General features: G+C 37.3%; 7 protein-coding genes and 1 long non-coding RNA gene across 26 annotated transcripts in view; 7 read left to right on the plus strand and 1 right to left on the minus strand.

The window, feature by feature from the left end:
* Positions 1-16435: 16435 nt before the first annotated feature.
* Positions 16436-35845, plus strand: LOC131334180 (uncharacterized). 5 transcript variants are annotated; one of them, XM_058369086.1, is made up of 21 exons: positions 16445-16802; positions 17766-17825; positions 18207-18419; positions 18614-18695; positions 18777-18854; positions 18948-19007; positions 19128-19232; positions 20766-20876; positions 21691-21732; positions 22373-22483; positions 22581-22756; positions 24167-24303; positions 24379-24485; positions 24601-24643; positions 24807-24898; positions 29141-29189; positions 31132-31202; positions 32969-33088; positions 33921-34009; positions 34771-34816; positions 35494-35845. In XM_058369086.1, exons 3-21 carry the CDS (start codon positions 18343-18345, stop codon positions 35524-35526), a joined length of 1629 nt encoding a protein of 542 aa, XP_058225069.1. In that variant the 5' UTR covers positions 16445-16802; positions 17766-17825; positions 18207-18342; the 3' UTR covers positions 35527-35845. The 5 variants fall into 5 exon arrangements, with proteins under 5 accessions (XP_058225071.1, XP_058225072.1, XP_058225068.1 ...); XM_058369085.1 differs by lacking the exon at positions 17766-17825 and having other exon boundaries at positions 16444-16802; positions 22578-22756; XM_058369087.1 differs by lacking the exon at positions 17766-17825 and having other exon boundaries at positions 16446-16802; positions 22373-22462; positions 22578-22756.
* Positions 35846-38907: 3062 nt separating this feature from the next.
* Positions 38908-90163, plus strand: LOC131334179 (receptor-like protein kinase FERONIA). Of its 3 annotated transcripts, none has more exons than XM_058369084.1 (12): positions 38908-39096; positions 78243-79590; positions 80145-80233; positions 80309-80415; positions 80530-80572; positions 80723-80814; positions 84577-84625; positions 85310-85380; positions 87104-87223; positions 88394-88482; positions 89244-89289; positions 89845-90163. In XM_058369084.1, the coding sequence occupies exons 2-12, from the start codon at positions 78299-78301 to the stop codon at positions 89875-89877; spliced, it is 2031 nt and encodes a 676-aa protein (XP_058225067.1). In that variant the 5' UTR covers positions 38908-39096; positions 78243-78298; the 3' UTR covers positions 89878-90163. The 3 variants fall into 3 exon arrangements, with proteins under 3 accessions (XP_058225067.1, XP_058225066.1, XP_058225065.1); XM_058369083.1 differs by having other exon boundaries at positions 38908-39092; XM_058369082.1 differs by lacking the exon at positions 38908-39096 and adding an exon at positions 76898-77042 and having other exon boundaries at positions 77495-79590.
* Positions 59431-75101, plus strand: LOC131334178 (receptor-like protein kinase FERONIA). 4 transcript variants are annotated; one of them, XM_058369078.1, is made up of 11 exons: positions 59431-60767; positions 63552-63636; positions 63721-63831; positions 63946-63988; positions 64152-64243; positions 68453-68501; positions 70437-70507; positions 72258-72377; positions 73179-73267; positions 74031-74076; positions 74753-75101. In XM_058369078.1, the coding sequence occupies exons 1-11, from the start codon at positions 59446-59448 to the stop codon at positions 74783-74785; spliced, it is 2061 nt and encodes a 686-aa protein (XP_058225061.1). In that variant the 5' UTR covers positions 59431-59445; the 3' UTR covers positions 74786-75101. The 4 variants fall into 4 exon arrangements, 3 of the variants coding, with proteins under 3 accessions (XP_058225061.1, XP_058225062.1, XP_058225063.1); XM_058369079.1 differs by lacking the exon at positions 73179-73267; XR_009202069.1 differs by lacking the exons at positions 70437-70507; positions 73179-73267.
* An 8186-nt stretch (positions 90164-98349) lies between the features above and the next one.
* On the plus strand, positions 98350-99863 carry LOC131334181 (RING-H2 finger protein ATL51-like). Its single transcript, XM_058369091.1, has one exon. It carries the CDS (start codon positions 98505-98507, stop codon positions 99513-99515), a length of 1011 nt encoding a protein of 336 aa, XP_058225074.1. The 5' UTR covers positions 98350-98504; the 3' UTR covers positions 99516-99863.
* A 715-nt stretch (positions 99864-100578) lies between these two features.
* Positions 100579-104071, plus strand: LOC131334182 (uncharacterized). 10 transcript variants are annotated; one of them, XR_009202074.1, is made up of 6 exons: positions 100741-100816; positions 100892-100970; positions 102617-102729; positions 102865-102993; positions 103133-103296; positions 103414-104071. It is a non-coding gene; the product is annotated as an uncharacterized LOC131334182 (long non-coding RNA). The 10 variants fall into 10 exon arrangements; XR_009202078.1 differs by lacking the exon at positions 100892-100970 and having other exon boundaries at positions 100717-100816; positions 102617-102638; XR_009202075.1 differs by lacking the exon at positions 100892-100970 and having other exon boundaries at positions 100721-100816.
* A 5366-nt stretch (positions 104072-109437) lies between these two features.
* On the plus strand, positions 109438-119034 carry LOC131332560 (hydroxymethylglutaryl-CoA synthase-like). Its single transcript, XM_058366866.1, has 7 exons — positions 109438-109544; positions 110311-110455; positions 111445-111518; positions 111623-111695; positions 111808-111863; positions 112788-112962; positions 115970-119034. The coding sequence occupies exons 1-7, from the start codon at positions 109438-109440 to the stop codon at positions 115988-115990; spliced, it is 651 nt and encodes a 216-aa protein (XP_058222849.1). The 3' UTR covers positions 115991-119034.
* Positions 116650-118116, minus strand: LOC131332561 (putative disease resistance protein At3g14460). Its single transcript, XM_058366867.1, has 4 exons — positions 118105-118116; positions 117884-118011; positions 117506-117558; positions 116650-117053 (listed from the first exon to the last, which is right to left on the minus strand). The coding sequence occupies exons 1-4, from the start codon at positions 118114-118116 to the stop codon at positions 116650-116652; spliced, it is 597 nt and encodes a 198-aa protein (XP_058222850.1).
* Positions 119035-122925: 3891 nt separating the features above from the next.
* LOC131334183 (non-specific phospholipase C3-like) overlaps positions 122926-144179 on the plus strand; it is a 22401-nt gene continuing 1147 nt past the window's right edge. Inside the window, exons 1-4 of the mRNA XM_058369092.1 lie at positions 122926-123398; positions 124270-124555; positions 143512-143921; positions 144170-144179. The exon at positions 144170-144179 is cut by the window's right edge and continues 161 nt beyond it. Of these exons, the coding sequence (XP_058225075.1) occupies positions 123053-123398; positions 124270-124555; positions 143512-143921; positions 144170-144179 (1052 nt within the window). The 5' untranslated portion in view covers positions 122926-123052. The remainder of the gene's footprint in view (positions 123399-124269; positions 124556-143511; positions 143922-144169) is intronic.

Genomic DNA, 144179 nt, shown 5'->3' on the forward strand with positions numbered 1-144179 from the left:
TTTAGGGCACCATATCCCAAGCAGTAGTAGTGTCCACTGGGACTGGGAGTCATGTGAGAAAGTCACAATTAAAAACCAATCAAACCCCAGAGTAGTGACAACCTGACTTTACTGACATGCACTTGTCATTAACCCACACACAAACACAAACACAAACAAACAAAAGTAAAAACTCCTACTAGGAATACTCCACAACTACTACTCCAGCACTAGCAGGCAGTAGTTGAGATCAGGAGAATCCCCATTGGAAACATCCACCAATCCCCTTCTCCGTCCTTTCAAGCGGCCTGCCTGCACTTTACATCCACCTCTCTCTCTCTCTCTCTCCTCTCTCTCTCTCTCTCCAAAAGTCCAAAACGTGCGTTCCTACAATTTTGTTTATACCCGATTATTCGGCCAGCTTACGTACGTGCACCTTAATTATTTTTGAGATCATAAAATTAACAGCTAAACAAACCTTTAGTGGCTTAGCTTTTTTTCCGTTGGCGTTGAAATTCTTTTTATTATTTCATTAGTTTGTCAGTGATTGTTTGCTTACATTCACGAGACCTACTGTATTTCATTTTTTTTTTTGGCATAATTCGTAGTTTATTTTAGTTTATCTAATTATGTCAATCTGAGTTTGCTAATATTGCAGAAAACTACCATAACTACCAATTTTATGCTTTGTCGAGCTTTTAATAAAATTTTGTTTCTTATAAATAAAAAAAAAACTACCAATTTTATGCTTAAAGAATTGGAAATGTTGGAGTTTGTAGTTATACAAAACAAGACATTTTCAAGCTTAAGCTTCTAACATTACCGGTAATTAAGACATGATGACTTTCTGATCATCTAATTCTCCGGAAAGGATATCAATTGCATCATTTAATTGTTTCTGCTAGACGAATATATTTCTCCCCAGATAAATAGTACTACTCCGTTGGAGTACATAATATATAGTACTAGTTTTGAAATTTCTTGATAGGAAGCAAAAAATAAAAAACCTAATTCTATTCGAAGAATTATACTGCTATAGGTAAATAAATAAATAAAACCCCAAATTTCCCAGTCAAACGGGTCTTGGTTTGACTTCAAAACCCAGGTGAAATCTACCCCAGTTACTTACTACGTACTTTCTTTTTATTACATTTATTAGTATCACTTTTGATTAAAATTCCCGCTTTTCATCTGAATTCCAACCCCTTTATCAATCCATTCATAGTTTGAGCGAGTCACTTAATTTGACATAAAGGGAAATTATTCTGCATTTTCCTTATCCTTAAGAAACAAAGAAATTGTCAATTATGCTTGGAGACACGTTATATTGCATAGTAGAGAACTTCAGACCGCGTTTCATTGCATCTCCCGGATTCTATTTTCTGGATTCATTATTTGGAATATATTTAAAAAAAATTATTTTGGTTGATAGCTTTCGGCACCGGTTGACAAAAGTTATATCAATATCCTCAAAACTTATTCGCGCTAAAAGTCAAACGCCGGCCATAGAAAGATTATACTTAATTTTGTACTTAATCATTATTTCCTTTAATATTTTCAGGGTGTCCGAACTATCATATGCGCATCTAGATAAAACTTCATTGTTTCTGAAAACTTTTCAACGCAAGTGGTTCTAAAAGCTTTGATAAAACAGAAACTTAAACGATCTCAAGCTTGAAATACATGAAACCAAAAACATCATCAATCCGAAAATGATAGTAGAAGACATACTTCATATATGTAGATAAATACAGTATACACTTCTGAAATTGTATTGAAATCTACAACATCAGTCTTGAATTCATAGCTTTTCTAGTAAAATTCCTAACGTGTTTACATAAAACTCATACATCAACCTCAAACTAAAATTTACATATATGCAACGAGTTTTGTCTTGATTTTATGAATTTATGAATAAATGTTATAAATTTCAATACAAGTATTACGAATTCAAGATGATTTAAGGAGTGCATACGTACGTACGCCACACAAATGGAGGTGTGCTTCGTAGCAACTTCCTAGTACATTATGTGTTACGGCAAATAGACAGCAACAATCTAAAGCATCTGCCATTTGTTTAATTTTTCCCCCGGGAGTTAGTGCTCAAATGGAGCCTAATGACCTCTGTGGATTTGTCGCCTTTCGGCTTAATTAAAAATTAACATCTTTTTCTCGAGATAATCTCAAAAACAGCGTCACCATCAACCAAACAAACTGCGTCTACGGACACCAAGATACATCATTAAATTTTTTCCAACCCATCGTTTCAAATCCGGGGTCCCCACCCAATTAAGTTACCTAAACAAAAATATTTAATAATCTAAGGCTCAATGTCATAAGATTAGACAATTGATCCTCTCCATAAAAAATAAAGATTGCCCATTAGATATTGGTTCCACCAAACTTTTTTTGCATAGATTCCAACGAAGTCCAAGGTTTCTTTATATTGTGGCAATTATAATATTCAACTAGTTGGCAATTGGGCCTTCATTTTCGCATTATAAAACAACATCTACGCTGTACCTCATCAATTTGTGGCCAGTCGCATCTTTTCTACAGCCCACCCTTTTTTGTAACAGATGTTCTGATCAGTTTACACGTCTTGAGCTTAACAACAGAGTAAACTCTTCAGTTGCTCTAAGGTTTGGCATGTTCGGCCTTCTTGTGACTCGAACATCTCACGGAGGACAAAAATCACTTAAATTGTTTTCTCATATCCTGTTGGTCAAATCCTGAGTTACAGCCCACAAGTTTGTCGCGGATAACATCTCAATAGCCGTTCATTCTATGAACTAAATTACGATGATCTGATAATCATAATCATGTGATTTTACCATATATTTTTTTACAGAACAAAAAAATAAATAAACAGCTTATTTGTAGAATCGATTTGGAGGTAATTGAAACTTATGATTAGGTTTCACGGTATAAAACAAGTACTCCAATGCCAATAAAAAGGTTATTTCTTTGTACCAGCCAAATTTTGAAAAGGAAAATGGAAAACAGAATTGTTTCGTGACAGACCTTAGGCTTCCCATTATCAAACAATGGCTGCAATATTGTACTATAAAACATATTTCTTTTTACCAGTGCAAGTAAAGAATTCAAGATATAATATGTACAAAAATATAAGACGTAAACTCCAAAGGGTTTGGTCAAGTGGACATGAGAAAGCTAATAAGTATTAATTTGTTTTCTGTGAAATCATATTTTCAAATCCTATATATGGAGGCTAATTAATCATTCCAAATCTTGGGGCTACTAGAGGATTTAACCGGTCGTTAATTTAGGAATATGAAATTAGTTATCGTGTGAGCAAACTGGTCCGAACATCCTGTTTATCGAAAAATAATATAAGATATTTAACCTAAAATATCATAGACGTTGCTGCCCCATAATAGTGCAAGGCAAAGCTAAAGTACAACATAAAGCACCATAATTAATGTTTTGTGCTAATAATAACTACTTTCATAACTTTTTTATGTTATTTATATGCATGTATTTTTTAAGAGGAGTGAAATGATAGAAAAAGCCTACACCTTGAGAAGAATATTCTACTCTTTTTCTTTTTTTTTTTATGAGCACTTCTCTAAGTCTTTTTAATTAATGTTAAATATCCTACTATAACTTCACAGATGAGGAAACTTGGAACTTCCAACGTAATCTTAGTTGCACAGCAACTGGAAAATTTTAAAAATAATAAGAAATAGTTGCTAGAGCGAAACTGTTAAATTATACTAATAAAATGACAAAATAATCCATATCTACCCCCATAGTACAATGTTTGGTCTCTAAACAAGAACTAATCCATATTTTAAACCTTCACAATTTGAGGTCAAATATTAAATATAGGTTTGTTTCCGATAGGTTATTTTGTTGAAGTTAAAGTTAGTCATTGATCATATCGAAAAAAAAAAAAATCATATCAAGTACGAGGAGGATCAGTACTTTTTTCTTTAATTACTTTTAATTTTTTACTTTTTATTGCCTTGTTTTCATAGTGGCTTTAACTGTATTGTAGGTAGTAAATTTCAATCAGAAGCTAATGTCAAAATGATTGTAACTAATATATACTTAACAGCTTTTTAAAAGTAACATGTCATCATCTCCTTAGATTATCTTAGTCTATCCAAAGATAGATGCATGTACTATATAAAACATACATTAATAGACAAAAATTCAAGAATATATAATTTTTAATATTCAACAGAATTTTACTTTTGCATACTTATATGGTGCTTTGAATAACCGTCACGCGATGTTCGTACGAAAAAGTAAGGATTCTTAATCTAGCAGATTATAATTTATTTAATAAATAGCTTCGGGCTAAATAGTGGGAGAATGTTCTCCAACATATATAAGTGATTTGATCGAATAGATAACCTTGAAAAATTAATCTTTCAGAACACTATATCTCATCATATCGCCGTACGTTGATAATAGTAATTCAAATTTAAAATCACTTATTGTCAACAAAGGTTAGAAAAATAAGCCGCCTTTTTTATTTTGCTGGCTTTAGAGTAACTAACTGTTAATTTAATTATACTTTCGGATGGGGTATAGAATAATTTGTGTAAATAGTCAATGATTTGTAAAATAATACAAACACTAAAATTTAGCCCATTTAGGGAATATAAACTCTCAAGTTGCCGATCAAAAAAAATAAAAATAAAAATCTCAAGTTGCGGGAATTTTTTTTTTTGTTTTTTTTGAACGAAAACTTTCAAGTTGCAGGTTAGTGACGGAGAGCTAGATACGGGTGTCAAACAGATGGTTTACGAAAGTTTGGATAGTGGTTTATGATGTCGATATAACTAAGGGTGTCAAACGGGTAGATTCAGTAAATTTGAACAATAGTTAATGGGTTGGGTCGTTAATGGATCATTGATCCATTTACATTCCAATTAGAAACTCCATATAACCTTTGCTCGTTATCAGCATGACCCATTTAGTTCTCAAAACTTAATCCGTCGATTAACACACAAAAAGTAGTGGCGTAGGTTCCGCGGTTTTGGTGTGGCAACGGTTCATTTCGGGGGTAGAAGGCTAGATACACCAAACCACAAACCATCCAACGGAAACACTGCTTTCACTGCTAGTTATCCAGTTCAGCAGATGCGACAGCGAGAGCCTCGTTTACTTGGTTTCAGTTTTCGGCTGGGTTCGGACCTTAAAACATAGCCTAGGCATAGCCCAGCCAAAATATTATTCATTTGTGCTGGCTGAGTACACATTCAAAGAGCTGAATACAGTTACAGACCAAAAGAAATAAGAAAACACAAAATGCACGATGCATTCCCAGTTAGTAGAGCACAAAACCCTGTGCTTGATGAGAAGCTGTGAAAGCCTGAGAACTCAACACATATTTCTATATTGCGACTTCAAATATACATTCATAAGTCAACTCATGACCCATATGAAGGGGTGAGGGTAGTTCGAGTAGGCATAACTTTTGCTGGAAAATTTACACTTTCAGCACAGCATATAGACGACCATCCTATATACACCATAATAACTCATCAAGATTTTACGATCCCACACTTCAAAATGCGGTGGAGGCATTTTCTGTCCTGGCACGTATACAAGCGGCAAATTTGATCAAAGGGAGGCGCGGGGTTTCAGTTCGGAAGACATCACCGAGAGGATTCCGACAAGCGAGGACATGGAACTCAGAGCTATGTTTAACAGTTCTTGGGAACAACCCGGTCTCACAATCTTCCTCACCTAGAGCAGAACATGCAACAGCAAGCATACAGTCAATCCATAATATTCAAAATGGTAATTCTAAAGCTTACTAATCAAAAGCCAAAAATTGAAGTCTAGTACTTTCCTTGTACAAGATTTGTGGAGTACATGAAGAACAAAAGATTCCTTACAGCGACATAAAATTCAAGTCTCTCTTTAGCACGGGTTAACCCTAGAGTAATTTGCGACGGGAAAAAGAATTTTGGTCAATTGAGAAAATGTAAGACAACTTGAACTCCAATCAAAAGGATATTAATTAATCATTTGTTATAGTGTCTAACTTTGGTTTCACAAATTTTTTGTAGATGACACTTATGTAGCAAGAGGATTTTGGACGTCTCTACCAGAGGTAGTTGTTACCTCCAGAATGCTGAACATCACAGACGAAACTAGTTTGTCCCCTTTGAAGCACTTGGCCACATGACCCAGGAATGCTTATGGGGCAGACTTCTAAGGACTCAGCATCATATTATACGGAGACCATATTCACCATCATCTCCATGCAAAGACGAACAAATCAGTCTCCTCCATGCAGAATAAGTCTATTCATATTTCCTATAAGTTCCATTTATCGATATAATTCCAGTAATAGCAAGAGATAGGGCCATTTACGCCCTACACAGAGTCCTATCATGTGAAGATTCCGATTCAGAACAAAAACCTCTTCAAAAATCACAATACGATGGTTGAAATGAACAGTCACAGCTCACTGTGATGAGAAACATTTACCGTAAGAAAGTCTCAGCTTATATGTTTTCTCCTCAACACTTTTTTTCCTTCCAGTTCATGGAGAATCCAACAATTTATCCAGATTACGTCAGGTAATTCTTTTGCTGTTCTATTTACATGTAAAAAAGACCACCCACCCACCAACCCACACCCAAACAAGTAAAAAAGAAAAAACTAGTCGTGGGCTTTTCTCTAGGAAAAGGAAATTGAAAGATTGTTAAGAAGAAATCTGCTTAATTATATCAAATACAAATCCACATTGGTAGATTTCAGTAAATGAAAACATGTAGGGATTGATAGGTGGAATATTTGGAGTTAAGAACCAGAAAACTACATAAAGGACGAGTAAGAGAGGTTGAGTCAAAATAATGGACAGACACAGAGTAAACCCGTAGAGGTTGTGAACAGTGATTGATCCAAGGTAATCAACACAAAGGGGCTGAGACATAGTCTGGAAGCTCTGGGTTAAATCCAGAACCTAGGATTCCCTACACTAGAAGTGGGGGCAGTAGAGTGCGAAAAAGTGCTAAAAAGGGTCTGTATGCCACTGGTCTGCCTACGACCTATACTTGTAGCCAAGAGATTTTCATCGAACACCATACACATCATTCAACACTTGAGAGATATTTGGATGGCATTCAAGAAACCCAAAATTTCTCCGAAGGAGAGTGCATGAGAACATGAACAAGCTGGCCATACAGAGGAAGAAACGATCTTGCCGGTGAAGATAGATCTACTACAATCACCGATACAAGGGTGTTCCAGGGGTTTAAGTAAAAGTTGACCAGCATCAAAGTGCCATCGGGTATTAACCAGATAGGCCAGAATAAAAAGATCTAGGAATCAAGAGGATCTCTTTAGGCGGGCCAAAAGAATTGGGGCCTCACCATCACTACCAATATGCTTTTCTCTCATGCCCCTTCGAAGACGAAAATGCACTTAATTTGAGTTAGCACATGGAACCAGCTCATGAGAAGACTGATTATGGTGTTAACATAGTACAAACCAGAGCAAGAGGGACAATGTTGGAGAGAAGTTAAGAACAATAAAGAGAGAAGAGATGAAAGAGTTAAGGAGGGGCGATTAGAAAACGAAACTGAGGAAGGTAGGATGCCCTTTGGAGAGAAATGTGCCGGAGATAGAGAGAAATGAGTTGGTGATGAAACAGCTGGAATGGAAGACTAATTTAGGTATTGGAGACTGTGGAAAACTTATTGGCGAGTCACAAATCATAATCTTTGTGCTTTGAGTTAGATCTTCATGGCCTTGTAATAATATTTTTCCTACTTTGGGTTATTTGGTTAGAGCGGAATGCAAGAGTTTACGAGAAAAAGTTTGATGATATCACTTCTTTGTTGGATACCATACGATTAGTTGTTTTTGTTTTGGGCATCAGTTGCTCCCTCCAAACTTTAAAAGGATTCCGATACTTTTTGATTTTTAGTTGGAAGCTTAATTTTATTTTAGCATCTTTTATCTTCTTGTCATTTTCATAACGACGTTCAATTTGTTGTTTCGCTTCTTTTGAGCGTATGGTGATTCCTACACTGGCTTCTAGTCCCATGTTTTACACTTTTTAGTTCTTAACAATATTTCTTTTCCAATGATCGATAAAATATTACTACCTACCAAAATTGCAAATACTAATAAAGAGAAAATTTCCTTCAATGCAGGATGATATGTAAGCTTTAGTCTCTACAACACCAATAATTATCACTCGTGACTCAATGTCAATTGAAATCAAGTACATTAAACAACTATCAGCAAAAACCTAAAAGATAATAACACCAAGTCAGACCCGAATTACCATATGTTATTGTTACTCTAGCATTACGACATGAATAGTTGAAAAGCATTCCAATTCTTATACCGAGTAAAAATTTATTAAGATAATGGTGTTAATCTAGAAATAAATTGATCATATATTGTAGATTTATTGTTTTTATCCTATACCAAGTTCAGAATTTAGGTATGCTTTATTTAAATTCAAAAAAAAGGCCAAATCAAGCATCCCGGAGTCACACATAACAAATGCAATAAGTATCCAGGTAATTGTCATCACGAGCAATGTAACGTTTTTTCTTGTTACCCCATTATATAAAGACCATAGGGGCACAAACTAATACCACACAAACCTACCTGTCCTCATCAAAACCACCCCTCAAACATGCCAAGAAGGAAAGTGAACCTTGGCTATATTGAAGATGATTCTGCAAGGAAAGCCTGCTTCAAAAAGAGAAAGGCAGGCTTAATGTAGAAGGCTAATGAGTTTAGCACCCTATGCGGAGTCGATGGGTGTGCTATCGTCTTCAGCCCTTACGATCCCCAGCCAAATGTTTGGCCTTCGGAATCGGGAGTTCAATGTGTTCTTGGAAGGTTTATGGACATGCCAGAGTCGGAACAAAATAGAAAAACAATGAACCAAGAAACTTTCACTATGCAAATGCTTAAGAAGGTGAAGGAACAAGTGGTGAAACAACACAAGGAGAATCGACACAAAATGATGACCAACGTCATGTTCCCTTGCTTGAATGTTGAAAAAATTCAGAATCTGAGCTTAGCCGATCTGAATGAAATGGGTTGCTTGGTGGGCCAAAACATAAGGGATGTTAAGAGGAGCATTGAGTATCTTAACCGCGAATGAAATGAGGAGAGGAAAGAGTGGATTGGATGAGAATGAAACTTTCAACTTTTCAAAATATGCTTTACCTTTATAATGGTCGAGCCCTACTTTCATTTACCCTTATAAGATTGTTCTTCCTAATTGTCATTTATCTTTCAGTATGGTTGATGTGGTAGCCCACTAACTTTTCTCTTTTCTTTCCTTTGTCAAGGTTTTTTTTTTTTCCTATTATGGTGATTGCTCGATTGTCATTTGTTTGATCCCCTAATATGTTAATGATTACAGTTCAAAAGATTAGAGTGCCCAACCAAACATCTCTTTCCTGGTGTGTTTCTTTTCTTATGATTCTTTTTGCAGATAGAGCTAAGTTTGTTCCCGAAAGGAGAAAGAAAACATTGCTTGTAGATTAAGTTGTGTAAAGGAGGAGGTCAACCGAAAGGAGATGGTAGTCAATGGTTCAACTGATTACCTGGTTCCGTATGAGTTTTCCGGAACCTCTTGCATATGGGTTCGTAGTTCAGGACACAGACTGCAATTACATTGCTTCATCAAAAGTTTCTTTTGTCTTCTGGTACGGATGGAAAATTCTCTGACTTTGAGTCTTAACAAACCATACACCATATTTGGAGAGCTCAGATCTTGGCATACTCATTTCTCAGTAACGCATTCTCATATGTGCTCATGTTGTCTTGCACAGTGCAATCCTGGGAATGATTGTTCATATAGAGATATACAATGGGGCCATGAAATACCATGGATCTCCTTGTGAACAAGAGCATCTACATATTTTGAAAGGTGGAACGCTACTTGGAATGAATTCCATGGTTGCAAATAGCAGCGGTGACTCGACTATTTTAACCATCAAGAAGAATGTGGGTTTCAACACCTCTAAATGGGAGCAAACAAAAACACACTGTGGTCGTTGGACACCATAAGTCCTTTCATGATTTCATCTCGCTGTATATTGCTTTTTCTTCCGTGAATGTAATCTTAACCATTTTAGGGAATATAATAACAAAAGTCAAAGTATATGCATTTGATTTCCTATAGGAGTATTACTTTCTCAACATCAGATCGCACCAACGGGAAACAATTTTAAAGTTTTGTGAAAAGTATACATAGGAAAATATGTTTGATACACACAAGTATTCCTTTTCAAACTCAATTCCTTTTAGAAAGTCAAAAGACTCAAAGCCTGAATTCTTATTGCCTTCTGAGCCATAATAGAGAATTCGTACTTTGTGGCCTTTGCCTCAGGGTTGATTGTTCATCATAATCAAGTGAAAACAAGTTCCTAGCCTGCACCAAATGTAACTTGGTTTCAAAAATATTTGTAGGTGACACTGTTGACACATGTACTACTGCTAGCAGCAAGCCACGAGGCCCAAACACATAAAACATGTCCTTACTAGTTGCCTATCCAATTAATGCTAGCTGTCATTCCTGGAGATTTAAATGGAATGCTAAGGCTCTAGAGACACCATTGTCAAAACCTTTGATGCACTTGGGATTCCCGTGGTACAATCTTGCACACATGATCCTGACATGCTTAGTGAACAGGCCTTTAAGGCCTCAGCATCCTATACTGGGGAGACCTCATCTAACAAAGTGCGTGCCCACTCACCCTCAGCTGTCCATAACCTCGTATCAACACCAAAACAAGTTGCGGCCAATATTCAAGAAGAGCCACAGTATGCAGCATAAACAACTTCAAAATATAAACTAGAGCACGAAAGAGATAAGGAAGACCTAGTAGTTCAAAATTTTACCTTATCAAGATAAACTTGCACCTCCTTTACGTTCTCAGTGTACTCTTGATCTTGCAAACACAAAGAAATGTCCTTGTTTGGACCTGGTTCAAATTGGAAGTGTCCAGAACTCTGGTGGATATCAACAATCAAAAATATTTTCCACCCACAAAACATATTCAATTAGATATTGCTACTTCTTGTGAACGTACCAAAACATGCAACACTCAAATCAGAGATTCGCAACCTATGTAGCCAAATGAAGTTCAAATGCAATTTTTCCCACCTAAACAACAAGTTCATTCGGATGAAATATGTATTAACAAGTTACTGCATCGGGACAGAGAATGCCATTCAAAAAAAACCTCGCAATGAAAAATGAATCACTAATGACAGGATTTTTAGCAAGAAAATTTAGGAAGGTAATTACCAAGGGATACCCACTCAAAGTCCTCGATTAATCTAAAGTAAAAACACAATCAACTTCTCGATTTACACCTTTCTCAAGAATTAGCACTGTTTTATGTTCATGGACGCCACACTGATATATCAAGCAATTATGAAAGCGAAGAAAGAAGTAGATCAACAAGTAATGTACCAAACAATTTAGAAATCCTGAGTCATGCAAATACAAGAGGATGGAACTTTTGGTTTTACAATTTCAAGACAAAAATTGTATTACAACTTTGGTGTCGTATTAAATTTGGCCCCCCGGCCCCAATTTGTGGTCATACCTGAAAAGTTTTCCTGCATTTTTAACGAGAAATTACGGGTATTTTAGTCTCTCTCAAAACATGTCCTGCCAAAGACATGAGTTTTGTCCAACTAATTCCTTCCACAATTAAATTACCCAGTTTTAGTTTTATAGCTAACGTTTTTGGTCAAATGCACACAAACATACCCAAAAATATGGGTTTTTTTTTCCCCTTCCCTTTACTCTAATGGACTATTCTCAGAAACAAATCTATATAACGAATTCTTGATAATTAAACCGCGCTCTGATGTTGCACTTCGGAAAAGCCCTAATTCACGCACTCCTCCGATAGGACTTTCTGCTCCCACTCTCAATTCGCGCTCTCACGAATTATTAAACTACGCTCTCTCATTTCTCGCTCTGATGGTTAAGCCCATGGTCTCTTTCACGCTCACAAACGCCGATTACGTGACTTGGGGTAAGCCCCAGTAAATCATTCCTGTGTATAAACAATTGCACCCATTTCTTCTAGCTGAGTGCTTGTATGATAAGATTTGTATCATTGTATGCCTAAACACGTATGGATTATGCCTGATTACTCGGTTATGCACGGGGAAAAAGAAAAACGAAGCAACGAAAATTCAAAGGGTACCTGAGGTTCGGCTGCCGAAGTAAGGGTTTGTAGGGACGAAGCCATTGTCTTTGATGAATATGAAGCAATCATTCCAACTACTGTTACCTGGTGGAGTGACGCTCGCTCTGTGGACTGTGGACTGTGGAGTGGGGTGGTGTTTCAGAGTATAGAATAATCAGTAAAGATTGAGGTACAGCGGTGGGGGTACAGCAGCTCCGTACAGATGGGTTTTGCGCCCATTTGGGATCCCGCAAAGATGATCGGAGCCGCTCATTTTGTTTAAAACATATTGTTTACGGTCCCTGTAAAAAATCATCTCAATCCGATATCGGAAAAGGCGTTTACGAATCATCCAACTTTGCTTCAGAATTTAAGCTATGTTTTAAATAAAATGAGCGACTCCAATCATCTTTGCGGGATCGAAATGGGCGCAAAACCCTTCTGTACGAGGCTGCTGTACCCTCACTGCTGTACCATTAGCAGCTCTCTAGAATAATTACTCGCATATACTATTGTGATTGCGGGGTGTTTTGGCAAAAAATAAGCAGGTGGTTTTTTTTTTTTTTAATTTAAATTTATTAATTTTACGTTAACTTTTTTTAAATTATTAATTTACCTCAATATTAAAAATCGAAAAAGTAATAAATTATTATTCAAATTCAAAACTAGTAATAATCTATAACAATTAGACACAAAACTATCTAATGTGGAAAAAATTTGAATAAAAATAAGAAAATTGATTTTCGCCTTCCACTTTTTACTATGGCGCTCCACTTTTCATTTCATGAACAAAGTGAAGCGCCATAAATAAAAAGTGAAGCGCGAAAATCAAAATCCTAAAAATTAAAATTTTAAAAAATAAGCCACGTGGCCAAAACACCCCTGCCTCCTCGTGAGAGAGAGAGAATGTTTGCTGGACGGCTGGACCCTGCGAATGGACTGATAAACGGGTAGCGGGTCGCGGTGTCAGATGCCTAGTCCGGTCCAGTTGATGGTAAAATACAGTTCATGTGAACGAAATTGGGCCAATTATATGGCCTTGTTTTCCAAAAATAAACAACTTGACTTTTTATTTATTTTGTATCTTTTCAATTTTTTTCACATTTGTCAATTTTGCATCAATTTTTTTGTGAATTATTGATTTATCTCGATGAGAAGAATAAAGTTGGACTATGGGCTTTTTCTTGGATTTTTTCAAGTCACAGTTTAGTATTTTTTCGATTCTCTTGTCAAGACGAATCAATAATTTACAAAATTTGTCACAAAATTAGCAGATGCGAAAAAAATTAAATAAAAACAAAACAAAAAAGGGAGTGAAAGAGGGATAATGTTTGATTTTTTTTCCTTTTACTCCGCTCACATATTAATTCGTATCCGATTAATATGATTTGAAACCACGCATATATGTGTTTTGCGGATATACTAGGGGTGTACACGGTCTGGATTGGTCCGGTTATGTAGAAAACCAGTAACCGGACCGTTTCAAACCGGAACATAACCAATATATGCATGGAACCTAACCAGAACCAAACCACAAGACCGGCCCGGTTTTGGTTCGGTTCTGGTTCTATCCAATAAGCATCCAAACACTTATTCACAAAATATGAACTCATAGATTAAAGAAATGTGAAGATAATCTGCGGGAATAGGAAAGGAATGAAGAAAATAAAAGCTTTCCTAATAAATGAGATTTCATCCCTAAATAAATTAAGTTTAGCAAGGAAAAGATTAATCTACCAAATTCAAATACATATTTAATTACACACACATGTATTTCTATATTTATCTTAGTTTAAAACGGTTCAGTTCGGTTCTAACCATGGTTCATTAATTGAGAACCAGTAACCGAATCAAAATTATCGGTTCTTATTTTTTTGGAACCATAACCTAACCGCAGAACCGGACCAAATAGAACAGTTTGGTCCGGATCAAACCGGTTTTACAGTTCGGACAGTTTTCTTAAACACCCCTAAGATATACGTATTTTAAACGAAACCAATCATCAAACTAGGTTCGGCAAGTTGCCGGGAAAACGCAAGTGTGAAGCCATCTCCTAGTAATATCATTATCATCAGTTTTACCTCATTTATTTTGATGGCACAAATACCACATTAACAGACTTTCATGGTAGCTTCATGTGGATGTGGACTTTGTACGTATATTTCTGGATCACAATAATCTTATCCTACTGACCTCCTCAAAACCTGGTAAGTTCATTAGGGATTGGATTACGCTGGTAATCCAAATCGTTAATTTTGCACTTGTTGAACAAAATTTTGATACTGACAGATCGCTTGGCTCACTTGTTTGCTTTATTTTTTCCGTGTTATTATTAAGTAAAATAATTAACGAATACATTTTTTGGCGAGGATGAATTTCTTACTTGTTTGTCAAGAAAATCACCATTTTTTTTTAATCTTTTAAGAGCATCCACAATGTAATAATCAAAACCAAATGATCGCTAAAGTTAACAATATTTGCTCAAAAAAATGCTCACATTGTAATAACCAAACTTAGCAACTCATCAAATTTTGGCATTTGGATAACCAAAACTAGCAACTTTTTACCAATAACCAAATTTAATAGTCCCCACATTTTAAAAAGTTACTTAGGCTCTGTTCTAGAACAAAAAATAAGTCCTTATTTTTTAAGAAGACAATTTCAAGCTCAAAAATTATGGGTTTATTGAAATCTAAAAATATGCAATATGGATCTTGTTTGGAAGATCTCGAAGAGATTTTCTATACGATGCAAAAAAAATTGAAACTTTATTTTTCATTTACTTTATTTTTGAATTTGAAAATGTGAAATAAACTGTTTATTTTTTAAGAAGGTTTCTGGAACGAGACCTTATTCAAATGGTTACCACCTTTTGAAAAAAATTCAATTAGCCTGCCATAAATGCATAATCAACGGAGATTTGGACAATCCACACGAATTAGAGCATCCACATTGTGATAAGCAAATGAGTATAAATAAGCAAATTTAATAACAATGTTCAAAAAGCACTCCACATTAATTGTAATAAACAAATTTATAAATCTTTTAGCAAATAACCAAATTCCACCAATTCCATAACCAAACTTAACAACTTTTACCAATAACCGAATTTGGATTTTTCGTAAACGAGTTTCAATCACACATCCGACCACACCAAATTATTCGTCTCAACAAGACGATTCCAAAACTGAAAGGCCGGTCGCCGTAAACCTTCTCACGCGCAACCTAAGATCTACTCACATCATGCGACAAACGTCTCTTTAGGCGGCGCACGAGGGCGCAAGAAAATGTTTCCAGCAACCGGCTTTTCAGTTTTGAAATCGTCTCACTGAGACAAATAATTTTGCTATGGTTGGGTGCGTGATTGGAACTTGTTTACAATTGGACAGACCAATGTGGAGATAGAGATTGTTAAGTTTGATTATGGATTAAATGGATAATCAAATGCTGGCGTGACACATTTTGGTTATTAAATGGATAATCAAATGCTGACGTGACACATTTTGGTTATTACCATTGCGGATTCTCTTTTAGGCAGATACAGATCCTCTGTCTTTTTTGGAACATTCGACTACAAATCCAAACTAGAGTTTTAAAATATCCAAGTCCGTTCGTTGAGTTTTCAAGCGAATTTATGTTCGTTTGTTGCCTAGGTTTTGAGGCACACTCGAACTTGTTTTTTGATAACCAAATTTGAGTTTTCAAGCAAATTTGTGTTCGCTTGTTGACTAGGTTTGAGTTAGACTTAGTTTTTTTCACGCATCTAAATGAGTAAAAAAATACTAGATATTCAAGTCTAGAGTTGCAAATAAATTTTTTTATTTCGTACATACGACATATATAAAATTATAGAAACATAATAAAATATAAGTTTATAAGTACTTTTAAAGTTTTATCTTTTACAAGTTATAAAATATTTATTATGTATGTACACATAAAGGTTTATACATATATAATGACAATAATGTTATACGTGAAATTCTTATATGTGATAAATATATACTCCAAGTTCGCCAGCCTAATCGAGTTGAGTACTGTCAAGTTTGGTTCATTCATTAAATGAGTTTAAAATTGAGCCTCAGATTTAATTCGTTGAGTATGCAATTTACGAACAACTAAATTTAAATAAATATTTACAAAGTCAAGTCTCATATAGTAATTTACTAATGGCTCGATTTATTTTTAGCTCTACGGGGTGTCTATACTGTCTCAACCTTCTAAAAACGAGAATACGCAGGATTCCCTTCTCTTCGGACTGCGAAAAATAGCATCCGCACATCTTTCCTAAATCTACGGCATAAATTCCCACATCAGAACAACCTCTGGATTTCGCCTTTTTCCTGGGATATTACCAGAATCCCACTTGTGCTTCATTAAACGCCCGCCTGTCTCCTCCCAAAAAGTATATTAAAAATTACTATTTCTTTACCTCCAAGAAGGCAAGAACCCACAAATATTCACACTTACATTCCCTTGTTTGAAGTCTGAACTGTCTGCTTTCACACCACTCTCCAATTCTTGACTCCTTTTTTTAACGACCCCCCGTCTTGACTTTCATCCCCGTCGACTCTCTCTCTCTCTCTCTCTCTCTCTCGCTTCTTCCTTGAATTGAAGGTTCTGGCTGTCAAGTTTACTTCCGCAAGACTAAAGGTAAACTCTCTTCAATGTAGACGTACTATCTTTTAAATGCTTTTGTGAATTGGGTTTTCGTACTGCATCTCTGTTGATTTCTCTTTGCAATTGTTTCAATATCTGATTGCGTAGTTTCAGTAAGAGGACCCAAAATTTGGGTTTTTAATTCAGTTGAATTTGTTTGTACTATGCATTCTGTTGAATTTAGGTATATCTAGTTGTGTGTGTGTATGTTTGGGTTCTTGTTCTTTGTTTACGTCATCTCTGTTTATTTCTTGATTGCATGTGTTATGATCATCGTCTTTTTAATCCCTCGAGCACCCAATTTCGATTTAACCATGTTTAATTAATTGGTCTATGCATTCTTTTTTTAGGTCATTGTTATGCTCATGCGTCTTTGTTATCCCTCGAGTACCCGATTTCAATTTAACTATGTTTAATTTATTGGTCTATGCATTCTTTTTTAGGTCTCTTTCTTGAACTTCAGTGTGTTTGGTTTTTTATTCATCTTCTTCTGTTCCTTTAGATTGTTTCATGCTTATTTTTGTGTAATCATCATTATTTTGGATTGAGGGCTTTCGGGGGGCCAGCAGAGGACACAATCCCCAGGCCCGTTATACTATCAAGGCCTGCTTGGAATTTTTTATTTATTTAGTTTCTATCTTGGACTGATTCTTGGACTGTCTTCCACAAACTTATTTAAAAGTTTAGTTTGTCCAAAGAAGTAGATTTTTTGTTTATTTGGCTGATGAATTTTGATAATTGTGTGATCACTCCGGGATGTTCTTGGGGCACTCTTTTATAAGCATACGGGGTTGCTTGTTTCTAAATATTTTGGGATGTTTTCCTTCTTTTGTGCCTGGTAAAATGCAAATAAAGTACTCCTATTCTATCGCACATACCAATTATTCGGGAAACCTTATCTCTGTTGCTGTGTTGTACGAAATGAAATTCTCATTCATGTTCAGTTAATATTCACAGGGGCCTGTTCTTGGTATATCTCATATTCAGTGTACAGTAGCATGTGGGCAGTATGAACAGGTAGGCTCATAGAGTGTACCATTTCACTTAATTTGGAGAGCTTTCCCCACGTTTCCGCTGACTCCCTTAATACTACTTTATTGTAGTAGGTTAAGTAAATTCACATAAGATTTTCCCTGTTACCGATGGTTGAGACCCATAGGGTCACTTGCAATCCTTGAAGCATGCAGTAAAAGAACAACCAAATCATGATAGGGGTGTGCGATATTTAAGAATGTATATTATGTTATTAGTTTTCTTCTTTATTTCATTCATGGACTACTGGATTGCTTCATGCACCTCCTGGGGATGTCATTTCCTGAGAGGGTAATGCGATATCTGCTGTATATCATTTCAGAATTTAGCTTCTTACTTGTAGTAGGTACTTGTTACTATTTGCAGTATCTGGGAGTAGGAATCGTGCTCAAGAAATATGGCTCATGGTAATAGAAGGAGAAATGCTAGATTCACTTGATAATAATGAAGGAATTTAGCTCTCGTGCAATAAGTTTTGCCTGGACTTGGAAATATCGATTCAATGTCGTCCAATAGGAGCTCTATGAATGGTCATGATAATGATCGGGCTCAGACATGGAGACCTGATATTTCAAACAGGTAATCCCTTGATCACTTAAATGACTGCGTGATGCAAAAATGTATGCCTTTTGTCAGCACTTTTTGGAATGCAAGCCATTTAAAGTAATTTAGAAGTTCCAAACTCAGAAGCCGGATATCTGAGTTGTTTGACATTATGTGACACGTCATGGAACAAGTCATTGATTTTGATCCGTCTCCTTTTCGTTTGGTAGGCACGGTCCTGAAGCAAATGCTATATCTAGGGATTTGACGGATGACAGTACGCTTAACCAAGTTCATGATCCAGAGTCCATGGTACTTGCCATTTATACAACCTGCCATATGGTAACTGATGCGTTTGTGGTTAGTTATTCGATAGTTCAATTTTGTGAATAGGAACTTTACTCAAGGGTCAGAGAACAGCAGGAGGAAATTCTTAATCTTCGTGAACAAATTGCAGTTTCCTGTGTTAAGGTATTTGATTTCCCAAAGTATGGTATAACACCGACGTAGACATGAGCTTCACCTCACGTGCATAACTGTGGCATGGTATCTCTTTCGTATCAGGAACTGCAACTTTTGAATGAGAAATATGCTCTGGAAAAAACATTAGCTGGTTTACGACTGGTTGGTCCATTTCTTGGAAATTATTAGCTCTCGCATTGCTGGTTTTATGGTATCATTGGTGGATATCACCCTTCATTGCACGATATTGAATCTCTTGACTTATGTGATATTGAGGAATAGGCTGTTGATGAGAAGCAACTTGAAACCATAGCTTCTGCCTCAAACCAATTGGCGTTCAGAAAAGGCGATCTGGAAGAACATCTTAGATTGACTCATGAGTTGAAGGTAAATCAAAGTTTCAGTCCTGAACATTTGTTGTTTTGATTTTTTTGCTATTTTCCTCAACTTCCTAATTTTTCCTCTTTTGTAATGCTGTTTCCAGACTAATTTACTGAATGAATAGAGCTAATCAGACTTGGGCTGAATTTTTTGTCTGGAATAGCTATGCTTTGTGCCGTTGCATCTTTTAAGCATTCCTTTAATTACCCTATTGAGTATACTTTGGCTGCTAAAACATAGCCGAGGCCTACCACTGGTTCGATGGAAGCATTCCTTCCAGATCAACTCTCTGATAAGAAACAACCATTGCCTACAGATTACATTCTTCATCTTCTTCTTCTGATAAGAAACAACCATTGCCTACAGATTACATTCTTCATCTTCTTCTTCTGATAAGAAACAACCATTGCCTACAGATTACATTCTTCTTCTTCTTCTTCTTCTCTCTGTGTGTGCGCGCGTGCTTGCTTGTGTGTTATGCATCAATAGATGTTTTAGGTTTTCCTTTCACTCTTTTTTTTTTCTTTTTTATAAGAGACATTCCTTATATGGCATCATTACTGATATATTGTTGTTACTTTGCGAATTTGGATTTAAAAAGCCCCTTTTACAGATCCTCTAAAGGCCAAATCTTAGTCGAAGGATCCTTCTATAATGGGTGCGCTCTCAAGACGGGAGCTTGAATCGGCGTTCCCAAGATGGGAGCTCGCTCCAAACTAAGATGGGAGCTTATCGGGTTATTAAGTTAGTTATTCTCTTACTTTTAAGGAGTTATGACATTGTGGAAATAAGAATATGAAAATTATAATCAGTCAAGAAGTTTTGCTAATTGAAAATATCTAACTTCCAGCAATTACCCTTTAAGATTGGGAAACTTCTCAATAAGTAAAATTTTTTCTTTAATGGTTAAGTATTTAAAGATACTTTATATATCTATCTATATCTATATATAATTGTATACGCTCCTTATGCACTCCCAACCTTAAGAGCTTCTAGGTGCCTCTGCTTCTCCGCCCCCACTCATGCTTCGTGTTACTAAGGGCCAAATAGAGCCTAATGCATAGAATACACACTTTAATCGAGGGTACCAGCAGATATGAAAGTACAGAAACAACAATGATAAAGCAACTTACTAATGTAGGACAAATAAATAAACAGGTACTACTACCATGGGCACTTTCCTTCGGACGACTCAGGCCTCTTGATTGTCGTACAATCAATAGTCTTTGTTTAGGCTTCAACGCCGATATCTTTTATTGATGAGTGGAAACCCCAACAGCTACGCTTTCAGGTTCTGATTGATGCAAATTACTATATGCATATGTATGCATAATTCTGTTATTCTACAAAAAGGATGGTTGCTATTGGTAATACTCCTTTTTTTTGTCAAAAGAAATGAACGAGTATGTTGGATTCTGATAGTAATGTTTGAGTGAATCTGATGATGCTTTCCACTTCTGGTAATTCTTGAGTGGTTTCCTTTTGACTTTTGTTTTATGTTTGGTGATTGCAACTTTTGAAACTGCAATTGTGATTCAGGTTGCAGAGGATGAAAGATATGATTTCGTGTCATCCATGTTGGGTTTACTTGCTGAATATGGCATTTGGCCTCGTGTTATTAACGCCTCAACTCTTTCCAGTAATGTAAAGGTATGAACACTATGGTATGTGGATAAAAAGGCGGCTTTCAGATTCGCTGCCCGTGCATTGCTAACCTCCACTTACTTATCAAGCAACAAAAGTTCAGATCTGGTTGTTTTCGCTGAGACTACTGTAGCTGCTATGCTTGCTTAAATTAGTATGGCCCGCTGAAAGGTGCTCAATATTTCCTATATTCGTGGATCCGATCAATTCTTGGGCCTAAGATTTTCTGTACTCTTTAGTTACTTAAAAATGGATAGCTAGATCCTGTAAACTACCTTAATAGGAGACATGGGCATGGTTTCCACGTATCATCCACTTCTATGATTTGTGTGACATAAGCACATAAACATGAAAATATAGGTGTTGCTTAGCTTGATATGCGCTGTTTCTTCCATTTTGCAACAGCTAATTATTTGGAACAATTTGTGCTGTAAGCTTCTGTTTAAACCTTTTTCTTTTTTCCCCTCTTGCCTTTCTGAAGTATAGGGGTAGTGATTTAGGAATCTAACGCAGGATGTAATATTATAAATCATCAAGAAATAGTACTTAGTGGTGTGACAATATTCTTAGAAATCCAACATTTGAGATTTGAGTTTGGGAAATCTATTTGCGCAATACAATGTTTGACATTTTCATGTTAGAAATATCCTCAGAATTTCCCCCCTTCCCAAAAATTTATGGACTTAAAATCTGTTAAAATCCTTACCTTTGCTTTATTAAGCCTTCTTTAGGCTTGTAGGTAAGTTGCTTTACTAACATTTTCTTATTTACTTATTTCAATTCTGTTCAAGGAGGCTTACCGTTTATTGAATTATTGCAGCACTTGCATGATCAACTGCAGTTGCAGTTAAGAACTTCACATGTAAGATTGTTGTCCTGTAATTGCATATGCATTATCTTTGCTTACAAATGTGAAATTGGAACTAGAAGGTTTTTGTCCTTGTAATTGCCATGTTTTAACAACTTAACGTTATGTAGTTATCTGCAAGTTGATTTCAAAGTGACTCATGGTCTGTAGATTTATCAGTTCTGTTGTCCTGTATTAGGAAAGATAGTCTCTTTATTCAGGTTGTCTTTGGGCAATTGCTGGGTATTGTCTGCTAAATATAACTGGCCAGTGCTTGAGTGATTTATTTGTGGAGAGACTTAAGAAGTCAATTATTTTGAGTAAGGTGGGAAATGAGTTCTAGTTGCCAAAGTGTTGTCTGAGTATTGGCATCAACTATGAAAGTCTTGTTTTTCATTCTGGTACATCTGGAGGTTTATCTTCTGATATAATGATGGTGATGCTATTTATGCTTGTTTGATGTTCTGCTAAACTTTAGTGAATGATTTTTGTAATGTCTGATTGTAGTGTGTTTTCTATTCCCCTATTTTGCTTTGAAATACTATAAAATAAAGCAAACTGACTAAAGAAAGTAGCAGCTTCCCATTTAGCATACCTTATTGCTGACAGCAGAGTTAATAAGCATTTATTAAGGCTAAAGCTACTTCAATCACAGGCTCAAATTGAGGAGATAATGTCTATGGCGGGAAATCATGCCAGGGATGGATGGCTTGAAAGAGATGGCCAACTTCCTCATAGATCCTCAGTACAGTCGCCATATTTTCAGGCAGCTTTTCATTTATTGACCTTATCGTCTAATGCAGTTTGCTTATTTTCTTTGTTTTCTTATTCTTTTGAATTCTTTTCCTTCGTTCATGAAGCAGGATTGGCATTCTTTGGTCCCTAATCGGTATACAGAGCAACATTTGGAACCAAATGATAACTTGTTAAGAAATATGCATGGCAGCGATCTTCCACAAATGACACCCTTTGTACATGGTGAGATGCAAGAACTATTACATAATGGCAGCTCACAGAAGGTCTCACCCAGTAACGATAGGTAGGCATCGAACATTTGTTTGAATAATTTGGTCTTTTCCCCCACTGTTCTGTTTGTTTCTCGTAATATTTTTGCATTTTTTTTTTTTTTTTTTGTAGCTATGTACGGACTTTTATTTTGTTCCAATCCTTTGTGTTGCAAAATTTTGGCAATGAGCTTGGCTGGAAGTTTAATGCTGACTGCTGAGATTGAGGCATAACCTAGGAATAGAGTGGGAATGAGCATACTTTTGAGGAGGTAGAGCCACGATCTAATGGAGATATCATTAGGGATAATTTAAACGATGATCTTGCTTTGTGCATCTAAGCGCTAATGGCTTCACTATTGAGGAATACGACATGATCTAGGTAGAGTGTGACTTTAGGAAAAGTAAAGACTGACGACAGTAGTGAGGGTTGCGGATGTAAGGAAATAGACATGGTAACTTGTGGTTAGACTGAAGGTCATAGCTGGCCAAACAGTTGGGGTTAAGGCTATGCTGAGTTGATTTCTGAACCTTGATGTTTCCATTATGATTAAGTTTCTCTTGCAGGAAACGAAGCCTGTGCTTATGCTTCTTCTTGTAGATAAGAACAAAATAGTGAGATGCCTGAAAATATGGAGACCTTCAAAAGAAGAAACTTCTCAAAGAAGATGTCGCCATCGGAGTATGGAAAGGATAAATAGGATACTAGTGGTAATATTGGAGCGCTTTAATGTGCGTTATTTGTCCCCTTTCCAACAAAATTAGATTCTAGGACAATTGGTAAGTGATAGCCAAACATGGTATTTGAAGCAAAGGTTGGGGGAGGACTTCTGTTCAAGTCAATCAGTTCTCTTTCTTCGAAGCATTTGTTCCCCTTCTATGCCCTGGTAACCTGGTTCCCAGTTTCATTCGACTTTGCTTTGTGTAAGGTTGTTTGTCGTTCAAGATAGGTTTGCATGTGATGAAAGGGTTGGAGAACTTGACATGCATTGTTTGAACCTTTTTAACAGCTTAACCTTTTGGGACAATTAGTGATCTAACATGTAAATCATCAAACTACGGAGAGGGACGGAGAAAAATGTCAAAAAAGCCATTAATTTGTGTACCAAGGGAGCTGGGCACCCTCTTGGATGTGCCAAGTGATCCTCTGTAGACCACAATCCCAATGCCTTGTTCTCCCTCTTCCCTCCTCTGAGATTGAGCTATTTTTTGCTCCCTAATTGGGTGAGGGTTGAGCCCTCATTGTGCTTCCTGGTTGGCTTCGGCAACACCTACTTTCTTGGCAATACATCTTTTTGGTTTGCCTTCTCGTTTCTTTTTTCCTCTAAGCAGACTTGTCCTCTTTTTTATAATTGAACTATATACCATCTGTTCATAATGATCTATTTGTTGCTCTTCAAAATAATAATTCCTGCAATTTCTTCTTGATATACTGCAATTTTCAGGAGGTTTGTGGGCCCAGATGGTTCATCAGACACAGCTGGGGCGAATATAAGGTCTGATTCACCTGAAGAAAAGACACGCGACCCTTCATTTCGTTTTCCAACCAGGCATGATGAGTTTGATTCTTTTCGTTCAGAAGGTAGTGGATCTTATTATTTGCAAAAGATGTGATCAGAATTCCATATAGTCTAACTTGATCTGTTGCAATTTGAAGAGGGCCCTGGGATAGAGGAATTCCAAATCATTGGCGAGGCTAAACCGGGGTACCGACTTCTAGGATGCGGATTTCCTGTTCGTGGAACTTCTCTCTGCATGTTCCAGGTAAAGTGTTTTGTTTCATACTTCCTTTTACATGAGAAATAGTTAATCCGTGACCCGTACCCCATACATTTAATAGTTAACTTCCTTTTCATAAACAATATTTTTTGCATGTCAGTGGGTTCGTCATCTTCAGGATGGAACAAGGCAGTACATAGAGGGTAAGTATTGGAATGACCTTTATCTACTTAATGCGTAGTTGTCTTTTGACAGTAACTTTTTTGGCAATAAAATACTCAGACTGAAAGAAATTGATTTCCATAATCTTTTTCTTCTTTGTTAATTTGTTTTCCCTCTCTCACTTTCTCTCCTTTTGGCATTCAGGAGCTACAAATCCAGAATATGTTGTCACTGCCGATGATGTGGATAAACATATTGCCGTTGAGTGCATACCAATGGATGACCGAGGCCGTCAGGTTTTCTACAAACCTTAGTTTAAAGATGTGGTCTTGTTGTATAATACTTCCGTATAGAACTATCTTCTTGTGCTGAAATGAGATTGAGCTTAAAAGGATCTTTTAGTATGCAAAAAAACTCAAGCAACCTGCACTGAACAAATATGTCACATATTTTGAAGGAATCCCATTAGTGGAGTGTGATATTTAGTCACAATGGTTTGGTTGTCATTGGTAGTCCTTATGCTGCCTCCTTGTATGGTGGATGGTCATTGAGACATCTTGCCCAAGGAGTGCATTTTTCTAGTGTTTTGCTCAGCATATTAAGTATTTTGGTCACAATTTTGGCATAGTTATTTATTTTCATATTTCTAAGTTTGCTAATAATGTGTGATTTCAAAGTCTTGAGGTTGGTGTGGTGTGCATACATGTTCGCTAAAATGCTTAGTCAGGCCCACGTTCCACTAGGTTGAAGTTGTGATTTAGTTTGCTTTGTTCTTACGGCTACTTTTTAGAAAAAGATTTATATGGAGAAAGGCCTGTGATGCTCTCCAAGTCTAAATTATTGATTTAGTCCATTATGACATAGTCATAACCAGCTCGACCATTTGTGAAGAAAACATACTTACCAAGTCGAGACTCAAGAATCATATCGTCATTCATAATCCTACTCATTTCATGAACCGATTTGAATCAAGAAGGTTAAGCGTATGTTGTAGGAAATGGGTTAATTCTGTTGAATGATTCAGTAATTGGAGAGTAATAAAAGAAGTTAGTTTTGCCATGGTATCGGTCTAATTGGTATACAGCTACGCCTATCTACCATTGATCTCTCTTGTCGCACCAAAAATCTCGAGCCATATTTATACTTGAAGCGAAGAAGTTTAATTCGGTTATGGTGTGTTACTCCATGCATAGATGGTTAGTGTTTAGAGCTGGGTGATAATGTATCTTTTTATTGAGGTTGGCTTATAACATTCTTGCTCGGGCGAATGTACTTCCAAAAGCAGTGTCTTCATATGAAACAGTTTAGTTTGCAATGTACTTCCCCTAGCTTTGAACACCAGACACAATAGATAATTGTTTCCCATAACTTCAGCCAACCTTACATCTCAGAATCCTCTAACCTACAACTATTGAAACCCCCACGTAACTTATGTTTTCCATTCCTCGAATCCTTATCCTACCTTATAACAAACCTAATTCAATGATTTCCATTTTCCAAAACTGCCGCTATCTCAATATTAGGCTGTAGTTGTCTACTCTGTCTTCCCTACATCAGTTCTTCACATTACTGGTTTTCACTCTTTCCTCTCTTCACTATCTATGTATCCCAATGTGTGCACCATGTGTTCCTTAATTTCTTTGGAACGTTTTTGCATGGGGAGGGTATTTTCGTTCTCTGGACGAGCTAAGCACCTTCACACTATCTCGACATCTATTTACCATGGCTCTAGCTTTGCATAATGCCCCACAATATTTTTCCTAGGGACCTCAATCACTCTGATTGATCATGTTGCATTTGAAACTGCAATATTCTGTTTCGTTAGTGTTCTGGTAAATGAGAATTTATCACCGAAGGAAAGGAAAGTACAAGAAGATGGAATGCAAACCTTCCAAAACGAGTGAACAAAACTCAAATGCCAAGAAAAGAGAAGGACAATTGCAATATCATGGGCAGTGATTATCTGCTATATAGGTCCATTTAGAAGCCTCAAATGGGAGTACAGACGTGTTCATTTAATGAAGTAGCAGCAGATACTTCTTAGCTTGAATTGAGCAGGTTCTATGTAATGAAATTTGTGAATTGGTAAACAGGTGGATGAGACATACAGTTATAAATGGATTTGTTTTGGTTTTTTTGGGTGTTTTGGAAACAGGAGATTGGTTTGTACATGACTATATGAACTACATGTTTGTATTTCCAATGAATTTTCACGGTCAATAAGATTGAATGATTGATCTAAAGAGTATATTAAGCTGATAAATTATCAAAATCAAAAAGAAGAAAACTGGGGAAAGCTGAAGAGTGAAAAAGCTTCTGCTTATTTAGGTTGGAAAATGAATGCTTCAGCTTTAGGAGCGGAACAGCTTGAGGGAAAGCAGAATAAGCTATTTAAATCAGTTTGTAGAAGGACCCAATGGCATACTGAAAACCAATTAACCGCCACTAGTGCTTGTTCAGGATTCCTTAAAGTGCCAGATATTCCTGGCTTATGAATGAGGATCGAAAAAGCATTGGATGAAGAGTTAATTCATGAATATTGAGATTTAGCTCTTAGAAACTTTAGTTTCGGTAGAATTTTAGTATTTTCTCCTTTTTGTTACCTCATCAAATAACATCGTTTTCCTTTCTGTCACCTTATGGGCATAATTTTATGCACTCAGTACCGACAACTTCTCTCTAGCCGTCCACTTGTGCCTTTCTCCTTCTTTGTCTCTCTTCCCATTCTCTACCGTCCTGTTTTATTCACAATTCTTCATAAGACGTGATATAAACCACAACATCCTACAAATGAGTAGACTGCACAATCGAAAACTTGAAATGCTGAGTACAACCATGCCTTGGTATATGTTCCTTAGCAAATAAAAAATAGCTTTGATATGTGCAGTTATTTCCAAGACAGTAAACATACCAACCAACACAAGAATTCCCTAAACTAGGTAAAATATAAAATGAACTTCTGAACTAAGCAAAAACTCTAGGTTGGCTCCATTTACACCACACAGACAGAATGTTCTGTACCGTTGATCAAGTGTTCGTTTAATAACCTAAGAGTGATTTAGTGAATTCTGTAGCTATAGTAAGGTGGCAAGGAGAAACCGTACTGTATGTGAGAAGGTTTTGTAGAACTTCTTCCAATTTTATGAAATAATATTGTTACCAGGTGTGTGAATCAACCTCATTTGATAAAAGGAAACCATTTAATGATTGTGTGGAATGGTGAAATAAGTACAACGAGAAGTGTGATGCTCTGCGCTCACCAGAGGGAAGGGTTGTCAGGACATGTACTTTACCTTGCTATGGACATCTTAATTATTAAATGTGTTTGTTCAAGCCTCATGGTCTGAGAGATCCAGCTGGGGAAAAACATTAATTTAACATTACTTAACGTAGTTTTTTAGCTGTAACATTCACGCATATTCAAAAAGGAATATTCATGATTATTGGTATGGTAATGCTGATCCTTTTTTTTGAAAGGCATTGTAATGCTGATCCTGACTGCATTTAGTTCGTAATTCTTTGTAATGAAAGTTCTATGATGTATTTTTCTTAGTAAGTAATGAGTTACAACATGACAAGGGACTTCTGACAATTTTCTTCAATTAAAGCATCCAACTTAGAACCAATTGGTAATGAGTGGAGAGGCCGCCCAGGCTCATATACTAGTTTTGGAGGAGACAATTAACCGTTTTGGGACATACTTCAACACTCCCCCACATTTGCGACTCTTGACTCGCACGCGGAGGGGTAAACAAACGATCCATAACACATGGATCACAACAAATATATGTGTACTTGTGGCACAAACAATGTGGAACAAACTATCAATCAATAACGAAATTCTGCAAAACCCTAGTTCTGATACCATATTAAACCGTCCAACTCAAAATCAATTGCCAATGAAAGGAGATGCTGCCGTATACTAGTTTTGGAGAAGACACTTGACCAACGTGGGACAAATTCCACCATCTTCTATTGGCTATTTTGTTCTTTTCATGACATTCAAACTTACCTCATGCTTCTCTTATCTGTTTTTTTTTTTGGTCCTAAATGTTTTCCCCCTTTGGAAATTCATGTCCTTATTAGCTAATTAGAATCTCTCTCTCTCTCTCTCTCTCTCTCTCTCTCTCTCTCTCTCTCTCTCTCTCCACGCACCACAGAAAACAAAAAACAAACACGTGTCTCTTTTTATTTTTCATATGTTTTTGCCACTATCCAATATTGGTTCTCCACTTTAAGTTTTTTTGCTAAATAAGTGGAGTATGACCGATGTTATATGAACAACGAGAAGACTAATCACTCCGTCAAATGCCTGTCTTAATGACTAGATCTGTTGTGACCTCAATTGGTGTTGCTGGGAATGGAACATTTCACATTTTAATGCTCTTGAATGCTACTCAATTTTTTTTCCCCCGCAAAAGTAATGCTCTTGAATGCTACTCATTCTCTGCTTGTTCTGTACCAGGATATGTTTTGTAGGCATATTGCATGAAAATTTGGGCTCCTAAATCTTTTGTCTATCTGTTTACTGTTATCAGGGGGAGCTGGTGCGGCTTTTTGCTAATGGTCAAAACAAAATTACCTGTGGTATGTATATTAGGACATTTTTAGTTGTTGTTCCTTTTATTTGGCAACATGATGCAAAATTGAATTTTTCTTTCTTTTTCTTGTTTCTTCTTTCTTTTGCTGATGAAATGAACAAAACAGAAGTTATACCTCTTATAATATGTTATTTTCTCCTATTGCGTTCTTGTTTTTATAAAAATCTTTTAACAAGAGGAATCAACTGATCTTATCATAAGGCGAACTGCGAACTGAGAAGAATGGTAGTGCCCAAAAGGTATCCAAAGTTAAAGAGTTCTCCTTAGTCATACTCTTCAAACAACTATTTTCCCGGTTTCAAAACAGAATTAACTATTCATCTGTCTTATTTTGAAATGCTTATTTGCTGCATCTACAAGCAATTAGGAGAGCTTATGGCTGGGACTTATTTAAAATGCCAACTGGAAAGTGCTTGGATCATTGTTTCTTAGGACAGTAAACCCCTTGTAACTCGAATCTCAAGACTTAATGATCGTGTTGTTACCGTGCAAAAATAATTAATAAAATGAAATACTATTCAAACGAATAGTGATAAGTATTTCGAGTATGACTCCACAGCCACAGGGATTGTAAGGCTGAGTTACAGTAATTCCAATTAATTTCTATATTAATCCAAGAAAAATATTAATTGATTGTTGATTTCTTAAAATTATTGAACCGTAATTAAAGCAATAAAAAATGTAGAAAAGAGTTTATGGGAAAAAACTTTAGGGTTTCAAATCCACTCTTCCCCCTCATAACCTGAATATGTTTCGATTATAGGTCAACTATTCAAATCAATCCTGATAATGTAGGATTGCAAGCCCTAGTGATATCTCCTAATGATTATTTATAAATCACCAATCGGCATGGACTATCTTCACCTAGCCCGAATCATCTTACTAGCACAAACTGTCTCAAATCAAGCACGGACCGTTTCGTCAACACGATGCGTCTTACGTAGTATAATCCATCCAACCAATTATCATAAAACAATTAAAAATCGTTGTATCAACGTGCATAAAACCTATGATTTCATACACAAGATTTGATGGAAGGAATTAATATTGTGAATAAATCCTTGAAAGTCATACAACCATGATTTGAATAAAAATCTAAATCAAAACGTAAATTATATTACTAGGAGTTCGAGCTTCATCTCTGCCCTAGAAGAGGGTTTAGCCCGCTCATGGGAAAGAGAGAATCAGAAGTTTTTGATTGAATCTCCATATTCGAATGACTCCGATGCCTTCATCACACGTCAGTCCTCCAGACTCCAATTCCACGTCCACAAGCTGACTCCAAAGTCAGTAGCATCATCCTCTTTTTATAGGGCTTTAAGGTATTAATTCCATGAAAGGCCCTTTAGACTTTGTTTAACAAGTAATTAACAATCCAACTTATTCCAACTTGGAATAACCTTGCACTTTGACCACGCACTGCTATTAAATCTTCTTTTTATCCAATATTTTGAGCAATGAGCTCGATGAACCTATAAACACAAAAATGACGAAATAAATATTAAGTAGCGAAGATAAGTGACTAACAAATGTAGTTTGGAGGGCTAAAATATCAATATTTCAGAACTTATCACTTAACTAGAGGTAGAACTCCTTAATAGGTTGAAACATCCAATGAAGCCCAAATCGGAGGAGGGTAAAGTTATAATTTTATGAGTTTTAACAAGAAGTGGTATACTCTCCTCCAAGATAAATTAAAGTAGATAAAGACATGCTTTTCCAAAATACTTCCGAAATGGTTGTCCAAACCAAGAGGAGGCAATGAGCGAAATTAGCACATATAAGCTACATTAATTTCATTGTCAAAAGAATGAAAAACACATGGAGGGAAAGAAAAAATTCATGATTAATAGCTTCTCTCTCTCTCTTCTTTACTTGGATGTTATAATTGTCAATATATTTTCTAAAAAGAACTCTTGTTTCCCCAGACCGAGATATACAATTGGAGATTGACACCTATGTCTCTAAAGGTGAAGCCACATTTAGTATTCTGCTGCTGGTAGGTTGAATTTAGCTTCCAAATTTATATAAGATGAGCATCGTTTAACTTATGTTTATTGCATATACAGTGGCATAGCAATATCACGCTGAATTTGCTAGATTATAGGAAATTTTTTGCATTGTCAAACCCAGATACCGATTGGAAGATATTTGCACTTGTTGGTTTTTGTTTCTTTTATGATGAGGGGGTCGTGGGGGGATAGTGGTGATGCGGATAGAAATGGCATGGTGTAATTTTGCTTTCTATTATGTTCCAAATTTGAAGTATTTTTGATGTTTTAGATACCAAAGAGAAAAAGAACTTATGATGCTTAGTTTGAAAGTTTTGGAAGAATAGATCTCTCTCTCTCTCTCTCTCTCTCTCTCTCTCTCTCTCTCTCTCGTGTTGAATATCTTTCACAATTGGTACTCTTCATCTTGATGTTACAATCATGAATTAAATGCTCGTGTAGGCAAGTCTATGTAAGTGTAAGTTTAATGGTTTTTATCAACATACTGGTTACTATTTGACGGAGGAATTGATATGAACAAGGGGAGGGGAACCTAAAGCAAGAGGAACCACATTGGGGGAGGACGTCAAGGTTGAGAAAGGCAAACTGAATTGGTAGAGGAAATCTGGCAGGGGTAGAGTGCTCGGTCTTTGTGACTGAAAGATGGTGATAGAAACTTGAAGTTCCTACCCAAGATGGTGAATACTCCTTGATAACTTAACCACACTGGGAGCTTGATGGAAGAAGAAGAGATTAGGGAAGTGTTACCTTCAGCGGATGTAGGAATTTGATAAAAGAGAGGGTCGGATGCATTTCTTTTTTGGTTTGGAGGGACTATGTGGGAAAAGTTTAAATTTGAAAGGGCTAAAGTAAAATCATTAAAAGTTTGAAGTGGCAAAAACACCAAAATTCTATGATTAGTATCAAAATATGCATAAAGAAAATGTGATTACTCAAAAGTTTAGAGTTGTTGTGACCCCCCCGGCACCCCCTTTGGTCCCTCTCTAAGCGGTGCATTTGTGTGAACAATCGTGTAGACAGTGCTATGAGAGGAGACCTCTTTTTTTTACCGTACTAGACTTGGTAAAATTTTGATTTTGATGTTGAAAGAAGGCCAAACATATTCTTATGGACTCTTCTCCTAAAAGGCATGGTTTTGCTCCATTATCCATGATGTGCTATTTGGAGGGAAAGGGTAGATGAACCTTGAAAAGGCCAATTTGGGTGTCTTAGGCTCAACTGGGCTCTTTTTCATAGCTTCCAGTTTTTGTCAGAAGGAAAGTTTTGTGATTCATATATTTCTTTTATTGAATTTGTAGCAGACCTTTCTTTTGTAGAGATTGAGTGGCTGATATTTCTTATAGTATGCTCCTGGTGTGTGCCCCTTTCGGTGCATTTAATGAAATAGTCATGATCTCCCCAAAACCAAAAAGGTTCTTGATCCTCTTTGTACTCCTGAATGGTTGAGGTTTGAGAGTAAACATAAGATGGATGTGGCTGAAATGTGTGCATGTTTGGAGGAGTTTACACCTGCAGATAATATACATAGACCCATGGTTACATTCGCTTCTTTTATACACTTGCTGAGACTGAGACAATGGGATCATCATTCCGCGTAAATTGAGATTTTAATCTTCTGTTAGTTTTTCTACCCTTAAGATGATAAAATGGATATATACCTGTTTGAAGATTTTGTTTGACCTGATTTTTGAAAGATTAGCATTAAAATGATTATTTCTTAACTAAGTTTCCATTGCATGGACATTTTCAACAGATGGATGCTTCGGAGACTTGGGAGCCAACAACTCTCGTTTTGAAACGATCTGGCTACCAAATCAAGGATAACAGATCCCAAGAAACTTTAATTGCAGAGAAATTCTCTAAAGATTTATCGGTATGTTTTTCGCTATTGCTTATTGCCTTGAAAAGAAAATTCTAAAGGCGGTGTAGGGATTCAAGAATTTAGTTTGTAAGCTGCCTCAAATGATCAAAATTGTGATAATTGTTAAAAACTCATAAAATTCAACTTGTTGGACATTCTAGAATCTAGATTATGACGGTCACCTTGCCTGCATGTTGAACTATACAATGCGTCATTTAACATTTTCGTTCTGAAAAGTCTAGGAATTGCTTTCTTGAGGTTATTTTGATATCTGGATTTTCTTTCTGTGACTAATAACTTATTGAGTGTTCTTATCATTCCTTTCTGTTGCCAGATCTCTAAAACTAGGGAAATTCCTTCACTTTACTCTTTGTTTTTATATCAATGTTGTATAAAATTCTCTAGTGTTGCTTAACTTAATCTTGGAAGGGGTAAGATTACGAGAACCAAATTTTTGTGTTCATAAAGTTCATGCTCTAAGCCTCCCCAAGGTAAATTTTCTAGCTCTGGACCTGCACCTAAAATATAAATATACCCTGTCCGTTGGTTTGTTTGTAAACCTTTATTTCCTTAAGATCTCCGTACAAAGCTAACCTGCTAGTTTAATTAGCCAAAGTTAAGCAGTAGACGTCTGATGCGAGAAGAAAAAATAATCGCAACTTATGACGCTTAAATACATGAGTAATACTTCATTGACACCTTACTAAACTGAGTTGTCTCTGTGGCACGATTCTGTGAGAAGATTTTCAGAATTCTCCTTAACATGATAACTATTTCCACATGAAGTTTCCCTATGAAGCATGGTGTGAGTTGTAATGTTTTCACTGATAAATAAATTTTGCAGATCAAAATCCCTAGTGGGCTCTCTACTCAATTTGTTTTAACACGTTCAGATGGCTCTTCACATCCGCTCAACACATATAATGATGTTCGGTACGATACCATCTTACAGCTATCTTTATTGTTTTCTTGGAATTCATCTTCTTCATTTTCCCATGATGTGTCATTGTGGTGTTGCACCTTTCTAAGCTCAATAAGATTAGAATCAGTAAAGGGAGAACTATGAAGAACTTGTTATGTCCGCTAATACCCACGTGATTCAGTGGCATTTGCTTGGCATTACCTCAGATGTTAAGGTCTTGATTTCAGCCTTCAGCTCCCCCTTTTAGCCAATGACGCTGTCACTAATGTGATTGGCTTGTTACAGCCTTGTGTATGTGGTATTGGACTTTCTGAGGGAGTTGAATGTCTAATTTGATGTTGTTCTCATAATGTCGTAAAATAACTGAATGAGAATGTAAACCTCCAACGAAGTAAAGATATGAAGTTGGATTTCGCTTTTAAGGGGCTTAAATCGATTTCAATACCAAATGCATCATTTCACTATTTGTTTTGGTGCATGTATCTCATGGGCATCGGAATTCTACTGTTGAGTTCCTGCCCTTGTTCCCTAATTTGTAGTGACTACTTCAAATGTTTGGATCCTAGTGTACCTACCAGTTTTTTTATATTACCCTTAATAAACTACTTGTTAACTTTGACTTATATCTCAGAAGCATTAATCTTTAGATATACAGTAGAGGGAGAAGAAAGAAAGGAGAAATTGTTGGGATGCCAAGATGTTGTGCCCTCCCGATATGTTCATTGATATCTGATGTGGTGCTCTTTTTTCTTTTCTTTTTTTGGATCTGCAGAATGCGTGATACTCTTGTATTGACCATGAGAATGTTCCAAAGCAAGGTATTGTTTGCAGTTCACTGACGTTTTGTGCTAGTCTTCCATAGACGTCCATATTTTTGTGTCTATTATTCACTATCATTTGTTTTTGTTTCAAAACCAATTGGCAATGAGTAAAGACGGTGCCTAGGCTCATATGCTAGTTTTGGAGATTATAATTTACCAATATGGGACAAGCTCTAACAATTTCTATAGGAATGAGTCTTTGCAACTTAGCTTCATTGAAATTTCGGGATCTTTCTACATTCTTCAATGTGAAAATCTCGAGCTCCAATCTTATCAACGATTAGTCTCTAGAATAATCAACATACTTAAAAGATGCTCTCAAAAGTTTTTCTTATCTGTTCTGATCATGAATGTACATAGGAATGTGGTGTGAGATGCACCAGTCTGGTAAAATAGTTCATATTTTAGAATTGGTTATGTAGATATAGTAACTATTCGATTAGGATGCATATAGAGCTTTGTAACTCTCGTGTCATTTTCACTCCTTGTTTCAAGATCTTAGAATTTTTCAAGGCACTACAGATACATTAGTATTTCTCGTCACACGTAGTTCCAACTGCATGATAAGCTGTTTTGAACTACCTTTTTTTTTTTTTTTTTTTATTTAAAGTCTTTGATCCCATAAGTGGAACGATTTCATTAACATGGAAGAATTCTTTTGCTTTTATGGGCAGGCGTTGGATGAAAGGAAGAAAGGAAGAGCGTAAACCCTCGTTTTTCTCATTTAGGCACTGTACGTACAAGTCATTATTCATTCTTTGTAGAATGTAAAGGAAAAGAGGAGAGAAAAAAAACCAGTAAATCTGTATAAGGTTCATAGATTTTTTTAGCCGGAAAACAGTAAATCCCTTCTTTGTAAAACACCCCTGTGATTATAACTACTATATAGGAAGTCAACTCTAGACTGTGAATTGCAAATATTGTCTTAGTTGATAATTTCTGTAAGGTTTTCTTTGCAGAGGATTGATCCTTGCATATGTGCTGTATTGTAATAATTTACGTAAGAGCATCTCCATTTGGTCATTTTACATGTGTCGGGTCAAATTTTAGTCAGTTGATGAATGCTTTTGCAATTTTGTTGCTCCATTGAGCACTTTGGAGACTTTGTTAGATACATAACCTCCTCTTGATTTTAGAAGAGTCGTTTTTTTTTTTTATCTGCATTTTAGAGTCATATTTAGCTGCAGCTAAAGAGAGATAAAGGGTGAGTACTTTTACGTGGCTCCATTTTAACTCTTTTTTAAATCTGACACTATAAAGCACCTAAAAATGCCAAATAAACCACTTTTCTATTTTCTCTATCTAACAATCGTAACACGTAATTTTTTAGCCTCATTTTTTAATTTTTTGTCATATCACAAACAATTTTTAGAAGTCAAATGCAAATGCTCCAAGGCCGAAGAAAACATGTTTTTCTTACCAGTAGGCAGTAGTGTGTATGACAATGTTAAACATGATAAAATAGGCTCGTCCAGGCTGAAGGGGCTGCTGGTTGAGTTGGTTGTTCTCCCTAACATGGCCGGGGTGATTATGTGTTGAAATTGTGATGTTGGCTTGTTGGGTTTTTCCTTGAACTGAATACATAATCTATTCTATTGTCCAGTGTGATGATAATTGCACATAATCTCTTACTTATTGATAAAACGGGAACGGATTGTGCAAGATTTGCAAGGGATTTTGGGTTTAAATTAATCGTTTTGTCGGGCACCATTTTTTTCATTGGAAATCTGGTTGTTGCTATGTCACCAATTTGTTTGAAGTTGAAGTTCAGCAACGGCTCTCATCAGCAACTGCTGGTGTTCGGTGTTCCCAAGAGCGAAATCTATCAAAGAAATGAAACGTAACAGAGAAAACAATTGTCTAAGGCTGTGTTTGGTGCCACAGAATTGGTATGGTAGGTTTGGACTTATTTTGGTTAAATTTTGTCTAGGATGGCATGCACTTAGCAAGGCTTGGCTTTTAATGCTGCTACTGAACTTAGATGCCGCCTCTAGTTTCAAATCTATGGCTTGGATTTGAAGCTGCCAAACCCAAAAAGGAGAAAATTTTATTGTCATTTCATTCTCTTCTGGCTAAAGGGTAATGACCGTGTTTGTACTTAGCAAGGCTTGGGTTTATAAAAACGTTTCACAATGACAGTAATTGTAAAGCAAATAATTGCAACATGGATTATTGAAACAGAAATTACTATAAAGTATAAACAACAATAAAAGAACACCCCACTCACGAACCACAACAAACCAATGCCATGCCGAGCCGAGCCAAACCCCAATCATGATCCAACAACTCCACAAAGTGCCGATCCTCAAAACACACCCACAACAATAATAATGTCCATTGACAAAACCAAACCAACGCTGAGCCATACTCCAAACAACCCACGAGCCAAATCATACCCCAATCAACACCACAATTCAGAGACACCAAATACCAACCAAATCAGGATATGCCGATCTGCAAAACACACATTGCTATGCAAGTATAATCCTTGTGTAAATAACCGTTGTTAGAATCGCGCCTACACAAACGGCGGCCGGCCCAACATCAGTGTGTGTGCGTGTGACAACTTATGGGGGTGCATGCATTAAAGAGAAATAAAACGAAAAAAAGACCAACAACGGGTACAAAACTACTGGCCCGATAGCACCCATTAAACGGGTGCCAACACAAATTGGTTAGGCTAAGCCCATCCACCTCAGGAATAAACAAAACACAGACCCAACGTGGTCGACCCAGCGGATCAAAAAAAAAAAAAACGTGGTCGACCCAGAAACAGCCCAACAAAACACAGACCTATTCTACTGCTCTGCATGTGAGATCAGTCAGTCATCAGTGGCAAGAGGAAGGCAGGCGTGAGGGAAAACCGGCGAATAGAGATCGACAGGAGAAGGCGTAGTTCGGCGGTACAGAGATTACACAATTGGAGACGGATCGACGAATTAATAAGGGACGGGGACGAGAGCCTTCACCGGAGACGGGGAACACAGATCGATCGACTGGGGGCTGGCTCGACGACGGCTGAACTTGTACTACAGTGGCTCGACGGGACTCATACACAGCGACGTCGGCGCAGGCCAGATCGACGAACCATCAACTCGAGTGGGGATGGACCACCGATGACCTCGCTGTTGCCCCGACTTGCCCGTACCTCTCTCTCTCTCTCTCTCTCTCTCTCTCTGTGGGGTTTCCTCCCCTCCCCCTTTTCCCTCCCTACTCCCACCTCGAGTCCTCGACATCCATCCCCACTCGAGTTGATCATCGTCGTTCTGGCGGGCGCCGACGTTGCCTTTGTGTAGTCGTCGCTGTGTATGAGTCCCTTCGAGCCACTTAGTACAACTTCAGTCGTAGTCGTCGTCGAGCTAGCCACTTGTCGATTTCCCCGTCTCCGGTGAAGGCTCTCGTCCCCTTCCCCTATTACTTCATCGAGGTAGGCAGAAACCAGAGAGAGAGAGAGAGAGAGAGAGAGAGAGGAGTACGGGCAAGAGTGAGTTTAGCTTTTTCGATCATAGGATTTGGAACGAATTGCTCACCTTACAATTTCAGAAAATATAAAATACTCCTATGCGATTGTGCTTTCCATAAAAAATGAAAAATGATATTTGCATTTTAAAAATTAATAAATTAATAAAGACATTTCAAAAAATTAAGGAAAGTAACTTTAGAATTATACTGGTTTTGGAGTGTATGTATCAATTTTCAGAATGTCAATATCATTTACCTTAAAAATTAGGTAATATCATTTACCTAAAAAATTAGGTAAAAAATTAGATAATATCATGTATAAATTTTCAGAATGTCAATATCATTTATCTAAAAAATTAGGGGCATAACATAAGTATTTTCTTATGTTTTGGTGCCAGTTCGGAATGGGCCCCACATAGTTGTGATCCCGTGCGGCGTATACACAAGATAGTGAAGAATGCATCAACGGCTGGGATCACCACTAAAGCATGATCGGACGTTTCGGGGAGGATTTGAGAGGCAAGCAAGTTTTGTGCCTCTTTTTCTTTTTTCTTTTTTTTGGGTACGTAGGAATTTTTTGTGCCTCTTTCTCATGTGCCAAAGAAAGAAGACATGCCCATCACGGCATCACCACTTGAAGGCCTTATATTTTTTGGGGATTTCTCTTTAATTCCACATTCCAAGTTTATCAAATATACAAGGGGGCCCATGGCAATGAATTGCTGTTTGTGGTTGCTGCCTTGCCTCAACTGATGGATTTTCACTTTGGTGGCAAACCAATTATGGTGGACTCATGGTTTTGTGGTGACTGGTGAGTGTAGACTTACCCCATCCCACTGGCACTAAGCACTAAAAAGATTTTTACGACTTTTTTTTATTTTTGTTCTTATATAGGAAGTGATCAACTCTAGACTTAGTAGACTGATTGCAAATTTTGTCTTGGTTGATTATTTCTGTCAGGTTTTCTTTGCAGAGGGATTGATCCCTGCATTCGTGCTATATAGTTATAAGTTACGTAAGAGCATCTGCATCTCCATTTGGTCATTTTACATTTGTTATGGGTAGATTTTAGTCGGTTGATGAATGCTTTTGCAATTTTGTTGAGACTTTGTTAGATGAATAATCTCCTCTTGATTTTAGAGCGCGTAGTTAGCTGCAGCTAAAGAGCATAGTTACCTGAGACTCAAAATCGCATGATTCAATTCACGATTCACTTATAAAGATGCCAATTTGGAGGTGAATTAAGGTTTATACAAAATCAATAGTGAATCTTGCAATTCACGATTCAAATTGCAATTCGATTCGTGGTTCTTGCAAAAATGATACGTATCTATGGATAAATCAAGATTTATCACAATTTCATTCGACCGATATGAAACTATTTTTGCGTAATTTCACTAATCGATTTTTTTAATTCCGGAGAAGGGTTCAAAGCCTCGTACCAACTAACACATTTTGCCATATAAGCTAGTTTTGTACTTATTAAGCTATAATAATGAATCCTTAACATGTGAGTGCACATGGTCATTTTGCTTTAGTGTTTATTTTCCTACTGTGTTTGTGCATCTTTCCTATTAGACGTGGTCATCAATTAATAATGGTAAGAAAACTTCTCTTTTTCCATCTTTCATAACGGAGTATAACGGAGTCGAATGTTGATTAATCTTAAAATTTCCAACTTTACAATACTCCCTCCGTCCGAATTTAATAATTTCTCGTTCATTTCTAACCGGATAAAAAATAAATTATATCTTTAAATTGGTAATGAATTTTATAGTCAATATGAATCTTATTTGATAGATCTCAATTAATTCTATAAGACAATGTTTTCAAAATTACATAAAATATTTTAAATTATAAAATATAATCAATTAAAAAATAACACGAACTCTAAAAAATAACTAATAATTCCAGACAGAGGGAGTATATTTTTATTATTGACGGCGGATTTTTCAAATGGGACGGAAGAAAGGTAAAAAGAGATAAAGGGATAATCGCTCACCACCCAAGTTATGAATCAACGTGATACAGATATCACCACCCGAGGATTTAACTAGGGATACAGGGCGTAGGAAACCGCTCACCACTCGAAGGAATTCACCTAAGAGATACAGAAACGGGAAACTCGCCACCTATTGGAATCCACCGAAGGATAAGAATTACAAGAAGAATTATCTCCTCACAAGCCAAAGGCTATTTTAATTCAAACACACTCTCTAAAGATTTCATTCATAGCAACCTAATTTATAGACTATGTGGAACAACTCTTCAAGAATAGGAAAAGACACTTACACTTTCAAGGCACAAATTAAAAAGGACTTGACTAAAGACTAATTGATATATGTGTTTTGACTCTTGAAAACATCAAAAACCACTTGGAAACTTAAAAAGACTCTTCGATTGACGCAATAACTTCTTGAATAGAGTAATTTCAAGGACTTTAACCGGCATCAATTATTATGTAGGGGCATATATATATTTTTTAATATATTTTTGAAGGAAATTGATTTTAGTACTTCAAAAATTGATGGAGGTGCTCCAAAATGATATCGTTTTGTGTACTTAACACAGTTCAGTTTTGGAGTCAATTTTTGGAATGCCAAAATCACAAACCTTTTTGAAATTTGAACAAATTGTTAAGTTTCACGATTTATAAAAGGATAATCCGATTCTTGATATGATTCACCATTTCACAACCTTTCGAGAGAGAGAGAGAGAAGTACGGGCAACAGTGTTGTTTCAACAACAGAATTTGGAATCAAATAATTTTCAACGGCTACTTTGTGGTGGTTGGCGGTGGTTCTGCTTTTCCGGCGGCGGCGGTTGGTTTTCCGGCCAATAGCGTTGGTGGTCAACCCTGGTATTGCTGCTGGTGGTCATCCCAAGTGGTGAAACGCTACATTGGGTTTCTGATTGGAGTGAGTCATACCAAATCAATGGGTAAAAATTTGGAATTATCTCCCAAGAAGTTTCGCCGGCGCTCCAAACCGCGTGGAGGGGGCCACAGCCGCCACTTCCACTTCGAGTTGACCTCAGTCCTCAATTTCCCACTTATCACCCTCGACTCCGGTGAGAGGGCTCCTAATTTCCACTAGCGAATTCTCCGAATATGGCAACGAGCGAGAATGCAACCCTCCGTGGTGCTATTCAATTGGAGGGATCTTTTTTTCTCATAACTCAGGTGTCCGGCTCATGCAGCTCGACTAAGCCTTCAATCGGAGGGATCTTGTCGTTGCTTTTCACCAAGGGGGGGTACGAAATGCCACTAACGACTTCGATGATGCATTAGTTTATTGGGAAAGCGGCATTCGCTAAGGTATATAAAGGCTTCATTAGTTATTGTGAAAGGGGCTTTCGTCGTTCTAAATTTGTTGCTTTAAAACGGTTGAATGCTGAATGAAGCAAGGCGCGGTAGGGTTTTGGAGGGAGGTCCAGAAGCTTTCATTGTCAATATGTAAGCAATATCGATTTCATTGTCATTGCGGAAATAAAGAATTCGTGATTAATAGCACTTGTTGGTTTATGTTTCTTTTATGATGCGGGTGTTGTGTGGGAGATAGTAGTGGTGGGGATCGAATTGGCATAATGTGGTCATTTGCTTGCTTACATGTTCTAAATTCTAGTATTTATGAAGTTTTAAATTACCAAAGACAAAAAGAACTTACGACCCTTCGCTTAAGTTTTAAGGTTTTGAAGAACAGAGCACTCTCTCTCTCTCTCTCTCTCTCTCTCTCTCTCTGTGTGCGCGCGCGCGCGCGCGTGCGTTTCCCTACATGTTTAACATATCTCTTTTCACTATATCAATTGGTACTCTTACAATCATGAATTTAAATGCTTGCTTACTCTCTCTATCTAGTCAAGTTATGAAGATTCTGATGGGGCAAAAACACTGAATTCTATCATAAGTAATACCTCGATATCCTTACAGAAAATAAAATTACTCAAAAGTTGTTCTCGTGGCCCCCCTGGCACCCTCTTCCGTCCACCACCAATTGTTGTACTGTTTACCACAATTGTGTAGACAATCCTATGAGAGGAGACCTTGGTTGGATGGACTACAACAATAACAATACCAACATAATCCCAATGGACTAGACTTTTAATTCATTTTGAAGTCGAAGTAAGGCCAAAATCATATTCTTAAATGGACTCTTCTTCTAAAAAGCATGGAATTGCTCCATTGTCTATGATATGCTATTTGGAGGGAAAGGGTAGGTGAACATTTGAAACGGCTAATTTGGGGATCATAGACTCAACTGGGCTCTTTTGCATTGCTCCCAGTTTTTGTCGGAAGGAAAGTTTTGTGATTCATCTTTTTCTTTCATTGAATTGGTAGCAGACCGTTCTTTTGTGGCTATGCGTGGCTGAGATTTCTTTTGGTATACTTCCGGTGTGTGCCCCTTTTGGAGCATCTAATGAAATATTCATGATCTCCCCAAAACAAAAATAAAAAATAAAATGGTCTTGATTCTCTTCGAGTAACATATGATGGGATGTGGCTGAAATGTGGGGGGGAGCTTACTCCAGTGGACAACATAACCCATGGGCCATGACTATATTCGCTCCTTTTATACTCTTCTTGAGACTGATACAATAAGAACATCATTCCATGGAAAAAATGAGATATTTTAATCTTCATTAATCTGTTACTCTTTTAATGATAAAATAGATATGTACCTGTTGTTTGAAGATTTTGTTTGACCCAATGCCCAATGCTTAAAAGAGTAGCTTTAAAATGATTATCTAAAGCTAATTACCAGACTTGTGACACGAATACGAAATATAGTTGCAACTTCTGATTTTTAAAGACGTGAATAGTACTGAATTGATACCTTACTAAGTTGAGTTGTCTCTGTGATACCATGGTCGGACAAGATTGTGTGAATTCCTTGACATGATAAATATTTCCACATGAAGTTCCATATAAAGCATGATGTATTCGTAATGTTTTGTCTGATCAACAACTTTGCAGATCAAAATTCCTTGTGGGCTCTGCACTCAATTTGTTTTGACCTGTTCTAATGGCTCTTCACATCCGCTCACCACTTATACCGATGTTTGGTAAAATACCATCTTGTGCACTAAGTTGTCTTTATTTGGTCTTGGAATTCATCGTCTTCTTCTTTTCATATTGTGTCTCATGCTCTTACGCCTTTCTGAGCTCAATAAGATTACAAAAATTTGAGGGAGAACTATGAACGGCTAGTACCCATGTGGTTCAGTGGCATTTTTTCAGCGTCATTACAACCTCAGTTGTTAAGGTGTTGATTTCTGGCTGCAGCTCCGCCTTTTAGTCAATGGCTTTGGTACTAATGTGATGGTTAGGCTTTTGTATGTGTTTTTGTTTCATAGAGAATGTCTAATTTGATGTGGTTCTCATTATGTCATGTCTACCAGAAGATTTAAAAAAACTTGAGGCTATTATGTCAACTTTGTTAGATTTCTTGGAGAGTTCCAACCTAAAACCAATTGGCAATAGGTGGAGTAACCTCTAGAATATATTAACCAAGCTTGGGTGGCAGCTATGTGGGATTAAGTCTAACACTCCCCCTCACGTACAGCCCGGATGCACGTGGAGGTACGAATTGAGGAAACTAGGAGATTTGACTCGGGCGACCCCTCATGTTAGCCCGGATGCACATGGAGGTATGAATTTATGAGGTGAGGCGATTGACTCGGGCGATAGAGACTTGACCACACGAGGTGAGTCCACCCAAGACCCAGCTCTTATACCATGTTAAAGTATCCAACTCCAAACCAATTGGCAACAGGTGGAGTAACCTCTAGAATATATTAACCAAGCTTGGGTGGCTTAGATGAACGATGTGGGATTTACAAGTAAAATAACTAAAGGAGAATGGAAACTCATGCCAATGCCAAATCTATCATTTCATTTTTTGTTTTCGGTACATGTGTCTCGTGGGCATCAGTTCCTGCCCTTGTTCACCCATTTAGACTACTTCAAATGTTTGGATCCTAGTGTACTTTAACAGTTTTCAATATCTTTGCTTATAAACTAATACTGTTATGTCTCAGAAGCAATATTCTTTAGCTTTAAATTTTAGGGAGAAAAAAGAAAGAGAATTTGTTGGAATACAAAGATGTTGTGCCCTCTTGACATGTTCAGTGAAGTCTGATGTGGTTATTCATTGTCTTTTTGGCAGAATGCGTGATACTCTCATATTGACCATGAGAATGTTCCAAAGCATGGTATTCATTGCAGTTCAGTTACCTATCTGCTATTTTTCATAGATGCGCATACTTTGTGTTTATTATTTAACATTGACTAAATGCAACTTAGCATGGTCTAAAATTCGAGATTGTTTCTACATGCTTAAATGTGAGATTCCTGAGTTCCAATCTCAACAAATAACTATTCTCTAGAATAATCAACACACTTAAAAGATGCTTCTCAGTCCTTCGATTCTGTTAATACTGAATATTCTTTTGATTTCTGGGGCAGGCGATGGATGAAAGGGGGAAAGGAAGAGCATAAACTCTCTCTTTTCTCATTAGGTAGTATATGTATTGGTTGACAAAAGGGGAAATGTTTGTGCAGGATTTGCTTGGAATTTTTGGTTTAAAGACACTTTATTTGGCACCTTATTCATTTTCCATTGAAAAACTGGTGGTTGGTATGTCACCAACTGGTTTGAAAGTTGAAGAAGTTGAACAAGGGCTCTCAGCTGCTGGTGTTCCTAAGAGCAGAATCTACAAATGAATTGAACCGTAATAGTGAAAAGAATTGTCGAAGGCTGTGTATGGTGCCGCAGATTTCGTGTGTTGGGTTTGGAATAGATAACTTCTTTCTGTTGAACTTTGACCTAGGATAGTTTGTACTTGGCAAGGCTTGGATTTTCATTTTGTTTGGTAAACAACAAAAGCATATTACATCCACAAAGAGCCAATGGCAATGAGATCAGCCATGAGCATTCCCGTGATAGCTGCTGGAGGATTCTCGAGCTCAACAAGGTGAACAGATTGGTCTGTTCCCAGCTTGGCTAAAGTATCAGCGAAGTTGTTGCCTTCTCTGATGATACGCTGCATTTCATGCCCTCTCCTTTGGAACAAGAACCTGGTGTCTTCCAAGAGTGCTCTTCATGGGAAGTTCTGGGTACCTCCTTTCTTGATCAGCTCAATGGCATATCCTTTGAGTCGCTTTCAATGTGATCTTGTGTAGACCCCTTTGCAGCGCGATAGTGAGGCCTCCATAAACTGCCCAAAGCTCGGCTTCTATCGAAGTGAAGTCCTCCGGCCTTCCATAATAGCTGCAAACCCAAGCTCCAGTATCATCCCTAAAATACCCTCCAACCCCGCTTGCCCTGGATGACCTCTGAAACTTCCATCCATGTTCAGTTATATAGCACCTGCAGCCTGCAGGAGGAAACAACCGGGGGGGGGGGGGGGGGGGCAAGGCTTGGATTTTGATGGTGCTAAACTGAGATGCTGCATCTATGACTTGATTTGATGCTAAGAAACCCATAATTTGTTTGTTTTCTTATCATTTCATTTTCTTCAGGCTCAGAGTAATGACCATGTTTGTACAGTTGTACCTCGGCAAGGCTTGGGTTTCAGAAAACGACGCTGTTTCACAATGACCACGCAAAACTCCAGCCTAAAAAACGATCCCACTTCCCCAATTGGGACCCCGGTTTGAGACTAAGGTTTTTTCTTAGGGTCCCCTTCATCGTCAGCTAATACCCATGTGGTTCAGTGGCATTTGTTTGGCATTATTACTACCTGATGTGTTAAGGTCTTGATTTCAGTCTTCAGCTCCCCCTTTTAGTCATCAACACTGTCACTAATGTGATAGTTATAGGCTTGTTATAGCCTTGTGTATGTTTTTTGGACTTTCCGAGGGAGTTGAATGTCTAATTTGATGTCGTTGTCATTGATGCTATTCCGTCGGCTGTAGATGTAAAATACCTGAATGAGAATGCAAACCTCCAATGATGTAAAGATACGAAATTGGATTTCTCTTTTAAGGGGTTTAAATCCATGTCAATACCAAATCCATCATTTCACTATTTATTTTGGTGCATTTATCTCGTGGGCATTGGGATTCTACTGTCGAGCTCCTGCCCTTGTTCCCCAATTTGTAGTGACTACTTCAAATGTTTGGATCCTAGTGTACCTAACAGTTTTCTATATGCTGTTTATAAACTATTCACTTTGACTTAGAGGGAGAAGAAAGAAAGGAGAGATTTTTGGAATGGCAAGATGTTGTGCCCTCTCGATATGTTCATTGATGTCTGATGTGGTGCTCTCTGTTTTTTTGGATATGCAGAATGCGTGATACTCTTGTATTGACCATGAGAATGTTCCAAAGCAAGGTATTGTTTGCAGTTAACTGACATTTGTGCTATTCTTCCATAGATGCCCATATTTTTGTGTCTATTATTTACGATTTGTGTCCATAGAAATGAGTCATTGCAACTTAGCTTCATTGAAATTTTGGGATTGTTTCTACATTCTTCAATGTGAAAATTTCTAGCTCCAATCTCACCAACAATAAGTCTCTAGAATAATCAAACACTTAAAAGATTCCCTCAACAGTTTTGCTTCTCTGTTCTGATCATGAATGTAGATACGAACATAGTTCATATTACTATTTATTGAGAGCACAACTTGTGATTTGCACCAGTCTGATAAAATAGCGCATATTTGTAACTCTCATGTCATTTTCACTCTTTGCTTCGAGCTCCTAGAATTTTTTAAGGCACTCTCGATATGCTAGTAGTTCTTATCACATGTACTTCCAACTGCATGATAAGCCATTTTAACCTACCTTTTTCCCCGTGTCTTTAAACGCAGAAGTGAAACAATTTCACTAACATTGACGTATTCTTTTGATCTTTTGGGCCGGCGCTGGATGAAAGGAGGAAAGGAAGAGCGTAACCCCTCCTTTTTCTCGTTTAGCCACTGTATGTATCAGTCATTATTCATTCTTCGTAGAATGTAAAGCGCAAAGGAAAAAAAATAGTAAATCTGTATAAGGTTCATAGATGTTTTTTTAGTCCGAAAACAGTAAATCCCTTCTGATTGTAACTATACAGGAAGTCAACTCTAGCCTGTGAATCCCTTCTGTTGTCTTGGGTTGATAATTTCTGCAAGGATTTCTTTAGGATTGATCCCTGCATTTGTGCTGTATTGTTATAAGTTACATAAGGCGGAAGACCGCATGCTTTTTTGCCAGTAGAGTGTATCACAATGCTAAGCATGATATTCTTTACTGATTGGGCTGCTTGTAGAGTTGGTTTTTTTTTTTTTATCAGAGCTTGTAGAGTTGTTTATTCTCCCCAATATGGGGTGATTTTGTGTGGGGATTGTGACGTTGGATTTTTCGTTGGACTGCATACATAGTCTATTGCCCAGCCCCAAGGATTAGGTCCGGTTAGTTGGTGGGTTTGTTCCCAACACTATTGACGAGGATTCGATTCTTGGATTCTTGGAGTCAGGCCATAAGAAAGAAATTTCGTGTGAATCCCCTGATCCCGGCGTTGATGGTCCACCTTTGAACGGACTGGGGAGGAGATTAGTCGAGATGCCCGGACACCCTAAGCAACAAACCAAAAAAGAAAGTCTATTTTCCATTGTGATGATAACTGCACATAATTTCTTCGATTGTGCAGGATTTGGTAGGGATTCTTGGTTTAAATTAAGCGTATAATTGGGCACCATTTTTTTCCGTTGGAAAACTGATTGTTGGTATGTCAAGTTCAACAACGGCTCTCAAAGTCTCACCAGCAGCTGCTGGGGTTCCTTAGAGAGGAATCTATCAATGAAATGATACACAAAAGAGAAGAGATGCCTAAGGCTGTGTTTGGTGCCACAGAATTGGTATGTTGGGTTTGGAATTGATAACTTATTTTGGTTAAATTTTGTACCAGAAGAGCATGGGGAAAATGACGGCCAAGGACGTGTTTTGGAAAATGACGGTTAAGGACGTATTTTGATAATTAATACTCGCACTTAGCAAGGCTTGGCTTTTCATGGTGCTACAAACTGAGATGCCGCCTCTGGTTCCAAATCGATGGCTTTTTTTCTCCTAGTCATTTTATTTTCTTTCTTCTGGTTAAAGAGTAATGACCATGTTTGTATTAGCAAGGCTTGGGTTTATATAACGATGCAATTCACAATGCCAGTGCAGAAACTATGATTTAAAAAAGGGAAAACCGAACCCATGCCGGCGCAGAAACTCTGGTTCAAAAACCGAACCCAATTCCCTGATTCATTAACCCGGTTTGAGAACAGGGTTTTATGATTTGGCTCTCCTTCTCCGTCATCTCCACCCTCATCTTATGCAACCCCAAATCACGGTCAGTCGGAGATAATGTGAACCATAATTATTTGATAACTTCTTAGAAACACACCCAAAAAAACATACGCTATACAACAAGCATATACTTGGTAAATACCCATTATCTGGATCGTGACCATTTTAACAGTGAGTACTGCTATGAGTACCAACAGGCCGGGGCCGGGGAGGGAAATCATATTGACTGGCCGCGCCGGGTCGTCACCGGCCACCGGACAGCTGAACATATATACACGAAAAAAGGTGCTCGGATCAAGCACCCTACATACCTCGGATGCCGTTGATTCTCGCGCGTAGGGCCCCTCGGTTTTTTTTTTTAGAATTTTTGGACTGCTCGAATCGGCCTTCCGGTAGCCCGAGACAATCCGGCGCGGCCCGTCGGTACGATTTCCTTCTCCGGTCGTCGGTACCTATATGATTATCGTTTAACAGTGGCTGATACAAATAAGTCATTCAAAAACCAGTGCGTGTGTGTGAATGTAATAATGTGCATGCGTGCATAAGAAAAAAAAGAAAAAGAAAAAAAGACCATCAAAGACTCCAAAACCGCTGGCTGGGTCATGCTGGACGCGGGGGCTGCTGTCCCAATTTTGGGGCCCGCTCCGGTCTTGCTCTGATGATCTGAATCGTTCACTTTGTAGAGTTCATCAAGTAGAACAACTTTGCAAAAAATCAGCTTAATTGGATATCATTAAATACCTGATCGGAGCGCATATAACTTTCCATCCATGGGTTATAGTGGATTTGATCCAGTGTTTCTGATCCATTCTTTTTAAGATAAAAATGTTCCAATCAGGCACTTAATGATATCCAATTAAGCTAATTTTTTTCATAGTTGTTCTACTCGACGAGCTCTATAAAGTGAACGATTTCGATTATCAGAGCAAGACCGAAATGGGCCCCAAAATAAGGTGCAGCAGCATGTCCCCAAGGGGTCAGCAGCTCCCCTCCCTCCGGGTCATGCCCTTTCTAACACTGCCGATACAGATCGACAGACCTCACTGGAGACACAACACATCACTGACTACCCAACAAAAAATCCTAACGTCAGTCGCACCGAAATCTGCAATATCCCCAATTTTCGAAATTCTAATTTTTGGGGGTTTGAAGATGGAGAATTTAGAGCAAATCGGAAAGTTCAGAGAGAGAGAGAGAAGAAGAAGAAGAAGAGGAGAGACCTTGGCGGTGGAGTGCGTCCCAATTTGAATCTAGGACAAATCCGCAGGTTTTCGCGATTCTCGCGAGGTGTTGGGGGTGCTCGCCGAAGTTGGAGCCACTGACGTGGTGGTCGGAGGTGGTGATGAGGGTCGCCGGCGAACGTGGTGGTGATGGGGGTCCTCGGCGTAGGTAGGTGGAGGACATGGTGGTTGCGTTCTGATTTTCTCTCTCGCTTTTTCTTGGAACCAGAAGAACAAGCATTGTGGTTGTTTTGTTTTCGCGTGGTTTTGTTTTTTGTTTTCCACTGTTTGTTTTTTTTTTTTTTTTTTAAGGGGTGGGGCCATCATTCGGTGGGCTGGTCACCGAAAAAAACTCGGTGGATGTAGCATTATCCAAAAGGAAAAACAAAATATTTGGTCTTTTTCGATATTCGCGATATTTTTTAAACTTGTATATCTCTCAATTTATCATATCTTTTTTATAATTTTAAAAAATTTATATTATAGATCTAATCGATAACTATCAAATAAGATCAAAGATTTATTTTTTGAAATTTATATTAAAAGATATAAAAGTTTAAAAAGTGACATCAAAGTTGAAGAAGATCAAAGATTTAGAGACAGAGGAAATACTTATATTTTGAATTAAATGACATGTATTCTGAAAAATAACCCAATTTCCTAACACAAAAAAAAAAAGTACTTCAAAAAATGAGAGGTGTTAATCACCTCCTCGGTGTCAGGGGGGTGTCTGACGCGGGCCCACCAATTTCCCTATTTACCCCCTTATTCCACCTCCGCATTTACTCTCTCACACCTCTCTCTCTCTCTCTCTCTCTCTCTCTCTTTGTTATAAATTTTTAAATGTTAATAACTTTTGTTTCATGTAATTTTTTTAAATAAATTTTATATTTTTGAAATGTACTCAATGAAACCTATTAAACGAGCCTAATATTGATTATGAAATAATGTAAAACGGAAAAATTATATTTCTGTGGTAGTTTAAACTGTCTAAATAAGTTGAAAAATTAGGTATTTTAAATTTCAATCCGTTTAAATCGGTGGAAAGATTTTAATTTTCTGATTATTTTATCCTAAATGGCCATAATTAAATTTTGACTCTATGGCTCTCGTTGAATAACCCTAAGAGATATTTGATTCTACGAGTTTAAAAATTCATTATGACAATTGAAAGTAAAATGATAAAAAAAATTAAGATCTTTCCACCGATTCAACCGGATTGAAAATCGGAACACTAAAATAATTTTAAATAAATAAAAAACAAAAAGATACAAAGTATAATTATTAGTATTAATTAAATAAAGAAAAAATAAAAGAAAAAAAGTTTGAATATTTTTAGACCGTTTGTAGTTTTAACCAATGGTCATAATTACATTTTTTTAACCACGGGAAACTTTGAACCAATGCTTAATTTTTTTAACTTTTTAGACAGAATTTCAAAATATAGTAAAAAAATTAAGTGTTTCAAATTTCAATCAGTTTGAACCAGTGGAAATATATATGTTGAAGTAAATTATGTATATTGAATCAACGTAAATTTATTTTATATTTTTCTGAACAGACAATAATGCAAACCGAAATCAAACTTCATTTAATTACAATTGAGTATATAGGATCAATACATGAACATAAATAAATACACAAATTTAGTCAATATTTTCGCCAAATTGTGGTCGTTGTCCCGGCGGATCTATCTGTATTACTTCGTACCACAATTGGAGGCGTGCTTCATAAGGATGAGCCCATCCGTGTGCTTCATTTGATGCATTTGGCCTCCACCATATGATGATGGGTGGTACAGGATAATGACGGTATAAGAAAACTTGCACGAAGTGATTGTCATTAATATGACCAATAGCTATATGTGTCCGCGTTGCGAATGGAACTGGATGGGAGCTCAACGGCAAGTGAGTAAAACAACTCGAAGCAATCATATCGAATGTATGTAGTACAACGTTGTACGTTGATGCTATAACAAGTCCCAATGATATAGAATCCATCCAATGATCCTCTGGTTCCGATGGCCGGAAGCAATGAAGTCTTCGTAGCACATGGGATACATAATTACGTTCTGGATAAAGCTGATCGTACAGGACCCGATTTTGTTCAATCTCTTGGATAAGGTCATATCGTACTTGAGCCCATTGATCTTCAGAACCATAAAGTTGGGCAGCTAACGCCCTGAAGCCACAATGACCGTCGGGTCGAACGTCAACACAGTGGGAAATATAACGCTGATACTGGTGAGGAAATTTCTCAACGAGGTGATCCCTCCCATTGCTCCTTCGCGATGTTGGAATACGTGAGGCCCGAGATTCTGAAGTGGATACTGTGAAAGAAGGTATGTGACCTCTATTCTGCTCATCTCTGCCTATAGGTCGACCCCTGTGTTCTGTGTTATATGCTAAGAGTTGAACTATGCAACGAAATGGATCCGCCATATCGAGAAACCTGTCCATCATAGACTCTCGACTGTCAAAATCCATTTCATTTAATCTTTCAATAAGCTGAGCTGTCCTATCAGATCGTGCTCCCTCGTCAGTATGTCTCTGGGCGTGCATGGACAACTTACTCCAGTGAGGGTGAATAGAGCTTAGCGAAATTGGTCTATCCACAGAACGGTAAAGTGCAATATCGTGAAAGCATGGCAATCCGTGTGTCCTTTTGATCTTACAAAAGCAAAGGCCGGCTTCGTTATCAGTGCGTTGTGCCTGATTATGGATCAAGTTCATTGCCTGTAATGAAATGCGACCTCTGATTTCACTATAAATGCCTTCATGTAGATGTATGTGTCGTGGAATGTTGAGAGATTCTGGAACGACCCCTGAATATCCCCGAACTGACTGGTCAACATCTTTTCTATTTTCTTAAAAGATGTTTGAAGCGAGGACATGGTATCTCCCAAGTATCGTTTGAGCTTCGCATGCGCAGATTCCGCCCTGCAATTTAATAATACATTGTGTTAAATAGGAAAGTTACATAAAGTTTTCTTTAGCGCAGGACAGTAAATATACAATAACTATAGGAAAGTTACATTTGGCTTGAATTGCTCCCGAGGTGCATAAAGTAGTTTATATATGCTGCAACAAATCGCTCTTTGTAAGGACCTAACCATGTATCCCAAAAATATTGTATGGCATCAGAGTATTGCTCAAACTCTCCGCACATGGCATTCCATCTTTGTTGCAAAGACATCGGTGTCGATGAATGAATAAGCAACTGCCATGCTTCGAAAAACTCGCCCCACCTCGTACCAAGCATAGAGCTGCACTTCTTAATCACACATTGGTTTATATGCCAAATACAAAGGATGTGTTGTGCGAAAGGGAAACATATTCCAATGGCACCAAAAAGTGCCAAATCCCTATCTGAAACAATCACCGATGGCAACGCTGCCCCTTTTTCAACCATCCATCTCTTTAAAGTATCCAATGCCCATATCAGTCGCTCTTTCGTCTCATTATTCAAATATGCAAACATAAGAGAATAAGTTTTCATTGTGGATGTGATACCCACAACTTCCAAGAGCGGAATCTGATACTCATTACTCTTGTACGTCGCATCAATAATCAACACGGACAGAAAATTGACAAATAGCTCTAGGCTTCTGGGATGAACCCAAAGAATATCTGTAATTTCATTGGTGTGTTCATTTGTAAGATAGTTGTAAATGTATCTTTTCTCATTTAATTCATTCAAGATGTACCCAATAGGAGATAGACCCCCCCCCAGTTGCTCTTTCTTATACAGTGCCTTCAAATTGTAAATACTCCTAATTCATGTACTAATTGACGAGTCTTGTTGTCTCAGGAAATTAAGAATTTCTCGAGGTGCAGTGCTGCTAGACATATCACGAACTAATTGCTGTTGGATTGGGGTCAGCCTTGATGGGTACTCATGTCCCTCAAAACTTTCAGCTGGTTCATGGTTATGAAAACCTTTAATAACCTTCAAACTCCACATGACACCGTGTGGAGGTTGTGGTACACCTCGCAGCTTAAACGGGCAATCACATTTTTTAGTTCCAGTATTCCTTTGCATTGAATGCCCTTCCTGTGGCGGTTTGTACAATCCCCCCCTTTCACAAAAAAGAATGCACTTCGGCATCTTGTTGCCTTTTATACTAGCAGATTTACTTATGACAATTACAAAACCATTTTTCTTACCAACTCTTCGTGCCCAATCTACTATGACAGCTCTATTTTCAAATATCTATAACAAAAAAAATGAATATGTATAAGCACAATGTAATATCCCGTATATTAAAAAATTAATTCTTGCATGTAAGCTTTAGGTGGCAAATAAGTGGACTCCGAGTTCCTGTAGCGATGCCAAAGGGTTGCAAGCTGCAGTGCCCTAAAATGACACCGTCCTATGCAAGTCCCATTTATGAAGGGGGGCCCAATCATCCATATTTGTCTTAGTACCTTTTTACCTAGAGAAAAAGTTCTTTCCTGTAATATCCGCCCCGGAAATTTCGGTATTTCAATTACTTTTAATTGAATTATATGTTTTGGGGGTTAAAAATCGTAAACAATAGAACTTGCAAGGGTCTTATAGGTGATTTGCGATTAGAACATAAGTTAAAAATAGATCTCGCTTGCACACGATAATCTTTTTATAGGTTTACGAGTATCCTGGAGAGATATTTCTCCCCATTCTTCTCTCATACGTGAACGGCGTACGTGTATAGAGAGAGAGAGAGAGAGAGAGAGAGAGAGAGAGAGATATATATATATATATATATGGTTGGAAAGAGGAGAAGAAAAAAAGCGGAGAAGAGAAAGAGGAGAAAAACCCTAGTCTGTTCTTCACGAAATTATTCAAGATATTTAGAAAAGTTGTTAATTTCTGGAATTTTTACTAAGGGTTCAATAGTGTGTCTATTGTATTGTGTTAAATTTTTAGAATTTTTTGAGAAATATGGAAAAAGATAAAAATCGTAAACCAAGCTGTGGTAAGATTCCTATTTTTGAACAGACAGCTTATAGAGCTGCGGGTTTCATCAATTTTTTTATGGTTAAATAATTCTCTTGATTATGGGTCCTTTTGGGTTTGAAAGATTGATAAATTATTGATGTTTTGGCGTTGGAATTACTAAAAAGTATTAAGTATTCGATTTTTTATGAATTTTCGAACACAAACTGTTCTGCTAGAAATTGTGTTGTTCTGCTCAGAATTTCTGAGTTCGGGGGTGATTTTGACTAGGTTCATTTGTTTTGAAAAATCAAGGAAAAATCAGGGTTGAACTTTGATGAGTGATAATGGTGTGTACCAAATTTGGGGTTTATTAGAGGCATATTCTAGGTTTGGCGGAATTTACAAGTTGGTGTGATCCTGCTGGATTTTGTCTTTGTGGTTCCGACATGTCTTGGAAAAAACAGTCATATCTTTTAGTTCGGGTATCGAGTTTGCGCACCAATTTTTTATTTGGAAACTAGACTTGTATGCCTTTCTGTATATGTAGGATTTGTGGCTTGTTTTGTTATAGGTTAAATCAATTTTTTGTTTGAAGTTGGTGGACGTGCAAAATCTGTAATCTTGGACAGTTGTGTGAGTAACTTCGAACAAGCATAATTTTGTCGTTCGGACACTATGTTGGACAAACTTTATATCAAAATTTATGTACCGGAAGTGTAATTTCTAACGGTGGTGGTCTCATGAACTAGTTCTAAACCTATTAAATGTTATGATCATTCTAAGACAGATTGATTGTGGAATATGTTGTCTTTTTGGAGAATTGAGAAGTGTTTGAGTTTCACACTTATCGTGAGATACTTTTAGGTATGGACTTGGACATATTTGTATCCGTTATACATTATTTAGCTTCTTATTAGCTTTATAACATTGTGCCAAGTGTTCGTTGAATTAGTAACTAATATGAGTTAACTTGTGGCTAGGTAAAGAGCCGGTCATTCGGAAGGTGTCGAAACCTTAGTTTGACATACTTTGGTCGACACAAAGGTGAGTGTGTTTGATATGGTTATATTCAATAAAGTATTACATGGTGGTGATTGTATATCATGCTAATTGGGATTTAGTTAATGATATGTGTTTGTTGGGTGTTGATTGTACTCGCTAAAGGATTGTGGAGTGAGTCACACCATATCGTGGGACATGCCGTCTAATTAACGGTGAATGGGAGTGTGGTGTGCGGGACACAATACCTTGAGTACATGGGATGTGGCAGACGTGCCACTGTATGTTGGTGTTTACACATGTGGTTAAACGATTGAGTACTTATGTTGAGTTTTGTGTGGTTTACATTCAAGTGAGATATTCCTTCGGGCTCTGTGGTATTTTATTGAATGTATTCTATATCTCACACACTCTGGTTTTCCTTTTTGGATTGCCAGGTCACAGGTGGTTGTAGAGTTGGTCCACTACCGGTCGGCATTTTGGAGACACTTGGATTAGTATCGAGTGTTGGTGTTTTTTTGGGTCGAATTGGTTGTAATGGGTCAAACTCTAATTTTTGTTAAACTCATTTTGTGACTAAGATTGTCAAGTACTTAATGATTTCAAGTTTTTAATTATGTGGGAAACTCTGTTAATGTTTTAACTACTTATGTTGGGATAAGAGGCAGCAACTTATGTATTATGTAAGTTCGTAAAATTGTTGACACGTTGTTTATGTTAAAGTTAAGTCTTTTGCTGGGGTTTTACTCTGTTATGTGCATGGTTTATCGTTTAGATTTTGTTCTTTAGTGTGGAATGCCACGTGATCGTGTCGGTTCGGGCCCAATTCGGGTGTCATTCTGGAACGAGGCGTGACATTTCCAGTCGATCTGCAACATAAAATTTGAGTTTATACGCAAAAAATTGAGTTTATTTAATGTCCGTACAAACAGATTTTTTGAGTAGATACATCATTTTGCGGGTCCTACAGTATGCACGTTTCGAATTTTTCAAAAAAATGCGCGAAGGGGGACCCACACAGGACTGTCCGGATAGCCCCCTTGATTTGGCTTTTTTTTTTTTGTCTCAACAATATAAACTGAAGAACTAAAAATATATTTACTGACAAATAAGCTGAAAAAGATAACTCAAAACTTGACATTTTTTAGTTCTTTCAACAAAACAACAGTCCACCACAAAAATATGTGTAATTCTTAGATCAAAAAATAAGATTCTTTCATTCGTAATATTTTAAGGTCTTGACACTAAATTAAAGTCCTCATTGAAACTTTAATTTGGAGATATCATCATTAGATTTTAACAGTTAACTTTTAATTATTTTCATTTATGAATATATTATCATTACACTTGAATTTTTTGGAATATACTTGCTTTTGTATGTTATCTTTTGACTTATTTTTTTGATCCATATAATTCTATTTTCTAAATTTATATAGTTGAGACGAGTAAAAGAGGCCAATATTTGTACAATAATTTTAAAAGGAATTCACTGAAAAGAATAAATTGATTAACAAAAAACTATACTACGAAAATTAAGACAAACCATAATTAGTTTCAGCATATTGCTTAAAGAAGTAAAAAAAACAAAGTGAGATGGGCAGCTTAGGGTGCCAAGGCAAATATGAATGACTGGGCTTCATAAATGGGAGCTGTGGTTTTTGACTTGCATAGGACGGTGCCGTTTCAGGGCACTGCAGCTTGCAGCCCTTTGGAACGTAGGGAAGATAGAATGAAGTGAAAGAATTAAATTTTCTACGTTTTTTGTTGTGCTACAAAAAAAGTACAATATTAATAAAAATAAATAACAAATATGTATAATATCAACAGTAATAACTAACCTGGTCAATCGTAAATTCAGCTGTGTAATCACGCCCAACGTAAGAGCTGCTCTCCTCACAAGAAACATCATTCGCAACATCGTTCCCAACTGACCAACTTTCCGAAAATGAAAAATTGTACTGATCCATAATGTTTTTTTTATGAATTACGAAAATGAAATCAAAATAGAGGAAAATTGTGAAGATGTGGTGAATGAGAGTAAGTATAAATATATAGACTAAGGCATATACAAGTGAATATATAGGCAATTGAATATATAGGCCAACGTTCTGTCAAATTGTTGCAATATGCAACAATCCTATCAATGTTGCAAGTTCAACTTTGAAGTAATCACCTGCAAAGAACCTTGAAGCAATCACATGCAAACAACCTTGAAGCAATCACCTGCAAGGAACGCTGAAGCAATCACCTGCAACTTAAGTTGCAAAACCAATTATCTGAACTTTTTTTTTTTGCTTTATTTAATTAATAATGTCTATACTCTGTATTTTTTTATTCATTTATTCAAATGTTTCGATTTTCAATCCGGTTGAATCGGTGGAAAGATCTTATATTTTTTTATTATTTTATCTTCAATGGTCATAATGAATTTTTGGCCTCGCAAAATCAAATATCTCTTAGGGCTAATCAACGAGAGCCTTAGAGTTAAAATTTAATTATTGCAATTTAGGATAAAATTATAAGGAAACTAAAATCTTTCCACCGGTTCAAATGAATTGAAATTTGGAACACTTAATTTTTTTAACCTTTTTAAACAGTTTATATATTAAAAATATAGTTAAAAAATTAAGTGTTCCAAATTTCAATCTGTTTGAACCGGTGAAGAGATTTTAGTTTCCTTATCATTTTATCCTAAATAGCCATAATTAAATTTTAACTTTAAGGCTCTCGTTCGTTAATCCTAAGAAATATTTGATTCTACGACTTTCTTAAACCTAATCAACGTTAAAAAAATTAAGTGTTCCAAATTTCAATTCGTTTGAACCGGTGGAAAGATTTTAGTTTCCTTATCATTTTATCCTAAATAGCAATAATTAAATTTTAACTCTAGGGCTCTCGTTGATTAGCCCTAAGAGATATTTGATTCTACGACTTTCTTAAACTTAATCAACGAAAGTCTTAGAGTCAAAATTTAATTATGATCATTTAAGATAAAATAATAAAAAAACTAAAATCTTTTCACCCATTCAAATGGATTGAAATTTTAAACATTTAATTTTTTTAAACCTTTTTAGACAGTTTATATATTAAAAAATATAGTTAAAAAGTTAAGTGTTCCAAATTTCAATCGGTTTGAACTTGTGGAAAGATTTTAGTTTCCTGATCATTTTATTCTAAATGGTCATAATTATATTTTGACTCTAGGGCTCTCGTTGATTAGCCCTAAGAAATATTTGATTCTACGAGATCAAAAATTTATTATGACCATTAAAGATAAAATGATAAAAAAAATAAGATCTTTTCACCGATTTTACCGGATTGAAAATCGGAACACTAAAATAATTTTAAGTAAATAAAAAAGAAAAAAGATACAAATTATAAACATTATTAATTAAATAAAAAAAAATAACAGAAAATGGGTCCGGATATTTTTGGACCATTTTCGGTTTAAAGGGTGGTGGGATCGGGGGTAAAAGGGGTAAACGGTAACCCGTGTCAGGAGGGTCTGACACGGGGGCGAGCAGTAATTTCACTAAAAAAATACCTCTTGAAAGAGCCACTTAACAAACTGCGTGGAGTCTTTTCAAAAAAAAAACAAAAAAACAAACAAACCGCGTGGAGGGGCCACTTAACGCGTGGACAGGCCGCAGCCACTTCTAGTTGACCTCAAGTCGTCGATTTCCAAAGCATTACTAGTATTCTCTCTCTCTCACCCATACCCTTTCCTCTTATCACCAAATTCTCTGAACATGATTTTCCGCTTGACCAAAAAAAAAAAATTTCCTCTGAACATGGCAGCTCAAGCGGAAGCCTCGTACAATGCAACCCGTAATGGTGCGATTCACTCGGAGGGATTTTGTCGTCTCTTTTCACTAGATGAGGTACTAACAGCCACTAACAACTTTGATGATACATTAGTCATTGGGAACGGGGGATTCGGTAAAGTATATAGAGGCTTGATTACTTATTTGGAACGGGGAACGGGGGAGCTTCGTACTATGGCTGCTGCCATAAAGCGGTTGAATGTTGAATCCAAACAAGGCGCGGGAGAGTTCTGGACGGAGGTCAAGATGCTTTCAAAGCTCCAGCATACTCATCTTGTTTCGTTGATCGGCTACTGCAATGAACTTTCGGAGATGATCCTTCTTTACGAATATATAGGTCGAGGGACCCTCGCCGATCATCTTTATAAGCTAACAGGAAGTGGTCAGATTGTTTCTCCTCTCACGATGGAGGAAAGGCTTAGTATTTGTATTGGTGCCGCCCGAGGACTAAATTACCTTCATGCTGGTACCATTACCAACCAAAAATTCATTCACCGAGATGTGAAGACCACAAATATTCTACTAGACGATAACTGGGTAGCCAAGATTTGTGATTTCGGGTTGTCAAAAGGGACTACAAGTTATTCAATAACCCATGTTAGCACGGATGTGAAAGGCACGTTCGGGTATTTTGATCCAGAGTATTTCCTAACCCGGAGATTAACCACGAAATCTGATGTGTATGCCTTTGGTGTGGTATTATTGGAAGTGCTATGTGGGAGGCCGCCTGTGGATACAAGACTGGTTGAGGAGCAAATCGGTTTAGTCCAATGGGCTCAACATTGCATCAAAAAGGGAAAACTCAACGGAGTAATTGATCCCTCTCTCAGTGGACAAATTGCACCGCGTTGTCTGAAGTCTTTTGTTGAACTTGCTAACAAATGTTTGCATAAAGATCGAAAATCACGGCCCACGATGGCTGAAGTGTTGGGCAGCCTTGAGCTTGCATTGGTATCCCAACAGAAAGGAAGAACAGAGGGAATAATCAACAGGGCATTTCAAACTATGGATCGGTGGTTGAGGGATAGGAAGGACAATGGTTCCTCAATGGGACGATCAAAGGTAGATGTGACTCTGGAATCAGATGAAAACAGTGTCACCCACTCTAACGGTCATTATTCATTCTTTGAGGAAGTACTTCGGTTGACGGAGAGGAACGGCAATGGTTCCTCCGGGAAAGAATCAAGTGAAGTGATTCGGGAAATAGACAATGGTCCCTCAATGGGACAATCAAAGCAGGGGCGGAGGTATGTTGTGCCACTCCCGTTCCAAAATTACCACAATTTTATTTTATACAGAAAATGTTAAATAAAAAATATGTGAATAATTTGAAACAAAAGTTTGCTTTTGTTTACTGGTTAATGCACGTGCTTTGATTGCCGTCGGCGGGATTTCGAAACTCATGTTTTTTGAAATTCTTTTCCATTAATTGGAGAGGAACGTGATCCATTTGTACATTTATTTTTTTCACAAGTTTAGTATTCTGCTGCACCTAATTTCCCCACAAATTTTGTGTTTTTAAAAGTGAACTCAAAAACATTTTTATTTTCATACTTATATCATTATTAGTTATTCTTCAAAACCACAAAACACAGATTTTTCTTTATCATACATGCCACAGATTTTGTTTAAGACTTAAGTTTATTTGAGTTTGACTGAGTCGAGATCGGAGAATGCTCCAAGTCCAAGATTATTGTTTATTCTTTCGCCCAAATTATTATTTATGATGCATGCTCTGACGTACATGCTTCACGGATTTCAATATTTTTACTGTTTTTCTTATAATATCTTTAAAATCAATCTTGAACGATTATGGAGATTTATAAGAATGCTGAATTATATTTTGATAGAACTTTAAACTATTTTTATTATATATTAATGGATGATTAAGCTATGAAAATATTATGGTTAATGTTGAGACACATTCATTTTTTCTATCATTTAGTATATTGATCTTTTTAGTGCCACCTTCAATTACAAATTCTGTTCCGCCACCGAATCAAAGGACATGACTTGAATGTTTGTTATCCAATATAGGATTGCCTTTGAGGTAAAGGATTGGAGAAGTTTGTTGGGTTTTGCCCATGAATATAGACCCAATAGTGTTCAGCCCAAAAAGAGAATTTGTGAGCTAGTTATTTTTTGTGAAAGTTTCTACGCACGTGTGTGGGAGCCGGACCCGGGGACCCTACCGAGCGGCACCCCTGCCGAGCGGCCAATCCGGCCGTTCATCTCGGAATCAACGGCCCGAATCGAAACATCTTTTTCCTTTTCTTTTTCTTTTTTTTTAAATCCGTTCGGTACCTTTACATCCGGGCCATCCAAAACACTTTTGGACGGCCGAGATGCGCTCGGCACCGCTGCCAAGCACCTCTGCTTGGCAGCATCTCCCAATCCTAGTTTATCTTGGAAGCTAATAAGGGTTTTTTCTCCTGGCAAAAAAGAAAATCCGTGAGTGCTCCTGTGTGTGGTGTGTGCGCTTTTGGTGGAGAAGAGAGGACTGTACTACTACGTGTGTGCGTGTGTGCGCTGCCGTGAAAAAGGGTAAAACGTGGGAGTGCACTGCGTGTGCTTGTGTTGTGACGGTGCTAAGGAGAAATCAAGGCAGCCACTTTTCTCTCTCTGATCAAGCAATTGAAGCAGCCTTTGTGTTCCTTTGTGGGCTGATTTGCTTCGGTTGGCGCCTTTCAGCTGTGTTAGAGAGTTTTGGATAAGATCTTTACACTTTGATTGTTTGTTGAATAGGATATTTGTGAGATCTTTGATTTTTTTTAAGCCCTTTACATTTATTCAACGCACTGGTTCCCAGTTTCATTTGAATTAGTTTTATGTATGGATGTTTGTCATCCAAGATAGGATTGCACGTGACGGAAAGAGTTGGAAAGTTTGAACTGCATTTTTCGAGCTTATATTTTAGAGCATCTCCATCTGAGGTCCTTATCCTTTTTCTTCTCTGAATTTGGGTCAAATTTTCAGAAAAATTCATTTTGGGCAAGAGCGTCTCCAATGGCAAAATCTTATTTTGACCCAAATTTATACACTGTGTTGGGTTGCTAGTTTTGTTTTTAATCATTATCTTATATATTTTTTCAATCATTACCTTATATCTCTAATTATTAATTTCATTTCTCTCTCTATCTCTTTAATCATTACTCCTATTTTCAATCATTATTCTATTCCTCTCTCCCTTCACTATCAAAACTAAACTAAACTATCAACCAAATAAAGCCCCATTTTTTAAATATTCTGTGGCATTTATCTCACCGGTGAAGCTCCGAATGTCTCACGTGGAGGTTGGAAGAGATGAGGTGGAAGTCATTGGGGCCGTTTTCTGAGGAGTCTCAACAGAGGGAGATGTCGGCGCCATTGAACTTGAGAGCATCGTGGAGTGAATCAAAGAGCTCAGGCCGGACTAAGTTTCAAGACATAAACATACAGTGAAGTATGTGTGTGAATATCTATCTACAGTTGGAGAGAGAGAGGAGTGGGGAGGGGTGGAAAAATGAGTATGAATTTAGTTTGTCTCAATTTTGGAAAAGAAAATAGATAAAACCCAAAAATGATAAAGAATTTGGGTCATGATTGGAGATGAATTTTTGATGATTTTACCAAATTTTGGAATTGGATCTTAAAATTGGTCATGCCTGGAAATGCTTAACAACTTAATTAAGCTCTTGGACCATTTAGTAATCCATAAAATATTTCAAATACTGACAGGAACGTAGAAAAATATTAGTAACAACGCCATTATCCCCTATGCCTGATCTCCCATCCGCTTACCTCTGAGATAAAGGAAGCATTTGCTCCATATGTGGATGAGGGTCGACCCCTTCTCGTGCTCCCTTCTTGGCTTCCGTTTGGGCTTTTGCGACGCCAACTTTCATGGAAATCCCTTTTTTGATTTGCAGTCTTTCAGAAAATTAGTCCTCTTTCTTTGAGCTGCACTATATACTATGTGTTGATAAATATCTATTTGTTGCTTGTCAGAAAAATAATTCCTGGAATGTCTTCTTGATACTGCACTTTTGCAGGATATTAGTGGGCGCAGATGGTTTTTCAGACAGAGCTGAGGCGAATATAAGCCCTGATTCACCTGAGTTTGCTTCTTTTGGTTCAGATTCTTCAGAAGGTAGTGGATCTTATTATTTGCAAAAGATGTGATCAGAATTCCATATAGTCTAACTTGATCTGTTGCAATTTGAAGAGGGCCCTGGGATAGAGGAATTCCAAATCATTGGCGAGGCTAAACCGGGGTACCGACTTCTAGGATGCGGATTTCCTATTCGTGGAACTTCTCTCTGCATGTTCCAGGTAAAGTGTTTTGTTTCATACTTCCTTTTACATGAGAAATAGTTAATCCGTGACCGGTACTCCATACATTAATAGTTAACTTCCTTTTCATAAAGAATATTTTTTGCATGTCAGTGGGTTCGTCATCTTCAGGATGGAACAAGGCAGTACATAGAGGGTAAGTATTGGAATGACCTTTATCTACTTAATGCGTAGTTGTCTTTTGACAGTAACTTTTTTGGCAATAAAATACTCAGACTGAAAGAAATTGATTTCCATAATCTTTTTCTTCTTTGTTAATTTATTTTCCCTCTCTCACTTTCTCTCCTTTTGGCATTCAGGAGCTACAGATTCAGAATATGTTGTCACTGCCGATGATGTGGATAAACATATTGCCGTTGAGTGTATACCAATGGATGACCGAGGCCGTCAGGTTTTCTACAAACCTTATTTTAAAGATGTGGTCTTGTTGTATAATACTTCGGTATAGAACTATCTGCTTGTGCTGAAATGAGATTGAGCTTAAAAGGATCTTTTAGTATGCAAAAAAACTCAAGCAACCTGCACTGAACAAATATGTCACATATTTTGAAGGAATCCCATTAGTGGAGTGTGATATTTAGTCACAATGGTTTGGTTGTCATTGGTAGTCCTTATGCTGCCTCCTTGTATGGTGGATAGTCATTGAGACATCTTGCCCAAGGAGTGCATTTTTCTAGTGTTTTGCTCAGCATATTAAGTATTTTGGTCACAATTTTGGAATAGTTATTTATTTTCATATTTTTAAGTTTGCTAATAATGTATGATTTCGAAGTCTTGAGGTTGGTGTGGTGTGCATACATGTTTGCTAAAATGCTTAGTCAGGCCCACCTTCCACTAGGTTGAAGTTGTGATTTAGTTTGCTTTGTTCTTACGGCTACTTTTTAGAAAAAGATTTATATGGAGAAAGGCCTGTGATGCTCTCCAAGTCTAAATTATTGATTTAGTCCATTATGACATAGTCATAACCAGCTTGACCATTTGTGAAGAAAACATACTTACCAAGTCGAGACTCAAGAATCATATCGTCATTCATAATCCTACTCATTTCATGAACCGATTTGAATCAAGAAGGTTAAGCGTACGTTGTAGGAAATGGGTTAATTCTGTTGAATGATTCAGTAATTGGAGAGTAATAAAAGAAGTTAGTTTTGCCATGGTATCGGTCTAATTGGTATACAGCTACGCCTATCTACCATTGATCTCTCTTGTCGCACCAAAAATCTCGAGCCATATTTATAGTTGAAGCGAAGAAGTTTAATTCGGTTATGGTGTGTTACTCCATGCATACATGGTTAGCGTTTAGAGCTGGGTGATAATGTATCTTTTTATTGTGGTTGGCTTATAACATTCTTGCTCGGGCGAATGTACTTCCAAAAGCAGTGTCTTCATATGATACAGTTTAGTTTGCAATGTTTGAAATGTACTTCCCCTAGCTTTGAACACCAGACACAATAGATAATTGTTTCCCATAACTACAGCCAACCTTACATCTCAGAATCCTCTAACCTACAACTATTGAAACCCCCACCTAACTTATCTTTTCCATTCCTCGAATCCTTATCCTACCTTATACAAAACCTAATTCAATGATTTCCATTTTCCAAAACTGCTGCTATCTCAATATTAGGCTGTAGTTGTCTAATCTGTCTTCCCTACATCAGTTCTTCACATTACTGGTTTTCACTTTTTCCTCTCTTCACTATCTATGTATCCCAATGTGTGCACCATGTGTTCCTTAATTTCTTTGGAATGTTTTTGCATGGGGAGGGTATTTTCGTTCTCTGGACAAGCTAAGCACCTTCATACTATCTCGACATCTATTTACCATGGCTCTAGCTTTGCATAATGCCCCACAATATTTTTCCTAGGGACCTCAATCACCCTGATTGATCATGTTGCATTTGAAACTGCAATATTCTGTTTCGTTAGTGTTCTGGTAAATGAGAATTTATCACCGAAGGAAAGGAAAGTACAAGAAGATGGAATGCAAACCTTCCAAAACGAGTGAACAAAACTCAAATGCCAAGAAAAGAGAAGGACAATTGCAATATCATGGGCAGCGATTATCTGCTATATAGGTCCATTTAGAAGCCTCAAATGGTAGTACAGACGTGTTCATTTAATGAAGTAGCAGCAGATACTTCTTAGCTTGAATTGAGCAGGTTCTATGTAATGAAATTTGTGAATTGGTAAACAGGTGGATGAGACATACAGTTATAAATGGATTTGTTTTGTTTTTTTTGGGTGTTTTGGAAACAGGAGATTGGTTTGTACTGTATTGTACATGACACGGTCAATAAGATTGATCTAAAGAGTATATTAAGCTGATAAATTATCAAAATCAAAAAGAAGAAAACTGGGGAAAGCTGAAGAGTGAAGAAGCTTCTGCTTATTTAGGTTGGAAAATGAATGCTTCAGCTTTAGGAGCTGAACAGCTTGAGGGAAAGCAGAATAAGCTATTTAAATCAGTTTGTAGAAGGACCCAATGGCATACTGAAAACCAATTAACCGCCACTAGTGCTTGTTCAGGATTCCTTAAAGTGCCAGATATCCCTGGCTTATGAATGAGGATCGGAAAAGCATTGGATGAAGAGTTATTGATGAATATTGAGATTTAGCTCTTAGAAACTTTAGTTTCGGTAGAATTTTAGTATTTTCTCCTTTTTGTTACCTCATCAAATAACATCGTTTTCCTTTCTGTCACCTTATGGGCATAATTTTATGCACTCAGTACTGACAACCTCTCTCTAGCCGTCACTTGTGCCTTTCTCCTTCTTTGTCTCTCTTCCCATTCTCTACTGTCCTGTTTTATTCACAATTCTTCATAAGACGTGATATAAACCACAACATCCTACAAATGAGTAGACTGCACAACTGAAAACTTGAAATGCTGAGTACAACCATGCCTTGGTATATGTTCCTTAGCAAATAAAAAATGGCTTTGATATGTGCAGTTATTTCCGAGACAGTAAACATACCAACCAACACAAGAAGTCCCTAAACTAGGTAAAATATAAAATGAACTTCTAAACTAAGCAAAAACTCTAGGTTGGCTCCATTTACACCACACAGACAGAATGTTCTGTACCATTGATCAAGTGTTCGTTTAATAACCTAAGAGTGATTTAGTGAATTCCGTAGCTATAGTAAGGTGGCAAGGAGAAACCGTACTGTATGTGAGAACGTTTTGTAGAACTTCTTCCAATTTTATGAAATAATATTGTTACCAAGTGTGTGAATCAACCTCATTTGATAAAAGGAAACCATTTAATGATTGTGTGGAATGGTGAAATAAGTACAACGAGAAGTGTGATGCTCTGCGCTCACCAGAGGGAAGGGTTGTCAGGACATGTACTTTACCTTGCTATGGACATCTTAATTATTAAATGTGTTTGTTCAAGCCTCATGGTCTGAGAGATCCAGCTGGGGAAAAACATTAATTTAACATTACTTAATGTAGTTTTTTTGCTGTAACATTCACGCATATTCAGAAAGGAATATTCATGATTATTGGTATGGTAATGCTGATCCTTTTTTTTGAACGGCATTGTAATGCTGATCCTGACTGCATTTAGTTCGTAATTCTTTGTAATGAAAGTTCTATGATGTATTTTTCTTAGTAAGTAATGAGTTACAACATGACAAGGGACTTCTGACAGTTTTCTTCAATTAAAGCATCCAACTTAGAACTAATAGGTAATGAGTGGAGAGGCCGCCCAGGCTCATATACTAGTTTTGGAGGAGACAATTAACCGTTTTGGGACATACTTCAACACTCCCCCACATTTGCGACTCTTGACTCGCACGCGGGAGGGGTAAACAAACGATCCATGACACATGGATCACAAAAAATATCTGTGTACTTGTGGCACAAACAATGTGGAACAAACTATCAATCAATAACGAAATTCTGCAAAACCCTAGTTCTGATACCATATTAAACCGTCCAACTCAAAAATCAATTGCCAATTAAAGGAGATGCTGCCGTATACTAGTTTTGGAGAAGACACTTAACCAACGTGGGACAAATTCCACCATCTTCTATTGGCTATTTTGTTCTTTTCATGACATTCAAACTTACCTCATGCTTCTCTTATCTGTTTTTTTTTTTTGGTCCTAAATGTTTTCCCCCTTTGGAAATTCATGCCCTTATTAGCTAATTAGAATATCTCTCTCTCTCTCTCTCTCTCTCTCTCTCTCTCTCTCTCTCTCCACGCACCACAGAAAACAAAAAACACACACGTCTCTTTTTATTTTTCATATGTTTTTGCCACTATCCAATATAGGTTCTCCACTTTAAGTTTTTTTGCTAAATAAATGGAGTTTGACCGATGTTATATGAACAACGAGAAGACTAATCACTCCGTCAAATGCCTGTCTTAATGACTAGATCTCTTGTGACCTCAATCGGTGTTGCTGGGAATGGAACATTTCATATTTTAATGCTCTTGAATGCTACTCAATATTTTTCCCCCCGCAAAAGTAATGCTCTTGAATGCTACTCATTCTCTGCTTGTTCTGTACAAGGATATGTTTTGTAGGCATATTGCATGAAAATTTGGGCTCCTAAATCTTTTGTCTATCTGTTTACTGTTATCAGGGGAAGCTGGTGCGGCTTTTTGCTAATGGTCAAAACAAAATTACCTGTGGTATGTATATTAGGACATTTTTAGTTGATGTAGTTCCTTTTATTTGGCAACATGAGGCAAAATTGAATTTTTCTTTCTTTTTCTTGTTTCTTCTTCATTCTTTTGCTGATGAAATGAACAAAACAGAAGTTATACCTCTTATAATATGTTATTTTCTCCTATTGCGTTCTTGTTTTTATAAAAATCTTTTAACAAGAGGAATCAACTGATCTTATCATAAGGCGAACTGCGAACTGAGAAGAATGGTAGTGCCCAAAAGGTATCCAAAGTTAAAGAGTTCTCCTTCGTCATACTCTTCAAACGACTATTTTCCCGGTTTCAAAACAGAATTAACTATTCATCTGTCTTCTTTTGAAATGCTTATTTGCCGCATCTACAAGCAATTAGGAGAGCTCATGGCTGGGACTTATTTAAAATGCCAACTTGAAAGTTCTTGGATCATTGTTTCTTAGGACAGTAAACCCCTTGTAACTCGAATCTCAAGACTTAATGATCATGTTGTTACCGTGCAAAAATAATTAATAAAACGAAATACTATTCAAACGAATAGTGATAAGTATTTCGAGTATGACTCCACAGGGATTGTAAGGCTGAGTTACAGTAATTCCAATTAATTTCTATATTAATCCAAGAAAAATATTGATTGATTGTTGATTTCTTAAAATTATTGAACCGTAATTAAAGCAATAAAAAATGTAGAAAAGAGTTGATGGGAAAAAACTTTAGGGTTTCAAATCCACTCTTCTCCCTCATAACCTGAATATGTTTCGATTATAGGTCAACTATTCAAATCAATCCTAATACTGTAGGATTGCAAGCCCTAGTGATATCTCCTAATGATTATTTATAAATCACCAATCGGCATGGACTATCTTCGCCTAGCCCGAATCGTCTTAGTAGCACAAACCGTCTCAAATCAAGCACAGACCGTTTCACCGGCACAATGCGTCTTACGTAGTATAATCCATCCAACCAATTATCATAAAACAATTAAAAATCGTTGTATCAACGTGCATCAAACCTAGGATTTCATACACAAGATTTGATGGAAGGAATTAATATTGTGAATAAATCCTTGAAAGTCATACAACCATGATTTGAATAAAAATCTAAATCAAAACATAAATTATATTACTAGGAGTTCGAGCTTCATCTCTGCCCTAGAAGAAGGTTTAGCCCGCTCATGGGAAAGAGAGAATTAGAAGTTCTTGATTGAATCTCCACATTCGAATGACTCCGATGCCTTCATCACACGTCAGTCCTCCAGACTCCAATTCCACGTCCACAAGCTGACTCCAAAGTTAGTAGCATCATCTTCTTTATATAGGGCTTTAAGGCATTAATTCCATGAAAGGCCCTTTAGACTTTGTTTAACAAGTAATTAACAATCCAACTTATTCCAACGTGGAATAACCTTGCACTTTGACCACGCACTGCTATTAAATCTTCTTTTTATCCAATATTTTGAGCAATGAGCTTGATGAACCTATAAACACAAAAATGACAATAAATATTAAGTAGCGAAGATAAGTGACTAACAAATGTAGTTTGGAGGGCTAAAATATCAATATTTCAGAACTTATCACTTAATTAGAGGTAGAACTCCTTAATAGGTTGAAACATCCAATGAAGCCCAAATCGGAGGAGGGTAAAGTTATAATTTTATGAGTTTTAACAAGAAGTGGTATACTCTCCAAGATAAATTAAAGTAGATAAAGACATGCTTTTCCAAAATACTTCCGAAATGGTTGTCCAAACCAAGAGGAGGCAATGAGCGAAATTAGCACATATAAGCTACATTAATTTCATTGTCAAAAGAATGAAAAACACATGGAGGGAAAGAAAAAATTCATGATTAATAGCTTTTCTCTCTCTTCTTTACTTGGATGTTATAATTGTCAATATATTTTCTAAAAAGAACTCTTGTTTCCCCAGACCCAGATATACAATTGGAGATTGACACCTATGTCTCTAAAGGTGAAGCCACATTTAGTATTCTGCTGCTGGTAGGTTGAATTTAGCTTCCAGATTTATATAAGATGAGCATCGTTGAACTTATGTTTATTGCATATACAGTGGCATAGCAATATCACGCTGAATTTGCTAGATTATAGGAAATTTTTTGCATTGTCAAACCCAGATACCGATTGGAAGATATTTGCACTTGTTGGTTTCTGTTTCTTTTATGATGAGGGGGTCGTGGGGGCGATAGTGGTGATGGGGATAGAAATGGCATGGTGTAATTTTGCTCTCTATTATGTTCCAAATTTGAAGTATTTTTGATGTTTTAGATACCAAAGAGAAAAAGAACTTATGATGCTTAGTTTGAAAGTTTTGGAAGAATAGATCTCTCTCTCTCTCTCTCTCTCTCTCGTGTCGATTATCTTTCACAATTGGTACTCTTCATCTTGATGTTACAATCATGAATTAAATGCTCGTGTAGGTATGTCTATGTAAGTGTAAGTTTAATGGTTTTTATCAACATACTGGTTACTATTTGACGGAGGAATTGATATGAACAAGGGGAGGGGAACCTAAAGCAAGAGGAACCACATTGGGGGAGGAGGTCAAGGTTGAGAAAGGCAAACTGAATTGGTAGAGGAAATCTGGTAGGGGTAGAGTGCTCGGTCTTTGTGACTGAAAGATGGTGATAGAAACTTGAAGTTCCTACCAAGATGGTGAATACTCCTTGATAACTTGACCACACTGGGAGCTTGATGGAAGAAGAAGAGATTAGGGAAGTGTTACCTTCAGCGGACGTAGGAATTTGATAAAAGAGAGGGTCGGATGCCTTTCTTTTTTGGTTTGGAGGGACTATGGTGGGAAAAGTTTAAATTTGAAAGGGCTAAAGTAAAATCATTAAAAGTTTGAAGTGGCAAAAACACCAAAATTCTATGATTAGTATCAAAATATGCATAAAGAAAATGTGATTACTCAAAGTTTAGAGTTGTTGTGACCCCCCCCGGCACCCCCTTTGGTTCATCTCTAAGCGGTGCATTTGTGTGAACAATCGTGTAGACAGTGCTATGAGAGGAGACCTCTTTTTTTTAACGTACTAGACTTGGTAAAATTTTGATTTTGATGTTGAAAGAAGGCCAAACATATTCTTATGGACTCTTCTCCTAAAAGGCATGGTTTTGCTCCATTGTCCATGATGTGCTATTTGGAGGGAAAGGGTAGATGAACCTTTGAAAAGGCCAATTTGGGTGTCTTAGGCTCAACTGGGCTCTTTTTCATAGCTTCCAGTTTTTGTTAGAAGGAAAGTTTTGTGATTCATATATTTCTTTTATTGAATTTGTAGCAGACGTTTCTTTTGTAGAGATTGAGTGGCTGATATTTCTTATAGTATGCTCCTGGTGTGTGCCCCTTTCGGTGCATTTAATGAAATAGTCATGATCTCCCCAAAACCAAAAAGGTTCTTGATCCTCTTTGTACTCCTGAATGGTTGAGGTTTGAGAGTAAACATAAGATGGATGTGGCTGAAATGTGTGCATGTTTGGAGGAGTTTACACCTGCAGATAATATACATAGACCCATGGTTACATTCGCTTCTTTTATACACTTGCTGAGACTGAGACAATGGGATCATCATTCCACGTAAATTGAGATTTTGATCTTCTGTTAGTTTTTCTACCCTTAAGATGATAAAATGGATATGTACCTGTTTGAAGATTTTGTTTGACCTGATTTTTGAAAGATTAGCATTAAAATGATTATTTCTTAACTAACTTTCCATTGCATGGACATTTTCAACAGATGGATGCTTCGGAGACTTGGGAGCCAATAACTCTCGTTTTGAAACGATCTGGCTACCAAATCAAGGATAACAGATCCCAAGAAACTTTAATTGCAGAGAAATTCTCTAAAGATTTATCGGTATGTTTTTCGCTATTGCTTATTGCCTTGAAAAGAAAATTCTAAAGGCGGTGTAGGGATTCAAGAATTTAGTTTGTAAGCTGCCTCAAATGATCAAAGTTGTGTTAATTGTTAAAAACTCATAAAATTCAACTTGTTGGACATTCTAGAATCTAGATTATGACGGTCACCTTGCCTGCATGTTGAACTATATAATGCGTCATTCTAGAATCTAGATTATTTTGATATCTGGATTTTCTTTCTGTGACTAATAACTTATTGAGTGTTCTTATCATTCCTTTCTGTTGCCAGATCTCTAAAACTAGGGAAATTCCTTCACTTTACTCTTAGTTTTTATATCAATGTTGTATAAAATTCTCTAGTGTTGCTTAACTTAATCTTGGAAGGGGTAAGATTACGAGAACCAAATTTTTGTGTTCATAAAGTTCATGCTCTAAGCCTCCCCAAGGTAAATTTTCTAGCTCTGGACCTGCACCTAAAATATAAATATACCCTGTCCGTTGGTTTGTTTGTAAACCTTTATTTCCTTAAGATCTCCGTACAAAGCTGACCTGCTAGTTCAATTAGCCAAAGTTAACCAGTAGACGTCTGATGCGAGAAGAAAAAATAATCGCAACTTATGACGCTTAAATACATGAGTAATACTTCGTTGACACCTTACTAAATTGAGTTGTCTCTGTGGCACGATTCTGTGGGAAGATTTTCAGAATTCTCCTTGACATGATAACTATTTCCACATGAAGTTCCCCTATGAAGCATGGTGTGAGTTGTAATGTTTTCACTGATAAATAAATTTTGCAGATCAAAATCCCTAGTGGGGTCTCTGCTCGATTTGTTTTAACATGTTCGGATGGCTCTTCACATTCGCTCAACACATATAATGGTGTTCGGTATGATACCATCTTACGGCTAAGTTATCTTTATTGTTTTCTTGGAATTCATCTTCATTTTCCCATGATGTGTCATTGTGGTGTTGCACCTTTCTAAGCTCAATAAGATTAGAATCAGTAAAGGGAGAACTATGAAGAACTTGTTATGTCCGCTAATACCCACGTGATTCAGTGGCATTTGTTTGGCATTACCTCAGATGTTAAGGTCTTGATTTCAGCCTTCAGCTCCCCCTTTTAGCCAATGACGCTGTCACTAATGTGATAGGCTTGTTACAGCCTTGTGTATGTGGTGTTGGACTTTCTGAGGGAGTTGAATGTCTAATTTGATGTTTTTCTCATAATGTCGTAAAATAACTGAATGAGAATGTAAACCTCCAACGAAGTAAAGATATGAAGTTGGATTTCGCTTTTAAGGGGCTTAAATCGATTTCAATACCAAATGCATCATTTCACCATTTGTTTTGGTGCATGTATCTCGTGGGCATCGGAATTCTACTATTGAGTTCCTGCCCTTGTTCCCTAATTTGTAGTGACTACTTCAAATGTTTGGATCCTAGTGTACCTACCAGTTTTTTTATATGACTCTTAATAAACTACTTGTTAACTTTGACTTATATTTCAGAAGCATTAATCTTTATATATACAGTAGAGGGAGAAGAAAGAAAGGAGAAATTGTTGGGATGCCAAGATGTTGTGCCCTCCTGATATGTTCATTGATATCTGATGTGGTGCTCTTTTTTCTTTTCTTTTTTTGGATCTGCAGAATGCGTGATACTCTTGTATTGACCATGAGAATGTTCCAAAGCAAGGTATTGTTTGCAGTTCACTGACGTTTTGTGCTAGTCTTCCATAGACGTCCATATTTTTGTGTCTATTATTCACTATCATTTGTTTTTGTTTCAAAACCAATTGGCAATGAGTAAAGAGGCTGCCTAGGCTCATATGCTAGTTTTGGAGATTATAATTTACCAATATGGGACAAGCTCTAACAATTTCTATAGAAATGAGTCTTTGCAACTTAGCTTCATTGAAATTTCGGGATCTTTCTACATTCTTCAATGTGAAAATCTCGATCTCCAATCTTATCAACGATTAGTCTCTAGAATAATCAACACACTTAAAAGATGCTCTCAAAAGTTTTTCTTATCTGTTCTGATCATGAATGTACATAGGAATGTGGTGTGAGATGCACCAGTCTGGTAAAATAGTTCATATTTTAGAATTGGTTATGTAGATATAGTAACTATTCGATTAGGATGCATATAGAGCTTTGTAACTCTCATGTCATTTTCACTCCTTGTTTCAAGATCTTAGAATTTTTCAAGGCACTACAGATACATTAGTATTTCTCGTCACACGTATTTCCAACTGCATGATAAGCTGTTTTGAACTACCTTTATTTTATTTTATTTTATTTAAAGTCTTTGATCCCATAAGTGGAACGATTTCATTAACATGGAAGAATTCTTTTGCTTTTATGGGCAGGCGTTGGATGAAAGGAAGAAAGGAAGAGCGTAAACCCTCGTTTTTCTCATTTAGGCACTGTACGTACAAGTCATTATTCATTCTTTGTAGAATGTAAAGGAAAAGAGGAGAGAAAAAAACCCAGTAATTCTGTATAAGGTTCATAGATTTTTTTAGCCGGAAAACAGTAAATCCCTTCTTTGTTTTACACCCCTGTGATTGTAACTACTATATAGGAAGTCAACTCGAGACTGTTAATTGCAAATATTGTCTTAGTTGATAATTTCTGTAAGGTTTTCTTTGCAGAGGATTGATCCTTGCATATGTGCTATATTGTAATAATTTACGTAAGAGCATCTCCATTTGGTCATTTTACATGTGTCGGGTCAAATTTTAGTCAGTTGATGAACGCTTTTGCAATTTTGTTGCTCCATTGAGCACTTTGGAGACTTTGTTAGATACATAACCTCCTCTTGATTTTAGAAGAGTCGTCTTTTTTTTTTTTTAATCTGCATTTTAGAGTCATAGTTAGCTGCAGCTAAAGAGAGATAAAGGGTGAGTACTTTTACGTGGGTCCATTTTAACTTTTTTTTAAATCTGACACTATAAAGCACCTAAAAATGCCAAATAAACCACTTTTCTATTTTCTCTATCTAACAATCCTAACACGTAATTTTTTAGCCTCATTTTTTAATTTTTTGTCATATCACAAACAATTTTTAGAAGTCAAATGTAAATGCTCCAAGTCCGAAAAAAACATGCTTTTCTTACCAGTAGGCAGTAGTGTGTATGACAATGTTAAAAATGATAAAATAGGCTTGTCCAGGCTGAAGAGGCTGCTGGTTGAGTTGGTTGTTCTCCCTAACATGACCGGGGTGATTATGTGTTGAAATTGTGATGTTGGTCTGTTGGGTTTTTCCTTGGACTGGATTATAATCTATTCTATTGTCCAGTGTGATGATAATTGCACATAATCTCTTACTTATTGATAAAACGGGAACGGATTGTGCAAGATTTGCAAGGGATTTTGGGTTTAAATTAAGCGTTTTGTCGGGCACCATTTTTTTCATTGGAAATCTGGTTGTTGCTATGTCACCAATTTGTTTGAAGTTGAAGAAGTTCAGCAACGGCTCTCATCAGCAACTGCTGGTGTTCGGTGTTCCCAAGAGCGGAATCTATCAAAGAAATGAAACGTAACAGAGAAAAGAATTGTCTAAGGCTGTGTTTGGTGCCACAGAATTGGTATGGTAGGTTTGGACTTATTTTGGTTAAATTTTGTCTAGGATGGCATGCACTTAGCAAGGCTTGGCTTTTAATGCTGCTACTGAACTTAGATGCCGCCTCTAGTTTTAAATATATGGCTTGGATTTGAAGCTGCCAAACCCAAAAAGGAGAAATTTTTTATTGTCATTTCATTCTCTTCTGGCTAAAGGGTAAGGACCGTGTTTGTACTTAGCAAGGCTTGGGTTTATAAAAACGTTTCACAATGACTAATTGTAAAGCAAATAATTGCAACATGGATTATTGAAACAGAAATTACAATAAGTATAAACAACAATAAAAGAACACCCCACTCACGAACCACAACAAATCAATGCCATGCCGAGCCGAGCCAAACCCCAATCATGACCCAACAACTCCACAACGCCGATCCTCAAAACACACCCACAACAATAATAATATCCATTGACAAAACCAAACCAATGCTGAGCCATACCCCAATCAATCCACGAGCCGAATCATACCCCAATCAACACCACAATTCAGAGACACAAAATACCAACCAAATCAGGATATGCCGATCTGCAAAACACACATCGCTATGCAAGTATAATCCTTGTGTAAATAACCGTTGTTAAAATCGCGCCTATACAAACGGCGGCCGACCCAACATCAGTGTGTGTGCGTGTGACAACATACGGGGGTGCATACATTAAAGGAAAAAAAAAAACGAAAAAGAGACCAACAACGGCTACAAAACTACTGGCCCGATCGCACCCATTAAACGGGTGCCAACACAAATTGGTTAGGCTAAGCCCATCCACCTCAGGAATAAACAAAGCCTTGTACACGCATTCGGCCCTCCTAAACCACAGCGGAGACCCAACGTGGTCGACCCAGAAACAGCCCAACAAAACACAGACCCATTCTACTGCTCTGCATGTGAGATCAGTCAGTCATCAGTGGCAATTGGCAAGAGGAAGGCAGGCGTGAGGGAAAACCGGCGAATAGAGATCGACAGGAGAAGGCGTAGTTCGGCGGTACAGCGATTACACAATTGGAGACGGATCGGCGAATTAATAAGGGACGGGTACGAGAGCCTTCACCGGAGACGGGGAACACAGATCGATCGACTGGGGGCTGGCTCGACGACGGCTGAACTTGTACTACAGTGGCTCGACGACGGCTGAACTTGTACTACAGTGGCTCGACGGGACTTATACACAGCGACGTCGGCGCCGGCCAGATCGACGAACCATCAACTCGAGTGCCACCGCTGAACTCACTGTTGCCCCGACTTGCCCGTACCTCTCTCTCTCTCTCTCTGTGGTTTCCTTTTCCCTCCCCCTTTTCCCTCCCTACTCCCACCTCGAGTCCTCGACATCCATCCCCACTCGAGTTGATCATCCTCGTTCTGGCGGGCGCCTACGTTGCCTTTGTGTAGTCGTCGCTGTGTATGAGTCCCTTCGAGCCACTTAGTACAAGTTCAGTCGTAGTCGTCGTCGAGGTAGCCACTATTCGATTTCCCCGTCTCCGGTGAAGGCTCTCGTCCCCTTCCCCTAGTACTTCATCGAGGTAGGCAGACACCGGAGAGAGAAGAGTACGGGCAAGAGTGAGTTGAGATTTTTTGATCATAGGATTTGGAACGAATTGCACACCTTACAATTTCAGAAAATATTACATGCGATCCCTTTTTCAAAAAGAAATAAATACTTATTTTTAAAAAAAAAAAATTTAATTTAAAAATTATGAGCTAACGTAAATATTTTTTTTATTTGATAGATTCTTTTGAGATAAATTTTTTTTTAATATGGTGTAAAAAAATTATTTTTTATTTACATTATTTTTGAATTCAAAAATATAAAATAAATACTATTTTTTAAGAAAATATTTTGAAATGACTATAAGTATATTTTCTTATATTTTGGTGTAGTTTTGAATGGGTCGCACGTAGCTGTGATCCCGGCATATACAAAATGGTGAAGAATGTATCAACAGCTGGGATCACCCCTAAAGTATGATCGGACGTTTCGGGGGAGTATTTGAGAGGCAAGCAAAGTTTTGTGCCTCTTTCTCGTGTGCCAAAGAAAGAAGACATGCCCATCACGGCATCACCACTTGAAGGCCTTGTATTTTTTGGGGATTTCTCTTAATTCGACATTCCAAGTTTATCAATGATGTGTCACTATTGATGTGGCACTCCAAACCGCGTGGAGGTGGCCACAGCCGCAACTTCCTCGAGTTGACCTCAAGTCGTCAATTTCCAATGCATTCTCTCTCTCTCACACAGGTGAGAGGGCTCCTAATTCCCATCTCCATTGTTACTAGCAAATTCATTCTCTGAACATGGCAGCTCAAGCGGAAGCCTCGTACAATGCAACCCGTAATGGTGCGATTCACTCGGAGGGATCTTGTCGTCTCTTTTCACTGGATGAGGTACGAACAGCCACTAACAACTTTGATGATGCATTAGTCATTGGGAACGGGGGATTCGGTAAAGTATATAGAGGCTTGATTAGTTATTTGGAATGGGGAACGGGGGAGCTTCGTACTATGGCTGCTGCCATAAAGCGGTTGAATGCTGAATCCAAACAAGGCGCAGGAGAGTTCTGGACCGAGGTCGAGATGCTTTCAAAGCTCCGGCATACTCATCTTGTTTCGTTGATCGGCTACTGCAATGAACTTCCGGAGATGATCCTTGTTTACGAATATATAGCTCGAGGGACCCTCGCCAATCATCTTTATAAGCTAAGTGCAACAGGAAGTGGTAAGAGTGTTTCTCCTCTCACGATGGAAGAAAGGCTTTGTATTTGTATTGGTGCTGCCCGAGGACTAAACTACCTTCATGCTGATACCGATCAAAGTTTCATACACCGAGATGTGAAGACCACGAATATTCTACTGGATGATAACTGGGTAGCTAAGATTTGCGATTTCGGGTTGTCAAAAGGGACTACAAGTCATTCAATAACCCATGTTAGCACGGATGTGAAAGGCACATTCGGGTATTTGGATCCAGAGTATTTCCTAACCCAGAGACTAACCACGAAATCTGATGTGTATGCCTTTGGTGTGGTATTATTGGAAGTGCTATGTGGGAGGCCGCCTGTGGATAGAAGAGTGGTGGAGGAGCCAATCAGTTTAGTCCAATGGGCTCAACATTGCATCAAAAAGGGAAAACTTAACAGAGTAATTGATCCCTCTCTCAGTGGACAAATAGCACCGCGTTGTCTGAAGTCTCTTGTTGAACTTGCTAACAAATGTTTGCATAAAGATCGAAAATCACGGCCAACGATGGCTGAAGTGTTGGGCAGCCTTGAGCTTGCATTGGTATCCCAACAGAAAGGAAGAACAGAGGGAATAATCACCAGGGCATTTCAAACTATGGATCGGTGGTTGAGGGATAGGAAGGACAATGGTTCCTCAATGGGACAATCAAAGGTAGATGTGACTTGGGAATCAGATGAAAACGGTGTCACCCACTCTAACAGTCATTATTCATTCTTTGAGGAAGGACTTCGGTTGAGGGAGAGGAACGGCAATGGTTCCTCAGGGAAAGAAGCAAGTGAAGTGATTCGGGAAATAGACGAAAACAGTGACTCGTTCAGTCGTTCTTCACTTATTGAGGAAGGACATCGGTTTGAGTCTACCTTCTCTCTTTCTTGATGCATTTGTTCTGCCTTTACTTTTATTCAACGCACTGGTTCCCAGTTTCATATGAATTAGTTTTATGTATGGATGTTTGTCATCCAAGATAGGATTGCACGTGACGGAAAGGGTTGGAAAGTTTGAACTGCATTTTTCGAGCTTATATTTTAACAACTTAATTAGGCTCTGGGACCATTTAGTAATCCATAAACTATTGCAATACTGACAGGAACGTAGAAAAATATTAGTAACAACGCCATTATCCCCTATTCCTTATCTCCCATCCGCTCACCTCCGAGATAAAGAAAGCATTTGCTCCATATGCAGATGAGGGTCGACCCCTTCTCGTGCGCCCTTCTTGGCTTCCTCTTGGGCTTTTGCGACACCAACTTTCAGGGAAATCCCTATTTTTGATTTGCAGTCTTTCAGGGAACTAGTCCTCTTTCTTTTAGCTGCACTATATACTATGTGTCGATAAATATCTATTTGTTGCTCGTCAGAAAAATAATTCCTGGAATGTCTTCTTGATACTGCACTTTTGCAGGATGTTAGAGGGCGCAGATGTTTTTTCAGACAGGGCTGAGGCGAATATAAGCCCTAATTCACCTGAGTTTGCTTCTTTTGGTTCAGAAGGTAGTGGATCTTATTATTTGCAAAATATGCTCACAGAATTTCATGAAGTCTAACTTAATCTGTTGCAATTTGAAGAGGGCCCTGGGATAGAGGATTTCCAAATTATTGGCGAGGCTAAACCGGGGTACCAACTTCTAGGATGCGGATTTCCTGTTTGTGGAGCTTCTCTCTGCATGTTCCAGGTAAGGTGTTTTGTTTCATACTTCCTTTTTCATAAGAAATAGTTAATCTATGACTGGTCCTCCATACATTAAAAGTTAACTTCCTTTTCATAAAGAATCATTTTTGCATGTCAGTGGGTTTATCATCTTCGGGATGGAACAAGGCAGTACATAGAGGGTAAGTATTGGAATGACCTCTTTCTACTTAATGCATAGGCGTCTTTTGAGAGTGACTCTTTTGGCAATACAATACTAGGACTTAAAGAAATCGATTTCTACTTTGTTTATTTGTTTTCCCTCACTCACTCTCTCTCCTTTTGCCGTTCAGGAGCTATAAATCCAGAATATGTTGTCGCCACCGATGATATGGATAAACTTATAGCCGTTGAGTGTATACCAATGGATGACCGAGGCCTTCAGGTTTTCTACAAACCTTATTTTAAAAATGTGGTCTTGTTGTATAATTTTTCTGTAGAACTCTCTACTTGCGCTGAATTGAGATTGAGCTAAAAGGAGCTTTTAGTATTCAAAAAAACCTTCCTGCACTGAACAAGTATGTCACATATTTTGAAGAAATCCCATTAGTGGAGTGTGATATTTGGTCACAAAGGTTAGGTTGTCATTCGATAGTCCATATGCTGTCTCCCTGGGTGGTGGGTAGTAATTGATATATCTTACACAAGGAGTGCATTTTTCTGTTGTTTTGCTCAGCATTAAATATTTTGGTTGCAATTTTGGAAAGTTATTTTTTTTATCATATTTCTAATTTTGGTAATAAAGTGTGATTTCAATGTCTTGAGGTTGGTGTGGTGTGCATACATGTTCGCTAAAATGCTTGGTCAGGCCCACCTTCCACTAGGTGGAAGCTGTGATTTAGTTGGCTTTGTTCTTACGGCTACTTTTTAGAAAAAGATTTATATGGAGAAAGGCCTGTGACGCTCTCCAAGTCTAAATTATTGATTTAGTCCATTATGACATAGTCATAACCGGCTTGACCATTTGTGAAGAAAACATACTTACCAAGTCGAGACTCAAGAATCATATCGTCATTCATAATCCTACTCATATCATAAGCTGATTTGAATCAAGAAGGTTAAGCGTACGTTGTAGGAAATGGGTTAATTCTGTTGAATGATTCAGTAATTGGAGAGTAAAAAGAAGTTTGTTTTGCCATGGTATCGGTCTAATTGGTATACTACAGCTACGCCTATCTACCATTGATCTCTCTTGTCGCACCAAAAATCTCGAGCCATAATTATAGTTGAAGCGAAGAAGTTTAATTCGGTTATGGTGTGTTACTCCATGCATACATGGTTAATGGTAGTGTTAGAGCTGTGTGATAATGTGTCTTTTTATTGAGATTGGTTTATACAATGTACTTCCAAAAGCAGCTTCTTCATGTGAAACAGTTTAATTTGCAATGTTCGAAATGTACTTCCCCTAGCTTTGGACTGTTAGTTGAACACCAGACACAATAGATAATTGCTTTCCATAACTTCCGCCAACCTTACAGCTCAGAATCCTGTAACCTACAACTATTGAAACCCACCCACCTAACTAATCTTTTCCATTCTTAGAATCCTTATTCCTTATAGATAACCTATATTCAATGATTTCCATATGCCAAAAGCGCCGCAATCTCAACATTAGGCTCTAGTTGTCAATCTGTCTTTCCTACATCAACTCTTCAAATTACTGGCTTGCACTCTTTCTTCTCTTCACTATCTATGTTTCCCAATGTGTGCACTATGTGTTCCTTAATTTCTTTGGAACATTTATGCATGCGGTATTTTTGTTCTCAGGACAAGCTAAGCACCATCACACTATCTCGACTTCTATTTACCATGGCTCTAGCTTTGCATAATGCCCCACAATATTTTTCCTAGGATCTCAATAACCCTGCTTGATCATGTTGCATTTGAAACTGCAATATTCTGTTTGCTTAGTGTTTTGGTAAATGATAATTTATCACCTAAGGGAAGGAACGGAAAGTACAAGAAGAAGGAAGGCAAACCATCCAAAACAAGAGGAGAACAAAACTCAAAAACCAAGGGCAGCGATTATCTACTATATAGGTCCATCTGGAAGCCTTAAATGAAGTACGGACGTGTTCATTTATTGAACAAGTAGCAGATACTTCTTAACTAGAATCGAGCAGGCTGTATGTGTTGAAATTTGTGAATCGGTGAGCAGGTGGATGAGACATACAGTTAGAATTGGATTATTTTTTTTGGGTGCTTCGGAAATCAAGAAATGGGTTTGTTTATGGTTTGGCTATAATAACTACATGTCTGTATTTCCAATGAATTTTCACTGTTGATAAGATTGATATAATCATATAAGAGTAAAAGAGTATATAAAGCTGATTAATAAACAAAAAGAAGAAACTGGGGAAAGTTGAAGAAGCTTATGCTTATTTAGGTCGGAAAATGAATGCTTCAGCCTTCAGCTTTAGGAGTGGGAACAGCTTGAGTGAAAGCAGAATAAGACTATTTAAATCAGATTGTAGATGGACCCAATGGCATACTGAAAACAAGACCAATTAACCGCTACTAGTGCTTGTTCAAGAATTCCTTAAATTGCCAGATATCCTTGACTTATGAATGAGGATCAAAAAAGCATTGGATGAAGAGTTTATTGATGAATATTGAGATTTAGCTCTTAGAAACATTAGTTTCAGCAGAATTTTAGTATTTTCTCGTTTTTGTTCTCTCATTAAACAACGTTGTTTTCCTTTCTTTTGCCTTATGGGCATAATTGTATGTACACAGGGCCTACAACCTCTCTCTAGCCATCCACTGGTGCATTTCTCCTTCTTTGCTGTCCTGATTTTATCCACAATTCTTCATAAGACGTGATATAAACCACAACATCCTATACACTGCGCAATTGAAAACTTGAAATACCGAGTAAAACCATGCCTTAGCATATGTTCTTTAGCAAATAAAACATAGCTTTAATATCTGCAGTTATTTTCGAGACAGTAAGCAAACCAACCAACACAAGTCCCTAAACTAGGAAAAAAATAAAATGAACTTCTTAACGATGCAAAAACTCTAGGTCGGCTCCATTTACACCACACCGATGGAATGTTCTGTACCGTTGTTAGATCCTCATCAAGTGTTCGTTCAATAGCCTAAGGGTGATTCAGTGTTGTAGCTATAGTATGGTGGAAAGAGGAGAGAGACCGTATTGTTCATGAGAAGGTTTTGTAGAACTTCTTCCGGTTTTATGAAATGATATTGTTACCAAGTGTGTGAATCAAGCACATCTGATCCAATGGAAGGAAAACCATTTAATAACTGTATGGAATGGTGAAATAAGTTCAACGATAAGCGTGATTCTATGTGCTTACCAGAGGGAAAGTCTGACAGGAAATCTACTTTACTTTGCTAAGGACATCTTAACTGTTAAATGTGTACCAAACTTCATGGTCTGAGAGATCCAGCATGGGAAAACGTAAATTTAACATTACTAAACATAGTTTTTAGCTGTAACATTCATGCGTATTCATAAAGGAATTTTGTGTCTATTGGAATGGTAATGCTGATCGTGATTGCATTTAGTTCGTAATTCTTTGTAATGAAGGTTTTGTGATCTAATTTTCTTAGAAAGTAATGAGTTACAACATAACAAACGATTTTGACAATTTTTTTCTATTGGCTATTTTGTTTTTTTGTGACATTTGAAGTTACATCATGTTGGGATCTTTAGTTCTTGTGTCCCACAAGAACGTTTGGTACTTGTTCCTATTAGCTAATTAGAATCTCTCTCTCTCTCTCTCTCTCTCTCTCTCTCTCTCTCTCTCACACACACACACACACACACACGCTGACACACACACACAAACCAAAAAATACACACCTGTGTTTATTTATTATTCATGTGTTTTTTCCACCATCCAGTATAGGTTCTCCACTTTTAAGGTTTTTTGCTAAATAAATGGAGTATGACAGATGTTATAAGAACTACAAAGAAACCAATTTCTCCATCAAATGCCTATATTTATAACTAGATCTCTTGTGGTTTCAACCATTGTTGCTGGGATTGGAACATTTCAAATGTTAATGCTCTTGAATGCTACTCATTCTCTGCTTGTTTTGTAAGACAATATGTTTTGTAGGCATATTGCATGAAAATTTGGGTTCCTGAATCTTTTGTCTATTTGTTTATTGTTATCAGGGGGACCTAGTGCGGCTTATTGCCAATGGTCAAAACATAATTTCATGTGGTATGTATATTTGAACATTTTTAGTAAATGTAGTTCATTTCATTGTCAATAGAATAAAAAGCACAGAGAGGGGAAGACAAATTTCATGATTAATAGCTCCCTATATTTCGTAACCTATTTGCAGAAAGGAGAGATGATTTCATGGCATGCATTCTCAATAATCACAAGCCTTTAGACAGCAACTTGTGCTAGTTGCTCCTCTCTCTCTCTCTCTTTCTGATGCAGGCTAAATTTCAAGAAAGTTACATTTTGGTTTAGTATTTCTATTTTATATGTATTATTTTAGTCAAGATTGTTTAGGATTATTTGGTTTCCTAATTAGTTTTTCCATTTTGCTACTTTCTACTTTCTTGTTCCCTAAGAATTAAAGTTTTTTCCTAGTATTTAGTTTCCTTTTTAGTATTTCCATGTTAGGTTGTTTTTACTTATAAATAAGGTTGTAAGTCTTTAGGGCAAATTGGTTGTTTATGATTTGATTTATGAACATTTGAGAAATTTTCTCAATATTCTTTGTTCGTGGAGAAAGTATCTCTAGTTCAAACTTGTTAGTGATTGTCCTTGTTTCGTGTTATTCTTTTCAACACGCTTCCCTGCACATCTCTCTCTCTCTCTCTCTCTCTCTCTCTCTCTCCATGGATGTTATAGTGTCAATATACTGCCTAAAAACAACTCTTGTTTCTCCAGACTCGGATATGCAATTGGAAATTGACACATATATCTCTAAAGGCGATGCTACATTTAGCATTCTGCTGCTGGTAGGTTGAATTTTGCTCCCAGATTCATATAAGAAGATTTTCTTAACTTATGTTAATTGCATTTACAGGTACATAGCAATATCACAAGCTGAACTTGCTAGATTATAGGAAAATTTTTGCTTTGTCAAACTCAGATACCGATTGGAAGATATTTGCACTTGTTGGTTTCTGTTTCTTTACGTTGAGGGGGTTGTGGGGGCGATAGCGGTAATGGGGATAGAAATGACATATTGTAATTTTGCTTTCTATTATGTTCGAAATATGAGGTATTTTTGATGTTTTAGATTACCAAAGAGTTTGCTTTCTATTATGTTCGAAATATGAAGTATTTTTGATGTTTTAGATTACCAAAGAGAGACCTTATGACGCTTTAGATAAGTTTTAAAGTTTTTGGAAGAATAGAGCGCACACACTCTCTCTCTCTCTCTCTCTCTCTCTCTCTCTCTCTCTCTCCCACGCACATGCGCTTCCCTGCATGTTTGATATCTATCACAATTGGTACTCTCCATCTTGATGTTACAATCATGAATCAAATGCTTTTGTAAGTGTAAGTTTAATGGTTTTTATCAACATATTGGTTACTATTTGACAGAGGAATTAATATGCAAGGAGATGGAACCTAAAGCAAGGGGAAACCACATTGGGGGAGGAGGTCAAGGTTGATAAAAGCGAACTGAATTGATAGGGGAAATCTGGCAGGGATTATAGTGCTCGGTCTTTGTGATTGAAAGATGGTGATGGAAACTGGAAGTTCCTACACGAGATGGTAAATACTCCTTGCTAACTTAACCACATTGGGAGCTTGGTGGAAGAAGAGGAGATTAGGGGGAAGTGGTACCGTCATAGGAATTTGATAAAGAGAGGGTTGGATGCCTATGTTTTTCGGTTCTGAGGGTGGCAAAAAAACCAAAATTTTATGATTATATCGTAATATGCATAAGAAAATCAGATAACTTGAACGTTTAGAGTTGTTGCGGAGCCCCTTTTGTCCACCACTAAGTGGTGCATTTGTGTGAACAATTGTTGCAGACAGTGTTATGAGAGGGGACCTCGGTTGAATGAACTATACTTTGTAAAATTTTGATTTTGATGTTGAAAGAAGGCCAAAATCATATTCTTATGGACTCTTCTTCTAAAATTTGCTCCACTTTCTATGATTTGCTATTGGAGGGAAAGGGTAGATAAACCTTTGAAAAGGCCAATTTGGTTATCTTAGGCTCAACTGGGCTCTTTTTGTTGCCGGATTCATATATATCTTCTATTGAGTTTGTAGCAGACCTTTCCTTTGTAGATATTGAGTGGCTGATATTTCCTTAAGTGTACTCCTTGGTGTGTGCCCCTTTTGGCGCATTTAATGAAATAGTCATGATCTCCCCAAAACCAAAAAGGTTCTTGATTCTCTTTGTAGTCCTGAATGGTTGAGAGTAAACATAAGATGGATGTGGCTGAAATGTGTGTATGTTCAGAGGAGCTTACACCTGCGGACAATATACATACACCCATGGTTACATTCGCTCCTTTTATACTCTTGCTTTAGATTGAAACAATAGGATCATCATTCCACGTAAATTGAGATTTTAATCTTCTGTTAATTTTTCTATCCTTAAATGATAAAATGGATGTATACCTTTTGTTTGAAGATTTTGTTTGACCCGATTCTTTGAAGATTAGCATTAAAATGATTGTTTTAATTATCTTTCAATTACATTGATATTTTCAACAGATGGATTCTTCGGAGTTTTGGGAGCCAACAACTCTCATTTTGAAACGGTCAGGCTACCAAATCAAGGATAACAATTCCCAAGATACTTTAATTGCAGAGAAATTCTCTAAAGATATATCGGTATGTTTTTTCACTTTTGTTTATTGCCTTGAAAAGATAATTCTGAAGGCAATGTAGGGATTCAAGGATTTAGTTTGTGAGCTGCCTCAATAGATTAAAGTTATGATGATTGTTTAAAAACTCTTAAAAGTCAACTTGTTGGACATTCTAGATTAGGCTGAGGGTCATGCCATGCTGCCAAGTGGTCTGGGAGCAGATGCTCCGATTGAATATGGACCCTTAGATTGAAAAATATGTAAATGATGGCCGTTAGATCAAAACAACCACAAAAAGGAAGGTGGATTTGCTAAAAACGAGATGGTTTTACTATTTTTCCGCCAAAAAATTGCAATATTACTTACCATAAAAACAGGGTTTACATACCATTTCCTAAGGCAACATTTACTGTGTTATATGACTACACTTACTACATTGTATGGCTACACTTACAACTGAGATGTTTTGACAATGAATGGTTGAGATCCACTCATACAATCCAACGGTTGGGAACAATTGGGAGCATCATAGCCATTGCCCACTTTGCATGCATATTGTACTCTACAATTCGTTATCAAACATTTTCGTTCTGAAAAGCCTAGCAAATGCTTTCTTTAGGTTATTTTGATGTCTGATTTTCTTTCTGTGACTAACAACTTATAGAGTGTTCTTATCATTCCTTTCTGTTGCAAGATCTCCAAAACTAGGGAAGCTCCTTCACCTCTACTTTAAATATTTATGTCAATGTTCAGTAAAATTCTCTAGTTTTTCTCAAGTTAATCTTGGAAGGGGTAAGATTACAAAAACCACATTTCCTGTTTGTAAAGTCCATGCTCTAAGTCTCCTCAAGGTAAATTATCTAGTTATTGCCCTGCACCTAAAACATAAATATAACCCACAGGTTGGTATGTTTGTAAACCTTTATTTCCTTAAAGTCTCCGTACAAAGCTGGCCTGCTAGTTTAATTAGCCAAAGATAGTTAATTAGTAGACTTGTGGCCCGAGAAGAAAATATAGTCGCAACTTATGATGCTTAAAGACATGAGCAATACTTTAACTCCTTACGATATTGAGTTGTCTCTGTGTGTGAGAAGATTTTCGGAATGCTCCTTGACATGATAAATATTTCCACATGAAGTTCCCCTATGAAGCATGGTGTGATTTGTAATGTTTTCGCTGATAAATAACTTTGCAGATGAAAATTCCTATTGGGCTCTCTACTCAGTTTGTTTTAACATGCTCAACTGGCTCTTCACATCTGCTCAACATGTATAACGATGTTCGGTATGATACCATCTTATGGCTAAGTTATCTTTATTGGGTCTTGAAATTCATTTTCCCATTTTCCCATATCGTGTCATTGTGGTGTTGCACCTTTCTAAGCTCAATAAGATTACAATCAGTTAAGGGAGAACTATGAAGAACTCGTTATGTCTCCTATTACCCTTGTGGTTCAGTCTTCAATGGCATTTGTTTAGCATTATTAATGCCTCAGGTGTTAAGGTCTTGATTTCAGTCTTCAGCTCCCTCTTTTAGTCAATGACGCCGTCGCTAATGTGATAGTTGGGCTTGTTACAGCCTTGTGTATGTGTTGTTGGACTTTCTGTTGAATCTTTGATGTCGTTCTCATTATGTCATGTCTATTAGAAGATGAAAAACTTGATCCTATTTCGTCATCTGTACAAGTAAAATAAATGAATGAGAATGTAAACCTCCATCGAAGTAAAGATACGAAATAGGATTTCACTTTTACGGGGTTTATATCCATGTCAATACCAAATGCATCATTTCACTATTTATTTTGGTTCATGTATCTCATGGGCACTGGAATTCTACTGTTGAGTCTTGTTCCCACATTTGTAATGTTTGGATCCTACTGCATTTATATGTCTGTTTATAAACTATTCACTTTGAGTTATATCTCAGAAGATCAATCTTTAGATATACATAAAGAAAGGAGAAATTGTTGGAATCCAAAATGTGTTGCCCTCTCGATATGTTCATTGATGTCTGATGTGGTGCACTTTATGTTCTTGGATTTGCAGTATGCGTGATACTCTTGTATTGACCATGAGAATGTTCCAAAGCAAGGTATGGTTTGTAGTTCACTGACATTTGTGCTAATCTTCCATAGACGCGCATATTTTTTTTCCTTCTATTGAAACGATTCAATTGCAACTTAGCTTCGTTGAAATTTCGGGATTGTTTCTACATTGTTCAATGTGAAAATCTCAAGCTCCAATCTCATTAACAATTAGTCTCTAGAATAGTCAACATACTTAAAAGATGCCCTCAACAGTTTTGCTTCTCTGTTCTGATCATGAATGCAGATAGTAATTTGAACTATATAGTTCGTATTACTATTTATTAGGAGCAGAACTGTGTTTTGCACCGGTCTGATAAAATATCGCATATTTTAGAATGATTAGGATACATATAGAGCTTTGTAACCCTCATGTCATTTTCACTGTGTTTCGAGCTCTTGGAATTTTTTTGAAGGCACTGCATATATATTAGTATTTCTCGTCACACGTACTTCTAACTAATTGCATGATGAGCCATTTTGACCTATCTTTTTTTGAGTCTTTGATCCCATAGGTGGAACAATTTCACTAACATTGAAGTACTCTTTTGATTTTATGGCAGGCGTTGGATGAAAAGGGGAAAGGAATAGCGTAAACCCTCCTTTTTTCTTATTTAGGCACTGTATGTATCATCAGTCATTATTCATTTTTTGTAGAATGTAAAGCAAACAATAAATTTGTATAAGGTTCATAGATTTGTTAGTCGGAAAACAGCAAATCCCTTCTTTGTTTTACCCCCTCTGTGATTGTAACTGTGTTGGAAGTGATCAACTCTAGACTGAATTGCTTGTTTTGTCTTAGTTGATAATTTCTGTCAGGTTTTCTTTGCAGAGGTATTGATCCCTGCATTCGTGCTATATAGTTATAAGTTACGTAAGAGCATCTCCATTTGGTCATTTTACATATGTTTTGGGTCAAATTTTAGTCGGTTGATGAACGCTTTTGCAATTTTGTTGAGACTTTGTTTGATGAATAACCTCCTCTTGATTTTAGAGCCGTAGGTTTTTTTTTTTTTTTTGATAGGCAATTTTAGTGCCGTAGTTAGCTGCAACTAAAGAGCATAGTTGCCAGAGACTCAGAATCGCACGATTCAATTCACGATTCACTTAAAAAGATAGTACTCCCTCCGTTCCTTTTTTAAAGTCCAGTATTCCATTTTGGGCTGTCCGTTAATAAGTGTCTATTTTGAAAAGTTAGTGGGTAAAAGTTGGTACAATTTCCATTTTGCCCCAAAAAGTATATTCCATTTTGAAAAATTAGTAAGTAAAAGTGTAATGATGATGCTTCCATAGAGGGTAAGTAAGGAAAGTGGAGGTAAAAGCTAATGTAAAAGGTGTAATGATGATATTTTCTTAATAAGTTAGAATTTCGAAGCGGGACACTTAAAAAGAGACAGATGAAGTACCAAAGTACCAATTTGGAGGTGAATCAAGGTTTATATAGAATCAGTGGTGAATTGCGCAATTCACGATTCGAATTGCAATTCGATTCATGATTCTTGCAAAAAACATTATGAATCTATGGGTAAATCAAGGTTTATCACAATTTCATTCGACTGATATGAAACCACTTTTGCGTAATTTCACTAATCGATTTTTTTTTCAATTCCTGGGAAGGGTTCAAAGCCTAGTACCAACTGACACATTTTGCCATATAAGCTAGTTTTGTACCTATTGAGCTATAATAATGAATCCTTAACATGTGAATGTTGATTAATCTTAAAAGATGCCATAAACATATTTGCTTCTCAGTCCTTCGATTCTGTTAATACTGAATATTCTTTTGATTTCTTGGGCAGGCGTTGGATGTAAGGGGGAAAGGAAGAGCATAAACTCTCTCTTTTTCTCATTAGGTAGTATGTGTATTAGTTGACAGAAGGGGAAATGATTGCGCAGGATTTGCTTGGAATTTTTGGTTTTAAAGACGCTTTATTTGGCACCTTGTTCATTTTCCGTTGAAAAACTGGTGGTTGGTATGTCACCAACTGGTTTGAAAGTTGAAGAAGTTGAAGAAGGGCTCTCAGCTGCTCGTGTTCCTAAGAGCGGAATCTACAAATGAAATGAACCGTAATAGAGAAAAGAATTGTCTAAGGCTGTGTATGGTGCCGCAGATTTCGTGTGTCGGGTTTGGAATAGATAACTTCTTTCGGTTAAATTTTGAACTAGGATAGTTTGTACTTGGCAAGGCTTGGATTTTCATTTTGTTTGGTACATCGGAAATAAAAGAACAAGAAGAGCAAATATTGCATCCCCAAAGAGCCAATGGCAATGAGATCAGCCATGAGCAATCCCATGATAGCTGCCAGAGGATCCTCGATGTCAATAAGGCGAACAGATTGGTCTGTTCCCAGCTTGGCTATAGCATCAGCGAAGTTGTTGCCTTCTCTATGATGATATGCTGCATTTCATGGCCTCCCCTTTGGAACATGAACCCGGTGTCTTCCAAGAGTGCTCTTCGTGCGAAGTTCTGGGTACGTCCTTTCTTGATCAGCTCAATGACATCCTTTGAGTCGCTTTCAATTTGATCTTGTGCAGAACCCTTTGCAGAGCGATAGTGAGGCCACCATAAACTGCCCAAAGCTCGGCTTCTATCGAAGTGAAGTCCTCCAGCCTTCCATAATAGCTGCAAACCCAAGCTCCAGTTTCATCCCTAAAAAGCCTCCGACCCTGCTTCCCCTGGATGACCTCTGAAACTTCCATCCACGTTCAGTTATACAGTAACTGCAGGAGGACACACCGCCACTTGATTAGTCTAGGAACGTGGGCAAGGCTTGGAGAGTTGGAGGGTGCTAAACTGAGATGCTGCATCTAGTTCCAAATCTCTGACTTGATTTGATGCTACGAAACCCATAATTTGTATGTTTCCTTATCATTTCTTTTTCTTCTGGCCAAGAGTACTGACCACTAGAGGCCGGGGCACACGCGATGTGTGTGTAACTCGAATTTTGTCAAAATTTGTACAATAGCTTCCCGTTTTATGTTTGATCGAATTTTCACAAATTTTGACAAAATTCGACTTTCACACACATCGCATGTGCCCGGCCTCTAGTCAAAATATAAAAGTTAAGAGAAACATACCTCAATTTATACAGATGAATTCCGTCTATTTACAACATTGTGCCGCCAAATTGTTCGTGTACAATAATTTACGTAATTGCAAGACAACCTAGAAACTTCAAACTGTTAAAAACACAAATTCACTCCCTGTCAAAAAAAAAGTTTAGAAGTAAAGAAAGGCCCAAAATGCATCGAATCCAACCTATCCCATTTGTTCCATTTATGATGGAGAAGGTTTAAAAAAGAGCTAGACCTCACAATAGTGGCCCAAACAGCCCAATCAAGTTGGCTATAAAAATCAATTTCAATTTGATAAAGCAGAGAGAGAGAGAGAGATTGATTCTACTTTTTTTTGATCGAAGCCTATATATCCTCGAAACAATCCATGAAAATGAGGAGGTTTTTCTTTTTTTGGTTTTCTGGGGTGCTGACAATAGCAGAGATGGGAAGAAAATTGTTAATGCATGTGGGCGTGGAAAAGTTACTGAACGTGGAGTGAATTGTTTGTGGCTTAAACACAGTACCAGTTATTTAACTGTCGCATTTGACATAGTTACCCTTGTGACTAAGGATTTTCACTTTGTTCAAGACATAATAAGCCACATTTTTAAGTGTTATATATGAGAAAGGAAAATACATGAAAGAGCTTTAAAAAAGGGAGACACTAAGGACTTGTTTGATAACATAAATTCAGCACTTAAAACTGAATTAATTAAGTAATAAGTGATTCAGTAGGTTTGATAACGACATTATACATTACTTAACAAATTAAGTGCTACTTAAAATGTATGCTAAAAAATTAAAAAAAAAGTAGCTTTGAGCTACTTAATTCTGACTGAATTCTTGTGTATTTACATTTAATCACCATACCACTACCACAATCACATCTACAACTGCTCCACCACCACCACCACTTCGCCGCCACCACCACCATCACCTCCACCACCACCACTACATCACCATTCCTCCATCACCACTACCACTTCACCACCATTCCTCCACCACCACTACCACTTCACCACCACCCCTCCACCACCACCACCACCACTCCCCTATCACTCCATCACCACCACCACCATTACAACACTGCCACCACCACTACCACACCGTCGCTGTCGCCACCACCACAATGCCACCATTGCACAACTATCACTCCACCGACACCACTCACTGTCACCATTACATCATCACTCCACCGCCACCACCACCATTACACCACCACCACTCCATCACCACCACCACCACAATCACCATTCCACCATTATTATAAATACATTGTGACAATTAGTAAATTAAGAGAGAATCGAAACTAAAATTAATTTATCATTTTTTTTAATTCAGTACTTAATATGTTTACCAAACAGCTTTTCAGATTAAAAAATTCAGCATTCAGCTTTCAGTACTTAATTTTTCAGCATTCAGTTTCAGTTTTCAGTTTTATCAAACAAGCCCTAAAGTGGTGCTCTCCCTTTATGTATTAGAATAAATGTTTGTACAGTTGTATCTCAGAAAGGCTTGAGTTTCAAAAAATGACGCGTTTCACGATGACCGCGCAAAACTCTAGCCTAAAAAACGAACCCACTTCCCAAATTGGGACCCTAGCGTGAGACCAAGCCGTTCGGCTAAATAAGCCACTTGGCTTATTTTTTTGTTCTTATTAAATTTTTTTCACATTTATTAGTTTTTCGTCAATTTTTTGGGGATTATTGCTTCGTCATGACGAATGGAATCTAAAAAGTAAAAAATTACGATCGAAACCTAATTTTTTTTGAATAAAGACAAAAATAAACCAATAAGCTAATCTTTTCGTCTTTATTAAAAAATGGATTTCGATCATAATTTTTTACTTTTTAAATTCCTTTTGTCATGAAAAAACAATAATCCTCAAAAAATTTGATAAAAAACTAACAAATACGAAATTTTTTTGAATAGGACAAAAAAATAAGCCAAATGTCTTATTTAGCCGAACGGCCCAACGGTATTTTCTTAGGTCCCCTTCATCGTCTCCACACCCTCATCTTACGCGGCGCTAATAAGGTGGTGTTCCAGATGAATAGTAAAAGAAAGTTTAGGAAAAATAAGATTTTTCAAGCTAAAAAATTATGTGTTTATGCAAATAATTTTCCTACCAATATAGATCTTGTTTGATAGATTTCATCGAGATTTTTTAAACGGTGTAAAAAAAATTAAAAAATTATTTTTTCATTTTCATTATATTTAAGCTTAAAAAACCTTCAATTTTTAAAAGCTTTTTTTACTACGCATCGAGAACACCCCCTAACTGTTAGTTGGAGATACCGTGAACCAAAACTGTGTGACATCACCTCAGGGCTTAGTAAAATGGTGGCAAAATAATGATTTAGCTCCAGTGGTTACTCTCCGAAGTCATTACCAAAGGAAAATGGAGATTCAATTATAAGCAAATTAACAATACCGTAAAACTATGAGTACATATGAAATGTACATATGAATTTTGTGGGGCTCACTTTCAGGTCTCACAAAGATGATTCAAACCGCTTATTATTTTTAAAACATTTTTTATGAAGCTCTGTAAAAAATCAGCTCAATCCGATATCGGTAAGGATTTTTTCTGAATTTGTGGGAGCGAAACTACTTAATTATTCAGTTTCGCAAATTCAGAAAAAATCCTTATCGATATCAGGTTGAACTGTTTTACAGGGCTCCATAAAAAATATTTTAAAAATAATGGGTGGTTCGAATCATCTTTGTGGGACCAGAGGTGGGCCCCACTAGGGTTGTACACGGTCCGGATTGGTCCGGTTCTCTAGAAAATCTATAACCGGACCATTTCAAACAGTTCTAGAAAATTGGAAACCAGAACTTAACCAATATATGCATGGAACCTAACTAGAACTAAGCCGTAAGACTGGTTCGGTTTTGGTTTGGTTTCGGTTCTATCCAATAAGCATTCAAACACTTATTCATAAAATATGAACTCATAAAATTAAAGGAATAGGAATATAATTTGTTAGAATAGGAAAGGAAGAAAGAAAATAAAAGCTTTCCTAATAAATGAGATTTCATCTCTAAATAAATTAAGTTTAGCAAGAAAAAGATTAACCTCCAATACATATTTAATTACACACACATATGTATTTCTATATTAATCTTAGTTTTAAACGGTCTGGTTCGGTTCTAACCACAGTTCATTAATTGAGAACCAGTAACCGAACCAAAATTAACGGTTCTTATTTTTTTGGAACCATAACTTGACCGTAGAACCGTAAAACTAGACCAAATAAGACAGTTCGGTCCGGATCGGACTGATTTTATGGTTCAGACGGTTTTCTTGAACACCCCTAAACCTCACAAAAATCATATGTACGTTGTATGCACATTCCATATTTACTCATAGCTTTACTCCGGTACTAATCCTATATTTGCTATGAATTGTACAAAAGGCTGAAGCCCAAATGTTTTTCCTACAAGTAATGCTTAAGAAAGTTGAACATCATTTAAAAGAGTTCTTCTTCATTCTTGTTGAAGTTTGTTATTTCTTACCTAATATTGGATGATTTCTTGTGTGGAGATTGTGGTCTTGGGTTTGTTGTCAGAATTCGTACATAGGGTTTTTTTAGCAGAGGACAATAGGGTAATTCAAAATAGTTGATTGTCCAGTTTCATGCTAGTTTTACATAATTTCTTTCTAATTGATGGAAAAAGTTGAAAGGATTTGTGCAGAGGATGTTGCTGAGAGATGATCCTAAGCTTATTATGGAACACCTTTAATTCTTTCTTTGAAAAAACCAAATAGGTTGTTGGCATGTCACCAATTGTTTGAAAGTTCAAGTTGTTGAAGAATGACTCTCAGCTGATGTTCCCCAACAACAGGACGGGCTCGTAAACTCACCAAGCTATTTGAGTTCGAGTTTTTGGATGCTCGGTCACGAACAACTCGTTATGTGAGTACACTAAGCTTTAATAGTTTTTATATTTTATTAAATTTTTCATAACCAAACTCGAAAAAATTATTACTTTAACTTGTTTGGCTTATAATCTATAAAGTTCATAGGAAGAGTAGTAGTAGTACCATATGTGTTGAGTTTGGAGCCGATACGTACCTTTTCCAGTTTCATTCCCAAATAGGACAGCTTTTAATGACTGCTGATTTTATTATTCTTTTTTTTTGTTAACGTCATTCTTCTGTAAATGTATTTTTAGTTCAAAAATACACTTGTAGGGGAGTAGCGTTAACAAAAAAGAGAGTGGCAAAATTATTTACCCCTTTAATTAGCAAGCCTTTGACTTTCATGGTGCTAGATGTTTAGCATCTCGCAGCATCCATTGACATTTAAGATAAGATTTGAAGTTTGAGTCTATACGTTAAAGTCACCTAGATCTAGCTCTGCACTAATATATACAATGTCCAAGAAAAACCCAAGAGGGTTTGTTCGCTTGAGTTCTCAAAACCTTGGGACTTTGTTCATTTCGGATCTTTAAAACCGACTCATCTCTCTGCGCACGATCTCGGTAAATTTTCTCTCCAATTTTCACTCTCATTTTTTCTATTATGTATCCACTCGTTATTACCTCAAAAACTTTCTCCAAAACCCATACCAAGCAGAGAGTCTGGGTCTCTCTCATCATAGTTTACAATAAGTTTCTTCTTAATTACACCTTTACCTAGTAAAAAATCTGTGGCTTAGATTTGATGCCACCAAACCCCAAGTGGTTGTGTTCTTATTGTCTTTTTGTCCAATAGTAAAGACCATGTTTGGCTAATTGTGGAGTAGCTTTTTTGCCAACTAATAAAAAATGAGTACTTGTCATTATGTGAACGTCAAGTTAGATATTTTAATGCTTTATCTTTTCCAAATCCTTGGAAGGTGTAACAAACACACACGATATTATCCTAATATAGCTCTGACCTCTTTATGAGCTTATATTATAGGGAAATGATTTTGCCACTTTTTTTTTTGTTAACGTTATTTTCATGCAAGTGTATTTTTATATCAAAAATACACTTGCAGAATTGCAGAGGAGTGACGTTAACAAAAAAGAGACTGACAAAATCAACAACCATATTATATTCTATCTCTAAAGCAATTTTATATTCCAAACAAGTTTAATTTCTTTTTATTTTCATTTTGAGTGTGCTTCTGTGTGGAAACCCTCCGTCTTACACCAAATCAGCAAATAAGAGTTTTTTTTACCTTAGAACGCCTACTTATTTTTTAGTGAGTAATCACATTTTTTGATAATTAGATGTCCAAACCAATTTGAGCGCACCTCGAATAATGTAATTGCTTATCTCTATTGGAGCAAAAGGCAAAAAAATATTTTCAAATGATTAGGAGGTGTGGTGCACTCCACCCATCCACATTCACCAACCTTGGACGGTGTTTAGGGTTTTTTAATTTTTCGCTTTCATCAGTAGTCCATAATATTTCTCTCTTTGGTCAACTAACCATCATCTCCTCCAATGAACGAGAGAGAGAGAGAGAGAGAGAGAGAGAGAGAGAGAGAAGAACATAGAAATACAAAGCAATTTGAAAAATGAAAACCCCTGTTTAGTCTACATTAATTAGTTATATATTCAAAGCTGCTCTAGTGAGGACTGTCTTTAGAATGAATTTGACTCACACAAATATATAGTAATGATTTTCATCTCCAAGTTTTGTTGTATTTTTACCCTACATGTAGAGTTGCATTATCAGAAAATGAAAAGGACAACATTAACGTAGAAAATTACAAAGAAAATTTAATATGTAGTCCAAATTATACATTCAAGTTGGTATATTGCAAGTTTATTACTAGTACTTTAATGCTTAATTATGTAGCATCATTAATACATAAAAAAACACAAATATAGAAATACAAAAAGTACAAAAGAAACACACACATAAACTGATACTTCGAGAATACTGTGAGTCACACATAACGCAAAAGAAAAAAAAAGATTTGATAGAGAAATGAGAGAAGATGAAAGAAAGTAAGTAAAACCAAAAGCAAGAGAAAACATGAGAAAGACCCATCAACCCCCCCACTTTTCTTACCTTCCCATCTAAGCCTCATTTGATTTTCTCTCTCTCTCTCTCTCTCTCTCTCTCTCTCTCTCTCTCTCTCTCTCTCTCCCCTTTAGAGAAGCAGAGTGATACACAGATAAGCTGTATCAAATTTTTATCCGGCATATAGATAATCATACATGGGTTCTCCGGCCAGACCAAATTCATGGTCACCATACAACAATTACAAGGACTGTTCAACAGGGATTTGCAGCATATACTGCCCACAATGGTGCTACATAGTCTTCCCCCCTCCCCCGCCCTTTTCCTCCGGCGGCGACGACTCCGGCACCAACTTCTCCCCCCTCATCATCGCCATCATCGGCGTACTTGCCAGCGCCTTCCTCCTGATAGCCTATTACACCCTCATCTCCAAATACTGCAAACGAAGAAGGGCCAACGCCGGCGAGGTCCACCACGAACCCGAACCAACAGACCTCAGCCATACGCACCACCAGGACCAGTGGCAGGGCCCCGCCGCGACGTCTGCGTCCGCCGGGCTGGACCAGTCTCTCATCGAGTCCATCGCCGTTTGCTGTTACAAAAAGGAAGATCATGGGCTAGTGGAAGGCGCCACTGAGTGCGCTGTTTGTTTGAGTGAGTTCCAAGAAAACGAGAAGCTACGGTTGCTGCCGAAATGCAGTCACGCATTCCATGTGCCCTGCATAGACGCGTGGTTAAAATCCCACTCGAACTGCCCGCTGTGCCGCGCGAACGTTGCGTCTCAGCCGGATCCGATTGCGGTGCATAGTTCTTCGAGTTTTAACGTCTCGTCGCTTCGGGTTCAGCCGAGCAGGGATTTGGTCGTGGTGGTGGAGGATCCGGAGACGGGTTATAGGACAGAGGCTGTAGTAGTTGAACACAGAGAAAATGTACAAGAAGATTTTGAGAAACTTGGAAGTCCGGTTCGACTTCAGGCTTCTCAACATCGACGCAATCTCTTGGTTTCTGATGTATTACGGATTAGTGAAGAGGAGGAGGAGGAGGAAATTTATAGAGTAATCCACAGATTGCCTGCGGAAATCGGACCGTCGAGAGGGATTCGCGAGGAAAACGGCACGGGGACGGCCGAGAGATCGACGTCTCCTGGGAGATTCAGTTGCACAAGCAGGAATGATAGTAAAGGAAAGGATTCAGTTGTCCCAGATTGACGTTTTCTGCTTTTGTTGTGCATAAAACACACAAGGTTTTGTTTATAGGAAAGACACACAAGACTTGCCCAAGTTAACAGAGGAAATGGGTTGAGGGATCATATGGATGAAACTGAGCGTATATTATTGGATACTGAGACTAATGTATTTCTCTTGAAATTAGGTTATTTCTTTTGAAATTAGGTGCCAATGAAATTTTGTTTTTGTGTTGATTAAATTACTCAGGGGAATATTAGCTTCTTCGGCTAATGTGGTTAATTTGCCGATGTTGGAATTTTGGTGGTCTTTATTACAGTGCAGAGTTCCAAGCATCTCAAAAAAAAAAAAAAAAGGTTATGATTTTGTTAATGCTAGTAGTTTCATTTGGATTATGCTTACCAGTTTTACATGAATTCCTTTAATTTTCTTCGATAGTTTTCCTTGCGATGGCCCGGGATGAGATGGTGCCATGGTGGTCACCTTGCCTTTGCCCCCATTGGCTGGAATCTTATTCAGAACGGTAGCGAAACACGAAACATATTTTCATATTTCTCGATCCCACCGGCCGGCTGAGGACCTTCTATAAATCGAAGGTTTGGAAAAAAAAACGAAAGATAGAGGCAAGATTGTTAGAAAGTGCACTAATTTATTAATTTCGCAGACTTTGACCGAGTTATTTATTTTAATTACTACTATACATTTTTAATTTATTTTTCGTTTCTAAAATAGGGCGTGTACTTTTAACATTGATCATTCCTCTCACTCTTTTTTTTTTTTTTTTTTTCAAAATAAGAATATACTCAAGTCTGCTCTCTTTTTTTCATGCATGATCTATATGGTAAACTACGAGATAAATGATTCCGGACAACGAAGTGAATTATTGAAGAATCCATGAGCCAATCTCCACTCCTCTTCGATGTACCCATCACACGTGTTTCGATCCGACCCAAAATAAATAAAATAAACGGCCCCTAGTAATTAATCATGTACTACAGAACTTATGATTAAGGTAACAATTTTCTAACCTTGTAATATAAGAACGTTGAAAGGGTTGAGAACATTTGGTCCAATTTTTCCAATTAAACCCCTCACTTGGAGGGGTTGTAAGCTTGCCTTCACGGGTATTTATGTCAAAGCCACAGAAAAAGTGTTGTTTTCATCTCAGCCGTTTATTTTCCTCGTGGAGCAGATGGAACCACGTGCAAAGTCTTGAAAACGGGAACGACATAAATTTTGCTCTCTCTCTCTCTGAGTGATTCTTCATCACGACGCCATTCTGTGCGGTTTGGGCGATGTAGATCCAAGATTCGAGCTCGCTAAAGGTAATTTTTTCCTTTCGTTTTGCTTGATTTTTTGTGGAATGAGTTGTGATTGGAGTGGATTTTGTGTATTACCAGCGGTTCGAGCCTTTCTCGCCCTCTCGTCAACCGAAGCTCTATTTTGAGCCTCCGTTAGCGCCTTCCCTCCGCCGACGAGGTCTCTCTCTCTCTCTCTCTCTCTCTCTCTCTCTCTCTCCCTCTCTCTCTCTCTCTCTCTCTCTCTCTCTCCATTGTTCCGATTTCTTTCAGATTAGGGTTGTGGCTAAACTGAAATCGATTGTTTAGAACTTGTTCATTCGATTGTTTGGAATTCGAATTAGGGTTAGGGTTAGCTGGAATTGGGGATTTTGAGCCAATTTGGTAGCTACGGTGAAGGGTATAGATAGTCTATTATATGTGATTTCTGGTACTCAGTTGATTGAACGGTTCTATATAGTTCAGCGAATGTTTCCCCCTGATCATGTTTTCGATGGTGATGTGCTTTCTGGAACGACATCAAGTGTAGTTCACCATGCTGGTGTTTTAGAAGGCTGGTTTGGAGTTCACTGGTGGGCGATTTGGCCGATAAAGATTAAAAAGAAAAGAAAAGAGGTGAATGAGAATGCAAAATAATATTAGACCAGCTCTATCCCACTTTTGCTATCTCTTTTCCACAAAGTGAATGTAGTTATGTAGTAGCAGCACTTTACGTGTTTGATGAAATGTTCGAATGGTTTTCTTTGCATGGTCAGAAAAATACAAGATTCTTCCCACAAGAAACTTTTGCTATCTCTTTTCTAAATGTAGCTATGTACGTAGCACTTTACATGTTTGTTGAAATGTTTGAATGGTTTGCTTTGTATGGTTAGAAAAATACAAGATTCTTCCAACAAGAAGGTTGTGCATACAATACAAAAAATTGATGATAAAGATTCATTTGATAGCACAATAATCAAAGTAGCTAATATTTCAACTGCTTACGTTTTTGGCTACATAGAGTGTTTGCCATTCTCTTATTTTTGATTTAGTTGTGTATGCATTTGAATTTGTGAATTCTGAATTTATCTTTTTGGGTGGTTGTGGTGGTTTTTACATGAGAGAGCTACTCTTTTGTGTTTAACTTGGCATCAAGTATCTTCGTATGAATTTCAGTTACACATTTGAATCGATTTGTTGAGATGTCAAATTTCCCGGTAGAAAGTCCAATTGACAATACTAATAAAAGATTTAGCTATCATCCCATGGATGCTTTCCAGTGGGACTCTCTGACTTGGCGACATACATCGAACTACTAGGATAAGGGAATACCCATTTGGACTTTGCTTCAAAATGAAGCTTTGAAGATTTACCACTTTCCAAAATCATCCTACAATAACATTCATACTTTCTGTTATCAAACTGAGAAAATTGCGCGGGCATTTCTCCTCGCAGTTTTCAAATGCCCTGGGAATTTGACAATGGAGACAACCGGACAATCAACTGTCATTTTGGACAGTTTGACTCTTGATTTCCCAGTCACCTAACCCGTCTTAATACTATAGTCATGCTTACATTTTCTTTACATTGCACAACAACTATGTCTTTTTGGAACTTTTTCCATATGTTCTGTTGGATGTCTTGACAACGCATCAGTTTGGAGTCTGTTGTTTCAGACTTCCCAATTTACACACATGTAGAGATGGAATTAGTTGTCGATAAGAAGATTAGTTATAGAAATTGTCTGTGAATATTCATCTTGTGGTTCTTTTCTATTGTTTTTGCCCTTTGTAAATTGTGTTCGTTGTTATTTGTCTGCTTATCTTGATTTCTTATTTGCACCTGCAGAGGCTTCACAACTTCTCAATTGGTAAATTTCTAAAGACTTGCACTGCTCATTCTCCGGAGAAACCTTTTGATTCAGACAATTTGCTTCTAAACTTTGGGATTGTTAACCTCTTGTAAATTTCTGTAAATAACTTTTGCACACAGTTCTACCATCCAATTATTTCAGTAAAAACAAACTCATGGGCACAAAATCCTTATGCGAGCACGACGACATACTTTGTCTTTAAACATGGATCCAATTTTTATAGGTGCTTCGCAAATATCTCCAAAATCAGAGAACTACCACAGCCAACAGTTGCCAGCACATAAATGCTCACTCAACAAGCAACAAACTCAGAATTGTCAAAATAGTGAACTTACCGACATCAGATCACAAGGTTAGATAACTAACCATAGCAATTAAGTTACTTCCTCATAAACAAATGCAGCACGGTATAAGTTAATTAGTAATTACTTTATTTTTCTGCAACATAATGATCCAATTATTTATTCCTCCGCTTCTTATCTTTGATTCAGGTTGAGTATGTAAATGTACAAGGTATCATTGACGTTGCTGACTTCAACCAAAAATTCATATGCTTCGTCTGTTCGATCTGTAATAAGAGCACAAATGCATATGGAAATGGTGACTTTTGGTGCGACTATTGCAATCAAAAAGTAGCGACACTTCCCGGGTACATGTTTTCAGCTACACTTCAATTAATTATAGCAAAAAAACTAACACCATTCTTCAAAATGCAGGACCAAATTTAATATCCAAATAACTGATGAAACAGGCTCAGTTATTGTTTCTTCAGTTATTGCAACTGTATTCACAGAAAAAGCAGAAGCTCTGTATGATGTTACTGCAACAGAACTCACCCAACATGCAGCGAGCGTAAGCTACCAAAAATCTAATCCATCTTTCCCTCAATATTTACAGCACATACACGAACTACCACTAATCCAAACAAATACATAGGGAAATCTGCCAATAGCATTGATTGAAAAGCTATCCCGCCCAAAAAAGGGTTGCGTCAGTTTGAAGGCCTACATGTATCGCTATGGAGGAATCAACCGGTGTATTTTCACTGTGAAGTCAATCTCTGACCCAATTGATGCTCACGAACCTCTGCAGCATGGATACTCGAACAGTGAGAGAGTTTATGACTGCTTCTAAATAGTGAATACTGATCAATTGCTACTGCTTTTGAGTTCTTGTCTAAGGGCTAATCTTAGAACTTTTTGGGAAAACAATAAAGCTCTTATTTTCAGCTGATGATGTATCTGCAGTAAGCAGATTTGTACGTATTTAAGGAGTTATATTATCCATTTGAAGATGATAGTGGGCAATACGAAACTTTTACTACTAATGGGCAATCTTTGAACATAATAGTGGGCAATGTAGTGCGCAAGCTTTTGACTTCTTGTCAAGATGATGAATTTTTGTTTGCTACTCCCTCCGTCCCTATTAATTTTTCCGATGCGTTGCTTACAATTTGCTATTTGGTTGTGTTCTTTGTTAGACTTAAAAATATAAGAGTGTTTTCCATTTGGGGCATCAAGTTTGGGAGAGATCTTATTATTTGAATATGCATGCTCAGAGTCTACAGTGACGTGAATAAAGAATGGACTTGGGAATTCAAATGCTATGTAAAGTTTGCAACAGAGACAATTTAAGTTCAGCCTTAATTTTTTAAAAATTCGAGTCAATTGACAATTTGGTTTTCCATTAGTTCTGCCCTCCAATTGGACTATTAGTCCAATTTAGTTATTTCATATCATGCCAATTTATGCAAGAAAAAACAACTCACGGGCACGAAATCTTCGTGTGAGCACGACGGCGAGAAACCTAGTGATTATATAACTTGGACTAAAATATTATGGGGAATTTTTGCAATAATTGAATTTTCAATTGGCATTAATTATCAGAGAGAGAGAGAGAGAGGGGAAGTTTGCAATTGCTAAATAAGTGTGACCTCACCTCCAAACCAACAAAGAAATGGAATCGAGAACTTCAACTTTTATTTGATCAATAAGTCTAGGTACACTACATCCAACCACTACACCATCTACTACATATTTTGTAGGGCTCATCCTGGGTCCCAAAAAAATACAGAAAAATATTCATAAATTTTAAAATAATATATTATGGGGTCTTGTAAAAAATCAGCTCCAACAAACATCGGTAAGTATTATTTCTTGATTCGTAGGATCGAAACTGTGTAGTTAAACAATTTCGTCCTTACAAATCAAGAAATAATACTTACCGATATTCTTTGGAGCTGATTTTTTACAGAGCCCCATAAAATATTATTCTAAAATTTATGGACATTTTTCTATATTTTTTTGGGAGCCGGGGTGAGCCCCATAAAAAATATAGTGGATGATGTAGTGGATGGATGGTAATGTATGTAGCATCTCTCTTTGATTTTTGATGGAATTGTTTGGGTTCTTCATTTATTTTTGGCAAAGTACGGATTACCTCCCTATAGTTTGCGTCTTTTGCACATCACCTCCCTAATGTTTAGAAATAACCAATTCACTTCCTTGTGGTTTCGCACTAAAAAAAATTGTTTGAAACATAGAACCGAACAAAAGCATTTTGTATGCAATATAAGAACCGAACAAAATATATTTGTATGGAAATAAATAGGCGAACATTGTGCTCGCTCTTGTATGGAGTTGCGGCAAAAGCTTGTGTATGGAGCTGCATAACCGAACATGATTTGTTTATATGGTATGCAATAACTGAACATGATATATTTGCATAGAATCACATAGCCAAACAGAGTTCATTTGTATGGAACCATACAACCGAACAAAGTTTGTTTATATGGAGCCATTAAATTGAACAACATTTGTTTGTATGAAAATCAATAACCAAACATAATTTGTATCATACACAGACAAACAATGGGGCAAGCATGTCTAAAAGGAAAACAAATACACAAAAGTTGGGGCAGTTCCAGAAGAAAGTTTACATCTGGAGGAGAAGGCCGCCGCACATCGCTCGCATCATCTGTCAGTTGTGTCATTTTGAATAGCCTTTTTTAGAAATAGAGTTAGCATTTCTTGCTCCATAAGAAGCTCCACTTTAACAGTTGTGCAATCCATCTTTCTACAAAAAATAAACAGCTATGCAATCCATCTTTCTACAAACATCGAATGAGTACGTAGTTAACACAATTTTACAACCATTAGATCAAGTTGGTTCCATAATACCCACTCTTTCCAAAGGAAACACTTCCCATAGATCATCAAAGATGAGAACATAATTCTTGATTTGGAAAAGTGTTGCATATAATTATGATGTTCTTATTGTTTCCTTCTGGAAAGGTAAAATCACTCTAGGTAGGTATGGTTGGTGTGTTATTTTGAAAAACGTGGCACGGGCACGACAATAGCACGAAAAAAGCACGGACATGAAAAAAGCACAGCAACAGTACAAAAAAAGCACAGGTATGAAACAACGTGAATAAATATAATGGAACAAGCTATATATTTATTTTTAAACATTTTGTATAAATTACTTTCAATAATTAATAATTTTATTTTGTTGAGCAAAACAAAAACCTCCTTGGTTAATGATCTTTACTGTGGAAACCTGATTCCAATTAATAAAAGACACATAGTACTCCCGTCCAAAGAATACTCATCCCTGGAAAACAGACTAATAAGCCCTACCAAACCCTGCAACAGACACCTACCCCAAACTCATGCACACACACAACTCCACCAAAAACACACCCAACACCAGCAAGACTCAACGACACAAGTTACACTCCCCCGGACCACCGAGAACAACCCAGAATAGAAATACATTAAAGGTATTCTTGAATTTTTTACTAATATTTGTGCTCAAATCTGACACAAGTGCATGTTCATGACTCACAAGAATTTTCTAACAAGTTAGCAAATAATACACGTGGACAGAAATAAAATGACAACTTAGTAGCTTAGAAGGATTGAATACCGTGTCTTCATCTTATTGCAAAGCATTACTCGAGAAGATCGCTTTGCAACAAATCATTACAACAGTCTCCACTTCACATAACTGCTGCAAACATACAAGAAAATCCAAATTTAAAACTCTGAACTATAGAATCTGGTAGTGAAATAAGAAAACACATGCTTAATTGTTATCACTCTCTCGTACTGCTACAAGTTCAGTCATTTTTTGTGGGTCAAGTTCACCCATAACATTTCAGATTTTAACAAGCTAAATATCAGTTTTAAGTAAACAAAAGAATAAATTCATTGATTCTAATTTGCAAATAAGATTAAGCAAAGATGTGCAACAAGATAACTAGGTTTCATTTAGTAGACTAGATGATGTTTTCAGAACAGAGTAAAAGGGTAATCCTACATAGTGATGGATTGGCTATACAAAAGTGCTAAAGTAACAAATATCATGTGGTTCATGTAGACTATGTAGTATTGGGCCAATTCCCTAATGCATTGGAATATCCTTAAAATGCGTTGAACTACCATGCTAGATGGATATTCTTTTTGTGAAAGGAATACTCTATTATATCAAGAAGTATTTCTTCTTTGATCTAACGCACATGGGGGCCGGGTCATTCATTAGCTGACTTTTGATCTAAAGCCCTTTGCTTTCAGGGATGTGAGCAATGAGGGGCCAATATTGGCCTTCTCCCTTTTTATATCGTTGTTTCAGTCTTAAACATTCAATGATCCCCATATACATAAGCGAGGGAGGCAACATATGTAGCTCTGCAATGGACTTGAGCTTGGGGCAATGCCAGAAGTGAAGTTGTTGGACTAAGGGGAGGTTTTGAAAGATCTTGCAAGATAGCTTCTCCACATTCGGGAAGTCGCCAATATTCAGCTTGATTAGAGAAATGGCCAACAAGTATATTCTTCTAAAAATGATGCCCAACCATACTTTGAAAGCCGAAGATCTCTGAGAGAGAATAATTTGTGCGAACCCCACTCTAATGTGAGTGTACTAATGTCAACGTTGCATAAATCAAGCAAAGACTCTTTTCCTTTAGAATGTAGGATACGAGTCCTCTAACCACTGGGCAACTACTTACTTTCAGCTCTTGAAGAGAGGTAAGGTTGTTGTAATTGTTGTAGGCATGGTGTGGCAGGCCCTTGATTGAGCTTCTTGCAGCTGGAGATCTCAAATTTCATCATATTGGTTGCGGCAAACCATCCTTCTGGAAGGGACTCCAGATTATCACATGCTAGTATATGTAATATACAGAGATTCCTAGGACAGTTTTGTGTCACATCTAGTAGGGATTTGAGTGTCTCTCAGTATATGATACTAATAGCTTCAAGAGATGTACATTTGATTTTCATACCTTCATGTATTTGTATTGACTCCAGATGTTTGCAATTTCCAGTACTTTGAGAGCAGGCGTAGCCCATCTGAGTGATGCATAACTCCAAACTTCCAAATGTTCAAGACTAGTCAGCATCATCAGCTCAAGTAGGGATTGCAAAGCCTCGCAGTTGAAAATTTTAAATGTTCTCACTGTAGACGACAATCCTTTCTTTAGGAGAAAGACGAGACATTTACAACTGTCGATACTAAGCTCCTGAAGAAATTTGAGGTTGTCTAGCCCTCGTGGTAGCTTCTCTAGCATTCCACAATTGTGTATATCCAGTTTCATTATGTTAAGGACCTTCTCATTTTGTTGTAGCCCTTCTTCATCTTCTTCACCTCCTTCAAATAAGGAAATAAATAGGGGGCATGAGGTAATCATCAAAATCTCGGAGCCCATGGAGATGTTTGCGTCCCACGACATCCTTCCACAATATTATGAGTTATTTACAATGAAGGAGAGTCCATGTTTGGAGTTCAATCAGTCCTTGGAAAAACTAACTGGGTAGACATGTCAGACCTTAGATATTTTCAACTATCATGACAGTCAGTGAACTCAATGTGGACATCCTATTTTTCGATCAAATTTCGATGATTTGAACCACTCAATGTGTTCAGATTGAGATTTTAAGGATTCCCGCCTGAAATCGACAAAAAAGACCGGGAAGTGCTTCATCCGAGCAGTTTTCATTGCATGGTTCAATAAAAAATTGCTCGAATGAAGACTTCCCGGTCCTTTTTTTGCTGATTTCTCGCAAGAACTCTTAAAATCACATTCTGAACACATTGAATAGTTTGTATCATCAAAATTTAGTTGGTAAATGAGAGGTCCGCATTTTAACAATTTAAGAGATTCCTTATATGATCTTGACTATATATCCACAAGGGGCAAGGAACCAAGTTCCAAAATGTGGCTTACACTTTGGGAAGTTCGGACGAAAATGCCCCTGGCTTCAAACAACTCGAATATCAATTTGCTTCTTCTTGTGTTTGGGCGTTTTGGTAATTTTGCACTCAAAATTGGTGGGCCATGAACACTATTTGGGTTATTTACAGATTACTTCAACGAGTTTTCGGACTTTTGAGATTTTCCTCTGTCCCCTTTTTTTTTTTTGCATTCTATTTTGTCTTTTGTGCTCATTTGAGAGAGGGTTTTTTGGTAAAATCAGTCGACCCTAAGGCTCTGTTTGAAATTTATAGAAAGGAAAAGAAAATAAAAGAGAAAAAAAATGAGAGAAAAATAAGAGGTAAACGATTCACTGAAGCTGAAATCTTTATTTTCTTCCTTTTTTTTCTCTTTCAACAAACAATAGGAGAGAGAATTTTTTAATTTTCCTTTCTTCTCCCTAATTCCAAACAGAGCCTAACATATTCACGCAAATTACTCCAGAAATTACGTTACTCTCTCTCTCTCTCTAAAACTGGTGAACGATGAGTGAGAGAGCGACAGAGAGAACGAATTCGCGAAGACGGAGCGTCGTCACAGATGATCGATGAGATCTACTCCAACGGCGTCACGAATCCCAGCGTCGCAGGCCGATCATCAGATAGGTTGCAGAAATCGAAGATTGAACTGAAGAAGAAGAAGAAGCCGTAAATAAAAGAGCAAAGCGAGAGAAAATTCCCAGCCTTCCCAGTCAACCCTTACTCGATTCAGATCGATTTCATGAACGCCCTCTATCAATCTCTCGACCGAGGCGGCATTTCCATGCTCGAAAGCCCCACCGGTACTCTCTCTCTAGATTGAACTGGTTTTTTCTGCTTGCTAAGTGTTAGTCCATATAATGCACGTTATATGATGTAGTTTAAAAAAAAAAAAAAAAAAAGGAATTTTCATGGATGAGTCATGGGAGGAGGAAGCGGTAAGGGTTGGGTGTGGTTCCGTACTTCTCCCTTGCATTCCGAAATAAAAGGGAAGGACGGAGAAGAAGAAGGCCTGATGATGGAAGCCATCAAAACAGAGGGCATTTTATCCATTGTACACCCTCATAGTTTCAGCGAAAATCACGGGAGAAGCCAGAACAAGGTAACAAGGCACTCTCATTGCACTCGGACAAACGTCTCCGTTTGAATCGGCCAGACCGATCCCCTTCAGTGCCCATTTTTCGTACTGCGTCCCACCTCTATTCTGGTTATGGGAGCCAGTGATCGGAATCATGGGATTGATCGTGGCCTCTGTTTTGGGGTTTCCATTTCCAGTCCATTTTTGACTTACCCAGCAATCTTTGAAATCAGAATCATGTTTTCTTCCTTTAATGATTTTTGTAGATTTGTATAACATTTGTCTTTTGTAATTAGTTACATTAATTGGATCGTTAATTTTTAAGTATAAGTTTCTTACTGGGGATTTCTATAACAGACCAGCTCAACCTACTGGTGGTGCAGAAGCTATTGCGATACTTATTGGGCCTGATGCACCTATAGCAATTGAAAGCAAATTGAGGGGAAGCCATATGTCTCATGCTTATGATTTTTACAAGCCCAACCTTGCAAGTGAATACCCGGTAATTCACTGCGTACTTCTTTTTGATTTTTTTCATGTTTCGTGAAAGCTATCAATGTTGTGTGCATTGTAATGGGTACTTTGATCATGGCTCCAAAAGAGACTAAGATAAGGAATTTGGATTCTAATCTTTGTTGTTTGTCTACTTTCTAATCGACGACATGGAAAATGAGAGAGCAGAATTTCCCTTCAGGGCGCATAAATTATGTTGCCTGTAAAAGTAGTATTGAAGTACTACATCATTTTATTACAAAATTTCGTATCTTTCAAGAATAATCCACAAAAAGTTGACGAAAAACTAACAAATTCAAAAAAAATTTGAATAAGGACAAAAAAATTAAGTCATTTGGCTTATTTAGCCGAACAACCCCTTAACTGCTGTCATCGAAATTTAAGGCACGCTGTTGGGTGAAGGTACTTCCTGCTTCATTGGTTTGACCATCTAAAAGTAGAGAATCAACTTTTTGGAAACCATGTGCAAAGGTTCCCTCGTACTGCATGGTTGCTTGCAAATATGTTGGACATATGATAGACCTCTCATATCTATTGCGCTCGTTTTGTAGGTAACATTATGCTTAAAAAAATGGGAGAGGGACTTGGAAAACTGCCTTCGAAAAATGCTATTAGTTGTATGCGTATCCAAAATTTCTCAGGAATTTTATGACTGCAGGGAAACACCACAAGAATTAGTTTGCAACGTGGCTATATAGTTCCTATTTGTTTGTGCACAGCGTTCCTGCATGCAGACTGGTCCTATAAAACTTTGAGGCCATAATAATGCTTCCAGATTCTGATGATTGTTGCTCATTATCATTATTATTATTTTTGGGTGAACTGTTGCTCATTAGTGATTAACTAACAAGTGGCAAGTAGTAGCAAACATGACAATATACTTGTAGCTGTTCACTGTGCCAACCTTTTTTCCCACTAAATTGGAGATCTCTTCTTTATCGCAGCCTGATTCTCATCTGTGGCAATTACTTTTTATAGGTTGTTGACGGAAAGCTCTCACAGACTTGCTATCTCATGGCACTTGATTCTTGCTACAAAAGTTTCTGCAAAAAGTAAGCTGCTTTTGATATTCTAAAGCAGATATCTTGTTTTGACGTGGACGAAGTCTGTGTGATATACTGCTATGTGAATTTCTCAACGTTTTACTTCTATATAGGTACGAGAAATTGGAGGGCAAACAATTTTCAGCTGATGCTGACTATTTTGTGTTTCATTCTCCATATAACAAGGTAATTTATCTGAAACTGTTAGAAGTCTACAATTTCTCTTTCTTGCTCTCCATTTGAACTTTTATTTTGTCTTGATGAATAATGTCTGAACTTTTTGCTCAAAACAATGCAGCTTGTTCAGAAGAGCTTTGCACGGTTGGTGTTCAGTGATTACTTGAGGAATGCAAGGTTCTTATATATTCCCCATCCTTGATTATACAAGTTTTGAGCATTTTACCACCTTCTATCCGGGAGTTGCACTATTACCTTGTGAATGATCTAATTTGCGTTTACTGGCAGCTCTGTTGGTGAGGCTGCTAAAGAAAAGCTAGCTCCATTTTCATCTCTAACTGACGATGAAAGTTACAGAAGACGTGATCTTGTTGGGAAGCTTAAATCTGTGAGAGCTTAAACTAATTCTCTTGTTGGGAATTTTGTATGATACTTTATATGTTAGCATCTTTGTTCTAAACTGCTCTAGGATACGGTTACAGGTGGTTGAGATTTTTTAGGTTCTCAATAGCTTTGTTTGAAAACTAATGTTAGGGGTACTGAATGGGTTTTGTGATAATTTTGCGAGTAATGCTATATGTATGTTTGTTAAGGCCATTGAAAGACTGAGAATTAGTGGCTTTTGGCTGAGTGATGCTACTCAGAATCTCTAGGTGTGGTTATGTGTTTGAACCAAATTTGAAGACTGTTATGAAAGTTTACCATTGCAATGATCAGAGAGGTTGACAAAGTTTATGGTTGTGCTCACCAATTTTTTTAATTTCAAGTGCTGTATGTCGTGATGGAAAGGCCCAATCCATATAATCTATATGGTATGTGACTGTTCCAAATGTATAGAGCACCCGCAACGACTACTCAACACTTCAATAAGGGTGTGTGATGTGTTGACACAAAGATGAACATTCATCCAACAACCCATGTTTAGTACTTTTGACTTTTCCGTATAGAAAAGTCATATAGTGCATCAAATGCTCTATCGTAGAGTATCCCATGGAGAGCCATTATTAGCCAAGTTTTATTTTTTCTCTTTAGGACATGTGAATAATTTCTTACCAGAGAAAGAGTGCAGCGGTGATTCAACTTGTTGAGCGTATTGTGTAGGAGAGCTGAAGAGGCAGAAAACATTCCAATCTCTTTGGATGCGAAGAATGTAAACGGCAAAGAAGGTGACATTTTGTCGCAAATTAGAACCTGTCCTCCATCACCTCAATGTTTTTCAGTTGGTCGTGCCCCTAGCAAAGCCACCCCTCTCAAAGCTTCCAGATTCAGGCCTCCGGTAAGTAGTGAATAGGCTCTCTCTCTCTTTTGTTCTTATCATCTGTGTTGTGCTTGCGTTGGAATCATGATTAGCCTACAGAGCGGGAAACAAAGCAAACTATAACAACATGATTCCTAGCCAGTTTTTTTCCAAGTAAGATAGAAAATCATATCCGGTGTTGGCTGTTTGCTGTCGCAGGATCAGTTTCACTAGATTACCGTGCGCATTCTTCATTGTTTTTTCCCTAATGCAGACAGCTATGTTAGCAGCTTAGGATGAATGACCAGATTAGATGTGAGACAATTGCCAACATTCACATCCCCTAGAGATTATATGATTCAGTCCAATGGCCAATTAAGCAAGCCCTAAGTGATTTAAGTCCCCACTAGAGGAGAGTTGTTAATTTTATCATGCACTTTTTTTCCTGGTGAGGACACATACTTTGTGGGTAGAGTTTCTCACACTTCCCCTTTCTATAGTGGCAGTCCTTTTATCTCATCTTGCATGTGAGTAAGGACGCCGTTTTATGTTTTATCTTATTTACATATGAAATATGAAAGACTGTTGTGAATTCACTTGCTTGTCCGGAACAACGCTCTTCCTATGAATCTGAGATTCTGAGTGAGTTTTTTTGGTTTATTTACAATATGCATCACCGTTGTTTAGGAATTCTATACCCACAGAATCGAAACCAAAATGAAAATAGTTTCTAGCTTTTGAAGGTTGTGATAGAACTAGGAAGATCTTTCAATGATTCTTCTTATGCTTGGCCAAATAAGTATGTTTCTCCTTATGGTAGGTGTAACCTTGTAATCTTCAGCTTGTTTGCAAAAGACGAACAAACAAAACATAAATTTTTCCGTGCTTTTGATGGTAGCGTAGATCTGAGGAGAAAGAAAACACTGAGGTGCTTCTCCGTATTGGTTATAAGGATGAGTATTTCGGTTTCTTTTGCTTCCAAGATAAGCTATTTTATTATAATTTTAAGTAGTTGTTGCGAAGAGGATTTAATAGGTAAAAACATCTTTTGGTTGGTCATCCCAAAGAAAAATGAATATGGATGAGTATTTTGGTTTCTTTTGCTTTGAAGTCCATCATCTAAACACTATGTTAAGGTTCTAAAGTGGGAAATTTTATAGCTACCACTGAAATGAAATCCACAATAGCAGCACTAAGCAGTATTCCTGGCAAAAAGCAGGTTTGTTTGATGATCAATGCCCACAGTTTCTTGGATAATGGTCTCCACAGTTAGGCCAATCATGTGAACACTAGTGTTATTGCATTTAAGTAGTGTTTTGAAAAGCTGGGATTACGATTACTAGGCGAGTAATTGCTAGTCAGCACCTGGCCTAGGCGATTTAGGGCTAGTCGGTGAGATTAGTCGGCCGGTCGACTAACCGGCGAGTAGCGCGGAGTTGGCAAGTAGCGATTACTCGGAGAGTCAGCAAATTGGGAGAGAGAGAGAGTCACACAAAGAGAGACGAACAGTAACTGTAGAGAGAGAGAGAGAGAGACGAATAGTTGTCAGTCATCGCCAGAGCTGCCTGATCTGAGAGAGGAATTCTGATCCTAAAGAAATTTAGGGCTGATTCGCGATGTAGCAGTAGTAGTATGTTTATATGACCCTTGAGTTGCAAGTATAATACTAATGACCCTTTAATTTGGTGAAATTATACAAAATTCCCCTTTAATAGGTTTTGTGTGTGTGTGTGGTCATTTTCTTACTCAGACCATGGGGAGAGGGGGAAATAATTTTCATTCTTTTATAAAAATGAAAAATCCGACTAATTGCTAGGTGCCGATTACTAAGCGTCGAAGCTCGAAGGTGGCCGACGTCTAGCGAGTTTTAGAACATTGTGTTTAAGACAATCATTGGTTTTTGTGTTTCAAATGCTATTTAGAACATTGCGTTTAAGACGATTGGTCCTTCATATACATTAGTGTTTCAAATGCTAACATTCTTTTCCCACCTGATATTTTGCAAGCTGGTTTGGCAAAGTCTATTTCTGTTATGGAACCTGGATGCGGACATCCTAGGTTCTTAGAAAGTCTTTTTGTGTTATCGTGGTTATCAGCTTTACTTAGATAAATTGGAGTGTCTACATTATTTTTGGAGTGATGAAAACAGAATTTGGGACTTTGCTATTTAGTACATGGTAGTTATTTTCTTAGCCACTTTGAGAAAATTGTTTGATGTGTTCGATTCTTGTTGTTTTGAAATTGTTGAAAAGGGTTTTTTTTATTCCTTTTTATTTGTGTTCTTTTTTCTCTCACATTGTGTTTCTGGCATAAAATATGGTTCTTAAGTTGTTTTTTTATTTGATGTGAAAGTGGGATTCTCTCTCTCTCTCTCTCTCTCTCTCTCTCTCTCTCTCTCTCTCTCTCTCTCTCTCTCTCTCTTTAAATTTTCTTATTGGCGTGGCCTTCTGCTCTTAAAGAGATAGTTTTTCAACCTCTCTCAAATTAGTAATCCATAAATAAACCTCCAAATTTTTTGGGGCGTTTTGCATGTTCTCACCCCCGCTCTGGGCTTCTTTCTAAATTGCACTACTCTGGGCTTCTTTCTGTTTTAAGGTTATGCATGGGAATGAATTCTTGACGTCAATACACTGATTTAAAGGTTTTCATGCAGTTTTCTATTCACGCTTTCTTGCTTTTAATTTCCGAAATGTTACTTGGATAGATGAGTTACATGATGATTAGTGTTACTTTGTTCAATAAAACAAAGATTTGAAGGGTTTGACCCATAAAATGTATGGATTCTAATTATTTTTCATTTGTAATAATATCACAAAATTTATTCGGACCATGTGATGTGAGTGGAATCTTTTTGTGCTGGTTGAGAGATCTTGCACTTTTCGTGATGACCCTTACCCATTAGGAGTGTTTCTGATCCCCAATTTTGGGTTTGTAGTTTAAGAGTGGCACCTTCAGCATGAAGTTGTAGACTTAACCATGTGGGTTCATGTTTTTTAATACATATAGATAGATAAAACATGCATGCTCATCAGTTTCTTTATTACAGAAAGACTGTAATACGACGTAGTTTCTAAGCACAAAGAAGTAGATAGTAGATTGTAGATGAAGAATATGCCTTTAAGGAAATAAGTCGGGGGCATGAGGTAATCATCAAAAATCTCGGAGCCCATGGAGACGTTCGCGTCCCATGGCATCATTCCACATTATTATGAGTTCTTTATAACCAAGGAGAGTTAAGGTTTAGAGTCTAGTCAGCATTGAGAAAACCAACTGGGTAGGTATGTTAGACCTTTGATATTTTCAACTGTCATGGAAGTCAGCGAACTCAAATGAGTATAACTTGCACTTTCATCACCCACTTCAAAATTGCGAAATGTGTTCGGAATCAAAACCTTGTTGAGAGACAATGAGATGAGTGAATCAAAGTCAAACGTATTCCTCACTTCATTTACCTCTTAAAGGCCCCGAAAACCATGCGACCTTCACCAGCGGACACTCCTCAATCTCCAACTTCTTAAGCGGGGAGGATTACTTGGCAATTTTTGCAAAAGCTTGGGGTATTTATTAATGAACAGTTCTGACAAGTGAGCAAATGCTTGAGCTCCATTGACTACAAAAGGAGACCATTCTTCCCAATTAGGCATGTCATCAAAGGTCAAAATCTCCAGAGATGGAAAAAGATTTGATTAACCCAACCCATAGAACTCAAGTCCGACCTACTCTACTTCATTCATCCCTTGAATGTAGACTTTTGCAAGTGATGGTAACTAACCCTAATGGGGGTAAGGAAATGCTTTTTTCACAATTCAGGAACTTGAAGGAGACCATCTTCGAGAACGAAGAGTTTCCAACCCAAGTCGGAATTCTTCTACCATGGTAACCACTAATGGTAAGCTCATTCAAGTTATCGTGAGGTTCAAGCATGTCAAGAATTTCTAATTCAACATTTCCATTGCGAGAATGATCCGAGGAGATACTCCACTTTAGAAATAGCACATCTAAGACTTGTTTATCTTTCAAGTTGACCCTCCTAGCATCTAGAGCATCCGCCACATCCTCCAATCCTGATATGCAAATTGTCCCTCTAAGATGAATCAAGCTGCCCAACTCAGATATTTTAGACCCATCACCTTTGCCAACAATAAAGTTTGATAATGTTTACAGACTTGTCATTTACCCATTTTTTGTGGCATTTCTTGGAACGAATTTGCACCAGTAATATCGAGATGACGCAAGTTAATAAGGTTCCTAGTGTTTGCAGGCAACTTGGTGAGATTTTTGCAATCTCTCAATAGTAGTGTTTGCAAGTTGTAGAGAGTTTCTATTGATTTCGGTAATGTGGCAATAAAAGCATATGAAAAGTCAAGGTACCTCGTGTGTTTCAAATCCCTACTCGAACTATGAAGTTCATGTATTAAATACCTTCTCAAACTAAGCACGTGTAAACATGAGGTTTGAGTGGAGATTTGAAACACATGAGGTACCTTGACCTTTCATATGCCTTTATTGGCAAATTACCGGAATCAGTTGGAACTCTCTATAACCTGTAAACACTATTATTGAGAGATTGCAAAAATCTCACCAAGTTGCCTGCAAACACTAGCGATCTTATTAACTTCCTTTGTCTTCTTGTTACTGGTGCAAATTTGTTACAAGAAATGCCAGAAAAAATGGGTAAAATGACAAGTCTCCAAACATTATCAAACTTCATTGTTGGCAAAGGTGAGAGGTCTATGATATCTGAGTTGGGCAGTTTGATTCATCTTAAGAGGGACAATTTGCATATCAGGATGTGGCAGATGCTAGGAGGGCCAATCTGAAGGATAAACAAGGCTTAGAAGTGCTATTTCTAAAGTGGAGTATCTGCTCGGATCATTGTCGCAATAGAAATGTTGAATTAGAAATTCTTGACATGCTTGAACCTCACGATAACTTGAAAGAACTTACCATTAGTGGTTACCATGGTAGAAGAATTTCGACTTGGGTTGGAAACTCTTCTTTCTCGAAGATGGCCTCCTTCAAGTTCCTGAATTGTGAAAAATGCATTTCCTTACCCCCATTGGGGTAGTTACCATCACTTGCAAAAGTCTACATTCAAAAAATGAAAGATGTAGAGCAGGTTGGACTTAAGTTCTATGGGTTGGGCTACTCAAATCCTTAACCATCTCTGGAGATTTTGACCTTTGATGACATGCCTGATTGGGAAGGATGGTCTCCTTTTGTAGTCGATGGAGCTCAAACATTTGCTTACCGATCAGGATTGTTCATTAGTAAATGCCTCAAGCTTTTGCAGAAATTGCCAAGTAATCTTTCCAACTTAAGAAAGTTGAAGATTGAGGAGTCCCTGCTGCTGAAGGTTGCGCGGGTTTCGAGGCCTACAGAGATAAATGAAGTGAGAATACGCTTGACTTTGATTCGCTCCTCTCATTATCTCTCAACGACGTTTTGATTCCGGACACCTTTCACAATCTTGACGTGGGTGATGAAAGTGCAATTTATACCCATTTGAGTTCGTTGACTTCCATGACAGTTAAAATATCCAAGGTCTGGCATGCCTACCCAATTGGTTTTCCCAAGGGCTGACTAGACTCCAAACCTTAACCCTCCTTAGTTGTAAAGAACTCATAATATTGTGGAAGAATACTATGGGACGCGAACTTTCTCCATGGGCTCTGGGATTTGATGATTACATCATGCCCCCAACTTATTTCCTTATTTGAAGAAGAGGAGGATGGGCTACAACATCATGAGGAGGTCCTTAACATAATGAAGCTGCGTATACACAGTTGCTGAAAAAGCTGCGGACAACCTCAAATTTCTTCTGGAGCGTAGTGTTGGCAATTCTCAAATTTCTTCAGGAGGTTAGTATCCATTTGGCATGGTAGTTCAACTAATTTTAGGGATCTTCAAAATTTCCAATGCATTAGGGAATTGGCCCTGTACTACATAGTCTACATGAACCACAGGATATTTGTCTTCAATTACCGTGTTTTAGCCTTCAATATTTACTTTAGCGCTCTGGTATACCCAATCCATTACTATGTAGAATTACCCTTTTACTATGTTCTAAAAACTTCATCTAGTCTACTAAATGAAACCTAAGTTATCCCACTGCACTTCTCTGCTTAATCTTCTTTTCAAATTAGAATTAATGAGTTTATTCTTTTGTTTACACTGCAACAAATAGAGGTTTTTATAGCATAATTTCATAGTGTTTTTTAGAAATGCTATTGTAGAGGTGGCAATAATAGCGTTGCTGCTATTGTATGACATGGAGAGAAACGGAAGTGAAACAATAGCGTTTCATTAATTGTATTATAGTGTTCCACCCAGTTTGGGACAGGAACCTCTCTCCACTTCGCCGCCTAAAACACACACGCAAACTCAAAATTTTCACTGAATCCTTGGGGGCCCAAAATTTGGGCCTTGCATAGTGGGCTTTATGCCCAAGGCTGGGCTTGCTATTGAGGGATACTGTTACAAGGCCTGATAAACATAACCGGCCCGAACGCTGATCAAAAGTTTGCATCCAAACCATTCGATGCGTATAGGCCTACATGCATGATGCATCTATCTCCTCCGGTCACAATTGTGTCCGGAAGATGCATAGTTGTGTGTATTATCTAGCCAAGAGTCGAACCACTTAAAAATACTACAAAGCCCTGCATATTTTCGCTTATGGCAAGAATACCTTCCGGTTTCAAGATACTAACGTATTAATGATTTTTTCTCAAACTCTGAACATAAAACTTGGCCCTTTTCTTAGAACCCCTACACGTCTATCCTGGTGATATTACTTACTGCAGTGGAGTGAGTCCTCCTTTTCTTGCCGACACAGAACAATTGAGTTCTTGTGTTGCATGAGTAATTCATTTTCCCGGCGAACATTGATTTTGTTCAATGATCGGATCCGTTCATATTGTAGATCTCGTCGAGACACGTAACCGTGACAAAAATCATGTCCATCGGATATTGTTCAATATATCATTGAACAAAATCAATGTTCGCCGGAAAGTGGCCAGCTAAAGTTTTATCTAAACTGAGAAAATGAAGATTATCCTGTACGTATGTGTTCATCAAAAAGCAGGTGGAATGGAAAACTCTATTGCAACAAGCAATTGTATTCCGGTTGCCTGCACTCGTCAACATTTGTTAATTAATGTACTCACCTCCCAGTCCCGAAAGAAGATCAACCTACACTCGTCGACATTTGTTAATTAATGTCTCCTCCCGAAAGACTATTCTTACGGCCGGGAATTCGGAGACTTCAACAAATTTTTCTCGGCCATTAACAAACTTTGTAGCCGGCCGAGATTATAAGAACAGCTCCCTCCAGTTCAAACTCAACCATTTGCACGCTAGACCATTTCCAATGTCCTAAGCTTCATATACAAGATCCGCTAAAAGAAAACTTATACAGTAATAGTTCATGACAGGAATGGGTATATTCGTGAGTTTTTCCCCAAATTCGATAGATATGGACGTGGAATTCGTAGCCTTAATATTAAGAGCCGAACTCACGCTTCGAACATAGGAAGCGCTTTAACCTCCAAATCCCCTTGACCTTGTTTGTTTGGGGGTTTTGAGGGAGATTTTTTAAAGTAAACTGTGCCCAAAGATTTTGAAACCCCCCAAACGAACAAGCTCCTCTTGATTTTATGCACGAGACTGAGACGGGAGTTTGATGAATTTCAATTTCCTGTAAAAATAAAATCAAACTCATTGAAATTTAGGAGAAGCAGACGTTAAACCCAATAAGATCTGAAGCTGTTTTTATTCTTGTAAAATTTCAATTATTTTCCTTGTTTATCCTCGTTTATCTTCCCCTTACTATTTCTCTTTCTCCATCATTTCCGAAGTTTCATATATGGGCCGGCCCGCAATTACTATATGGTCCAGGGAAAAAAAGGGTTCTTTCAGGCAGGCCCTCTTTTGTCACTGTCTACCCATCTAAGCCCAGCACGCGTCTAACCATATCCTTCTAAACCTTATTTTAAGTAATCTGCCCAATTTACCCCGCTCTCACGTCCGCCTTCCCAACGATGTACTCCGCCTTTGCCTCCTTTAGCTCCACCTTCGATCTCCTCCCTATCCACTGCCACCATCTCCTTTGTCCACTGCCCACCCTCCCCAACCTGTGTATCAAATCCACCGTAGCTCCGAAGGTAAACCCACCGGAGCTCTCCACACCAGCATTGACCAACTTAAACGTCGTCGCTCGAAGGGTCGATGTCGACAATCGATTTCCCTTCCGCCATTACTAATGAATCGCCGATAGCCTCCTCAAACAGCTATATAAGTATATTTCTTGATCCAATATTACACAAAAAAAACGTATCCTTTTCTTCTTAATTTAAGTTTGGTTTGATTCTGCAATGATACGAAAGAATTGTAAATTGTCGTCAACTGATTTTAATTAGGGTTTTAGTTTACCTGATTTTAATTGTATAATTTTTTTCTACATATTCCTCACGGCTTACACTTTCTTTCTTAATAATTCCCTTTTCTTTTTCTTTCTCCTTTCCGTAAGTTCCAAAAGGACACGAAGAAGTATTCGTGTTCTAATAGAGAGAGCGGGAGGAGGGCGAGCGTCGTTAGCGGTCGACTCCAAAATCAATGTAGTTTTACTAAGAGGGTTTTCAAGTACCATAATAGCAATTCTTTAAATCGTTGCAGTTGCAGCCACCACAACATGTCCCCTTGACTCCATCCTTTTCTGTTATCACAAAGCGAAACTTATTCTGCATCGTTTTCTTGATAGTATCATCCAATCCAAAGCACACCTCTTTCCTTCCCAAGTGATTTTTGAAAACTTATTTGGTTGGAAAAAAGCCTGGGCGAACAATCATAACCCACATGCAGGCCCAGTGTTTTGGCATTCCATTGTAGCCCAAATCTTCTTGAAAACAAAGGCCCATGATTTAGGGCAATTGGCCCTAAATCACTGGGCCAAACTCAAGCCCTAACAACCTTAGATCACAACAAGAAACCACTTCGCGAAGTGAACTTTGTTGGAGTAAACGAGAGTAGCTAGATATGTACCGATGCGAAATAATCAAACATTGGTTTGAAAGTTGTCATGATTAGATCAAAAGGTTTAGATTAATGTATTTTAGGTTCCATTTCTTGAAATAAGTTTCGACTTGTCCCAATAAATAATCGTACGATACTTACCAAATTAGGATACGCGTAGAAATCGTAGGATACACGGTCGATATCTCGATATCTTGTGTAATACAGCCCATATGGTAGTAATTTCCACACCTATTGGTTAATTGTCCGTTAATGGACAAATTATTTGAAGAAAAACAAGGTGACCTCCTCACTGACCTCGGTGATACTCGAGAGAACCGAACCGATGGGGTTAACTGTCGCAAAATGAAATCAAATGCTCAAAAACCAACACCACATACCTCACAAAAATAGATGCGGTCCTCGATGATCAATTATTTCTATCGGGCCATGGAGTCGAAGGTTTTGTTTGGAACGTATTGAAAAATAAAGAAAAAGGAAATGAGCATTAAAAGATTTCCCCTTGTTCGGTTTACAAAAAAAGAGGAAAAAAAAAAAAAAAAAACACCCAATTTTGAGCACAATAGTATAATTTTTTTTCCTACATATTCCTCATGGCTTACACTTTCTTTCTTAATAATTCCCTTCTCTTTTTCTTTCTCCTTTCCGTAAGTTCCAAAAGGACACGAAGTATTCATGTTCTAATAGAGAGAGTGGGGGGAGGGTGAGCGTCGTTAACGGTCAACTCCAAAATCAATGTAATTTTTACGAAGAGGGTTTGTATGTATATAGGAGTATAATGGTAGTCGTTTTACAAGGAGGGTTTGTACATGTAACGGTAAGATCGATGACTAGAAAACCAGATTATAGAATAGATTAAGAGACATTGGATCTTGACCCATATATACATGTGACGTGTCCTTTTAATATTGTGTCTTCAAAGATATCCTAATTAATTAGTTCTATGCAGTTAAGGTCAAAATATCCAGAACACAGTCTCCACTAGCTAGTTGTCGAGAAATATTGAACTCCTTCCTCTTTCCTTCTCTCTCTCTCTCTCTCTCTCTCTCTCTCTCTGCTTTTAACTTGGCAAAACCACCAAGAAAACCAAACAAAAATGGCATCCGAAGCTACTACAAACTCATGCCCCATCAAAACTGTGGTGGTGTTAGTCCAAGAAAACCGCTCATTCGATCACATGTTGGGGTGGATGAAGTCCCTCAACCCGGAAATCGACGGTGTAACCGGAACCGAATCGAACCCGATATCCACCTCGGGTCCCAACTCAGTCGGCCGGGTTTACTACGGTGACCGGTCCGCGCACATCGATCCGGACCCGGGTCATTCTTTTGAAGCCATTTTTGAGCAGGTGTATGGCGTGCCATGGTCCCCCTCAGTAGCATCCCAAAACCTGAAACCCACAATGGAAGGGTTTGCCCAACAAGCTGAAAGCGTAGAGAAAGGTATTGTCCCAAATATTATTGGAAAATATTCTTTGTTTGGTTTTAAGTTTTGAAAAATAATTTTGATATAAAAAGTACTGATGAGTAGAGTGAGATAAAAAAACTTATTGAGAATTATGCAAAGAAGTAAAATAATTTTCTAAAAAATGGTAAGTAAAACAAAGGCATGTATCCCACGTTGGCCCTTATATTATATATATATATATATATATATATATATATATATATATATATATATATATATATATATATATATATACACACACACACCTATATTGATTTTTAGTTTTGGAGGAAAAGCGGCATGGTGCTGTGCGGGGTGCACAGTATGTGCACTATTCGAGCCATCCGTTTGGCAATCTAACAGTTCGAGATGAGATATTCTCGGACCGTTGGATTGCCGAACAGACGGCTCGCATGGTGCACAACACCATGGACCATTGAATTGCCGAACAAACGGCTTGGATGATGCGCATCACCATTGCCCGTTCCCCTCTCCAAATGACTCAGAGACTGAACGGTCTGGTTCAATTTTTGTGGACCTTTTCCTCTGATTCCACTTGATAATTGAGATCGTTCATCACTTCAGATTTGTAGAGAATGCCAATCACCGAAAAAAATACGTTGATCGAACGTTTTTTGATATGTTACGAAATGCGTATGAATATATATTAGAGAAAAATGATTGTATATGTATATTATTTGTCTCTCTCTTTTTTTGGAATAGCATAACATTCAATTAATCGTTTGAATGGCCACATCCATTTGGTTACATGTAAAGATCATGTAGATTAAGGGCGGCTTATTAAAAGACGTGGTAATAACGATCTTGATTTTTCATGTATCGTTCCAATTTTATCGGAATATATAGGTATGTCGGAGGTAGTGATGAACGGGTTCAAACCGGAGATGGTGCCGGTTTACAAGGAGTTGGTGTCGGAGTTTGCGGTTTGCGACCGCTGGTTTGCGTCCATACCGACATTGACGCAGCCGAACCGGCTGTACGTGCACTCCGCGACATCGTATGGAGCAACTGCTAACGATAATAAAATGATGGTGGAAGGCTATCCCCAGAAGACAATTTTCGAGTCGGTGGAGGAGGCTGGTCTCTCTTTTGGAATTTACTACCAGTACCCCCCATCTACACTTTTCTACAGGTAATATACCGTAATAACATATCTCTCTCTCTCTGTCTCTCTCTCTCTGGTGGTTTCCAGCTCCATACTCAACTTTAGCCCCATTTTTTATTACTACTTTTATTTCCCTAGTTATGGGTGTCCGGGTCAATTTACGTGAACTTCAACTAATTCTCTTTCTGGTCCGGTCAACGACGAGATTAAGAAATTCTACGAAATTTTGACATAATGTTTTCCTTTGAAAATGAATATGGAGCCAATTTTACTCACTTATTAGTTCCTTTGCAAGTTTCATGATGAATTGATGATGTTTAACTCTTGAGAAATGCGATTGACCCATAGTTTTTTTATTTTGGTTTGCATAAAATACGAATCTGTATGTTCAAAAATAGACGCTCCACTTCGTATGCCGTAGCCCCATATGTTATGTGCACGAACGAGAGGAAATAGTACACTCTCTGGATATATATTGAATTATTTTCTGTTTGAAACGGTATTTTTTTAAACTTTGAATTGTTTAGATTCATGAACTATGACATGTATGGGTCCGTGCTTAGCCATGTGAAAGTCCATTACAAGTACCCTTATTTAACAAAAAGTTACTTTATCGTAATCTCTAGGTTACAGTGTCAACTGGTCATGGGTGTCTCTTTCGATAATACAGTCCAAATTGGAGTAAGTAGATCGACTAGTTGTAGTTATCTGTACTGGTGAAGGCTTCACCTGGATTTGTTTTATAAAGAAGCGCGTGAGACCTCTGGATCACGTACGCGCTGGGATTGAGCCAGAGGGGTTTTGTCCGGACTGTCGCCGCTCCTACAATTTTAAAAAAACCTTCCTAATTTTACGTTCAAAAAAGAATACTCCCTCCGTTCTAAATTGAGAGTCCATTATTCTATTTTGGATTGTTCCAAAATGATGGCCCTTTTCCAAAAATGAAAGAAAAAATTTGGTGATTTTCCAAAAATATCCCGCAAAGGTGAATATAAGTGTTATAGGGGTAATGGTGGAAATAATAGGAATCGTAGGTGTAATCATTGCATATCTCCATAAATAGTTGGAATTCCCAAAAGGGACTCTCAATTTGGAACGGAATGAGTATATCATAAAAAAATTATTTTTTTATTGTATATATTCGCCTCCCTACCTAAAATTTTTGGCTTCGTCTCTTGAGCATTGTCATGTGCCTTTTGTGACCTCTGAATCCTGTTCATATTTTATAGGGTTATAGGGTAGCTAGGTTGGGGAAGTTTGGATTGATATCAGCAGATACCATCCACATTCAAAGTACATGTTCATGTTTATAACTTACTATAATACAATGTAGGATTATAACTTACTATAATACAATGTCGCATTCTCCAAAGATTGAGGAACAAGACAGATATATTAAGAGAAAGATTTATCTAAGAGAAAATCTTAACGAGAGAGAGAGAGAGAGAGAGAGAGAGAGAGAGAGTTCAACAACCAAACCCAAAGGGGATGGGATAGTTAGGATTGTGTCCCTATATATCAGCAGATATCAACAGATACCATGCACCCGTCCAAGTTTATTTTTTTTAGTTCCTTTAAGTCTTTTTGGTGACATAATTAGATATAAAACCTATGACTAGATATGCTCTTTCTCAATAATATACATCTGTATCTTGTTTCTAATCTGCATGACTACTTTGGTCACATGACAATTTAATGTAGAATCGCCAAAACAAGATATTGCAGTCTCTAAAACCTTAATGTGCAATTCCATGCAAAATGATAACAAATAAAGAAAACTTACATACCATAGGAAAAGAACAACAAAAGAATCACTTGCTATAACAGCAAAGCATGTGTGACCAGGCAATATACGTGGTCCACTAAATACGTGCAGTATCCGTGCAATATCCGTGTAACTTTTAAATAAAAAATAAAGTACTTCTATGCATAATTTTTGAAATTTCCTCACACCCAAAATAAATTTAATTTGAAATCTCCTTAAATAGTTGGAATCCCGAAAAGGGACTCTCAATTTGGAACGGAAAGAGTATATCATAAAAAAATTATTTTTTTATTGTATATATTCACCTCCCTACTTAAAATTTTTGGCTTCGTCTTTTGAGCATTGTCATGTGCCTTTTGTGACCTCTGAATATTATAGGGTTATAGGGTAGCTAGGTTGGGGAAGTTTGGATTGATATCAGTAGATACCATCCACATTCAAAGTACCTTTTCATGTTTATAACTTACTATAATACAATGTCGCATTCTCCAAAGATTGAGGAACAAAACAGATATATTAAGAGAAAGATTTATCTAAGAGAAAATCTTAACAGGAGGAGGAGGAGGAGGAGGAGTAGTAGGAGGAGTAGGAGGAGGAGAGAGTGAGAGAGTGACTGAGTTCAGCAACCAAACCCAATGGGGGATGGGATAGTTAAGATTGTTTCCCTATATATCAGCAGATATCAACAGATACCATGCACCCGTCCAAGTTTATTTATTTTTAGTTCCTTTAAGTCTTTTTGGTGACATAATTAGATATAAAACCTATGATTAGATATGCTCTTTCTCAATAATATACATCTGTATCTTGTTTCTAATCTGCATGACTACTTTGGTCACATGACAATTTAATGTAGAATCGCCAAAACAAGATATTGCAGTCTCTAAAACCTTAATGTGCAATTCCATGCAAAATGATAACAAATAAAGAAAACTTACATACCATAGGAAAAGAACAACAAAAGAATCACTTGCTATAACAGCAAAGCATGTGTGACCAGGCAATATATGTGGTCCACTAAATACGTGCACTATCCGTGCAATATCCGTGCAATATACGTGTAACTTTTAAATAAAAAATAAAGTACTTCTATGCATAATTTTTGAAATTTCCTCACACCCAAAATAAATTTAATTTGAAATCTCCTTAAATAGTTGGAATCCCCAAAAGGGACTCTCAATTTGGAACGGAATGAGTATATCATAAAAAAATTATTTTTTTATTGTATATATTCGCCTACCTACCTAAAATTTTTGGCTTCGTCTCTTGAGCATTGTCATGTTCCTTTTGTGACCTCTGAATCCTGTTCATGTTTTATAGGGTTATAGGGTAGCTAGGTTGGGGAAGTTTGGATTGATATCAGCAGATACCATCCACATTCAAAGTACCTGTTCATGTTTATAACTTGCTATAATACAATGTCGCATTCTCCAAAGATTGAGGAACAAGACAGATATATTAAGAGAAAGATTTATCTAAGAGAAAATCTTAACAGGAGGAGGAGGAGGAGGAGTAGGAGGAGGAGAGAGTGAGATAGTGACTGAATTCAGCAACCAAACCCAAAGGGGGATGGGATAGTTAAGATTGTGTCCCTATATATCAGCAGATATCAACAGATACCATGCACCCGTCCAAGTTTATTTATTTTTAGTTCCTTTAAGTCTTTTTGGTGACATAATTAGATATAAAACCTATGATTAGATATGCTCTTTCTCAATAATATACATCTGTATCTTGTTTCTAATCTGCATGACTACTTTGGTCACATGACAATTTAATGTAGAATCGCCAAAACAAGATATTGCAGTCTCTAAAACCTTAATGTGCAATTCCATGCAAAATGATAACAAATAAAGAAAACTTACATACCATAGGAAAAGAACAACAAAAGAATCACTTGCTATAACAGCAAAGCATGTGTGACCAGGCAATATACGTGGTCCACTAAATACGTGCAGTATCCGTGCAATATCCGTGCAATATACGTGTAACTTTTAAATAAAAAATAAAGTACTTCTATGCATAATTTTTGAAATTTCCTCACACCCAAAATAAATTTAATTTGAAATCTCCTTAAATAGTTGGAATCCCCAAAAGGGACTCTCAATTTGGAACGGAATGAGTATATCATAAAAAAATTATTTTTTTATTGTATATATTCGCCTACCTACCTAAAATTTTTGGCTTCGTCTCTTGAGCATTGTCATGTTCCTTTTGTGACCTCTGAATCCTGTTCATGTTTTATAGGGTTATAGGGTAGCTAGGTTGGGGAAGTTTGGATTGATATCAGCAGATACCATCCACATTCAAAGTACTTGTTCATGTTTATAACTTGCTATAATACAATGTCGCATTCTCCAAAGATTGAGGAACAAGACAGATATATTAAGAGAAAGATTTATCTAAGAGAAAATCTTAACAGGAGGAGGAGGAGGAGTAGTAGGAGGAGAGAGTGAGAGAGTGACTGAGTTCAGCAACCAAACCCAAAGGGGGATGGGATAGTTAAGATTGTGTCCCTATATATCAGCAGATATCAACAGATACCATGCACCCGGCCAAGTTTATTTATTTTTAGTTCCTTTAAGTCTTTTTGGTGACATAATTGATATAAAACCTATGATTAGATATGCTCTTTCTCAATAATATACATTTGTATCTTGTTTCTAATCTGCATGACTACTTTGGTCACATGACAATTTAATGTAGAATCGCCAAAACAAGATATTGCAGTCTCTAAAACCTTAATGTGCAACCATGCAAAATGATAACAAATAAAGAAAACTTACATACCATAGGAAAAGAACAACAAAAGAATCACTTGCTATAACAGCAAAGCATGTGTGACCAGGCAATATACGTGGTCCACTAAATACGTGCAGTATCCGTGCAATATACGTGTAACTTTTAAATAAAAAATAAAGTACTTCTATGCATAATTTTTGAAATTTCCTCACACCCAAAATAAATTTAATTTGGCACGTAAAATTCAAAAATTTGTAAATGCAATTACTTTATGTTTTGATCGATTTCATGTCTTTTCATAATGAACTAACGTTTTGTAAAAAAGAGAGTATACTTTTCTATTCTTGAATGGCATTATAGATAAATTTTATTGCAGAAACCATCCTAGATAAACTTCTTCTCTTCACCGTGGCCATCCTCTTCCTCTGCCCTTCCACCACCACTGCACCCCCCCGTTAATGTTTATAGGGTTATAGGGTAGGCATTGGAAAGGAGCAGGAGAGAGTAGAGATGAGGAGGGGGAGGTGGGAGAGAGAGAGTGTGTGAGTGTGTGTGTGTGTGTGTGTGTTCAGCAAGATATTAAGAGAAAGATTTATCTGAGAGAAAATCTTAACAGGAGGAGGAGGAGGAGGAGGAGGAGGAGGAGGAGGAGAGAGAGAGAGAGAGAGAGAGAGAGAGAGAGAGAGAGAGAGAGAGAGAGAGAGAGAATTCAGCAAGCAAACCCAAAGGGGGATGGGGTAGTTAGGATTTTGTCCCTTTATATCAGCAAATACCAACAGATACCATGCACCCTGTCCATGTTTCTTTTTGTTTAGTTCCTTGAAGTCATTTTGGTGACATAATTAGATATAAAGTCTATGATTAGATATGCTCTTTCTCAATGATATACATCTGTATCTTGTTTCTAATCTGCATGACTACTTTTGTCTCATGACAATTTAATGTAGAATCGCCAAAGCAAGATATTGCTGTCTCTAAAACCTTAATGTGCAATTCCAAGCAAAATGATAACAAAAAAAGATAACTTACATACCATAGGCATAGAACAGCCAAAGAATCATTTGCCCTAACAGCAAAGCATGTGCGACCACGTGGTCCACTAAATACGTGCAATATTCGTGCAATATACGAGTAACATTTAAATAAAAAATGAAGTACTTCTATGCATAATTTTTGAAATTTTCTCACACCTAAAATAAATTTAATTTGGCATGTAAAATTCAAAATTTTTTAAATGCAATTACTTTATGTTTTGATCCATTGCATGTCTTATCATAATGAACGAACTAACGTTTTGTAATAAAGAGAGTATACTTTTCTATTCTTGAGTGGCATTATAGATAAATTTTATTGCAGAAACCATCCTAGATAAACTCATCCTCTTCACCGCAGCCCTCCTCCTCCTTTGCCCCACCATCACCCCTACCACCACCACCACCACCACCGCCCCCCCTTCATGTTTATAGGGTTATAGGGTAGGCATTGGAGAGGAGAGAGGAGGAGGAGGAGGAGGAGGAGGAGGAAGAGGGAGGGAGAGTGTGTGTGTATGTGTTCAACAAGCAAACCCAAAGGGGGATAGGGTAGTTAAGATGGGGAAGTTAGCATTGTCTCTATATATCAGCAAATACCATCCACATACCACGTTCTTGTTCATGTTTATAGGGTTATAGGGTAGCTAGGATGGGGAAGTTTTGATTGATATCAACAGATACGATCCACAAACCACATACCTGTTCATGTTTATATTAAGGAACAATGCTGCATTCTCCAAAGATTAAGGAACAAGACAGATATATTAAGAGAAATATATATTTGAGAGAAAATCTTACCAGGAGGATGAGAAGGAGGGGGAGAAAGAGAGAGAGTGAGTGACTGAGAGTGAGTTTAACAAGCAAACCCAAAAGGTGATGGGGTAGTTAGGATTGTGTCCCTTTATATTAGCAGATACCAACAGATACTATGCACCCGTCCATGTTTATTTTTGTTTAGTTCCTTGAAGTCTTTTTGGTGACATAATTAGATATAAAACCTATGATTAGATATGCTCTTTCTCAATGCTATACATATGTATCTTGTTTCTAATCTGCATGACTACTTTGGTCACATGACAAATTAATGTAGAATCGCCAAATCAAGATATTGTAGTCTCTAAAACCTTAATGTGCAATTCCAAGCGAAATGATAACAAAAAAAGATAACTTACATACAATAGGCATAGAACAGCCAAAGAATCACTGGCTATAACAGCAAAGCATGTGTGACCGAGCAATATACGTGGTCCACTAAATCCGTGCAAAATCCGTGCAATATTCGTGCAATATTTGTGTAATTTTTAAATAAAAAATAAAGTACTTCTATGCATAATTTTTGAAATTTCCTCACACCCAAAATAAATTTAATTTGGCACGTAAAATTCAAAAATTTGTAAACGCAATTATTTTATGTTTTGATCCATTGCATATCTTTTCATAATGAACTAACGTTTTGTAACAAAGAGAGTATACTTTTCTATTCTTGAGTGGCATTATAGATAAATTTTATTACAGAAACCATCCTAGATAAACTTCTTCTTTTCACCACAGCCCTTCTCTTCCTCTGCCCCACCACCACCACCACAACCCCCCCCCCCCCCGCTTTAATGTTTATAGGGTAGGCATTGGAAAGGAGGAGGAGAGAGGAGAGATGAGGAGGGGGAGGTGGGAGAGAGAGAGTGTGTGAGTGTGTTCAGCAAGCAAACCCAAAGGGGGGATGGGGTAGTTTGAATGGGGAAGTTAGGATTGTCTCTATATAGCAGCAGATACCATCCACATACCACGTTCATGTTCATGTTTATAGGGTTATAGGGTAGCTAGGATGGGGAAGTTTGGATTGATATCAACAGATACCATCCACATATATATCACGTACCACATACCTGTTCATGTTTATAACTTACTATAATACAATGCCGCAAAGACACGGTGACATGATTTTCTCTTTGGTTGACATTTTGAACGTGTTACCCAAATTATGCAACCTAGAGGGGGGGTGAATAGGATTGCTAGTAATAATCACCGATAAAAATTTATCTCTAACAATATATGCAAACAATAAGTATGCAATCAAAATAGAGAGATAGAGAGATAGAACCCGTTTATAGTGGTTCGGTCCGGATTTGTCCACGGTCCGGCCCTACTCCACTTCTCCTCAAGCAATTACTTGAAGGTTCCACTAATCTTTAAAAGATTACAACTTGTAAGTCTTGCGGGTGCTTACAAAAACCGAACGCCTCTAGCTTTCCCAAGGAGCTAGCACAACCGCAAGAGTTTTCTCCGAAAACTTCTCAAAAACAATAACGCCCAAATTCCAACCCGAATTTGGTCTTCTAAGCTTTCAAGTGTTTGACTCAAACACTCGCTTAGGAAATACAAGTATGTGAAGAAGGTATGAAAATTATCGCTCACGACTTGTACAAATTTTCTCTTCAAGAAAAATATGAAAGTGGAAGAACAATGAGAATTTTTGGCTTGATCTTTTGAGAAATTGCTCTTGCAATAATATGGAATGTTGTAGCTTGTATGTATATTCTCATTAATGAGTTCTTGATGCCTTATATAGCCATCCATATGCTTCCTAGCCGTTGGAACTAGCCGTTGAAACTAGCCGTTGAAACTAGCCGTTGGAACTAGCCGTTAGAACTAGCCGTTGGAACTAGCCGTTAGAACTAGCCGTTGGAACTAGCCGTTTGACAGAGTGGTCATCCGGGTGGTCGTCCGGCCGGTCATCCGGTGGGTCATATGATGGTTTCCGGTTGTCACAGCTTTCTGTTCAGACAGCCGGCTTGTCAGCCGGTTCGTCAACCTGTGGCTCACAATTTCATCTAAATAAATCCGTTAAAGCATGTATTGAGCTCAATAAAGTCTTTGTAAATATAAATCATGAATCCAAGAGACTTTATGCTATATTTCAAGGTCACGAAAATATTTAGTTCGGGAATCGACTTTTCGATAATTTTGTATTTGCCGAATAAAAATATCATTGAATTAATCATCAAAATAATTAATAGAGATGCATATAAATTTTCACAAATTATAATGCATACATTTTTCAACAATCTCCCCCTTTTTGATGATGACACAAAATGATAGTTTTTATGCAAGTAGGAGTTATGCCAATCTCCCCCTTAATACATGCACCAAAGCAGTTATCTATGATCAACGAGTAATAGCAATAATCAACAGATCATAGCAAGCAATTTTTTAAATCAACAGATCATAGCGAGCAATTTTTTTTTTTTAAATTAGCCTACAACGGTTAAAAATATTAAAAATGGCAAGATAGATCAATAAAAACTTGGCTTTTTCTCCCCCTGTGACATCATCAAAAAAAAACTAAAAAGAGAAAAACAATAGGGCCATGGTTCCAGCACCATGCCGCTCTTGCCGTGTAGCACTCTATCTTCGTTCATTGAGAGCTTGGCGTCTTTGATTTTCGTATTCTCGAATAATGGCTGCTACAGCGGCAGCTACAATGCCAATCCAATACCACAGAGTATCCACATTTACATTCCACCCGAACCATGGTGGTATTCTTATTGTAAGTAACGCACACAGCAGAATGAAGATAAAGAGTTGCATCCAAATGGTTTGGATAAACAACCTGAACTCTGCTCGTTCGGCATCTCTTTCGTAAAACTCAAATGGTAACCCTTGCGGTAAGTTTGCCATTGCTCGATTTGGAAGGATAGAGATTTGGAGAGATTTAGGCCGAGAGAGAAGGAGAGATAGATAGATGAAGAGATAGAGATTGTGTTGTTGAATTTATAGAGTATGAGATTGCCGAATTGTTTGAAATGCTGCGCCGAAAGAGAGATAGATGAAGAGATAGAGATAGGATAGGGGATGCGGTAGAGATGCGGCGCCGAAAGAGATAAGAATAGGGGAAGAAAATTGTGTTCGGGTGTTTATTGTTGTGTCCCCTTAATACATGCTCCCCCTAAAAGAAAGTTTTTTAAAGAATGCGAGGGGTATTATCGAGAATGATTATCCCTGCAAGCTTAGAGACAAGAAATTCATATCGGCGAAGTATATAAGAGACAATTTAAGCACTAAGCCATGAAGTTCATACAAACTAAGTGTAACAGACTTAATAAATCAGAGTTAGCAACGCAAAAGCTTGAATAAGTCTCAACCTCACGGTCGTCCGGTTGGACATCCGCTTGGACATCCGACTGACAAATGCAGGTTAAGTCCAGAAAACGTTTAAGAGGAGTAGCATTAAAGACCATAAAACTGATTTTCTGCATACCAAACACAGGAAAATGAAACATATGATAAAATGTTTGGAGGGTGATTTCTTTATCAAGATCATTTGTACTCTTCATCAAGTATGATATTTACGAATTCAATCAACTCAACATTGAATCCAAAAAAAACTTTTGACATCAAGAACACAAAACTTTTTCATAAATGATTAGACATGCCGAGTTCTCGTCGAATGAAACAAAATTGTTCTTCACCAAGGGGTTTTGTGAAAATGTCCGCCAATTGCTTGTCGGTACTAATAAAGTTAAGTTCAATATCCCCTTTTTGAACATGATCTCTTATAAAATGATGTCTAATCTCAATATGTTTTGTTCGAGAATGTTGAATCGAATTTTTGGTTAAGCTAATTGCACTAGTATTATCACATTTAATAGGAATATGATCATATTGCAAATTGAAATCCTCCATTTGTTGTTTGATCCACAATATTTGGGCACAACAACTTCCGGCCGCTACATATTCCGCCTCGGCGGTAGATAGAGCTACGGAATTTTGTTTCTTGCTATGCCAAGACACTAGAGAGTGCCCTAGAAATTGGCAAGTCCCACTTGTACTTTTACGATCAACTTTGAAACCTCCAAAATCCGCATCTGAATAACCAATTAAATCAAATGCAACTCCACGTGGATAAAACAATCCTAAGTCATGAGAACCGGCAACATATTTAAAAATACGTTTAATAGCTTTTAAATGCGATTCTTTAGGACATGATTGGAATCTAGCACACATGCAGACACTAAACATTATATCCGGTCTACTTGCCGTGAGATAAAGTAATGAGCCGATCATACCTCGATACATCTTTTCATTGACGGCCTTACCATTCTCATCTTTGTCTAGCTTAGTTGATATGCTCATTGGTGTGCTCGTTGGCTTTGATCCTTCCATGCCAAACTTCTTAATAAGTTCTTTCTCATACTTGGCTTGGTTGATTATGATCCCCTCATTAGTTTGCTTGATTTGAAGTCCGAGGAAGAAGTTAAGCTCCCCCATCATACTCATTTCAAACTCACCTTGCATACACTTAGCAAACTCTTTGCACATATTATCATTAGTGGCACCAAAGACAATATCATCAACATATATTTGAATAATGAGCATATCTTTACCTTTGGCTTTAATGAAAAGAGTAGTATCAATTTTTCCACGAGTAAAGCCATTGTCAAGCAAGAATGAACTAAGTCTATCATACCATGCACGTGGTGCTTGCTTCAAACCATATAGAGCTTTTGAGAGTTTAAAAACATGATCGGGGTATACATGATCTTCAAAGCCGGGAGGTTGTTTGACATAAACTTCCTCATTTATGAACCCATTCAAAAATGCACTTTTCACATCCATTTGATAAAGCTTGAAATTTTTGAAAGATGCAAAGGCAAGTAATATGCGAATAGCCTCTAATCTAGCTACCGGTGCAAAAGTTTCTTCAAAATCAATACCTTCTTCTTGATTATAACCTTGAGCAACAAGTCTAGCTTTATTCCTAACAATATTTCCGGATTCATCTAGCTTGTTACGAAAAACCCATTTAGTACCTATAATAGTGTGATCAAGAGGCTTAGGTACTAATGCCCAAACTTTATTCCTTTCAAATTGATTTAACTCATCTTGCATGGCCAAAATCCAATTTTCATCATCTTGAGCTTCCGGAAAGTTTTTAGGCTCAATTTGAGAAACAAAAGCTTGATTTTCACAAAAATTTCTATGAGACGAGCGAGTGGTTACCCCTTTCGAAACTTCTCCAAGAATCAAGTCCTTTGGATGGTTTTGCACGAATCTCCAATCCTTGGAAAGATCTTGGTTGTCTCCCATGGCATCTTGAGGTTGATTAATAACTTCATCTTCTTTGATTTGAGAGCTTTCTACTTGAGTATCACCATCAACTTTTTCTTGAATTGTCAAGTCATGAATCTCATGTGTAATTTCTAAGTCATCATTATCAACAACATCCTTAGTAGCACAAGGATTAGATTCATCAAAGGAAACGTGAATGGATTCTTCAACAAGATTAGTGCGTTTATTATAAATTCTATATGCTTTGCTAGTAAGAGAGTAACCAATAAAGATGCCTTCATCCGATTTTGAATCAAATTTACCCAAGTCATCTTTTCCATTGTTTAATACATAACATTTACAACCGAAAGCATGAAAATAATTTATGTTGGGTATTCTACCATTCCAAAGCTCATAAGGAGTTTTCTTGAGGATAGGCCTAATTAAAACTCGATTCAAAATATAGCATGAGGTATTAACGGCTTCCGCCCAAAAATATTTTGGCAAAGAGTTTTCACAAAGCATAGTGCGGGCCATTTCTTCCAAAGTACGATTCTTTCTCTCAACTACTCCATTTTGTTGAGGAGTACGAGGTACAGAAAAGTTATGACCAATACCATGTTCATCACAAAACTTTTCATATAAAGAATTGTCAAGTTCTTTTCCATGATCCGTACGAATGTTAGAAATAACAAATCCTTTTTCATTTTGAACTCTTCTACAAAGTTTAGTGAAATTAGGATAAGCCTCATTCTTATGAGCTAGGAACATCACCCATGTATATCTAGAGAAATCATTAACAACAACAAGACAATAATAGTTTCCACAAAGACTTGGAGAGCGAGTTGGTCCAAACAAATCCATATGAAGTAATTGCAAAGGTCTAGTAGTTGAAACAACATTTTTGGACTTAAAAGAAACCTTGGTTTGTTTTCCTTGTTGGCAAGGACCACAAAGTCTATCTTTTTCAAATTTGATTTTAGGAAGACCTTTTACCAAATTTTTTCTAGAGAGTTTTGAAATAGCATCCATACTTGCATGTCCTAGGCGCCTATGCCAAAGCCAACTATTTTCACTCAAAGCGGAAAAACATTTTATATCACAATTACTTAAATCATTGAGATTAAAAACATATACATTTTCAAGTCTTTGTCCAACGAAGAGTGTCTTGTTGCTTTTGACATTTTCAATGATACATTTGGATTTTTCAAAGATAACACGATTTCCTCTATCACATAATTGACTTATGCTAAGAAGATTGTGTTTTAAACCACTAACAAGTAAAACATCTTCAATAATAGGAGAATTACCTATATCACCGATTCCTATGATTTTGCCTTTGTTGTTGTCTCCAAATGTGACATGTCCACCATCTTTAGGCGAAAGAGAATTGAAAGCCCTCTTGTCACCGGTCATGTGTCTTGAACATCCACTATCAAGGTACCAACTTCCTTCCTTGAGAGAACTTTTGAAGCATACCTACAATAGCACATCAATTCTTGACTTTTGGTACCCAAATCATCTTGGGTCCTTGAAGGTTAGCATTGATACGGTTCTTAGGAACCCAGACCTTTTTTGCATTAGAAGATGAGTATCCTTTCATAGGACAAGTAGGAGAAATATGACCAATTTTACCACAATAATGACATGTCAATTTAGAATGGCTAGAAGGAGGAACATCTTTTCCAAAAAGATTTTTGTGTTGAGTGGGATTATAACCAATTCCGGCCTTGTGAAAAGAAACCATTTGTTTTCCAAGAAGAATGTCTAAACTTTCTTTTCCATTAGTGAGTTTTGAAAGAGAATTAGTTAAATCATCAATTTGTTTTTCTAAAGATTCGTTTTTGGAAGTATCCTTCAAATACTCTTTTTCTTTTGCCAAAGAGGTTCTTAAACTTTCATTTTCTTCCTCCAAAATATCTTTCTCTTCAATTAAATCATCCATTTCTAGTGAGAGATCTTTAGCAACCTTTTTAAGAAATTTGTTTTTAGAAACAACCTTTTCAAATTCTACTTTCAACTCTTTATAGGCAATAAACAATTCATCAAAGGAATAGGATGAGTCGAGATCTACCTCGTTTTCTTCGATGGCCATGAAACACAAGTTAGCGACCTCTTGTTGCTCATCGTCCTCATTGGAGCTACTATCGTCACTATTGTCCCATGCGGCCATCATAGCTCTCTTTTTGTCCTTCTTTGAATATTTTTTGGCATATGGACATTCACTTTTGATGTGGCCGGGCTTCTTGCACTCGTAGCAAATGATTGGATCCTTTTTGCTACTTTCTTCTTTGCCTCCATCTTTTCTTGAAAATCCTCTACCTTTGCGAGATGCTCTATTTTTGAGGAGTTTCTTGAATGTTTTTGTGATGAGCGCCATTTCATCATCCTCACTTTCGTTGCTTGAATCCTCCTTGCTTTTTGATTTGCTTGTTGTACTTTTGAAGGCAAGATCCTTAACTTTCTTCTCTTTTTCACCCTTGAGGTTGTGATGCATTTCCTCCGTCATGAGAGATCCCATGAGCTTGTCCATCGTGTATTTTGAGAAATCTTTGGATTGTAGGATGATGGAGGTGGTAGTGTCCCAATTGGTTGGCATGGAACGGAGCACCTTCCTTGTCATTTCGGATTGACTGTAAATCTTTCCAAGAGCTTTTAAACCGTTAGTAATACTAGCAAATCTAGCAAACATTTGAGATATAGATTCATCCGGTTTCATTTTGAAGAGCTCATAGCTATGCACAAGAATATCAATTTTGGACTCCTTAACTTGACTATCTCCTTCATGTGACATTTCTAACTTATCCCATATTTCTTTAGCCGATTCACATGCGGAAACACAATCATATTCATTGGGAGTGATAGCACAAAAAAGAAGGTTCATAGCTCTATAGTTCTTTTCTATTGAAGCCTTTTCCGAATGACTCCACTCATTATCTGATTTAGGCATAGTCTCTTCCCCAACTTTCTTAGTAGGAATAATGGGACCATTTTTGATAATTTTCCATAGATCATAATCCGTGGATTGAATAAAGATCATCATTCTATTTTTCCAATGAGAGTAATTTTCTCCGGTGAACAAGGGAGGTCTATTGGACGATTGACCTTCGATACAAGAAACATTACTACATTACTAGTGGTTGCCATGGATCTTAACTCTTAGATGGTTAAATCTACAAACAAGAGCCGAGGCTCTGATACCAATTGTTACCCAAATTATGCAACCTAGAGGGGGGGTGAATAGGATTGTTAGTAATAATCACCGATAAAAATTTATCTCTAACAATATATGCAAACAATAAGTATGCAATCAAAATAGAGAGATAGAGAGATAGAACCCGTTTATAGTGGTTCGGTCCGGATTTGTCCACGGTCCGGCCCTACTCCACTTCTCCTCAAGCAATTACTTGAAGGTTCCACTAATCTTTAAAAGATTACAACTTGTAAGTCTTGCGGGCGCTTACAAAAACCGAACGCCTCTAGCTTTCCCAAGGAGCTAGCACAACCGCAAGAGTTTTCTCCGAAAACTTCTCAAAAACAATAACGCCCAAATTCCAACCCGAATTTGGTCTTCTAAGCTTTCAAGTGTTTGACTCAAACACTCGCTTAGGAAATACAAGTATGTGAAGAAGGTATGAAAATTATCGCTCACGACTTGTACAAATTTTCTCTTCAAGAAAAATATGAAAGTGGAAGAACAATGAGAATTTTTGGCTTGATCTTTTGAGAAATTGCTCTTGCAATAATATGGAATGTTGTAGCTTGTATGTATATTCTCATTAATGAGTTCTTGATGCCTTATATAGCCATCCATATGCTTCCTAGCCGTTGGAACTAGCCGTTGAAACTAGCCGTTGGAACTAGCCGTTAGAACTAGCCGTTGGAACTAGCCGTTGAAACTAGCCGTTGGAACTAGCCGTTAGAACTAGCCGTTGGAACTAGCCGTTTGACAGAGTGGTCATCCGGGTGGTCGTCCGGCCGGTCATCCGGTGGGTCATATGATGGTTTCCGGTTGTCACAGCTTTCTGTTCAGACAGCCGGCTTGTCAGCCGGTTCGTCAACCTGTGGCTCACAATTTCATCTAAATAAATCCGTTAAAGCATGTATTGAGCTCAATAAAGTCTTTGTAAATATAAATCATGAATCCAAGAGACTTTATGCTATATTTCAAGGTCACGAAAATATTTAGTTCGGGAATCGACTTTTCGATAATTTTGTATTTGCCGAATAAAAATATCATTGAATTAATCATCAAAATAATTAATAGAAATGCATATAAATTTTCACAAATTATAATGCATACATTTTTCAACAGAACGCATTGACTGCATCAGTCTACTTTTAGGTAATGATAAAATTGTGTTATTTGCACGAGTAGAACTTGCTGCTGCTTGTTTTAGCCTGATTTGAAAACCGTCAAACAGAATTTGGTCTAGACACGCTTCTAAATTTTTTTAACAATTGTGACTGATGATTCGGTCCTTAAATTTTTACGAGAATGGGTCAATCTAAACTGTGTGCACTCTTAAATTACACTTTGATGAATACCTTTTTTATCGTTGCGCCATCCTATCCTCTGGCACCGTTGCATTTGCATGAATGAATATATATAACTTCTAAAACCACCTACTTTACGTACCAGTACTATCATTAAGATTGAGTTTGGATTACATAAATTTTTGTTTAAGACAGTCGGCATTATTGAAACTTCTAGTTACTTTTTTTTTTTTGGGTGGTTGTCCAAATTTGTACATCACATCTTTCATTTCAACGAGGAGATCATCAAAGAGTTATGAAAATATATAGAATAATGTCGAAAAAAATTCATATTAGATGACTTAAAGACACTAGAAGATTGTCTTAAATATTTGTCTTGTTCGGAAATTTTTTCGTCATTAATGAACTCTTTTTTTTTAACTTTGATCTATAGCTTTACAATTTTTTGATTCTTCTAGTCGAATCAAAGGGTTTATGTGAAAATTTTAATTCGAATTACTAAAATAAAGGCAAAAGCGACCTAACTTGATTCAAATTACTGCCTAAAATTTAGGCAAAAAACTTGGTAAAAAGATGGGTACCAATTACTGTACTGGTAAAACTTAGCCAAAAGGGACCTAATCTAATCTAGTAAGCTCACCAGAAGTCTAGTTGCACATGCGGTAGATGTGCACAGCAATCGTGCACAAATTGCGGTGTGGGGCCACTTCGAGTCCTACACAAACGATCCGAGCCGTTTATTAGACGTAAAATATTTTTTTTGAAGGTTCTTTTTCTAAGGAGAAGAGATATTTTTTGTATTTAGAGGTGTTTTGGAATGCAAACATAACCAAATTGTTATCAGCTCTAACGATTTAACGGAATGGAGGTTTGCGTATGTAGTGAGGGAAAGTGAAGGAGATCTGTCAGTTTTGAATCATGAGGCGAAGTTCTTGTAATTTTTTAAAACCTCATGGGACCGGAAAATTTTTCGGTGTTAGGTGGGTACCACATGGTGCCTGCTCGGCACATCTGAGACATTTATTACATTTTTGGATGGCTCGGATTTGAAGAGAGAAAAAGGAGAGAGAGAGAGAGAGTGTTGAGATGAGAGGAGAGAGAGGGTTTCAATCCAAGTTGTCCGAAAGTGTATTGAACGGCCCGAATGTGTCGAGCAGGTACCAAGTGAAATATATCCACCCGGCACCGAAAAATTTCTCGGACTGGACCCTAGAATATACCAGTATCACGTAGTTAGACCTAATAAAATTCTGCCACCGAAGAAGTAACTTCTAAGAAGGAACCCAAGTACATCTTCATTTACGTTAGAAAGGAATTGAATAAAACCAAAATTAGCTTGGTTAGGACAATTAGTTTAATGAACTGGTACATGTTTCTTGACATGGTAATACTATAAAGTTAACTTTAAATTAATTGGTAACACCTTGGTCGATAGAACAAGTTCTTTTGGAGTTGGTATAAGGAATAATACCTTAATGTAAGCCCTATTGTTTAGCTAGAATTTAGGGGGTTCTGAGCGGTTGCCTTGTTGACTCGCTAGAGGGCAGCCTTTGCACTAGTATAAGTCGGTAAGGACGCCACTTAGGACCCCTTAATTGTAGCTAAAAATATACGGTTTTACTTTAGTCCTGTTCTTATACTAAGTCCAAAAAGAATATGATCGACCTAATTGTAAAAAAGTAATGTTTGAGTATATGTGGGCTCTATGTGATATGGTGCTTTACAGGGCCCTAGTCACATCAATTGATAAACTCCACGTTACATTTGTGATTGGTGTATGCAATTAAGTGCCAACTTATGTCGTACCCAGATGTAGCGCACAAATGTAGCAAATTGCTCATAGTTGGTATTGGAAGATTAATTGCTATATAACCAATGAAAGATTAAAATAAGCAAAAGGTTGCGATTGAAATTAGAGAAAGGAAGAAATAAGGGCTGGCTATTTACAGTGGTCAGTTGGGTGAGTCAAGTACATGTTTGATCAGTTGTTGACTTGGTGGTTCTTAAACTTGGGTTAAACATACGCATACACGCATAAAAGAACCCAAAAATTGCTTATTGTGGCTAGCTAGATGGGATGATTGTATAGTGCAGCTGTGAATCAAGTTTCACAGTGGTTAATTGTTTTATAACCCATCAAATTAATTGGTAATCACCTTATTCGATCGAACAAGTACTTTTGGAGTTGATATAAGGAATATACCTCAATAGTGACCCTATTGTTTAGCCATAATTTAGGAGGCCCTGAACGGTTGCCTTTTCGGCTCGCCAAAGGGCAGCCTTTGCACTAGTATAAGCTGGCAAGGCCGTCACTTAGGACCCCTAGATTGCAGCTAAAAAATATGGTTTTACTTTGGTCCAGTTCTTATACTAAGCCCAAAAAGAATTAGAGCGAACTAATTGTAAAAAAAAATGGCATTATAATGGTTATATTTGGGCACTATGGGATATGGTGCCTTACATGGCCCTAGTCACATCAAGTGAAAACTCCACGTTACACTTGTGATTGGTATATGCTTAAGTACCAACTAGCGTCGTACCCAGATGTATCGCGCGAATGTAGCCAATCATCGTTATTATTGGTTGCACTACTTTTCTTTGACATGAAACTTAGTTCATTTGGTAGTTTTTTTTTTTGATCCTGTGTTCATTTGGTAGTTTGATGAGGTTAGTTTACCATTGTTGGGTAGTATGGTGTAAATATAGTTCATTAAGGTTGTCTTCTTCTCAAACACAAGCTTAATGAACTATATTTGCAACCAAACTTTGTGCGGGTACTGCCAAATAAAACAATTATTGGTAGTCAATATACTGAAATTTAATTTGCTTTTGATTGTGATGTTGTGTCTTTCTGTATTCTATGCAGTGATTTCCTTTTACTTTTCTTTTTTTCGTGTTTGCAGGAACCTTAGAAAACTGAAATATATAAACAACTTCCACCAGTTCGATTTAGACTTCAGGCGGCATTGCGAAGAAGGGAAGCTACCAAACTATGTCGTAGTCGAGCAACGGTACTTTGAGACCAAATTCTTGGCCGGAAATGACGATCACCCCTCGCACGATGTATCTGAAGGCCAGAAATTCGTGAAACATGTGTATGAAGCATTGAGATCGAGTCCCCAGTGGAATGAAATCTTGTTTGTCGTCTTATATGATGAGCATGGTGGTTTCTACGACCATGTCCCTACCCCGGACACCGGGGTCCCCAGTCCAGATGGCATCGTGGGCCCCCCGCCGTACAACTTTCGGTTTGATCGGCTTGGGATTCGGGTTCCAGCCATCTTGATTTCTCCATGGATCGAACGTGGAACAGGTGAGTCGTATTAATTTTCTTTTGAGAAGTTATTTTTCACTTTTGGTTTTTTCGCTCTCAATTGTGCAACCAATCATAATCATAAAGCACCATTTTGGATGTTTTGGTTTGATTTGAATCCTTCGAAGGGCCATTTTGCACGGAGAATGTTTTCGTAAATACAGTGGTAATTTGTAGTATGTTAGTATGCTGTTAGTGAAATGAGATATCAAGAACAGCTAATCAAGCTACTCATAATGAAAATGCAGTGTTGCATGA

This window comes from Rhododendron vialii, chromosome 7a, assembly GCF_030253575.1.
Source record: "Rhododendron vialii isolate Sample 1 chromosome 7a, ASM3025357v1".
Lineage (NCBI taxonomy): Eukaryota > Viridiplantae > Streptophyta > Magnoliopsida > Ericales > Ericaceae > Rhododendron > Rhododendron vialii.

Bases quoted from the DNA above. Each gene is read 5' to 3' on its own strand.
- LOC131334178 (XM_058369078.1), top strand. From the start codon at position 59,446: ATGATTTTCCGCTTGACCAAAAAAAAAAAATTTCCTCTGAACATGGCA. The intron at 68,502-70,436 runs GTATGTATATTA...TTGTTTCCCCAG, and splicing joins TCAAAACAAAATTACCTGTG to ACCCAGATATACAATTGGAG. The intron at 72,378-73,178 runs GTATGTTTTTCG...TAAATTTTGCAG, and splicing joins AATTCTCTAAAGATTTATCG to ATCAAAATCCCTAGTGGGGT.
- LOC131334180 (XM_058369085.1), top strand. From the start codon at position 18,343: ATGTCGTCCAATAGGAGCTCTATGAATGGTCATGATAATGATCGGGCT. The intron at 21,733-22,372 runs GTAAGATTGTTG...CTTCAATCACAG, and splicing joins TGCAGTTAAGAACTTCACAT to GCTCAAATTGAGGAGATAAT. The intron at 31,203-32,968 runs GTAGGTTGAATT...CATTTTCAACAG, and splicing joins CATTTAGTATTCTGCTGCTG to ATGGATGCTTCGGAGACTTG.
- LOC131332560 (XM_058366866.1), top strand. From the start codon at position 109,438: ATGATCGATGAGATCTACTCCAACGGCGTCACGAATCCCAGCGTCGCA. The intron at 111,864-112,787 runs GTTCTTATATAT...CGTATTGTGTAG, and splicing joins GATTACTTGAGGAATGCAAG to GAGAGCTGAAGAGGCAGAAA. The intron at 112,963-115,969 runs GTAAGTAGTGAA...TCTTTATTACAG, and splicing joins CTTCCAGATTCAGGCCTCCG to AAAGACTGTAATACGACGTA.
- LOC131334179 (XM_058369084.1), top strand. From the start codon at position 78,299: ATGGCAGCTCAAGCGGAAGCCTCGTACAATGCAACCCGTAATGGTGCG. The intron at 80,234-80,308 runs GTAGTGGATCTT...TGCAATTTGAAG, and splicing joins TGCTTCTTTTGGTTCAGAAG to AGGGCCCTGGGATAGAGGAT. The intron at 85,381-87,103 runs GTAGGTTGAATT...TATTTTCAACAG, and splicing joins CATTTAGCATTCTGCTGCTG to ATGGATTCTTCGGAGTTTTG.
- LOC131334181 (XM_058369091.1), top strand. From the start codon at position 98,505: ATGGGTTCTCCGGCCAGACCAAATTCATGGTCACCATACAACAATTAC.
- LOC131332561 (XM_058366867.1), bottom strand. The intron at 117,559-117,883 runs GTAACCACTAAT...AATTTGCACCAG, and splicing joins GTCGAAATTCTTCTACCATG to TAACAAGAAGACAAAGGAAG. The intron at 117,054-117,505 runs GTGAGATTTTTG...TTGTTGGCAAAG, and splicing joins TAGTGTTTGCAGGCAACTTG to GTGATGGGTCTAAAATATCT.